Source organism: Homo sapiens, chromosome 12, assembly GCF_000001405.40.
Source record: "Homo sapiens chromosome 12, GRCh38.p14 Primary Assembly".
NCBI lineage: Eukaryota > Metazoa > Chordata > Mammalia > Primates > Hominidae > Homo > Homo sapiens.
The window spans coordinates 106,052,488-106,194,617 of NC_000012.12; the positions used below are offsets into that span (position 1 = coordinate 106,052,488).

The 142,130-nt window shown below is 44.2% G+C and overlaps 1 protein-coding gene, 1 long non-coding RNA gene and 1 pseudogene across 2 annotated transcripts, besides 18 other annotated features; 2 read left to right on the forward strand and 1 right to left on the reverse strand.

The window, feature by feature from the left end:
• Positions 1-10,857: 10,857 nt before the first annotated feature.
• Positions 10,858-86,467, reverse strand: NUAK1 (NUAK family kinase 1). The gene is made up of 7 exons (NM_014840.3): positions 85,927-86,467; positions 53,918-54,038; positions 34,247-34,398; positions 31,377-31,442; positions 20,237-20,356; positions 18,287-18,419; positions 10,858-15,468 (listed from the first exon to the last, which is right to left on the reverse strand). Exons 1-7 carry the CDS (start codon positions 86,164-86,166, stop codon positions 14,315-14,317), a joined length of 1,986 nt encoding a protein of 661 aa, NP_055655.1. The 5' UTR covers positions 86,167-86,467; the 3' UTR covers positions 10,858-14,314.
• Positions 28,404-28,904: an enhancer, noted in NCBI's record as "H3K4me1 hESC enhancer chr12:106474669-106475169 (GRCh37/hg19 assembly coordinates)". NCBI's record gives its function as "activates a minimal SCP1, AML or CMV promoter by ChIP-STARR-seq in naive H9 embryonic stem cells {active_cell/tissue: H9 hESC(naive)}" and the evidence as "EXISTENCE:reporter gene assay evidence [ECO:0000049][PMID:30033119]".
• Positions 46,141-46,726: an enhancer, noted in NCBI's record as "OCT4-NANOG hESC enhancer chr12:106492406-106492991 (GRCh37/hg19 assembly coordinates)". NCBI's record gives its function as "activates a minimal SCP1, AML or CMV promoter by ChIP-STARR-seq in primed H9 embryonic stem cells {active_cell/tissue: H9 hESC(primed)}" and the evidence as "EXISTENCE:reporter gene assay evidence [ECO:0000049][PMID:30033119]".
• Positions 48,176-48,709: an enhancer, noted in NCBI's record as "H3K4me1 hESC enhancer chr12:106494441-106494974 (GRCh37/hg19 assembly coordinates)". NCBI's record gives its function as "activates a minimal SCP1, AML or CMV promoter by ChIP-STARR-seq in primed H9 embryonic stem cells {active_cell/tissue: H9 hESC(primed)}" and the evidence as "EXISTENCE:reporter gene assay evidence [ECO:0000049][PMID:30033119]".
• Positions 54,390-55,135: an enhancer, noted in NCBI's record as "NANOG-H3K27ac-H3K4me1 hESC enhancer chr12:106500655-106501400 (GRCh37/hg19 assembly coordinates)". NCBI's record gives its function as "activates a minimal SCP1, AML or CMV promoter by ChIP-STARR-seq in naive and primed H9 embryonic stem cells {active_cell/tissue: H9 hESC(naive and primed)}" and the evidence as "EXISTENCE:reporter gene assay evidence [ECO:0000049][PMID:30033119]".
• Positions 55,136-55,879: an enhancer, noted in NCBI's record as "NANOG-H3K27ac-H3K4me1 hESC enhancer chr12:106501401-106502144 (GRCh37/hg19 assembly coordinates)". NCBI's record gives its function as "activates a minimal SCP1, AML or CMV promoter by ChIP-STARR-seq in primed H9 embryonic stem cells {active_cell/tissue: H9 hESC(primed)}" and the evidence as "EXISTENCE:reporter gene assay evidence [ECO:0000049][PMID:30033119]".
• Positions 55,880-56,624: an enhancer, noted in NCBI's record as "OCT4-NANOG-H3K27ac-H3K4me1 hESC enhancer chr12:106502145-106502889 (GRCh37/hg19 assembly coordinates)". NCBI's record gives its function as "activates a minimal SCP1, AML or CMV promoter by ChIP-STARR-seq in naive H9 embryonic stem cells {active_cell/tissue: H9 hESC(naive)}" and the evidence as "EXISTENCE:reporter gene assay evidence [ECO:0000049][PMID:30033119]".
• Positions 62,705-63,281: an enhancer, noted in NCBI's record as "H3K27ac-H3K4me1 hESC enhancer chr12:106508970-106509546 (GRCh37/hg19 assembly coordinates)". NCBI's record gives its function as "activates a minimal SCP1, AML or CMV promoter by ChIP-STARR-seq in naive H9 embryonic stem cells {active_cell/tissue: H9 hESC(naive)}" and the evidence as "EXISTENCE:reporter gene assay evidence [ECO:0000049][PMID:30033119]".
• Positions 63,282-63,858: an enhancer, noted in NCBI's record as "H3K27ac-H3K4me1 hESC enhancer chr12:106509547-106510123 (GRCh37/hg19 assembly coordinates)". NCBI's record gives its function as "activates a minimal SCP1, AML or CMV promoter by ChIP-STARR-seq in naive H9 embryonic stem cells {active_cell/tissue: H9 hESC(naive)}" and the evidence as "EXISTENCE:reporter gene assay evidence [ECO:0000049][PMID:30033119]".
• LOC124903007 (uncharacterized) lies at positions 71,231-72,243 on the forward strand. The gene is made up of 2 exons (XR_007063442.1): positions 71,231-71,420; positions 72,026-72,243. It is a non-coding gene; the product is annotated as an uncharacterized LOC124903007 (long non-coding RNA).
• Positions 77,428-78,177: an enhancer, noted in NCBI's record as "H3K27ac-H3K4me1 hESC enhancer chr12:106523693-106524442 (GRCh37/hg19 assembly coordinates)". NCBI's record gives its function as "activates a minimal SCP1, AML or CMV promoter by ChIP-STARR-seq in primed H9 embryonic stem cells {active_cell/tissue: H9 hESC(primed)}" and the evidence as "EXISTENCE:reporter gene assay evidence [ECO:0000049][PMID:30033119]".
• Positions 78,178-78,927: an enhancer, noted in NCBI's record as "H3K27ac-H3K4me1 hESC enhancer chr12:106524443-106525192 (GRCh37/hg19 assembly coordinates)". NCBI's record gives its function as "activates a minimal SCP1, AML or CMV promoter by ChIP-STARR-seq in primed H9 embryonic stem cells {active_cell/tissue: H9 hESC(primed)}" and the evidence as "EXISTENCE:reporter gene assay evidence [ECO:0000049][PMID:30033119]".
• Positions 79,144-79,438: a silencer, noted in NCBI's record as "tiled region #11062; HepG2 Repressive DNase matched - State 8:EnhW, and K562 Repressive non-DNase unmatched - State 22:ReprW". NCBI's record gives its function as "represses a minimal TATA promoter and a strong SV40 promoter by Sharpr-MPRA in HepG2 and K562 cells {active_cell/tissue: HepG2 | K562}" and the evidence as "EXISTENCE:reporter gene assay evidence [ECO:0000049][PMID:27701403]".
• Positions 79,949-80,791: an enhancer, noted in NCBI's record as "OCT4-NANOG-H3K27ac hESC enhancer chr12:106526214-106527056 (GRCh37/hg19 assembly coordinates)". NCBI's record gives its function as "activates a minimal SCP1, AML or CMV promoter by ChIP-STARR-seq in primed H9 embryonic stem cells {active_cell/tissue: H9 hESC(primed)}" and the evidence as "EXISTENCE:reporter gene assay evidence [ECO:0000049][PMID:30033119]".
• Positions 80,792-81,635: an enhancer, noted in NCBI's record as "OCT4-NANOG-H3K27ac-H3K4me1 hESC enhancer chr12:106527057-106527900 (GRCh37/hg19 assembly coordinates)". NCBI's record gives its function as "activates a minimal SCP1, AML or CMV promoter by ChIP-STARR-seq in primed H9 embryonic stem cells {active_cell/tissue: H9 hESC(primed)}" and the evidence as "EXISTENCE:reporter gene assay evidence [ECO:0000049][PMID:30033119]".
• Positions 81,636-82,478: an enhancer, noted in NCBI's record as "H3K27ac-H3K4me1 hESC enhancer chr12:106527901-106528743 (GRCh37/hg19 assembly coordinates)". NCBI's record gives its function as "activates a minimal SCP1, AML or CMV promoter by ChIP-STARR-seq in primed H9 embryonic stem cells {active_cell/tissue: H9 hESC(primed)}" and the evidence as "EXISTENCE:reporter gene assay evidence [ECO:0000049][PMID:30033119]".
• Positions 84,896-85,397: an enhancer, noted in NCBI's record as "H3K27ac hESC enhancer chr12:106531161-106531662 (GRCh37/hg19 assembly coordinates)". NCBI's record gives its function as "activates a minimal SCP1, AML or CMV promoter by ChIP-STARR-seq in primed H9 embryonic stem cells {active_cell/tissue: H9 hESC(primed)}" and the evidence as "EXISTENCE:reporter gene assay evidence [ECO:0000049][PMID:30033119]".
• Positions 87,789-88,408: an enhancer, noted in NCBI's record as "H3K27ac hESC enhancer chr12:106534054-106534673 (GRCh37/hg19 assembly coordinates)". NCBI's record gives its function as "activates a minimal SCP1, AML or CMV promoter by ChIP-STARR-seq in primed H9 embryonic stem cells {active_cell/tissue: H9 hESC(primed)}" and the evidence as "EXISTENCE:reporter gene assay evidence [ECO:0000049][PMID:30033119]".
• Positions 95,712-96,211: an enhancer, noted in NCBI's record as "H3K4me1 hESC enhancer chr12:106541977-106542476 (GRCh37/hg19 assembly coordinates)". NCBI's record gives its function as "activates a minimal SCP1, AML or CMV promoter by ChIP-STARR-seq in naive H9 embryonic stem cells {active_cell/tissue: H9 hESC(naive)}" and the evidence as "EXISTENCE:reporter gene assay evidence [ECO:0000049][PMID:30033119]".
• LOC341378 (thyroid hormone receptor interactor 11 pseudogene) lies at positions 117,756-120,147 on the forward strand (annotated as a pseudogene).
• Positions 135,491-136,325: an enhancer, noted in NCBI's record as "H3K4me1 hESC enhancer chr12:106581756-106582590 (GRCh37/hg19 assembly coordinates)". NCBI's record gives its function as "activates a minimal SCP1, AML or CMV promoter by ChIP-STARR-seq in naive H9 embryonic stem cells {active_cell/tissue: H9 hESC(naive)}" and the evidence as "EXISTENCE:reporter gene assay evidence [ECO:0000049][PMID:30033119]".

A 142,130-nucleotide genomic window follows, 5' to 3' on the forward strand; every position in this document is an offset into this window, starting at 1 on the left:
AGTAAACCTGACGATAGACTATTGTTTAATTCCTATTTCTCCTCAAAAGCACTTTCACTCCCATTTAGTTGGCTGCATGTTGTACAGAGCTTTAAAGAAGAACATCCTTGTGTCCTTTGTCATTTCTTGGTCTTCCACGAAGTAGCTGGCCAGACTTGCTTTTTTGCTCCCATTCCAATCAACCAGCCACAAAGAGGAAGAAATAGTTCCTGAGGTTGGCAACAGTTATCTGGATGCATGCAAAAAGCCCAAATCACCTTGGACACCAAACTTGGTGCTCTGTGAAGGAGTTGCACAGGAAAATGCTGAACTGATAGAACCAGTAATGAAGACAGAGATGATTTGGTCATAGCAAGCAGCTTTGCAAGCTTAGATGGCAGAGCAGAATTAGGACCAGAAGCTCTGGAGTTAGATGGCCTGGGTTCAAATTCAGACCATAGCACTTATCAGCTGGGCAACTTGAGCCAGTGAATTTCCTTCTTCCAATTTCCATTTCATCAACAGTACTAATGTTTACCTCCAAGGGCTATTGAGAGGTGGCTTCAAGAAAAACAAATGAGTGGGCAGGGGGGACCTGTAACCTACAAAGCATCACTCAACTTTGTTATTATTATGACACTCAGACCAAAGAAGACAAGGGACATATATGTCTCAGCTTGAGACAAAATTTCAGAGTTTATCCTTGCCACATTTCCTGTGAGAATTCCTTTGCTTTCTCATCCTGTCCCATTTCCCAAGGGGCCTATGTTGTTCTCCATGATTACTCTTAATTAACACTTAATAAGTCTCTCCTGAAACATTAATAGCTGGCCAAGCCTTAGCTGACAATGGCTTAATGTATGATACCTCCCAGGGATGTTGGCATTTATTTTAATTTGAAAGGAGACCCTAACTTCTCTCCTAACCACCCAGAAACTCCACTAGGGTCCAGGGAGACATCCCTAAAATGTCACCATCTGGGCCTTTCCCACATGATCATATTGAAAGTTTGGGAGAGAGTAAAAGAATGAAGAGGAAGAAAGCAAAGGAAAACCCACTGGGAGCTACATTTCCCTCCCAAAACAACAACAAAAACCTAGTGCCTGGTACACAGTAGGTTTTCCATTAATAATCTTAAATGGAGGAATAAATGATAGAGTTAATGAACCAGCAAACAAATAAATGAAGAACTGCCCCATAATTTCTCCATTCACTCACAAGGAAGAAAATAAATAAAAGCTAACTTTGGCAGGGCACCTCTGAGAAGTCACCAACTATAACAGCAAACTCCCTGCCTAATCCTTCTTACTGGAATTGTAGCACTAAGAATAGCCAGTTTGCTTTTTACTGACTGGGTTCTTACCTGCCTTCTTTCTGGAATGTGGTCCAAAAAAGGGAAGAATGGGATCTTGATCATGATGAAGGGCACAGGCTATGAAGTCTATCATATTTGGATTTTAGACCCAGTTCTGCTAACATCTATTTGTAATTGGGCAAAAGACTTAATCTCAACTTTTGCTTCTACCCATGAAGGAGAAACTCCTATGGGATACACCCTGACCCACTGAAAACACAATCTACAAAGAGAACAAAATATATTCAAGAAGTGTTTTCAGACATTAAACAACAAGTAACACAGGACCATAATCACCAATAAAAGCAAAAACTAAAGTAAACCAGGCAATTGCACCATCTTAACCTGGAATTAATTTCTGGACTGAATCACCAGGAAGATGAACCCAAACAGAGCAAGTCACAGAGATCAGGGAGGCCAGGGTAGATAGGTTTGGAAAGCACAGAGTACTGGAGTAAAGGGAACTATACAAAGAAAGAGCTCCAGAAATTTGCATAGGGGCACTCTGGATCTTTAGCTAAACACTAATCTCCACATGCAAATGAGGCTGGGCAAAGAATATTAACAGAAAAAAAAAAAAAAAATCACTGGAGAGCTGCAAGCCAAACAATTCTCAGAGCTCACCCAGGGCTGAAAATGTTCAAATTCCCACCAGCCAGAACACAGAGACATTGCTAAATACACAGGAAATTTAGTAACACTACGGAAGCTTTATGCCTTAATAGTGGGACTAAATAAGCCCTTCAGTAAAGGGATTAAATTAACCATTTAAAAATATCAAAATTGAGCCTCAAAAGAATCAAGCTGAATTGCATCCAAGTCACTCGACCCACCAATACAAAGCATAACATTCTTCAAAGGGATATAACAAAATCCAGCAATAACCAATATAAAATACACAATGCCCAGCCTCCAATTAAAAAATTAGTAATTATGATGAGAGAATATGATTTGTAAAAGAAGAAAAATCAATCAATAGAAACATCTATACATTGTAAAGATGAATGAGTTATCAACAAAGGACTTTAAAACCTTTCAGGTATGCAAGCTCAAGTATTTAAAGAAAAACATGAGTATAATGAAAGAATATATATATAAAGGAACATATATATACACTATATATGTAGTGTGTGCACATATAGATAGATCTATCCATAGTGTATATAGTGTGTGTGTGTGACACACACCATACACACACACACGCCAAATGGCACTTTCAGAAATGAAAGAATTTCAAGAGGAGCCACAAAGAAAAAGAAAAAGACTGAAAAATATAAACAGAGACTCACTGAGCTGTAGGACAATATCAAACGGTATAACATATACGTTGCTGGAGTTCCAGAAGGAGAAAGATGAACAGAAAAAATATTGAATTTATAATGACAATTTTAAAATCTAAATTTTTTATGACATCTATAAACTTACAGATGCAAGAAGGTCAATGAGCTCAAGGAAAGATAAACACATAGAAAACCATACCAAGAGAAATCACAATCAATTGCTAAAGAAATAAGTAATAAACGAAAAATATGCAAAGTTGCACAGAAAAACAGACATGATAAACCCAGAGAACAAAGAGAAAAATTATCTCAGATGTCTCAACAGAAACTATGCAAACCGGAAGACAGGGGACTGATATCTTTGAGGGATAAAGACGTAAAATGTCATGTAAATTTTGCTAACTGGAAAAAATATCTTTCAAACTTAGAGTTGAAATAAAGATTTTTTTTCAGACAAACAAAAGCTGAGAGAAGTCACTAATTGATCTTCACAAGAAGACATATTCATGGAAGTTCTTCATGAGGAAGAAAACTGATACCAGAGGGAGACTTGGAACACAAAAGAGTGAAAACACAGCAACCATAAGATTATAAGTAAATATGAAAAGAAGAAATCAACATGGAAATCTGAAAATATTTTGAAGCAAATGAAAATGAAAACACACCATGTCAATATTTGTGGGATGCTTCAGCAATTATTAGACAAAACCATACAGCTTTCGGTGCCTATACTTGAATAGAAGAAAGGATAAAAAATAATGACATTAAACCTTTCCACAAAGGAAATTCCAGGTCCAAATACCTTCACTGGTATACTAAATCAAATATTTAATGAAGAAATAATGCCAATTGTACACAAACAGTTACAGACAATAGAAAGGACGACAAGATTTTCAAACACCGTTTAAGGTCACCATTGCCCTGATGACAAAACCAAAGACATTAAAGAGAGAGAGAGAGAAACTATAAACCAATGTCTTGCATGAAAAGAACATCTTTTACAAAATATCAGCAAAACAAATTTGGCAATATATTTAAAGAACAATACAACATGAAGTGAAAATTATCCCAGGAAGGCAAGGTTGGTTTAATATTCAAAATTCATTCAATACAATCACCATATTAACATAGTAAAGAAGAAAAAACATAATTATCCTAATAAACTTAAGAAAAATATTTAACAAATTTCTTTACCCATTTATAACTTTAAAGAAATCTCTCAGCAAACTAGGAATGTAAAGAAACTTCTGGCCAGGCACAGTGGCTCATGCCTGTAATCCCAGCATTTTGGGAGGCCAAGAGGTGGGTGGATCACCTGAGGTCAGGAGTTCGAGATCAGCCTGGCCAACATGGTGAAACCCCATCTCTACTAAAAATACAAAAATTAGCTGGGCATATTGGTGGGCCCGTGTAATCCCAGCTGCTTGGGAGGCTGAGGCAGGAGAATTGTTTGACCCCGGGAGGTGGAGGTTGCAGTGAGCCAAGATCTCACCACTGCACTCCAGCCTGGGCGACAGAGCCAGACTCCATTTCGAAAAGAAAAGAAACTTCCTCGACTTGGTAGAAGACATTTATAACTAACATTATACATAATCGTGAAAGACTTAATATTTCTCACTAAATTCAGAATGAGGAAAGACATTTGCTCAGTCTATGTCTATTCAACATGATACTGGATATCCTAGCACTAGGTGTGTTTTGTTGTATTGTAATGAGGCGAGGAAAAGAAATACAAACATACAAATTAAAAAGGAAGAAGTAGAACAGATTTTATACACAGAGAACCTAAAATGGAAAATCCACCCACATGGAAAATTCTACTAGATCTTTAAAAACAACTAGTAGGTAGGACTACTAAGTGAATTTAGCCAATTCATAAAATTCAACTATATTTCTATATACTAGCCACAAAAAAACTTGGAAAATAAATTTGTAAAGAATTCCATTTATAATAGTTCAAAAGTATAACATACATAGGAATAAATTTAACAAAAACAGTGTAATTCCTGCGTACTGAAAATAAAAATTAGTGCTGAGAGAAATAAAAGAAGGCCTAAATAAATACATACACTCTGTCCATGAGTTGGGAGACTTAGTATTGTTAACATGTCAGTTCTCCCCAGATGATTTATAGATTTATTGTAATTGCAATCAAAATCTTAGCAGTCTGCTTTGTTGAAATGAACAACTGATTCTAAAATTTATTTGGAAATGCAAAGGACCCAAAATATCCAAAATAATTTTTAAAATAGGAACAAAGTTATATGATTTCAAAAGTTACTAAAAGCTACAACAATCAAGGCAGTGTGATTTTGGCAAAATGATTGACCAGTTAATGGGAAGGAATACAGGGTCAGAAATAGACCCACACATCCATAGTTAATTTTTTTACAAGGGTGCTATGTCAATTTAACAGAGAAAGAATGATCTTTTCAATAAATAGCACTCCAACAACTAACATCTCATACAGAAAAAAATAAGTAAAATTCAATCTTTCCCCACATAGTAAACAAAAATTACCTTAAAATAGATCATACACGTAAATGCAAAAACTTAAATATAAAGCTTTTAAAAGACAACATAAAGAAAATATTTGCAACATGAATGTAGGCAAAAATTTCTGAGATAGGACACAAAAACCTTAACCATTAAAAAACTTATAAAATTGACTTTATCTAAATTCAAAGCCTCTGCTTTTCAAAGCACTCTATTAATCAAAAATAAAAGGCAAATTCAACAACTGGGGAAATATTTATAAAAATGTATCTCACAAAATCCCTGTGTCTAGTATATACAAAAAACTCTTAGAACTCAATAATATGAAAATGACTATCTTAGTCCATTTTCTGTTGCTATAATTGAATATCTGAGACTGGGTAACTTAAAACAAAAATAAATGTATTTCTTTCTCTTCTGGTGCAAGAATAGGAAAAATCTTGGATGAAACTAGTCAAAGCACTGACATGCCATGACTGCACTGCAAACTTGATGGATAACTCACCTCTTTCAATCTGTTTCTTCACTTTGAAATCTCCTTCTCAACAGGGAGCACTCCTATTAGCTCCAACGTAGCTTCATGGGCAACATGATCCCACCACTCTAGATCCCCAAAGGACCTGAGAATGTGATTATAAGTTGTTTCTCTAAAATGGGAGGCAACTTTACCCCAGCCACCATGTCTCTCTCCTTCATCAAAATAGTGCTCAGCTACACGTGTTTATAAGAAGCCAGTCTAAGCAGAACCCATTTCCAGGGACCATCTGTACTTCCTAGCAATTGAACCCACAACCATGCCTTTGGAGATGACCAGCAGGACGGGGTAAGAGGTCTGCATCTGGCTTTCTGCTCCACACACATGCTTTTGTCTGGACTCCAAAGCCTGACAGCTGAAACTTCTGGAATGCCCTAGGCACTGCTGAATCAGATGTTTTTCAGCTTCAGTGATTCACAACTTCCAACTTGCAGAACATTCTCAAGCTAGCTATTTTTTGGAGTCCCTTTTCTCCAGCTGCCTCCAAAATGAACTGTCCCCAACCCTGAATTTCACTGACAGTGAGGTGTTTCTCTGGAAGTCTGGTTGGGGGCCATGCCAGCGTCATCGCCCTGTACTGGGCTTTGAAGACATGATGACCCACAGATTTTTATGTGATGAAGCTGCTGTTGCAGTGCCTGACCCCAGGCAGGTCCATGCAACACAGCCTGGCATCCTGTGTTTCCATATGGCACCAACCAGGTTGCTTTGAGCTCTCAGTCCTCTAGAAGCAGGGTCCCCTGAGGCACCACAACACAGAAGAGACCACATTGAGCCCTGTTGGAATATGTGTATGCACAGCTTTGGACAGCCACTGGAGGCCTGCTGTCTCCTTTACTGAATTCTGAGCCATTGCAGGTGCTCAGGATGGAGTCACCTCCATCCCATCCCACAGTAGAGTAGTGAAGAAACATGAATCATTCTATTAATTCCATCTGCTGAGACTGGAGCTTCTAGAATTTCACATCAGTGGGGTATTGGGGACAGTTGCTCTCTTCTCCATGTTTGTTTGGAGAATGCATTGATTTGGGCAACTGTCTTTGTTCCTGATATCTGCTCAGCTCCTGCAGGAAAATGCTGTTTATATCAACAGAGATGGCAACAGGCTGGGCTTACTGTCGAGGAGACTGAGTTGCAGAATCATCATCCCTGATTCCCAACAGAGCAACTAAGAGCTTGGACTTGAAAGTCAGTCACCCAGGCCCATATTTGAATCCAGATGCACATTTAACAGTTGGTTGACTTGGGCAAGTTACTGCACTTTTCCAAAAGTGTTTCCTCATCTGTAAAAATGGAGATAAAGGAACATGAGGAACATTCAAAGAGATAATATATGCAAAGGGTAGGCATACGGACTGCTGCCGGGTAAGCACTTGGTTAATACTAACAATAATTATTTTTCTTAACGGTGAGAGTTCCCCCGGGAAGCAAAAATAAGCCGTGGCAGAAACATTGCTAAGTGTTCGTCTGATTCCATTTTACTTTTCACTTTTTAAGTACTATAGACTTGAGGACTGTCTATGATTAGGTCGAGGTCAGATGGCTGAGTTCTGACCAATGGGAGGTGGGCACAAATGATGCACACCACATCTAGGCCTCATCTTTAAAAGGTTCTGACTTCTGCTCTTTCCTTCATTTGCACAGCTAGCAATGAAGAACCTGGAGATGTCAGAACCACAGGATAGAAGAAGCTCAGATGTTTGAGCACCTGCTTGAAGGTGACATGAAAAGAGAACAGCCCTGTACTGGACTTAGTGGTAGTGAGAAATTGTTGTTTATTATATTGAGCCATTGACATTTCAGGGTTTGTCTGCTACTTCAGCATAACATAGTATGTCCAGACTAATTCACAAACAAACACTAGTACAGGGAGTGGATGGGGAACCAGCTGGTCGAGGTACAATGGATATTCCCAGTCAGGTAGAGAAGGGCTGTGTAAATTTTTCATCAGGATGAAAATAACTCATGATTTTACAACAAAGTTGATTGCAAATTTCCCAGGCAACCCCCTACTGGAACCAGACAGTTGTGCCAGGAGGAGACAAGGCTTGTGACGTGAAAACCCCTTTGTCTGCACTTTCTGGTCTTCATATAGCAACGCTGCTGTTCCACTTCCATACCCCAAACTTTGCATGATTCTGTAGATTAAAAACATCCTCTCCATAAATTTCAATAAATTGGCAGTGAATTTCTGCAGCGGAAACAATTCTCATTTAAAACTACACATCTAGCCATGTATATTTGTCTGGGGACCACCTGTTGAAGGAAGCAGCCATCTGTACACAAAGTCACAAACGATCACATTCAGTCCATATTAGAACGTGGCCACACATGTTTAACAAAACATCACGTTCCCTGGATCATGGCTGTCCTATGCCAATGGAACCAGAAACTAATCCTGTAAAGCTCTAATGTGAAGACCCCAGGGCCCTTGCAGATACTGTTCTTTCTGCCCAGAATGCTCACTTTACATATGACTAGTCTTCATCTTCAGATCTCTGCCCAAAAGTCACCTCTTCAGAGATGCCTTCCCTGAATGCTCTTTCTGCAGGAGGTAGCTCCCACCCTTACTCCTCTATCTCTGTACCATATCCATTTCTTCCATAGAACTTACTATATGTAATTGTGGGGGGTGTGTATGTAACTTCTTTCACTAGACCCAAGTAACTGGGAAACTCCCCAACCTCTAGAATTCCAGGTGTATGAGCTGATAAAGCCCTTGTAGTGTTTAAGCCAATTTCAGCTGAATTTTCTGATATTATAGCTGATTTTACATCTAAAATCTTCCTAACAAATATATCTTCTCTCTAATGTATTACTACTGTTGTCTTCCCTGAGATTATCTGTATAAATTAAAAATCCACTATGTGCCAGGCACCACGTTAGGAACTTTATTTCATTTAATCTTCACAATAACTCTGAAAATTAGCGATTATTTAATGCTATTATATGGGTGAGGAAATTGAGGCCCAAAAAGTGTAACTAACATCGTTGGCTCTGCATTCCTTCCTTTGGGGAGCTGTTCTCCCACATTCTGTGTGATTCCGTGTCATTTAAATATACCACAAGGTGCGTACATGATCCAGGCTGGCCAATCAGAGCACTTCTCCACCCAGACTCTGTGATGGGCCAGGAGGAGACACATGACCCAAACAAAGCCAATCACAGTCCTTCCTTGTTCCCTAAATGCTAGGACATTAAGAACCTCTCTGGTTTGAGGATCACACTCTAAAAAAGCGTCATAACCCTGCTTTGGCCAGGAGCTGTCTTGCTGCCATGTGGAGAGGGCCTGCCTAAGAATAAAGCCTCATCCAGGGAGAGTGAGTGAAAAAGAGGCCAATGAGATCCCTTGAACTCCTGGATCCAACTGTGCCTGAGACACACACTTGGGCTTCTCGGTTCCATGAAGCAGTAAATTAATCATTACTTAATATGGTCTGAGTGGATTTCTGCCATTTGCTACTGAATAAAGATGGAGTGGGCATTACGTAGAAGTTAAATACATGTTAGTTCTCTCAACTTTCCTCCTTAAAGTGACCACTGCCCATTAACCCCACAACAGTTGTCAACATGTCAACTGCTGCCACTACAGTCACCCCTATTTTTTCACTACCCTTACTATGTCACATTTGGTCCAGCCTCTAGGCCATGCACAGGCTATTCTTTCTGCCTGGATACAGAATTATGTATTTTCCAAGGGTCACACTTCTAAGTAAACGTACTCCACAAATGACCTACAGCCCCTCTAACTGCAACTTACTGCCCATTTGCTAGTGGTGGCAGGGGTTGAAGCAAGAATTAAAAGCCCACAGGCCTTTAAATGTCCTATTTTAAGTCAGTGACTATTGCCCTGCAAAGAAAGGACTATTGTTTCTCATTCATATTGAGTTTTATACTCAAGGTGACTTCATAGAATTTCTCTCATTCCTTCTTTTTCGTAGCCCTGTTAGAGTTGGATAAGAGAGCAATTAATATACCCATTAGACAGCTGAGAAAGCTGAGTTCCAAAAAGGTGTAGCAACTTAATTGCAATTATCAAGTCCAGACTGAACTTGGAATTCTTCCAACCTCAGCCCAACCTGAGAGGCACCAACGTGTTCTAATTTGGCAAGCCACAATTATAAGCATCCATTCCCCAACCTCCTACCACACCCAGCACCTGGTCAATTTGGACAACTAAGCCCTATCAGGTTAGGTTGCCAGATAGTATACAGTATGCTCAGTTAAATTTGAATTTCTTTTTTTTTTTTTTTTAGTATAAGCATGACCCAAATATTGTCTGGAACACACTTATATTGAAAAATTATTCATAGTATATGTGAAGTTCAAATGTAACTAGGCATTCTGTAGTTTTATTTGCTAAATGTGACAATGCTACATCAGATGTTCTTCCAGTAAACTAGAAAAGGGGTGCAAGTTGTAATTTCTTTGGAAAGTCAGACTTTTCTGGCATGGATCCTAAAACACTACTATTCTGTGCACAGCATCACTCTCTAATGTTTGATACTAGGGTAGGGTTTGATGTCACCTGATATTATGGCCAGGATCCAGGAACTCTTCAATCTTGCTCTATGATGCACCTCTCCTTCCAAGAGCTTTCTGGAGGGTCTATTTACACAAGAAACAGTGGCAAAATGGGACTCAAGATACTGTCATTCTAGGCAGAGCCGTGAGTGGCCTTCCCCATTAGGAAATCGTGACCCACTGATCTTGGACTCTGATTAATCCCAATCAGATTAGCAACTTCCTGCCCTTGGGATAGAGGGGAGTGCCTAGGGAAAGGGCAGGCACAGGAAACTGAAATGTGGAGAAAGAGCGTGGCTGAGTGTTAGCCTTTGATGACGTCTCCAGTTCAGAACTAAGGAACCTGGTGAGTAGTCTCTTTTGGAAACCAAGACTGAGAACATGTAAATTTGGAAGCTACGGGATAAGCCAAGGTGGGTTCCACAATCAGAGAGAAGAAAGCCAGGCTATAAAAGGAGAAGAAAGCTGATATGCAAAGAGAAGCAGAAAAGAGGGTATACTGTCCTCTTCAATCCACCACTCCAATTCTTAATTCCAGCGGCACTGCAAGATGCATTTCCTCTTCTAAGAACTTCGAATAAATTCCCTTTTGTGCTTAAGCTCATTTGGGTAGGTCTCTGTTACTTATATTGATTCTGTCACTTACTTGACTAAGAAAAAACCACCAAATAAAGAAGCAAGGTCTCTGGTTCAGTTCATTGCAATTTATTTAATTTAAAAATAAAAACAGAAACAAAAACCAAAATGAAACAAAAATCAGTTTCCAACGAAAATACAAACACTTTGGGTGGTTATCCAGCTTGTTTTTCCCCTGTAGGCTGTTCTGGGCTCAAACCAATCAAATGAGTGAAAACCAATTTTGACAGGAGCCATAAAGCATGTTGCACCAATTAAATTACACCAATATATTATTATAATACCTTTGAAATGCCTTTCAGACCAATAAATAAAAAAGACAAATTCAAATAAAAAAGTCAACTTTTTATTACCAAAAAAAATAGAAATTAAATAAAAGTCACAATGTGGATTTTTTTTTTTTTTTAATGTGCAGTCAAGTTTCTCTCTTTTTTTCTTCTAGGAATGATACCATGCCAGTAAATCCCTACAGAACATTTCCAGTTTGGCAACAAGCAGTCAGTCGATCATTCACATTTGTACTCAAGACAGCAGGCCTGGGCAAAACTCGCCTGAATTTCACCCTGAAAAGTGCTCCCCATCATCTGAAGAAGCAGCACCTGGTAACAGGCATGGCCATTCAGAGGGTACTTAGCATTTTCATTTCACCTGGGGTCTTGAAGCACTTCCTGAAAACTGATTGTGCCTTGACATTTACCTGTAAAAAGAAGTGTAATTCTACCCCTTTGGCAGATGTGTAAACTAAGACGGTGCAAGGCCCACAGAAGTAAGGAGAGGACCAGGAAAGCTGACAGTGAATCTCCTGCTTTGTCCATCAGGTCCTAAAAGTGTCTCTCACTTGTAATTCCACAGAAGTGAATAAAGCATAACTTCTTTGACTGGGATTGGCTGGTAGGGATGACAGGACTTAATGATGAAGCAGGGAGCTGCTTTAATGGCTTTTCCCTCTATTGCAAGTTTTTCCTTGAAAGGACAGTCAACACCACACCTAGAATCAGAGGATGTTGGCAGAGTGTCAGAGCTAAGCGGGGCTTCAGGTACCAGCTAATTCATCCCTCCAGCCCTCACTGGAAGGAAAACTTAACCCCTGCAAACAATGCAGATGCCTAAGGCCACCTATGACTTAACTCAGTCTCTGCCTCTGAGTGGAGGACTTTCTCTGCCACAGTCCACTGGCTGAGTTTCCTGACAAAAGAGAACACGTGTTTGGGGGGAGGAAGAAGGGAGTAGACTGACTTTCCTCAATAGTGTCATTTTTACTTAAAGACTAGAATGATGGAAACTACTAAACAGACTCAATCACTTGGCAAAAGGAAAAAACACATCAACCAGTAGGTAGGAGCTAGATCTAAGTCATACTGACAGCTACGGACACGGCCAGCTGCCGTGCACAAGGGGCCAGCAGGGCAGCAGCATAGGCTGTTCAGAAAAGACTGCATGAAATGAGGCAGGAAGTAGGGAGCTCAGAGTTGCAGGTTGTCCTCCATGCACCCACACCCCCACCCCCCCCCACACACACAATTTGCTATCTACAGAATTTTTTTTTTCCCTTTTAACCTCTATTAGAGTTCAGGAAGGAGGTGGAATTGAATGAAAGGAAATTGAGCAGCTTCCCATAACACACTGCTCAGCTCAACCTGAAGGAACGCATAAGCCAAAACACCAGAGCCGGTGGCAAGGGGAGAGCCCAAACTGTCTCCTTAAGGAAAGGGCAATTCCATTCTAATGCACTTTCTTAGCACTGTAAGGTGAATTTTTTTCTCATCTCCCTAGAACTATTGTTTGTTGGTTTTTCCAAAGATGTTCCCAAGACCAGTCCTCTTTTCTATCTACACGTCTACCAGTGGTGGCCATCTTGAACTGAGTTCAATTTGCCTTGGCCAGCAGAATCTGAAGTCATCCCAGAGACCAGGAAGTACAAACCTAGTATCATGAAGGTGTCCCATGGTTGGAGTGGCATCTTGTCATTGTGATCTGGGTGTTTAGAAATTACATATCTAGTTTTTTGTTTTGTTTTGTTTTGTTTTGTTTACTTTTTAAGATAAGAGTCCTGCCGCACCTCTTTTCTGTCTCCCCCAGAACCATCTGGGTAACATCTAAGGAAATGTTCCCTCTCTTACATGCTTCCTCCCAACCCCCTGCACTCTTTCAACACCTTATTCATTTAAATGAATGGAACTTTCTCTTCCCCCAAAGCCCAGGAGTTCATGGCAAAGTTTAAAACCATGACATAGAATACTTAGATTTGGGGGAAAAAAAGCACCATCTACCTGATTTTCCTTTCCTCATCCCAATATCCCATCTACATGCTAACTCCCTAGAAGCAAACTTGCCTACCTCTGAGGATGCTACACTCAGTGGATGGGGAAACCATCTGTCACTGGTGAACAGAGCCAATGGTTCAGCCAGGTAATCCTCTGGAGAATATGGACAGTATCACGTCCAACTCAAAGCATCCATGCAGGTGAGAACCCAAGAGGCAGCATTCCAGTTAATATTGAGAAAGAAAGTGACAAGTTGCCTCTTGTTGGTGTGCATCAACTTCCATTCATCTGTGCAAAGATCACAGACCATCTTGTGCCCTGTCATATATAATAGTTTTGACCTCTGACACCATCATCTTTCTCCCTGTCCACCCTCAAGAGGTTGTGCTGTAGAGCAAGGCAGACATCAGGAAAGAGGAGGTGAACAGCAAGGAGCTAAATCACCATGGGCTGACTCTATGTCCTTAGCAGAGTTCAGAGCATTCTCTCTCTGACCAAGGCCCTGTCTTTCCTCAAAGTTGAGTAGCAAATTAACAAATGCCTCACCAGTGGCATGAAAGAGTTAACATAGATCCCACAGGATGACTAAACCCGATTCCCAGGGCCTAGCCAGATCAAAGATGACAACTACATAGCATTAGTGCTACTGCTTCCCCTTCCCTTTCCCGTGGTAGCCATTACTAGTCAATCACAGCACTCCTTCCCCATGATGTGGGCCACTTACGCCAGCACAACTGGCAGCCACTATTAATTGATCGTCAACTCAAGCTCAAGTTGCTGAAATCTACTTGCCAGCTCCACGCAGCCAGACCTAGCTTGCTAATACAAGGAGAAAAGGGGCAAGTTCTTTGGGCTCACCCAAGGCAAACAGCCCAAGTGTCTCCTGCCCCTCCTCCAGAAGCATCTGGATGACTTCTAAGGAAATGCTCCTTCCACATATGCTTCCTCTCCACCCACTGAGTGCCGGTCAATACCACCTCCCCTGGACAGCTGGTCCTCTAGGAGGTGCCATAAAGCAAATGCCAAACAGGGCCCAAATTCTGACTGACAATTGACAGAACTGGCAGAAGAGCCCACCTCTCCCTTTTAGGTGTTGGCTCAAGGCTGCAAACTTGGCCAAGTGAGACAGTGCCAATCCTTTTTCAGTCTGTTGTCACAGCCAGCAAAGAGGTAACCAGCCTGTGAGCCCAAGTCTTGCTCCCCTTCCTCCCTCGTACCCCCGCCCGCCCCTGGGCGCCCTGGAATGCTAGTTGAGCTTGCTGCAGATCTCCAGCGCTTGCTTGTAGACCTGAGTCACATCATCCATGTCTGTGAGGAGGGAGAAGCTGCTGTCTGCCAGCCGGTTCCGGTACCGCTTCAGGTACTGGGGCCGGGGCCGGTTCTGGAGCCCCTCAAAGTCCTGGATCTGGAGGAAGTTTTCTGCAGAGACGCAGCTGCGGATGCGCTGGCGGGCAGGGCGATTCTCCTGCAAATCCAGCAAGTCAAAAGAGTCGCTGGACAGCACGCTGTCATCGCTGATGACACTGGAAGGGCGGCTGTAGCTCCGGGAGAGGCCCTCGGCAGGGACACCAGGCTCTGACAGGGATTCCAGTGTGGGCATTTCAGGGCTGACCAGGGCTGGGTCCATGGTGCCCGCTGAGTATTTGCTGCTGTGTTTCAAGATGCCCTTCCTCCGGCAGGAGAGGCTGTGGGAGGTTACCCTGGCTGGGTCCGGGGGGCTGGGGGAGGGGATGCTGCTGCCCATCACATCATTACTGTCCAACAGCTCCGAAGACTCACTGCGCTCTGGGGAAGAGTAGTAACCTGATTCTCTCTGCTGGGTCTTTTTCAAGATGCCTTTCTTGGGCATCGTGGCCGACTGCTTGGGGCTGAGTTTTCCCGGCACCTCTGCCTCTGGTGAGCTTGGGAGGAGCACGCCAGTCCTGCACAAGTCCTGCTCCATCTTGAAAGTAGAGGGTAAGGCAGGACCAACTACACCTTCAATGAAGCCAGTGCTGTGAGAGCGATGCTCGCTGTTGCTTCGCTTCTTCAGGATCCCCTTGGGCCTCTTAGAACTCAACTTGGATGGGCTTTCAGGCACTGCATCCTGACCAGACTGAGCAAAGTCATTCTCTTTCTTGGATTTCTTCAGCGACCGCTGCCGCTCTAGCATGACCTCAGAGGTCGTGGGTTTGGCCAGGCCCTTCATTTTGGCTTCGGTGTCAGCCTGCAGCCCTGTGGAACGGTGGTGCCAGTCAATGATCCGAGCCAGGAGTGGGGACTCAGAGTCATGGAGGGCATCACAGTCACACACGCTGCTCTTATAGCCCCAGTTCACCCACCAGTGGTTGGCAATGTCCTCAATAGTGGCCCGGCGATCGGGGTTCACCATCAGCATCCACCGTATGAGTCCTCGAGCATCTAAGGGACAAGGGACAAAAAGAATCGGGCATTATGTGGGAGCTTCTGGCTTTGTGATAGTGGGACCCTCCAGGAGTGACGAAAGACACACACTCCCTCTAGGACAAATCCATCTGGAGACCTGGTCCAGCCACATTATGGAGCAGGAAGCCCCAGCCTTTCAGATCATCCATCAAAAGCATAATCAAGACTTGGAACCACAGGCCAGGGTGCCATCACATCATGGCATGTTTTCCCTGTAAGTGAGAAAATGTCATAGAACTACTAAGCTTTTCATCATCTTGAATCTTTAGAAAATGTGGAAGGTCAGGTAACCAAGAAAGAATCCAGACTTGACCCTGAGAGGTGCCCCACCATTCCTTTGGCGAATATCATTTTACCAGAGGAAAAACAGGTGTAGATAACCATGGCTTTCTTTATTCCTCCAAAGGTGGGCTTGTATAAACACACAGCACCTGCAGTCACTGGGAAAGCATGCCAGAGACAGAACATGGAGTGTGGCTCAGAGGCACTTACCTGGAACACCTGGGCAGTAAGCGTGGCCATCTCCAAAGCTGGCCTCGCCCCAAGGTCCAGGCCAGGTTCTGAGACCAACACTCAGTGAGCTTGCCTTCTTTCCCTCTCTGACATAAGCCATCTTCTACTGAGCTATCAGATCAGAGAAGTGATCTATATCTGCTTCCCATTCACAGCCTGTCTGGAAATTCTACCTGCAAATTTCTGCTGCCAGAGAATTAGGGAAAACCCCTAAAGGGATGCTGAGAAGGCCACAGGAACCAACTGACTCTCACAGCTTATAAACTGACTTTTAGGTTCAAACTGTGTTCCCCCAATTGGGGTGAATTATATTCTTGGAAGCTGCCACCTCCCCTCAGCTGCTTATGTAAGCGAATGAGAAGCTGGCAAAGGCCTGGTAATAGGGACTGGGGCAAGAAACACCCCTGAAAAGTACCAAGATGATCATCCTCAGTCATTCAATAAGTATTTCTTGAACGCCTACAATGTGCCAGGAACCGCATTGGCATCAGTTAGCTGGTGAGGCAAAGAAGACCACTTTAGAGGTCACTCTGAATTTTTCCAAAAAGAACAGGCTGGCTTGTTGAAAAAATTATATATAGAGAGAGAGATAATGCATATCTATATATACACATACAACCGTCTAGCCTGATTATCCATAGAGTCTGTATTTGCAAATTTGCCTACTTGCTAAAATTTATTGGTAACCTCAAAATCAATATTCGCAGCTCTTTTGCAGTCATTTTTGCATATGCACAGAGCAGCAAAAAGTTTGAGTCACCCCAACACACATATGTATTCACAGCGGAGGTCAAACAAGGCAACACTCTGCCTTCTTATTTCAGTTCTCATACTATTATACAAATTGTCCTTTTCTCAGTCTATTTAGTGCTGTATTTCTCACATTTTTTGGAATTTTTATTGGTGATTCCTCTTTTTAAATGCCTCCCTAAAACAGTGCTGAAGCACTGTTCAGTGTTCCTAAGCTCAAGAAGGCTGTGATGTGCCTTATGGAGAAGATAAGTGTCTTAGATCAGTTTTGTTTAGGCATGAGTTACAGTGCTGTTGGCTGTTGAGTTTGATGTTAATGAATTAATAATATAGATTAAATAAGGTGTCTTTAAACAGAGACACACATAAAACAAGGTTATATATCAATCAGTTAACAAAAATATTGTGAGCAGAGGCTCTCAGGAACCTAACCCTCTATTTCCCCTAAGAGCAATGGTTCAATATTCACAAATTCAGTGTTTGTAGCAACTTTGTAGAACATAACTACTATGAATGAGAATCAACTGTGTATGTGTAGGTATACAGATATACATATATATATATGCGTGTGTATAGTATGTATATAAATGAAGTGCCAATGTTAACTTCATTTGTTAACAAAAATGACCAATGATGGCCAGCTGTACACACTCTCTATACAGGCATGATATTCCCCATCAAGAGATGAAGCTCATGACCGTGGTTGTCTTGACCAATAGAACACAGCAGATGTGACACAATCTGGGTACAAGCATGGACATGGCACTGGCACTCCAGCCTGGGCAACAGAGCGAGACACTCTCTCAAGAAAAATTTTAAAAAAAGAAAGAAAGCTCGGCAACTTTTTATTCCTCCTTCTTAGAACCCCAAGCTGCCACTGTGGGGTGGCACCTCAGAGAGCACTGAGGAAGGTCCACCATTCAGCCCCAGCAGCAGCCCCAACTGCCATCTGCTTACAACTGTAGGAGAGGAAGGCCATAAGAGCACTTCCCAACCCACAGGGGTGAAAGAGATGATTTCATGGTTGTGTAAGCCACTGAGTTTGTTTTGTAGGGGCAGATGGGGTAGAGTTGTTACACAGAAATCAATAATGAGACAGAACCCATGAGCCATGCCCCATGCCAGTGGCACAGTAGTGAGAGACAGAGCAGTGGCCACCCTCACAGTATTTACATTCTCAGGTGAGTGGTTTCTATGTCTACTCAGACTGGGAGAGACCTCATCTAATATCTTTTCCAACGTTTTTATTTATGGTGGAGAATCTGAATCCAAAGAGATTAAGTGACTTGTCCAGATCCACAAAGCAAGCAAACAGGACTCCTAGAAGGTGTGCTCTGAAAATTTCCTTTGGGAAGGTTTGGGGAAAGCAGCCTAATAAGCCAGTTTTGCCAAGGATGACACTTCTGGGAAGAAGAAAGAGGAAAACCAGGTGACTCCAGACAGACATACTAAAACAAAAGCAGAAAATAAGAGTTGGGTAAGCAGATCTCTCTCCCCTCCACCTCTGACCCTCCCTCCACAGGGCACGCACCTGAGGGCTGTGTTGGCTCCCGGTACTCTCCGCTGCTGATTTGCCGAATGAGGTTTTTGTGATCGAAACCATCGAAGGGCATTGTTCCATAAACAAGAGTGTAAAGCAACACACCCAGGGCCCAGCTGTCCACCTGGAGCAGAGAGACAGCACATATAGGAGAGCTGGGAAACAGATCCCAAGATGCCTTCCAAACCATTAGCATCATAGCCTGTGAGCAGCCACCCCCAGCAGCCCCAGGAACTGAATTTAGCACCTGGAAGATAGGTTCCTAGTGCAGCCTGACACCTGACAGCAATGCAGCTGGGACCTGCTACAGAGCCTGACCTTTCCATTCTGAACAGAGGCCAGTGGTCCCAACTAGTAAAGAACTTTCTTAAACAGATTATCTTCTTTAATCCTCACTACAATTTTGTGAAGCAGTTAGAGCCAGGACTATTTTCAGCCCCATTTAAAAGATGAGAATACTGAGGCACGAAGAACCTAAATGGTTTCTCCAGAGGCCCTGCCCCAGTGACGGAGGTAAAACTGGGATGCGGGGCTCTTCATTCCTAATCCAGGAATCAATTCCTTCCTGCACTTTCTTCAAATGAATCAGGAATTACAAACTGAAATCTTAACAGATATACACAAAGCAAGAAAGAATTGGGGTTATGACATAGAGTGTTGGGGATGGAGACAAACTGTACAGTACATTCACCCGTCTTAGGCAGACAGCCTCTCCTTAGCTAATTGCTGCCATGTAGTAACATGGGCCCAGCACTGCTCGATTCTTTGGTTTTACAAGAGAAGTCAGAAACCAAACTTTTACATGAAATCTCCCAATTATTACATGTTTGTTCAATTTTTTTAATAAAAACTAAGGTGGCCAAATAAAGGAGTTTGCTGACCAGATCACAGACTGCTAGCCTGGAACCTCAAAAACAGGTCATCGAAGACCAAAATATTCATTATCTATGAGAAATTTCGTGTCGAGTTTCTACAAGTTTGTAAATTGAGTTCTATGCTCCTCCCTCACATTCTTATTTTAGAAAGACTTTCTCTTCATTGCAGTTAATAGATGGTCTTGGCATCCTTCTCTTTACCCTTCAGCCCTGCCCCCAAACACTCTCAAACACATAAATATTTGAAAGAAAACATTTCAACACACTGAGCAGCTGCTATTTAAAGGATACTGAGTGGATGAACTCTGAAAAGAGAACCATCTTTCAAAAAGAGAATCATCACTCACAACTCACTCATTTTCAAAATAAAATTTCCATATACCCATATCTTACAGTGGCCCTTGAAAGCGCTAGCATGTAGGGAAATGTATTTCTCATGAATTAGAAGATGTCATTAAAATGTATTTCCTTAGTCAGATATGCATGCTGCCAAAAATATATACAAAAAAGATATTTACCCCAGAGTGAGGCAATTTTTTGTTTGTTTGTTTTGTCTGTTTTGATATAATAGGGAAAAAACTAAATGTTCACATCTAGACATTACTAAATAAATTTTGGTATATTCATTGATAAAATGTCATTAAAATCATGTTTTTAATAATGAATTTGGAAATTGCCACAAGATAGTTTTCATAGTAAAGGGCAAGATATACATACGTGTGTCACATACATATGTATATCTTGCCTTTTATTAACTTGATCTCAATTATTTTTGAAATGCAGAGATCTACATTGGGAAAAGTTTAAAAGTCACTAGAGTTTTAAGTGATTATCTTTTCTAGGGGGATGGCAGGTACCTTTATTTTCTCCTTTAGGCTTTTCTGGGTTTCCCAAATTTCCTCCCAGGAGTATACATTAACTGCTTTTATAATCGTATAAGGAAACGTTTTCCTTGCTGGCTTTTTTAGGCTCTGTTTTTTTAAGCATTTCTCGAATCCAGTTTTTGCCCTTCCTCCCTCTTCTCCCTCCCCTCCCCTGCCCCATACACATTGGGAAAGCTGCTCACCTCTGGCCCTCGGTAAGGTCTCCCATTGACAATCTCAGGAGATGCATAGAGTGGACTCCCACAAAACGTTTGTAAGAACTTATCCTTCTGGTACAGGTTGGAAAGCCCAAAGTCAGCAATCTACAAAGAGAAGCAAGACCCAGGGAGACTTGTTAGCATTCCAGATTATGTCTGTGTTGGATCAGTTCACACCACACAGCACACAGAGTGGATGAAGGGCACCTGGGTGGGTCTGCTGGCTGGATCGCCATTTTCTCTCCAGCCCTGAGTCTTCATAAAGGACCACTCAGCCCAAGCAGGTCAGTGTTTCCTAGCTGCAGTCCTTGGCATCCATCACAAGTTCTACCAAATCTGCAGACTACAAGCTCTGCAACTTACTTAGAAATTACTCTTTAAATGGATGCTCTATTTAAACTTTAATTTAGACTTGCTTTGAGAAATAACATTCACAAAATCACTGGCTTGATGTTTCTGATGAACATTAAAGTGTGTAACTATTAATTTAAGAATTCTCCCTCTGTGGTCTACCCAATTATGCTGCATCTGCGGTGGTGTGCATATCACACTGCGGAAAAACCCTGACCTACACAACTGGTGATACCACCTCTGTATCCACTCACACCCTGATCAGAACTGTATTTTGCCTGTCTTGTGACTCAAGATGAAATGGACTAATTGACTCACAGCATTGGGTTTTGAGTCATCATATTTCAGTCCCAACTCTGCTCCTATCTGTCACTTAATGACCTTGAGCCTCAGTTTACCCACCAGAAAATGGGAATCCATGATCCCTTCCCTGTTCTAGCTCACAGGATCATCATGAGAATAATAAGAAAAAGAAATCAATCGAGATGAGACCTTGGCCAGGCGGATCACTTGAGGTCAAGAATTCGAGACCAGCCTGGCCAACATGGAAAAACCCCGTCTCTACTAAAAATACAAAAATTAGCCGGGCGTGGTGGTGCATGCCTGTAATCTCAGCTACTCGGGAGGCTGAGGCATGAGAATCACTTAAACCTGAGAGGCGGAGATTGCAGTGAGCCAAAATCACACCACTGCACTCCAGCCTGGGCGACAAAGCGAGATTCAATCTCAAAAAAAAAAATAAGATGACACCGTGAGTGTAACAGTGGTTCATAACCTTCAAGTTTGATGCAAATGTTTCATCTAGCCTTGTTTTCATTGTACTCCACACACCTTGGAGTCATTCTCTTCTCCTTTGGTTTCTTGAAGTGTTTTATGTGTTATCATTTATGACAGCACTTTTACATATATATGTATATGTATATGTACACATATGTACAAATATACACATATACACATATATACATACATATACATATATATATTTGCTTTCCCTACCAGACTCTGAGTTTCCTGAGGCAGTTGGCAGGTTCCACATCCTCCCCTTATCTTTGTATCATCCACTGCTTAGCACCTGCCCACACCCAAGAAACACTTGTCACTGGTACAGGCATTATATTTTGAAAAGCACAAGATAATTAATATATAATGCAAAATAATAATAATAATAATAAACTTAGTTGCCACTTTTTGAACAACTTCCAATTATCAGGTACTGCTCCAAACACTTTATTTAATCTAATCTTAACAAAAACCTGGTTTACACAGCAATGTGAATGCCTTTCATGCCTAAAAAAGGTTAAAATAGTCAGTTTTATGTTATGTCCACTTTACCACACATTTTTTGAAAAACTCATTTAACAGATGAGGAAATTGAGGTTTAAGGAGTTTGAGGTTACTCATTTAAGGAGATGAGTAACTAATATGCAGCAATATAAACCCCCGTGTCTCTAAAGCTTCAAACCACAGTGCCACCCTGTCCCTGGGTCACCTGTATATTTCACTCCACTCTAAGCCAGCCTTGCAAGCTGAGCCCCTGTAGGTTTCCATCATTCTCCAAGCTGATTTCCATTTGAGGCTTGGAAATGAGCTGCATGATTCACATGCCCAGAGAGAGCCCAGCCTGAATACCACCGAGGCTCTGTGGTGGTCACAGCCCCTAGAAGCAGCCTATTTTGTAAAAGTCATCCCTGAATGAATGGAATGTCATTGAAAGCAGCTGGTGTACAACCAGCCTCAGAAAATGCATTCTCCGGGCTCAGATTGCACTTCATTGCCCTGAATTCCACTTTCTTATCAAGGCCCCTGACTTGCTTGCAGGAAGTTGGTTGGAAGCTTTATGAAGTGTGCCCTGTCAATCAGAAGAGGCATGGAATGGCTACGCACAGGAAAATGCATTCTCTTCCCGCCTGGCAGTGCCTGGGGCACCATATGAGCTTCCAAATACACGTGCGTGTGAGAGGCACCCGCTGCACATGCACACACTCACACCAGGAGTTTTCATTCCAAGTCTGGGCAGCCTCATTTGCTCTGTAGCCGTTCTGGAGAAGTGTGTTTATGTTATGGCCCACTCCTATCCTCACAGACTGATGTTTATCAGCCTCTCCCAGTAAAACTGTCATTGCCACTGACACAAGATTAATAGAAATCTAGATTAGCCTGTGTTCTTGGCACTTCGATGGGAAAGCAGTATTAATCAACACACACACACACACACACACACACACACACAGAGAGAGAGAGAGAGCGTTCTCAGATCTTGAGCCATTCAAACTTAGGCTTCGGCTCTAAGATTTAATGCCATACGGAACTTATATCAACTATTGATAAGAGGGGAAATGGCCACTGGTTATGAAACCTCTCTGAAGCTTCAGTTTTCTCGTCTGTAAAATAGCGTTAGGAAGAGTGTCTATCCCTACTGTGTCATGGTGGAGATTAAATGACATAAAGTATGTAAAGTCCTTACAACAGTAATTGGCCCAGAGTTGGAGCTCAATATATATTTGCTTCCCAACTTTAAATCCAGGGAGTTAATTACCTTCGTTATACTAGAAGCAGAGTTTATCCCAATGCCAGGGACTCTTGACAGTGAAGAAATAGAGAAATTTCAGATGCCAAATAATAATGGAATTAAATAACTTTGAATAATAAAATGAAAAATTCATTCCTTTCTGGATTCACCTTCAGTTCTTTGGATTAAGTCAAGAAGAAGGTCTCAGTTGGGCACTGGTGTGTCTTCAGTATCTCTTTAGCATTTATCAAAGAGACCAGGCCTCCGGCCTAGCCTGCAGCAGCAACCAACATCAAGCTGGAACTTCAGAATGCTATTTGGTTTCCATTATACTTAGTTTTGAGCTTATCTTCTATTCATGGTAAGTGATACTGGTTTTCCACTTAAGGTAATTATTTAGGGCTTCTTTTTCAAATAGACAGAACTTTAAAAAGTGACCTGAACTCAACAAAAATATTAAGTAAAATAGCAGTGAGGATACTGCGGAAAGGCAAAAATCCATGAAAAGGATGACAAACTGAAATTTGAGAAATACTGATTTTAAACATCATAAAACAAAATCTCAGAATTACTTTGACCTGAAAGAGCCCTAACAGATGTTAATCCTGCCCCTCGCTCTAAAAGTGAAGCAGCTGAAGGTTCCAGGGCATAAGAAGTTTTGCTAAAGGTTGCAAAGAACAGCAGCAAGTACATGAAGGAGCACATGGGTCTTCCCAAGCCGTACAGTTTCTCCAACAGAACATCAGCTGCAAATGGAGAGGATGACTTTCCAGCAAGGAGGCGACTGGGCTGAAGAATTTTGCTGACACACTAGCAGGCAAGCTTTGGAGAAAGGTACCTACCTAGCTGGCATTTTTGCTTGTTGTTTTGACTGCTCCCCTGCCCCATACTGATTCAGAACCACCTTCTGCCCCTGCCCTGTGCTATTCAGTTCAGCCTCAATTCTCGAAAGGAGCCCCGGAACTCAAGGCTCGGGTCCTTAATATTTGGAGTTTTTATTGTTATCAAGCCTTTCCAGAGGTGTTCCCCACTGCATGAAAATTGGGGTTAGAAAGATAAATGAGGAAGTAATTATTCATTCACATTTCAAAAGGATTAACCTCACTACAACACAGATGAACCCTGAAGATGTTATGCTAAGTGAAATAAGCCAGACACAAAAGGACATATATGATTCCATGTACATGAGGTCCCTAGAGTAGTCGAATTCAGAGATGGAAAATAGAATGGAGGTTGCCAGTGGCTGGGAGGAGGGGGAAAGGGGAGTTACTATTCAGTGGGGACAGCGTTTCAGCTGGGGAAGGTGAAAACATTCTAGAGATGGATGATGGTAATGCCTACACAACAATATGAGTATACTTAATGCCACTGAACTGTGTACCTAAAACTGGTAAGTTTGATGTTACATATATTTTACCACCATAAAAGGATTAACTCCAGAACACTGTTTATAATGAGCTCATCTGGTGAAAACTGAAGTGTCACCTTGCTGACATTAACTGATAGGAAAGGATGCTGATGGCAATGATAATAATTAGTGATGGTCTAACAGTCATCTGCAGTGTTTAAGAGGAAGTGTGGTGCACTCCACAGATCAGACATTTTGGGTCCAGGAGAACCTGGGGCTAATCATGGCTTTGTCGTTACTAGGTGATGGGTGGGACCTGCCAAGTCACTCAAGTTCCTCATCTGCAAAATGGCACTCAGACTAGAACCCACCTCACATAGGTAAGAAGAGTAGAGAATACGCATGTAAAGCTCCTGGAATAGTCCTGGGACCAGCTGACGCTATAAATTACAGCCATTATGGTAAGGCTGATGGTTTGGCCGACTTAACAATCGTTTGTTAGACCAGGCAAACAGGGAACCAAAAGCATTAAAGCCACTGCCCATTAAAGAGCCAGGAGATCTTACCACTCATTTATAATACAGTCACGTTCAGAGTGAGAAGCTGCATCATAGGATGGGAAAAGGAAAGGATTCAGGGTTTGAGCACTTGAGTTCAAATCTCAGCCTTGCCTCGTACCAGCATCTAACCCAAGGCGCTTTAGATAATCCCACCCCACTCCAATCTGGCCCACGGACCAGCAGCATTAGCATCACCTCGGAACATTTCAGAAACTGAGACACTCAGGCCCTGCCCCAGATCCACTAAAACTGCATTTTCACAAGAGCCCCAGTGTATAATACGCACTTGCACATTAGCCATTCTAAGCCTGCATTTCTTCATCTGTAAAGTGGGGTTGATGATAATAATGTCACCTACCTGGAAGTGCTGGTACCAAACCAAATAAACTGATTCATGGAAGTGCTTACACCATGCCTACCTAGCACACAGTAGGCCTTCAGTAAATGTTAGCTATGACTACTTTATTTAACCTCTCTGAGTCTCAGATTCCTTTGTTGGAAAATGGAATTGCAATACCGCCAATCACTTGGTGCTGTGAAAATCAAAGCCAGATTAAACAAGAAAAGAATTAAAATAGGCCAGATGTGGTGGCTCATGCCTGCAATCCCAGTGTTTTTCAAGGTTAAGGCAGGGGGACTGCTTGAGGCCAGGAGTTTAAGGCTGCTGTGAGCTATGATGGTGCCACTGCACTCCAGTCTATGCGACAGAGCAAGACCCTGTCTCTAAAAATAAAAGTAACAGTAGCAGCATTGCTATATGCCAGGCACGGTTCTGTGAGTGCTACATATATTGATGTAGTAAATTCTCACAACAACCCTATCTGGAAGATTGCAGATAGTGGAATTCTAAAATTATCCTTATTTTGCAGATAAGAAAACTGAGGCACAGGGTGGTAAACTGGCTTGCCTGAGACATCGGTGAACAGCTGCCTTAGCTGTAAAGTTCTACATAAAGGGGAGTTATTGCTGTCAGGTGGCTGACGAGGAAATGCACTTTCTGTGTAACTCTTCGGGAAGACAGCAATTCCATCCAGGAAGGTACACTCCATAACTCCTTTCCGGCCTTGGAGTTGATCGCTGTGGCTTCACTCAAGACAGCCTCACTCCTGAGTTGCCAGGAAGTGAAGGCAGGGAGTGGAACAAGGAGCAGAAGTGAGTGGGGTCGGCTTCTGTCTTCAGAGGATCTAAGCTCATGCTGCCTCTCTTAAAAGAAAAGAAATTCCCACCAGGAACAATGTGAGGAGGCTCTTAAAAGAGGGCGCGTCCAAGCAGCAGCTCCCATGGATGTTAATTAGCAGCCAGTGCCAGCTCACAGCACACAGCCCTGGCATCCCCGCATGGCTACTCTGGCCACCATGACTCAGCCTGGCCATCAGCCACCATTAGCACTTGGAGAGTCTCTCGCAGTGATAGCTGTCTGCAAGCCTGCCTGCAGACAAGGTAAGGCTGACCAAAGCATGGACCAAACAGTGCCCTCATTTGATGTGCTCTTAGATGTATGGCAAATTTGGATAGTAAGAGTAGAGAGTAGAATTCATCAGGTGTCTGGTCTTTAGAGTCAAATAGCCATAGGTTTGTAGCCAGTCCCATCACTTATTAGCTGCAAGAGCTTCCTCTTCTGTAAAATGATGTAATCACACCCACCCCGGTGGAGACATTCTGAGGACCAAATGAAATAAGGTGTGGAAGGTCTGACATGGGGCTCTAGCTTCTAGCAGGGGCTCAGTAAGCATTACTTTCCTTTTCTAGTCTCCATGCTGTGTTCCTGTGCTTGCTGTTTCTTCCTCTTGAAAAGCCATCATCATGCTCCTTACTATCAAACTCCTACCCATCCCTCAAAACCCAATTCAATCCCTCTTCCTCCATGAAAGCTTTCTGGTCCATCCAGCCAGACAGACCCACTGCTTCCTGCTCAGCACTTCCAGAATACATTACACAGGGCCATTTGGCCCTGCCAAGGGAGAAGGATCAGGGAAGGCTTCCTGGAAGAAGAGGCAGTCAAGCAGAGACCCCAAAGAAGGAGCAGGCAAAAAGGAATGAGCAGAGCATTCCAGACAGTGTGAACCATGTGTGCCAAGGTCAAGAAGCCAGAGAGAGCTTGGTGGATGACAGGAATTCAAGTCCTATACCAGGGGCCTTCCCTGACCACTCTAGGTAAAAGAGCAACTCTATTCTTCATTCTCATCCTGCATGGATTTTCTTCACTGCCAGCCAATTACATTATGTGTTTATTTGTTTACTGCTGTGTCTCCAACTGGAATTTTAAGCTCACTAGAGCAGGTACCTTCTCTTCTTCACTGACTTCTGTATCCTCCTCACGGCTCATTATCACTGCTAGTTTAACAACTGCGAGATCCTGAGTTCCAAGACAGAAATTTGGCCATCTAGTTCACTATTAAATCCCCAGCACAGGGTCAAGTACACAGTAGGACCTTAATGAATATTTCTGATCAAATAAATATTGCCCAGAAAAGACGTTCAATTCCTCAGTGAATAAATGCAGGAATGGATGAGTGAATGCAGGTATGCGTGGATATATACACACAACACATGAATTGATTAATTCATGCATGAACACAGAGCTCTCCCATTCATATCATCAAAGCCCAGAGGCTGACTCTCAGCTGCCCCACTTGGTCTTATTAAGCTTCAGAGGTTTCTATCTCATCTTGGCCCTGGCCATTCAAAGCTTCTTTTCTTATCCACAGCAGCCGCGCTTCCATTGTCTTAAGGGGCAGCAGGCCATTTCCCCTATGCCCCTCTACTCTGAGCCCTGGGAGCTCACCAGATTCCCAGCCCTCTTGGAGGAGGTCGGCTGACCCTGGTGCCTGGACCTCTTCTCATTGTAAGACATTTTTACAGGAGCCTTCTATGGGAATTGTCAGCATTCCATTCTCCCAGAGAGTGGGCTGTGAATTTGGCCCGTTTTTTATTAATTGCAAATTAGTGCTGTGCTTGGTGTCTATTTTAGTAGACATGCTTCCAGAGTACGGAATGCAGCCCAAAGCAGCACATTGCTCTCATTCTTTCTGCTGACCGACTGTGTGAATATTTTTAGAAACCACACCCTCTCGCAGTGCCAGATAAATAATTTCCAATGCCAGATGTGTGCTCTGCAAATCAACATCAGGCAGGGAAGGGGAGAGGAATGAGCTACATGGCTCTCCCCACCACTGCAGCGACATGTGACAAGTTTAAACCAGTAGCATTTATATAGGCTTCCTAGGCCAAAGTCCTCCACCCTTGAAACGTGGAAAATGGATCCACATTTAGAGAAGCACCAGAGGGGGCTCCAAGAGAGGATCTTGCTGCTCATGTCCCGCTGGTTCGTGGCTCGTGTGTCTGTGGTCCCCCAGGTCCAGACACGGATGGCAGGGGCTCTCTTGAGCACAGAGGCCGGCTTGTGGCCATGTATCTGCCTGCCTTTGCCAGCATGGGTCCTTTCTAAATATGTTTCAGCAAAATGCTGAGTCAGGAAGAGTTGAGAATATACCACCAGAAGACAAATCAAGACCAGCTGAATCACATTTTTTTAAAACCTTGGAAGTGGATGGGAGATGATGAAAAGATAATTTGCCTGGAAGTCAAACACATGAGTTCTAATCCTGGCTCATCATTCCTTTATTCCAAAATCAAACCATTTTGAAGTACCTACTGTGTGCCAAGCACTAGTCTACACTCTGGGGAAGCAAAGACACAATAATTTAGTCCAGACTGATTCACTGTGTGATCGTGGGCATTATCCTCTAGACTTTCTGGGTCTAATCATTAAAACAAGGGGTTGGAAAAATGACTCCCAAAGTTCTTTAAAGATGTAGGATTCTCAGACCTAAGTAGGATTCCTTGAACAAAGAGGAAAGGAATTTAAAAGTGTTGATAATGGGAAGATCTGGTTTCTCTTTGGGACGTATGTGTGCATGCACACCCGTGCTTTACCTTGGGAAATGCCAGGATTAGAAATTCTTAAGGAAAGGTATATGCCTAAGCCTTAATTGATAATACTGCTTTGTGTGTGTGCTCTTTCCCTCCATCATGCACAGGCACCCTAGGTTGAAGAACTTGGTGCAGGGGAACTGTCAGGCCCAACATCATTGCCCTTTTGCTTACACAAATGAAGCCATTCTCCTGGGCTCCTGCCTCACTGTTTCCCTGCACAATTGCTTTCAGAATTCTAATCATTCTTTTCCTCCATTAGGGAATTACATGATTTCATAGAAAGCTATGTGTCTTATCACTTCTGGGAATACATCATGGGACCAAGAGGTCACACTGCACCATAGAACCCAACCCCTAGGCAAGAGGCTTACATTCCAGGCCTTGTAAAGATGACATTTAGTTTTGAGAGCTCTGGGGGCAGGTGGCAGGAAGGATCTGGAGAGGAAGTCAATAAGGTTGATGACACAAACCCTTAGAAAAATGTGGTGGCCCTCAAACCAAGACCAATTTTTCAGCCATGGCCTGACCACCACTCCCCAGGACCTAGGTAGGCACCTTCAGAGCAGCTGACTTCCGGTTCAATTCCCTCTCCAGTGGCCAGCCACTTAAGAAGGCTCCCAGTATAGTAACAGTTAAGCATGAATTGCTTTGATTGTAGTATTGTCTAAAATCTTCACGTTTATTATTGACTCTCCAGGACTGGGCACAGGGCATTGCACACAGTAACAGTTCAGAAAATACTCCTTGAAACAAAAATGAACAAATAAACAATAATCTGCAGAGACAGGAACTGGCAACTCTTGACAGATGAGGAAACTAAAGCCTAAATCATCAAGAAACTTACCCCAAATCCTGCCATTACTAAGGGGCAGGGTTGAAATATCTAACTCCAAAGCCACTGCTTTTAACTTTGACTCATTTGGACACGAGTGCTTAGCAGTTTACAAAACTAAACACAGAGTGTCTCATTCACTGCTCTAAGCAGGCCTGTGAGTAGTACTGTTACCCCGTTTTACAGCTGAGGAAACAGGGTTAAGTGGTTTTCCCAGTGTCAAGAAGCTAGTAAGCCATACAGCCCGGAATTTCCTAACTCTACAACCAGTGCTCCTTCTAGAATAATCCAACCACTTTGCCAGAAATAGACCCTGCGATTCCACTTCCTATTCCCATGGAGAACTACTTTGACCAACTATTTCCTGCTTATTCTATAGACTACATGTGACTACGGTCAAACACTCTGCAAGAGCAAGAGGTCACTGGGTCATGGCTTCCAGGGGCCTCTCAAAGGATGATGGTGACTAATGGTTGCTGCCATGATCTGTACAGAGAATCCCAACACCAAAGCAACTCCATCCTTCCAAGCAAGGAAACAAGTCTCATCACACGCTCCTCCACTGATAGCAGCAACAACAAAAAAATCATTCCCATGCTTTGCCCAGGGACCAGGGATAAGCCACTAACGTCACCAGCGGCCAATTGGAGGGCTCCTGCTGGTGCCGGGAGTACTAAGGCCGTTTCATAATGAAACCCATGCAGCGAGCTCCGTTTATTTTGAAACCGTATTTGCTTATTTTGTAGACGTGGTCAAAAGGACATTCAGAGGGCTCCCTGGGAGGCACTTGAACCCTGTGGGCCAGGAGAACTTTCTCCAGCTCCAGCAGCAGCCAGCAATAATACTCTCCGTGCAAGTAAACTCCAGCACTTGCTATTTCCCAACAGCAAGCACCATCCCCATTTTAGTCAGCTTCCCAGGTCTATGGCTGGTTTCAGGGGTGGGAAGGTGGAGAGGGAGAAGTAGGAGACAGGGTGGAGAGTGACAAAGAAATAGCCAGGCAAAGAGTTCCAGCTCTAAAATAATTTAGGATCCTGCTAGCAAATCAAGCAAAGCGACTTGAATTTGGGCTCGTGAAATCAGACAGACATGGGTTCAAATCCCAACTCTACTCTTTACCACTGGATTACCTTGGGCAAATTACTTAGTTTTTCTGTGCCTCAGTTTCCCTATCTGTGAAATTATGTAAATAACAGTACCTACCTTGTAGAGTTGTTGTAAAGATTGAATTTAAGTGATAGCAGGCAAAAATATAAAATACATATGAAATATGTATTGGTTGCTAAAAGTATTGTTATGGTGATGATTTTAGACTATGAGCTTCCTGAGGAGAGACACTGTATCTCAGTCATCTCATCTTACCCAGGGAGGAAGAACAATGCCCGGCATATAGTAGGAGATCAATAACTGCTTGTCGCATTTAATTGTTTGAACTGGACTTGGAGCTCAAGCAAAGAGACTCTTCCCCACCAGCCTGCCAGGTAGGAAGTGGCTGCCTTATTTCCAGGCTGCGGCTTGGAGCAGGTTAAGCCTCCATCCGGCTGCAAGACCCAGGCCCTGCATATCAATCGACGACGCAAGGGCTTTACCTTAATATTGCAGTTGTCATCGAGCAGTATATTTTCCAGCTTCAAGTCCCGGTGGACCACACCGTTCTGAAATGAGAAGACAAAGAGGGAATTGAATGGGAGCGGCTGGGATGAGAACAAGAGAGAAAGAGGAAGGAGGAGGGTGAGCAAAGGGAAATGTCTGACAGATTAAAGAAATGCACCAGCCCGGTGGTCTTCACCTCCATCCTTCAGGCTGCTCTCACTGTCTTGACGCTCCCCCGCCAGCGACCAACCAGCGACAGGAGAGCATTAGTCACTTGCTGTGTGGTTAAGGGAAAAATGACTGGAATCTGTTCTCCCCCAGAGCCTGTAAAACAGCAGGGGGATTCTTTGTCGGAATGTAATTCCACTGTGTGAAAGCAATATAATCCCAGGCAGCAGCAAACAATGTCTGTCTGGACGGGATTCCCAGGGAAGAAGCAGATTTCTCTACTGGGGACTCAAGATTGTGGGGCTCACAGGCACTCCTCATCTGTCTGTCTGTGTGCCTGCCTGCCTACTCAACGCTGGAAAGACATCTGGCTCAATCTATTCCGACCTGTTTTGATCTGTCCTGAGGATAACATTTCCTAAGCAACCTGGAGAGAAGACTCAGAAAGTCCCTCTCTGCTCAGCAGGACTCAGGGCTGGGTGAAAGATGAAGCATGAGAGCAGACCAATGAGACTGGGACCACTGGCCTGACCAAAGCAGGTGGCTGCCATCCTGCCTGACCTTTCCATTCAGGCAAACTCTGGCAAGGCTGGAGGCTGAACTTCAATGACCAGCAGCCAGCCAGCTGAAACGTGAAAAGCAGTCATCAGCCAATAGGCTGTCGGTCTACACAGCAGTAAACACTAGCCTTCTTCATTCTTTTTTAAGACCCGATTATCTTTTTAGGGGGTGGGTGGGCATGGGAAGAGCAGTGGGCCCGAAAGAACTGGCTATTTTGGGGTGAGTGGACAAGTAACAGGGGACATTGAATGATTCTGAACATCATTCAGCATAAAGGACATCTGCAATCGAAGCTGCTCTTTTGAGCAAACCAACAGGCATGTTTATGGGTGGTTCTTTCTTGTTTATTTTCCTTTTCATTTGACCATTCTTAATATCTCCAAAAGCACTGCTCAGAGGGAGAAATGAAAACATGTATTTCTACTAATCTTTTTCTAATTCAAGCCTGCAATGAGGTCTTCTGAATTCAGAAATGCACAAAACCGAGTCTGTTAGAAGAAAGATGTGGACTACAAGACACCTGATTCCATTAATTTTAAACATCAGGAGCAGTTTGGTTTACATTGCTGCATTCCTGGTTTTTGTAATAAGATGGAATGAGTCTAATAAAGCCTCATTCATACAGAATCCAAGTGTTCACACACTTCCAATATCAAAAATATCACCTCTGTGGTGATTTACAATGATACCTCATGATGAAATACAAAATATTATACGATTCAAATCATGAGCACATTTTGAGTCAACAAAGAGAGGTCAAATAATGTTCACATGAGTTAAGGGTTTTAGATTTGAGTAACTGTTCTCTAATTACTTACAGAGCCACTCTCAATTAAACATAATATTTAACAAACCAGGAGGCCCCATGTTGAGATCATTTATATGAAGAAGTTGACTCTGTTTTGGATGCCCTGTTGGACTCAAGTCACGTTATCCTCAAAGTAAATGACTGTTTAGGGTGTGACAGATCTGGAGAAAGTCTGAATGAGATGAAATTCATGGCCAAAGTGATGAATAACAATAATGGCTGAGACATGGCTTGTAGTTATCTGTGTACTTTATGCCTTTTCCAGAAACCAAGAGTGGCTCTACTGTGGCTATATTATTATTGTTATTATTATTATTTTGGAGATGGGGTCTCACTTTGTCATCCAGGCTGGAGAGCAGTGGCACCATCATAGCTCACTACAGCCCCAAACTGCTGTGCTCAAGGGATCCTCCTGTCTCAGCCTCCCAAACAGCTGGGACTACAGGTGCGCAACCTCATGCCTGGCTACTTTTTAAAAAAAATTTTAAAGATGGATCTTGCTATGTTGCCCTGGCTGGTCTTGAACTCCTGGGCTCAAGCAATCCTCCCCCCTCAGCCTCCCAACTAGCTTGGATTATAGGCATGAGCCTGTCTGCGGCCATCTTCTGAGCACATCCGTGCATGTAGGTAACCTATGCAAGAAAAGGCACCAAGAGCATAGAAAGGTTTCAAGAACATTTCTCCTAGTAATTCTACTTCTGGAATCTCTCTTAAGTAAATTATTCACATGAGAGGAAAATATTCATATATAAAGATACTGATCACTATTTGTCATAATCAGAAATTAGAAACAGTCTCAATGTCCAACAATCAAGAATTACAAAGAATTTTTAATAATATAGGAAAATATTTAGATTAAAGTATTAAGTAAAAAAGCATGACACAAACGATGTAAAAATGAATCCACCGTGGTACCCTAGATTGGATGCTGGAACAGAAAAAGGTCATTGGTGTCTCCATTTTGACAAATGTACCACAGAAATGTAAGATGTTAATATTAGGGTAAACTAAGAAAGGCATAGATAGGAACTCTCTGTACTACCTTTGAAACTTTCCTGTAAATCTAAAATTATTCAAAATTAAAAGTTTACATAAAAAAATAAATGTGAGAAGGAGGAGGAAGAAGACTGAAAGGAAACAAGCAAAAATGTCAAAAATAGATTATCCCTGGATTCCAGAATCACGGGTGATGGTAATTTTCTTCTTTCTAGTTCATAAATTCTCCATACATGCTCCCATGAACAGATATCACTTTTATAATAGGAAAAAAATCATGCAGTGCCATAAAAACCATCTACGGCCAAAGCTGCGGGCCAGGCGCAGCCATACCTTGTGACAATAGTGCACAGCAGAGACGATCTGCCGGAAGAAGTGCCGGGTCTCCCTCTCACTGAGGCGTCGCCGCTCACTGATGTAATCGTACAGCTCCCCTTTGCTGGCATATTCCATGATGATCACAATCTTATCTTTGTTCTCAAACACTGCAGAGGGAAAACAGCAATACACAAACACCCCGTTTAGCCAACAAGCTCACTTATGCTACAGAGAATGCGAGAGAGGACAACGGAGATGTCGCCAGGCAGAGGATCGACTGATGGGTCAGAACACAAATCAGCCAATTCAGCATCACGAGGCGTGGGGCGTGCTGTCCCGCCAGGTGGAAAATGGTGTGTGTCACCACCACTGTTCCTGGACACGCCTTTGTCATGCTAAGGGAAATGTGGTTCCCTTTTCTGAGGACCCCACTTTCCTTGTCAAGATCATTTCTCATACCCTCTCCCAGAACGGCTTTCCTGTAGACAGGATGATGGGTAACAACAAACACAACCAATAATTTATTAACCACTGGATACGGACCAGGTAGCCGGCCCTGACAGAGCTACTCTGACCCCAAAATGGGTGCTCAATCTTGTCATCTCTTTATAACTTCCCATCTCAGGCAAATAAAACCCAAAGCTTTTAATGTGGCCCACCAAGTCGTGCACGATCCCATGGGCCCCTCTCAGCCCTACTACACACCCATTCCATGTATTTATTTATTCTGTCTCCCCCAGTCAAATGTAAAAGGGGGTTGTCCTGTTTCACTCACTGGTGTATCCTCAGCACCCAGAACAGTATTTGGCACAGAGTAACATAGTAGGAGCTCAGCTAATATTTATTAAATGAGTAAACTCAAACTACATAAAGGCATTTCTGAACATTAATAATAAATAACAATATAGCACTTACTGTGCACCAAGTTTGTGTGTAAGGTTTTAAGTACCTCACATGTACTGACTCATTTAAACCCTATGACAAATAATCAGGGAAATATCTGTAATTTTACCATTTGAAAGATGAAGGCACTGAGGCCTAGGGAGGTTAAGAAACTGGCACGGCCTGCAATCAGGCAGTTTGGCGTCAAAGATCAAGTGCAGAACTACCAGATGAGATGGCCTCCCAAAGAGCTGGCTGGAATCAGCAGGGCTCCAGTCCCCAGCATGGATGGGGAACTAATGCCGCAGGTTGCAGGGCCGCTGCTACTATGATCTCAAGCCGGTTCCCGGCCACCAGGTCCAGCCCCTTCTCACTCAACCTCCACACCACCAAGGAAACAGTCTTCCCAAATGCTTGTAAATGCTTCTTTCTACCCAATGCTGATGCTCTCTAGCCGTTATGTTCAAAGTCAGGGTTCCAGGCAGATGGCCAGGGACCCATGCAAGGAGGCAGGGAGAAGGGAGGCCACAAATGACAGGCTGTCCAAAGCCACTCCATTGCCACCTGTTTCATACTTTGGACTTTCACATAAGATGTCCTTTGAGCAAGGATAAAATAAGCAATATTTGTTTTGAAATCCATCATCACTCTTAAGGGATATAGTACAAAAACCTTTGTAGGCTACCCAAGACCCTCCCTGAAGGTCCCCTGCCTACCTCCCTCCATCTCATCCACTTTTCTAACATTTCCATCAGGCCCCCTATGCCCAGCACCCTAATTCATTAGCCAAGACTGTGCTCATATGTGGTTTCCACAGCGCCCCTCCCACTGCACTAGTCAATACTTGCCTCATAGCACGTGCAAACTGTGCAGGTTTATTTCTTGGTTTACATACCCAGGTCCTCTGCCTAGACGGACAGAGCTAAAAACTATAGTGTTGGAATGAGATACTCCTAGGGCTGTGTGATTCTAGGGATGTTGCTTGCCCTCTCTGGGCCTCAGTTTAGTCAACTACAAAACGTGAATAATATTAGCAAGTACTTAGAACTGCTGGGAGGACTTATTGATACCAGTTTGTTCAATGTTTACAAGGCCTTCCCCTTACAGCATACACTCAATTATGTTAGCTATTATTGTTGCTATCAATATTAATTCATCCCCAGAGCCTAGCACCAAGGCAGACACACATTCAATGAAGAACTGAGTTGACCTGGAACCTACCCTAGGCCTGGGTCCCCTGTCCTCCCATACCTTGTTGCTGGCTGCTAGAAGCTCAGACCCCTCCAGTTCCTTTTTGGCTCCTTCAAGTCCAGCCAAACCTCCCTGATAAAATGAAGGGGGAAGGAGGAGGGTAGGGAGGAGGAGGAGGAGAGAACATCCAGATAAAATTGGCTGCTCCAGCGTCTGCTGGCCTCGGTGTACCCTGCAGCTTTGGCTCCTGCCAGGGATTTCAGCCTGTTGTGCACTTTTCATTAACAATAAACCTTGGAAACTGGAAACACCCCGACTGCCTCGGGATGCATGGCCCAGGCCCCAAAAATGAAAGAGTGATAGGCCCTGGAGAGGGCAGCGGGTTTTCTAATTTTAAAAAGGAGGGATGTAGGAAGAAGGAAAGTACTTTGACAGGTAAATAAACAAGAAGACTCACACCCCAAAGAGTCTGGCACGTCTTTAAGGGAGCCAAAGCCTCTGGCCCTTCAGCGACTGTCGGGAGGTGTGAGCCACTTGCCTCACACAGACAGAAGGGCTGTTTCAGTGGCTGGATTCTTCCCTCTCCAACTGGCTGATTTGGTATCAAGGAGACACAAACACAATTCGGTTCAATACAGTCCAATACACCAAATATTTTACTAAGCAGCTTCCATCAATCAGTCCTACTGATCCTGTCTCTACAATATATCCCGAGTCTGGCCAGGTACGGTGGCTCACGCCTGTAATCCCAGCCCTTTGGGAGGCTGAAGCAGGTGGATCACTTGAGGCCAGAAGTCACCAGACTGGCCAACATGGTGAAACCCCATCTCCACCAAAAATATAAAAAATTAGCCGGGTGTGGTGGCAGGTGCCTGTAACCCCAGTTACTGGGGAGGCTGAGGCAGGACAATAGCTTGAACCCAGGAGGTGGAGGTTGCAGTGAGCCGAGATCACACCACTGCACCCCAGCCTGGGCAACTGAGTGAGACTTCATCTCAAAAATAAAATAAAATATATCGCAGATCTGTCCACCTGTCTCACCTCCAAGGACATCCCTTACCCCCATCCTTTCTGGTTGCCAGACCTCACACTTGCCTCCCTGCTGACTGCATTTGGAGGGGTCAAGAAATAGTTCCAAATGCATATTCCATGGAGTACTCATTCTGCAAGCTATCTTGAAGAAGAAAAAATTCCACAGTCAAACCCAAGCCAAACATTAATACTTGATGGTCCTCAGAGAGCCTGGTTTCCTTAACTCAGAGTTCTGCCAGTTGATTGGGCCATTTCAATCCTCCTATTGGCATCCAGAAGAACTCATATGGAGCCAGTTTGGGAAACACTGGATGAATGAGATGATACCCGAGGGATAAAACTGGCCCCTCATTCTCTCAGGCAGGGCCAGTGAGCAATCTGGTCAGAGAACTGTCCGAGCAGCCAGGCCTGGCTCTGGGACACCATCCCCCAGTCCCCCATAGGAAGAAGCCCAAGTCTCACGGTCAAGGCCCTGTCACCTTAAATTAATTGAGAGCAAAGAAGATTTCTAGATTTCAAGCCTCAGTGTTTCATCAAGGAGGCCAGAGCTGTTACAGATGAAGCTTCTTGAAGCCTTTCTTAATAACAGCAAAATTTGCTGTAGGCTTACCATGTGCAGGCACCATGCTAATAATCATTCTGCATGAATTACATCATAAGGATTCGGTACTATGAGGATCCCCATTTTACAGATGAGAACACCTGGGGCGACAAGGTGAATAATAATTCCCATAACTACAAAGAGTACGAGGCATAGCCAGCACTGGGCCCAGCAGTCTGACTGCTACCCCCAAGCTCTCAGCCATTCCATTACTACTCATATATATCAACCCCTCTGACCCTCCGCCTCCTCATCAGTCCAATGAGACTAGTAATTTCCTCACAGGTCTATCGCCCTCAGCACGGTGCCCCGGCCAGTGCTCAACGAATGGAAGCTGTGCTCATAATTACTTCATCAGCCACTTAGGCAGCTCTAGCAAAACAAAACCCTAAGACTTTCCTCTCCCTGCTGGCATCGCTCTTTAAAACATGTTGTGGCTGCCACAGAATCACAGGATTTTCGAGCAGGAAAGGACCTTAGAGATTGGGTGTTATTTTTCCAGAATAGTCCAGGATTTATAATGTATAAGAGCAAGGCCTTGGGAATTAATACTGAAGAATGAGCAGCTTCCACACCCTTGGCCCAACGCTCCTTTGCCCGTGCTTAAGGTCACTATCTACAAGGTGACAGGGATACTCTTGGCCATTCTTCTAGCAAAAAAAGGCTGCTTCCCTTGGGCACTTTTACAACTGGTTATTTATAAGCCCAGAAATCTTGTCTGTGTTTATGTTATTAGTCACTAAGCAAAAGCTTATTTTCCACCAGTTGGGAAGGGTTTCCTTTCTGAAAAATGAAAGCCTGTGTCTCTTGGCCAGACAGTTTTACCCAGAGGCCCGGTGGCTCCAGAATGGTAAGGAAAACTATGGCCCTTGACATGCCAGGCCTACCAGGAAAATTAAATCCCTGAATAGAAACTTAGCTCAGCCTGAGTCAGCCCACAGCACTGGGGCCATGGCCAGGTGGTGTACAGCCTGGTTTTTAGCACAGCAGAAAGCACCTACTATGCAGATGGCACTGGGGATACCGAAAGAAGACTTTTCCCAGTTTGGAGGGGAAGGAAAGGCAGGCCAGGTAGAAGGGTCAGCATGAGGAAGGGAACAGAGCAGAAACAGAACCGCCAGCAGCTGGCAGGGCCAGGGACTAGGAGGAGAGAAAGAAGACGGCGATGAATAAAACACAAGACCTTGAAAGCCCACAAGGAGCTGCAGGTGAGTCACACAGGCAACCAAACATCGCCGAGAACAATCCAAGAGACAGGAGCAAGGCACAGGACAGCATCCAGGATCCTGGACCTGTGAAATTGTCTGGGGCTCAATTTTTTCCAGGAGACTTCCCAGACAGGGATCTCTCCTTCCCTAGAAAGCTTGTAATAAGAATAGTTAATATTTATTGAACAGTTACTACATGTCATGGATTAAAACATTTATTCCTCACAATAATCTTATGAGATAGGGATCCATATTATCCCTACTTTATAAATAGGGAACCAAGCCGGGGATGGTGGCTCACACCTGAAATCTCAGCACTTTGGAAGGCCGAGATGGGAGGATTGCTTGAGGCTGGGAGTTTGAGACCAACCTGGTCAACATAGCGAGACCTCATCTCTAAAACAAAAAATAAAATAAATAAATAAATAGGGCACCAGCACTCACATCAAGAAACAATATTGCCAGCCCCCTGCAAGCACCCCTGCCATGCCCTCTTTCTGTCATTAATCATCTCCCCAAAGATACAGATACACCAATACCATGAATATGAGGAATATGAACCAAAATCGTAGATGAGTTTTGAAGTTCTAAAAACTGGAGTCATAGCCGGGCGTGGTGGCTCATGCCTGTAATCCCAGCACTTTGGGAGGCCGAGGCGGGTGGATCATGAGGTCAGGAGACCGAGACCAGCCTGGTCAACATGGTGAAACCCCGTCTCTACTAAATATACAAAAAATTAGCTGGGCGTGGTAGTGGGCACCTGTAATCCCAGCTACTCAGGAGGTTGAGGGACAAGAATCGCTTGAACCCAGGAGAAGGAGGTTGCAGTGAGCCAGCCTGGTGACAGAGCGAGACTCTGTCTCAAAAAAAAAAAATGGAATCACGTAGTATACCTTCTTTTGTCATTAATTCAACATGTTTGTGAGAATAATCTACGTTGCTCAATGTCGTCAAAGATTGTTCATTCTCATTGCTCTAGAGTACTCCATTATGTGAATGTATCGTGTGGTTTATTTATCCATTCTACTGTTGATAGACATTTGGGCTGTTTCCAGTTGAGGGTTGTTATGAATAGTATTACTGTGGATATCCTTGTGCATGTCTTTTGATGCACATCTGTACGCATTTTTGTTGGGTAGATACCCAGCAAGATTGGATGGCAGATTTGTGCAACTCAAAAGCGCATGTTCTCGCCATGACTCTCCACCCCCTTCCTCCATCATACAGTTCTGCTTTTTGCATTACATCCAGTAAAGGTTCTCCTTCATTAAATGGAGCCAAACTTACTGATTTTTCTGAAATGGCTTTATTATCAGCCGATTTGAGGCATTTATCTGGGCATTTTGGTACATGTTAAAGGGAATACAAAAGAGGAGAAGGCACAGTCATTAACCCCAAGGAGTTGCTTTCGAGTTGGAAATGACCAGTACTTAAAAAATAATTCAAGAGCTAACCTGTACAGTACAGACTTTAAGTACCTGGACAATCAGAAAGATCAGTGAGGTCAGCCAGAAGGGGCCTGAAAAGATTTCTAGAAAAAGCAGGCATGGAACTGAACCACCCAAAATGACCTGGGTTTTGCTTTTGAGATAGTTTCACCATTGTTTCAACATATCCTAAAATACCCGAACTCTCCTTTTTCTTTGACTATTCCACTGGCAGGCCTTCCTTCTTCCCAGACACCAACTTAAATTATTTTTCTTGTTTGCTGTTTATTTTCCATTTCAAAGGATAGTAGGGATTGGTTGCTATAGCAACAGCTACTTCTCCACATTAATCCTGAATTTCATCAGATGTTCGGTTTGACAGTCCCGTTCTGCCCTCTGATCATCTGGTTTTCACAACCAGGCTAATGACCCAGCTCCCAGAGACTGCCTCCTGCAGCTCTCGAGGTTAACAACACAACTTGTAGAACTTGAGAAAATGTGTATTATAAAAACAGTGCTCTGGTCTGAGGGAAACGCTGATGAGTGAGGAGATCCTGGGATTTTAAGCATCCACTGGCCACGTGACAGCCGAATATACTGGACTGTTTTGGAAGAAAGAAGCCTGGAAAGCAGAGAGGATGAGGATGAATTTACAGGATGCCCCAGGAAGGGTCAGTTTTTAAAAAGGGACAATTTCTTTCTGTAACCTCCAGGGAGGAAGAGTCTTTTGTTGAGTTTTTTGGTTTGTTTGTTTGTTGAGACAGGGTCTTGCTCTGTCACACAGGTGGGAGTGCAGTGGCAAGATCTCAGCTCACTGCAACCTCCGCCTCCCAGGCTTAAGTGATCCTCCTGCCTCAGTCTCCCAAGTAGCTGGGACTACAGGCACGTGCCACCACTCCTGGCTAATCTTTGTAATTTTTTTTTTTCTTGGTAGAGACAGGGTTTCGCCATGTTGCCCAGGCTGGTCTCAAACTCCTGAACTCAAGCCATCCGCCCACCTCAGCCTCCCAAAGTGCTGGGATTACAGGCGTGAGCCTCTGCACCCAGCCCATCTGTTGATTTAAAAAAAAAAAGGCCTAGGGCCTAGCAGTGGCCCCAAGAGAATTCTCTCCACACCTTTGCCTTCCATCAGGTCCGTCTCCTAGGTGACAACCAGGGTGCTGCCATTTCTTCCACAGCATTGCCTCCCTAGGCAGCAGCATTTTTGTAATTTTCCCAAAATCTCGGACCGGAGTACCTTTCCACTCCTCAAGGGTGCTCTTTTATTAAAGGTCAGTACAGTCCTCACAGAAAGTAGCTTATCACTTCAAAAATGAAGTGATCTTTTCTTTGAAAGACTGTCTGCAAACCAGTTGAGTCATTTAGTCAATACAAGACTCATTCTTCAAAACTTTCCTCCCTAGAAGTCAATTTCAAACACCTCGTGGGCTCACAGCTTCACTAAATCGTCCTCTGATCTCTTGGATCTGAAAGCCCAGAGCAGTGAGGATGAGAAATTTAAACTGGCATCTCCCTGTCAATAAATCGGTCCGAGTTGATTCAGTGCAGTTCCTGGTTTGCACAACAAAAGACTTTTTTGTTCACTCACTGTCTTTTCTTGAACCAAAACTCTTTCTGGATGTTGGCTGGCATGCCCGAAGAAAACCACAGCCAATGAGGCCACCCACTGCCAGAAGTGGACTCCACGGAAGGCAGAAGAAATGGTAAGAAAGTGTAGAAGCCACCTGCAGAAGAGGGGATGCAGAAGCCTTGCCAAGACCCATCCGTGCCTGCTAGGATTAATAGTGCCAATGGGGCCCAATATCCAATCCTAGGAAGGCAGGGGACGTGGCCAGGATAGAGAGAGAAGTTGTGTGGGAGAGGGGACTTGACAACACCACACTGGACGAGCCACTGGACTCCACCCTCCTTCCACAACCATCCCTGGGGAGCATTTCTAGAAACCATGCAGGGCCCTAAGGTGGAAACGGGCGCTATCAGCCATCACCACAGGCTCATGATACACACTCCATATCACACACAACTCCACAGCCTCCCTGATCATTCCCTCTATTGCTCTGTCTCAGCTTTTGTGTCATACACAACACACACACACCACTCTTTCTCTCTCAAAAAAATTACACTCACTCACACAATCCTGAATGTGAGAAAGCCCCGGCAATTGATCAGAACCTCTCACAACTACCCCCAGAAAGAAGCAAGGGTTCTTGTACTTGATGCCGTGAACTTCTGAAAAAGCATGCTCCCCAATTCTGGCAGTGATGGGGGTAGAAATACCTCTGTGAAGACAGCCTTAGTCTTCCACCCCTGGAAACCCTGGCAGAGGGCTTTGGCACAGGGATTCATCTCACCATCACCACCTCACCAAGGTGGAAAGGCCAGGCCCGTGGTCCTCACACCTCTGGCTCCAGCCACTTCCCAGTTGGGTGACCTGGGCAAGTTACTTAGCCTTTCCGTACCTGCAGGCTCTTCCTCTGCTAAAATGAAGCCTCTACCTTACGTCTCACTGTGAATATTAGCACACAGCAGCAAGTGTACGCAGAAGTGTTAGCTGTTCCGATTCAGCAGCAAAGGGGAACTAAGGAAGACATCAACTCCAGAATTATGGGTATGCACTGGCAGAGTCCACACCCAAGGCTGCATTTGAGACCTTGAGGTATGTGTGTGATGGGTTGGAGGTGAAGGAATGGCAGAAATAGTGAATGAACACTTAAAGACATCAGAGGATTTGAGTGACCCCCAGTAAAAGCTGAGGTGAAGGCAAGCCTAGCTCTCTTTCATTCTTTTGGTCCCTAGGGCTGTTCCAAGCATGGGTGTCAATCTCTGAGCCATACCTACCAGAGGCACCTGCTGTCAGAAGTCATGGTGGGGAGCACAATCAAAAAAATTCCCAGACTCGGCAGGTTAAAAGTTACAGTTCATCTAATCTGACCCCCCTTTCAATATCCAAATCCCCACTGTTGTACATGGCCATTGTGGAGGCCCCTCTTCTGTGCTCTGTGAGCCTTCCCAAATGCATGCTGGTGACTGCCTGCGCAAATTAAGAAAGCTATCCCAGTTCATTCCGAAAGACCCCATAGTAAAGGGCAATAGAGTCTTTTTTTTTTCTTTAAAAATTAGTGTCAAGTATAAGTGTCATTATTTAAGGCACTAGAAAATATTGAATTCCAGGAAACCCAGGAGGGTGAGGCAGGACAGCCTGGGAGTAGCATTAGTTTGTAGCTGTTTTGTTTCTGATCTCCAGCCTCTAGAAAAATGACTTGGGTGTAATCAAAAGAAAACAATGAAAATAATAACTTGAAGGTCAAATAGCTAACTTAATAGGAAACTCATTAGAAACGTGGCTGGACAGGCTCACAGCTGAAGCACTCGTTCACATGATTACACGTGAAGAGAACTCTCTGGTGCTGTGTTACGAATAAGGGCGAGTCCTCAGTTTGGATCCAGTCTGCAGGGACTTCATGTGGAACGTGTGAATCTGGCGGCAGAGGGAGTGTGTTAAAATGCTCAACTATTTGCCATGGGTTCAAAGGAGTAAACACAAGCATAATACACTACTTTGCCAAGTTCAACAAACTGTTTCACGGGGCTCTGAGTCTCTGATGAGGGCAGCAACCCAACAGCTAAGTAAGTAAACCCAAGCCCGAAGGTATCATTCACTGCTCACTGGTGACCGCCGCCAGACACACGTTCTTCCCTGGAATTCACTGATGACAAACGATCAGACCAAGACAAGTTTCCAGAGCAGGGCTCGTTTTCTCTTTGTTGCAGGATTAAGCCTGTATTTCTCAGCCTGGTCAATTAAACTGGAATTTTTGGGGGTGAGACCCAGGCATCAGCATTTTTTACAAACTCCTCATGAGATTTTAATGTGCCTCCATCATTCAGAATCACTGATAGGCAAGCTGGCCTCAATCTTCTCTTCTCCAATCTCCCGACAGAAGTTTCTACTCCAGCCAGAAAGGACATCTCACTGATCCCTAGATATCACATCAGGAATAATCAATTCCATTTCTTGAGCATGGCCCTGGCACGGTACTTAGCAATTTTATTCATTAGCTCATTTAATCCTACATTATCTATAAAGCAGCTAGCTACTGGCCCCATTTTATAGACAAGGAAACAGCCTCAGAGAGCTTAGTCACTAGCCCAAGGTCACACTGCAGTAACTAGCAGTGCAATTGGCTCACTCAAATCTCAGCCTACGTGGATGACAAATTTATACTCTTGCCCTACTATTAGGTTCATGCAAAACTGATTGTGGTTTTCACCATTACTTTAATGAATGGTACCTGAAACAAAAGTGCTAATAGAATAGTACCTGGAACAAAAGTGCTCAATACCTTTTTGTAAAACACATGAATGATTCAATGACTAAATAAGCAAATGAATGAATGAGAATAGTGGATAATGTTAAGGATCATTGATCTTGTTAGATCAGTTCAGCCATTCCCTGCCTTCAAAAGAACCTATATCAGGACCTGCTTGCAAATCTTCCTGCCTGAGAACCCTGGAGTAGCACAGTTGTGTCTGAGAAGAGAAACATAAACTGTTTGTAGATATTTCCAAGTAACTGATGCTAGAAATACAGCCCTGCTTTTGTTTCTAAGGAAACCAGAATCAATTATTTGGAAGGTTTTGCTTCTAACCTTCTCTGCAGGGGTTTTTCTAGTACAGTGGGGTTGTCAAATTTGGGTGTACATCAGAGACACGTGGAGGGCTAATGATTACTCTGGGTGCTGTAACCCACCCCCAGAGTTTCCAATTCAGCAGGTCTGGGGCTACCCTTTGAGAACTGCTGCTCAAATGCATTATTAAGCAGTTTACCAGGGGCCTGCCATTCTCAAGAGGTGATTTTCCAGGGGCACAGGATGGAGCAGCAACACTTTCTGATTCCAGGACCTCTGCTGGGTTCTGCAGAAACATCTTACACAAGCCCCACTGCCCCTGGCCACGAGCTGGGGGTCAGGGCAGGGGCTGGGGGCGATGCCGTGTACAATAAGGAATACAGGCTTTTCCACAGCCCCTGTCTCTTGATTTCTCTTCTGCTTCTCTGGATTTTTAGAGCAGTGATTTTCGCCAAGAGTGGTATCTCCTCCCAGAAAGACCTATCCAAATCTCAGGGAGCACAGGTAGCTTGCAAAAGCATATTGTAGTGCAATTTCTCTAGTAAGATGAGAGGAGCTTTTAACTGATAGTGCACTCATCCAAAGTGTCTTCATGGTGGGAATTCAGAGAATATTTGAGAATACAGACTTATTATAACTTATCTTCTCGTGGGCAGCATGCTTAAGGCTCACAGGGTGGGGGCATCAGATTCAAATGCTTATCAAAGGACGTGTTTGTCTATTTCGTTTCTTTTCAAGTTGGAGAAACACTTCCAACGGATGAGAGATCACAGTTAACAAATGCCAAAGAGGCTTCCTACTTTGTCCCAGAAAGCCAGGATCACCCTTATCTAAAATAGGAGAAGTGATGAAAGGGTTGGCCAGTTCCAGCACATCACAATGCAAAGAACCCATAAAGAGATGCAATCTTGCATGGCCAAGAGGAGAGATTTCCAGAAACCAAAACCAAGGGTGTCAAAGGGAAGTCACAGGCCGAATCTCCCCCACCCCTCCACCCACCTTTTCAATTTTATATGCCGGACTGTTACCAGATGGGATGCTAAAGATGTTTGTTCTCAGTGGTTTTGCAGATCGGGTCTCCTAGGCTTTCAAAGGGGAAGTGGGGGTGAGACAGTGCGCCTTTGATGTTTGAACTTCGGTCCTGAAATCAGAACCTCAGGCAAAAACTGTTTTTATCTCTTCCATCCTAGGCAACCCAGTTGAAAGCTCCAGTGGGCACTTCCTTTTCAGCTTTTTTTTCCATATTGTCAATTACCTCCCTGCTGAGAGAATGGAATTCCTTTGACTGGAAACAGGGGTCCCTCTTTGAGATGGTGCCAGAGATTTCTTTCTTTTCTCTTGATTAGGCTTTCCTTAGTATCACACACTGAAAAGTGTACGTCTATCCTCTTTTATTTACTTAGCATTAGAAGCCAGTTACGTTTGTATTTACACAGAGTTGACAAATTTGAGGGTTAATCACCTTCACCCATGGGTCAATAGGAGAGTTAACCCCAGGGTTTGGTTCAAGAAAGACACATTTGAAAGGAATTATTTTTGAGATTGGGTGAACAGCAGCATCACTTCAGTGAAGTCACAGATTTTATGGGCCTGGGGGTATTGTGATTATATAAAAATCAAATTTTCATGGTGTTCTGCAGTTTAGAAAACACTTGACCTATGAGTTTAACAGATTTGAACCCCAACCTTCTTCCTTGGATGCTGGCAGAAGTATTTTCTAAAATGCCTACAAAGCTAGGATTGAATGCTCTCAGATATGTAAGACAGTAACCTCTATGAAGACTGGGAATTCTACATATCACAGGGTCAAGAACAATACTTCCCTCCAGTTAGGGGTCTCTGCAGACCACCAAATGACCTGGTTAGTATCAGGAGCACCGAGTTCTGAGTGTTGCTGCCTGGGTTCACCTCTCGGATCCACCACTTATTAGTTGGTAACCTTAGAAAATGGACTTTGCCTCTAAAGCTGAATTTTCCTTACCATAAAATAGGGATCTTAACATTTCATATTTCCCAGATATAAGGGTTAAGTGAGATAGTACATGCACACCTCCTAGCCCAAGGTAAACACTCAATAACTCCTAGCTATTATTAGTACTATTTTATTTTATTTATTTTTGTGAGATGGGGTCTCACTCTGTCACCCAGGCTGGAGTGCAGTGGCACAAACTTGGCTCATTGCAACCTCCACCTTCCGGGTTCAAGTGATTCTCCCACCTTAGCCTCCTGAGTAGCTGGGACCACAGGCATGCACCATCACGTCCAGCTAATTTTTTGTATTTTTGGTAGAGACGGGGTTTCACCATGTTGCCCAGGCTGGTCTCGAACTTTTGAGCTCAAGTGAGGCCAGAGGATCTACCAAAAATACCTCACTTGAGCTCAAGAGTTCGAGACCAGCCTGGGCAACATGATGAAACCCCATCTCTACCAACATGACCTCCCAGAGTGCTGGGATTACAGGTGTGAGCCACCACACCCAGCCCTAGTATTATTTTAAAGGTATAAATCAAAAAATGCTACTTCCTCCTTTTAGCAGTTTCCCACCATTCCTGAAAGAGAATCCACACTCCTTCCTCTGGCCAGTGTGGTCCAGATCTAGCCCTCTCCACCTCCTTCTCCTACTACCCTTCTCCTCACCCCTGCCAACCTCCCAGATCCTTTGTCCCTTCTACCCATATAAGTGCCTTCTCTCCTCTGAGCATTTGCGCATGCTGTTCCCTTTGTATGGCATTCCCAGGACTCTGAAGTGTTTAGTCTCCGCTTCATTCAGATCTTCACTCAATAACCACTTACTCAAAAGTCCTTCAGCTCAAGGCTCAGTCCGAAAGGGACCGCCTGGTCTGTTCACTTTGTTGACTCTCTGTCTCCTCTCTTTAATGGCAGTTCCAAGAGGGACAGGAGCTTGCTTTGTTGGCCCTTGTATTCCTAGTGCCTAGAATAGGGCCTGGCACATAGTAAGCACTTTATTAGCATTTTTGTTAATGAATAAATCGCTTTTTCTCTAGAACTAGTATTTCAATATCACCGGTTAGTACAGCTCAAGATGATGGCTTCCTTTCATTAAAACCCACACTTTCTAAACATACAGGGTTAGGCACATCATTGCATTGTCATGTTGCTATTGTTGTTTTGTTGATGTTGTTGTTGTTGCTGTCACTATGTGTGTGTGCATTTGACTCTTTAATCATAAAGATCTTTGCTAAAGAAGACACTGGCAAGTTCTTTAACAGCTTCTACTCATTTGGCTAGTATCCAAATAGCCACTTTGGTGCCTTAGCATCAATTTCTTTCTAAGCAAATTAATGCATTTCTGCACCGAGCTAAGGCTCTTGATTGGCCTGTCGACCAACCGGCTTCCAGAGAGAAGGTTCCCCTCTCATTCTGTGAGTAGCAGGGAGACCAGCAGATGGGCTCACAGACTGGGGTCCCACCACCACTGCTGCCACACTCCTTGCCCCCACCACGCCCCCAGGTTGCAGCAGGGGCAGGTAGGGGCAGGATGGAAAAGGCCAGGCTGAGGTGGCCTGCAGAGCCAGCAAGAGAAGACACAGGATCAGAAATACGGATGAGGCACGACAGAGCAAGAAAACAAAGGGGACCAGGAGACCCATATGTCAGGGTCACCACGTAGCCATGACCCCCAGTGTGATGAGCTGAACTGCATCCCCGCAAAAACTCAGGCGTTGAAGCCCTAACACCAAGTACTTCAGAACGTGACCCTATTTGGAGACAGTGTCTTTACGGAGATAAGTTAAAATGAGGTCCTTAGCACAGGCCCTAATCCAATATGACTGGTGTTCTCATGAGAAGAGGAAATTTGGACACAGACACATGTGGTGGGAAGAGGTATGAAGACACAGTTAAAAGTCGGTCATCTATAAGCCAAGGAGAGAGGCCTGGAACAGATCCTTCCCTCACCACACTCAGACCAGAATTGTGAGAAAATATATTTCTGTTGCTTAAGTCACCAGTCTATGGTATTTTCTTACGACAGCCCTAACAAACTAATACATCCAGCAAGTCATTAAACCTTCTAGAGCCTCAGTTTCCACAACTGCAAAATGGGAATCCCTGGCCTGCCCACCTCACAGGTTTGCTGTGGGGATAAAAGGAGACCAGATGTGGGAGGCCTTTGTAAACTATGAAGAGTTCTACAGATGGCAGGATGTCTAACTTCACGTTCAGCGCTGGATCTTTGGGTCCTGCTGGGCAGGAAAGCAGATAAAGTCATGGGATCCTGGGACTGTGGTTCCCAGTGAGAGGTGTAGGAGCTGGAATACAGCCTTGGCAATCTCCTGCTCCCAACCCCCAGGGAAGGGAGGGGAGCTGCCCTCCTCCACAGTTATTTAGTGGATGTGGGAGAAACAGAACTTGCGTGGGAGAAGGGAAAGGGAACAGAACAGAAACTGGAGAGCTCTAAGAAATTAAAAGAAAGAAAAAGGACACATGTAAGACCCCGAGAGTTTTCTGGATAAAAACAACACCTTTTATTTGCATGATACCCTATAGGTCGCAAAACACTTGGAGGCACTGGATTCTCGTTAACCTACTTGAGGTCAGGAATGCCTTTGAGAGTCTGATGAAAGCTATGTACCCTCTCTCAGAAAAAAGTAACTCATGCACACAACACATGAAACATTATATAGCAGCACTGTCCGGCAGAACTTTCTATGAAGATGAAAATGTTCTGCAGCTATGCTGTCCCATATGGTAGCCACTAGCCTCCTGTGGCTACTGAGCACATGAAATGTGGCTAGTGTGACTGGGGAACTGAATTTTAAATTATTTTGTTTTAATTATTTTCCATTTAAATATCCACCTGTGGCTAGTGGCTTCTGTGTTGGACAGCATAGTTACATACTATTCCAAGGGATTCACAGATCCCTGCAGCTCATCCATGAAATACCTTGTCAATGGACCCCACGTTATGAACTATTTGTGATGATTACAGTGTCCTCATAATAATTATCTTTTTTGAGCTTACCAGATACATGTATCATGCCATTTAATCCTACTGAAAACCCCATGACAGAGCTAGAATGGTCATCCCCATTTTACAGATGTGATTACTGAGGCACTGAGAAGCCTACCATCTTACCCCAAGTGTTGTGCCTAGGTCACAGTGGAGGACTGGAGGCTGAAGCTCAAGACCTCCTGATGTGAGACCTCAAGTCTTCCTTAACTCCCTAAAACCTGTCCTAAGGGTTTCACCAACTGAAGCCCCAGCTCCCTCCTGAGGCCTTGATAGAAATTATTTCTAGTAACCTAAAGACCTTCCTCACACTGCTATGCATCTTTAAAGTGACAAGCAAGAGCCTTGAGGGCTTCTCTTCTCCTTAAAGCCTCCAGCCCGGTCTCTACTGAGGCCAACTTCACGTTGGTAACTAAATATTCTTCCGTTAAGGTTTGTCTCTGATCTTCTCTTTGCCAGGGGGATGGTTTCCTGTTCTCCATTCGTCCTGTCTGATTCCCAAGGCCACACAGGGCATGGTGCTGGTGAAGAAGTCAGGTTTCTCCATGTGGGACGCCAGCAACCACAGACTGCCTCTCAAATAAAGAACCTGGAACCTTCATGCTGAGAATGCACTCTCTTTCCCTTCCTGATAAAGAAGGCTCCTGCTCTGGGCCAAGAAATCCCAAAACACAATAGTGTTCTCAGGGCACAGGATTGTATGGCTCCACACCCTACAGGTCAATCCTTCACCATGGCCTACGGAGCTTAACGAAACTCACTTCCACTTCCACATTGTGTCTTTGTCTCTCTACTCACTTCCAACTTCTAGAAATTCCCCTCATTCACTGGACATATTCAGATTTTATCTTATCAGCCTGGAATTCTATTTTCCACAATTCTTCCCCTATCAAAAAATTCCTTCAAGACCCAGCCCAAATGCCATACATCTCCATGAAAACTTCCAATCCCCAAGCTTCCAGAACATGGTCCCAGAATATACTGCTTACATGCCTACTAATATGGTTTGGCTATCTCCCCACCCAAATCTCATCTTGAATTGTAGTTCCCATAATCCCTATATGTTGTGGAAGGGACCCGGTGGGAGGTAATTTAATCATGGGGACAGTTACCCTCATGCTGTTCTCGTGATAGTGAGTGAGTTCTCACAAGATCTGATGATTCTATAAGGGGCTTTTCCCCCTTTTACTCGGCACTTATCCTTCCTCTGTCCATGTGAAGAGGGAATGTTTGCTTCCCCTTCCACCATGATTGTAAGTTTCCTGAGGCCTCCCCAGCCTTGCAGAACTGTGAGTCAATTAAATCTCTTTCCTTTATAAATTACCACTCTTGGGCAGTTCGTTATAGCAGCATGAGAACAAACTACATTGCTACATAGCACTCTTTCCATACTGCCTTGTATTGCTTCTTTTTTTTTTTTTTTTAAGACAGGGTCTCACTTGGTTGCCCAGGCTGGAAAGCAATGGCACAATCTTGGCTCACTGCAACCTGTGCCTCCTAGGTTCAAGCTATTCTCCTGCCTCAGCCTTCCAAATAGCTGGGATTACAGGCACATGCCACCACAACCAGGTAATTTTTGTATTTTTAGGAGAGATGGGGTTTCACCATGTTGGCCGGGCTGGTCTCAAACTCCTGACCTCAAGTGATCCTCTTGCCATGGCCTCTCAAAGTGCTGGGATTACAGGCGTGAGCCATCATGTCCAGCCTGTATTGCTTCTTGAGTGTGGGATCTATGTTGCTTCTTGAGTGTGGGGTCCATATCACATTCAGCTTTCAAATTTCTAACTTCACTGAACAGAGTGCTTAACACGAAGTAGACACTCCACTCAGTAGACTAGTGGTTCTCAAATTTGTTGAAACACAGATTGCTGAGCCCCACCCAGAGAGTTTCAGATTCAGCAGGTCCTGGGTGAAGCCTGAGAATCTGTATTTCTAATAATCTCAAGTGATGCTCATGCCACTAGCCCAGGCACTTTGAGAAGCACTGTAAGAGGTGTTTGTGATGTAAATAAAAGATAGAATGGATAAAAATTTCCCTTAAAAATCCTATCACCAAGGGCTCCAAAAATGAGCCTTCAAATGACCAGGATAAAAGAAATATATTACCAACATTTACTTCTAGATAAGAGGCAAAAATAGAAGCAGCAGAAAAAAAGAATGGCAAAAAAAGATCAGGGAACCAGATGAAAAACGAAAACTATCAGAAAAACTTTAGGGACACCACTGGTTGGTTTCCTTTTAGCCCAACCTGATAACTTCTTATAATCTGACCACGAATTAAAAATAAGTTCATTTTTCTTTTTTTTTTTTTTTAAACAGAGTCTCACTCTGTCACCCAGGCTGGAATGCAGTGGCACGATCTCAGCTCACTGCAACCTCCGTCTCCCTAGCTCAAGTGATTCACGTGCCTCAGCCTCCTGAGTAGCTGGGACTACAGGCATGCGCCACCACACCTGACTACTTTTTGTATTTTTAGTAGAGACGGGTTTCACCATGTTGGCCAGGCTGGTCTCGAACTCCTGACTTCAAGCCACCTGCCCACCTCAGCCTCCCAAGGTGCCAGTATCACAGGCATAAGCCACTGCACCCAGCAATAAGTTCATTTTTCAGCCACATATTTTTAAATATTCTAGGGAAACACTCTGACTCAGTAAAACCAAAATTGGGAAATTTTCATAAGAAAATAATCAGAAATGAATGTCAAAATGATGCACAAGGAGAGTTGTGAAGCCCTGTTTATAATAACCAGAAATTTGGAACAACTTAAGTGTTTGGCAAAAGAAATTAGATTCAATAAATTATGGTATGTCCATAAACAGAATGCTATAAAACCTTTTCAAATGTCCTTACAGGGGAATATTTATTGATACAGAAAAGATGCACGAGACAACAAATGAAAAAAGAATCAAGCTAAAAAACAGTTTAAATAGCATGATCTAACTGGACAAAAACCACAAATAGATACAGAGAAATAGATAAATATAGAGATATGGATAGAGAGCTATTTATCAAATTGGGAGTTAGAACAGAAATTATTTTTTAATTTTAACATTTCGATTTCAATCATTTCTACAATAAACACATACTGCTGTGTAATTTATTTACAGGGTCTTAAAACATAAATGATAGTCTGTGGGCGGTTTATTCTCTCCATTTCTTCTCATGAAGGACCAAGGAGTTGAACTGAAGCCTGAGCGTCTGTATAAGCTTTTCCCCATGCTGCTCTTTTTTGCAAACACCAACACAATTTGGGCTCCATTTATAAGGCATCTGCTGCACCAACCCTCTTTCTTGGTGCTTACTGGACCTGCTCAGGGTTAATTTCTAACTCAAAGAACCTAACTTGGAGTAACTCCGTACCACCAGCAAAGCGACTGGCTTTGGGGAATGACATTTACAATGTATCCACTGTTATTTGGTCACCCAGCAAACTGTCATTTTTCAGAAACCAGGGCTGTCTCACAAACTGGCTTTCAATAAGGTGGGTTGCTTAGCAACTGCCAAGGAATTAAGAAGACAGAATAAGGTATCCGCCAGAGATATTTTATGACCAAAATGAGCTGCACTCATGTGTCTGGTTGTGTTCAAGGTAACCAAGTAAGAGATAACACCCGACTATTTTTGCATCATGAGGAAAAATACTTGGCTTCTGCCCAGAAGGGCAATTATCTCAAAGTCTTGGCAGGCCCCATGGTATGAGAAATGGTAACTGATATGGGGGTTAAAAAAAAAAAAAATCACTGACCTTCATAAATACTGATGATATGAGGATGGTTGAGAGATGACATGATCTCAATCTCTCGTCTGATGTGAACCATGTCTTGTTCATCCTTAATTTTGTCCTTACGAATGGATTTTATAGCAACCTATAAAGTCAGGAAATGAAATGTTATTCAGAGAGCTAAACAGATGCAAATCAGCCATTGGGGGAGTTTGGAAAATAAATACAGATGTTACTTGTTGGCAGAACTGACAATAACCAAAACAAAGCTTGGAAATGCCCCCTTGTCATGTCTTTCATACACAGCAAAAACACCCTTCTCCTGGCAACAGAAAACATCAGGTTTGACAGCCTGGGATTTGTGATGGTGGTTTTGTTTTTGTTTTTGTTTTGTTTTGTTTTTGTTTTTTCATAAAGCAGAGGCTGCTTAACATGGCCAGAGTCGTTTACTCGAAGAACCCTGATGCTTTGAAAAAAGAAAAAAAGGCAAGTTCAGTTTACAGGGTACTGATGATTAAACATGGTTAGGTGAAATTGGTACCACTCAGTTCCACTGTGCAGCTGCCACAGCAGTGGCTATAAAAAATCATTACTGCCTGGCCAACCTCGAGGCCAGCTCTGCCTCAAGCCTCGGCTTTTAAGACTCCAGGCTATGCTGTGTTTACGCAAGGGCTCAGAAGCGAATTCCTTCCTACATCCTTCCTCTTGCCCAAGCCACCTTCAATAGCACATGGTATGACCAGAGGGCTCTTCTGGAGACAAATCAGGGTAAAACAAAGGTAGTGACAGCTCATCTCCCTGCCCGGCCCCTGTCAATTCCCAAAGCTCAGTGCCAATGTTGCAAATGCAAACTGCAGAGACCTGCCAGGGCCAACACATGGAGCAATTACTCAAAAGAAACACACCGAGAAAAAGGCAATGAATGACAATAGGAACCTAATAAGGAAAAGTGTGTTCGCCAATGGATTCATCTTTGCTCATAAACAAGCTGGTCAGTAACTTAATCAGATTGGCTCTAAGGGGGCCAAAAACTACTTCAGGAAGGGAGTATCCACGGGTAACAAAGAAGCCCACCAATCAATTTGCTGCCGGATCAGAAAGCCTGCCTAGTTCCCTTCCAGGCTGGTCCTCTTGTGACCTCAACTCTCACCTGTGGAGGTCAGGTAAACTTTCCTAGGGGAAAGGCAGCTAAACCATCCTTCTGGATTATAAAGGCATACAGTCATCTGGAGCAAAGAAAGTCCTCATTATCAGCAGCCCACGGCCACACCTTGCCTATCACACAGTCAACCCCAGCCAGCCTCAGCAGGAATATATTCACTTTTAGGAGCACGTGCTACTTCTGACTTGTACCAGCTCTCCACCAAGCACTACAAACAAAAACATTTCTAAAATGCATCAGTCCATCTATGACTCAACAAGAACTGGGTAGCTGTTATGACTGTTTTTGCTATGTATTGACCTCCCAAAAGACAGGTTATGTCTGACTAGCAGCTCCTGGGATTTCTCCTTTGCAGTCCTTACCCCAGTTGTGATTAAATCAGCATTTGTGTCTTTACTTGACTCTACACTGGTAGGGATCTTATTCACTGCTTTATTTAACTTCCAGTCCTTAACACCATGCTTGGCATACGGTAGACCCGGGAAAACATTTAGTGTAGGCAGGTAGGCAGGTAGATAAAAAACGAAGGAAAGATGAAGGGAAGGAGGAAAGGAGGGAAGCTAGAGGGAGGGGAGGGTTGCTGTTATTAATTGATGCAAGCTCAGACCAGAGAGGTGGTAGCAGAACTGGGGAAAAAAAAAGGGGGAACCACCCCAGTTAAATAATACTGCCACGACAAGCATAATAGTAAGAAGATTAAGAATTCCTTTAACATCTATCTACACAGGCAATAGAGGAATAGCTAAACAAATATAAAACACAGGGGGCCCTGCTGTAAACCCAGGGGCAGGCTCCACCTCCCTTCGACCCTGGGTGGACCCATGGCTGGATAGAAGGAGGCTGCATGGAGATGAATGAGCCTTCCAGCTTAAAGGCCCCTTTTCAGCAGAGAGCCAGACTCAGAGCTACCCCAAGTCCTCACCACAGCCCCATTCAGTATAGGGCAAGAAAAACTTCCCTTCACTTACGTCAAATGTAAAGATATGACTGGATGGCTTTATTTTATCTGAGGAAGGGCTGTAATCCTGGGACCTTGTTCTGGGAGGAAGCAGACAGTGAACACACACAGGCTGTGGAGGGTGTGGGTGGCTGCTGGAACAACTCCTACATTCCTCCATAAACTAAAGATGGCCGAGGGTAGAAACCACCCCTTTGATTATGCAGCAAGCTGAACTTGGCCTCAAGGAGGCTCTATTGTCAAGTTACAATAGGCATAAATTCTTCACCATGCAGGGTCAGAGGAGGGTAGCAACATTCTAAAGGGTAAAAAAATAGGCCCACTTGCTGATTCCCCCTAACAGTCCAGCGAGGCGGAGGGTCCCATGGTGCAATCGCCAGGGGATGCTTTCAGCTGGGTGTGAAAAGGAAAGTGCCCACATTCTCATCAAGCCTTGCTCAGCACTGAGGAAACTAAAAGGGCTCCATAAATGTTAATAAGCATAGTGGCTGTCTCTCCACAAAAATTTTCCCTTTTCCTACAATGATTTTTCCACTGAAAATGTAAAAGAGGGTGCATTCTGCTCCCCTGTTTCAAAGGGGTGACAGGAAGTCAGGAGGAGACAAATGCTAGAAATCACTCTCATCTGTGCACCTGCCAAGGCTGGAGGGAAGACATTCAGCTCTACTCCCAGAGTGGTGGCGGACCCATCCAAGGTTCAGACAGCCGGTTAATGACAAAACAAAAAAGCACTACTACTACTAATAGTAATGGCCAGTATTCATTAGCCACTTAATATATGGAGCAGACACCGTGCTGAATGCTTTACATGCCAGGGATCTTTGCACCCTTCTCATTTAAGCCTCAGCTTCACACCACCCTCTCAGGGAGATCCTTCCTGATCCCTCTAGCTGATAAGGCCACACTTATGGCCACCTCCCTCTCTCTATACCCTTCCCATTTTATCTTCTCTGGAGCATTTCACACCAACTACTTTATTAGCCACATATTCAGCCTGTTTTTGTAGGACCCAGGGAGCTAAGAATGATTGTCATATTGTTTAAGGGTTGTTAAGGAAAAAAAAAAAAAAAAAAAGAAAATCTCTAACGCAGCTCCTGCAAAAGTATCTGCTTCAGGAAGTTGAAGGATACACTGAGCCAGTGCACAGACAGTATTGCATAATGCTTAGGAACATGGCTTTAAGTCCAGGCTAAAATCACCCTCTAGCTGTGTGACCCTGGGCAGGTTACATAACCTCTCTGTGCACCAGTTTTCTCATTCATCTAGTAGAGAAATAATAGTACCTGCCTCATAGGTCCTGGTAAGGATTACACATCAGGTGCTCAAGAATACACCTGGGCCAGGGGGTAACTGCTAAATAAGTGTCAGTCTTTTTTAACCCAGAGTGAGTGTTCTGTAAGTAGAACCTTCCCTTCTTCCTTTCTTTTTCAGAGCAAACTTGAATTCCTCCTGGCTCCTCAAGAGACAGTGAGTGGAGGTCTTAGGGACATGTTTTCATAGTACATAAAGGACAAGAGCATCTCCATCCTGGGTCTTTACATTGCAACCTCATCTGAAATCAGGAAGATCAGATCAGCTGGTTACACACCATTATCAGCAGGGCTCCTGAGTCCAAACCAGACAGGAGGATGAACATCTTGAACCCAAAAAGCAATCCCAGGAGCATTTCTCCACCCGCTCCCACACTGTCTCCTTTCACCATTCAGCTGAACAGGGCACAAATATGTTCCTACTTAAAATCAAAACTCAGCCTCAAGATATTCACACTTCAGCCTTTATGAAATTTGACTGTTCATCCACTTGTTCTTTTTGAAAACCTACCAAGTACCGGCTACACAAAAGGGAGCCAGCGCGACTGCTCCAGCCCTCAAGGTGGGAGGTGGGGTGGGGAGGGTACGGGCAATAAGCAAAACTCACACCAGTAATTACATAATTACCCTCATGGCCAGGGCTACCAAAGAAATGCACAGACATGCCCGGCATTGCGGAGGAAACCTCCTCTCCAGTTTTCCTCAATTCTCACATCTACAAAGAAACACAGAGGTAAGGAAGGGGCCCAGCAGGAAGAGATTACCAAATGTCTGAAATCACACACCCTCCACCCCTAAAAATCCCATTTGTTCCTGTACAAGTCAGAGAGCCTGAGAGGAGGAGGGAACTCAGGTGTTTGAGCCCGACTCACAGTACAGCCACATTCATAAATGTTCCCAAGTCTAGACAGTACCATGTGCCTTATAAAATGGTCTGCTTTTAAATAAGGCCACCTTATGGTTTAATGTTTAAACCTTCTGCAGCAGCAGGTTTGGTGGAGAACCTGTGAATCCCGCCCTGCAGTGCCTGCCTGTTTCAGAGGCAAACTCAGCCCAGCCAATTCTGTTACATGCAACAGGCACAGCCTCCTCTTGAGGGTTGGAGGTTTTTCCTTTTTTGAATAATCACCAAAAACCACCTGCTCTGTGGCCTGCTGGGCATCCTCTCCCACATTGGCTGCTGTGGGTGTTCAGAGCTTGGTGACCTAGGAAGGGCTGGGGGATGCAGAGTAGAAGAGTAAATGCTCAGACTGTCACCGGCTGGGTGACCTCAGGCAAGCCCAAACTTCCCAGGTCTCGGTTTCCTCACCTGTAAAATGGGGTTACAAAATCCTGTTTCTTGGGGTTGTTGTGAGGAGTGGAAACTAGGTAAGTAAAGGCCCCAGCACACAGTATTCACTGAATGGCAGTGATTATAAACCACACTTAAGAGGTAATGAGCCCACAGCAAATCATATCATAGGTCTCTTGGCTCCTCTCCACCCCCACACATATCCTCCCCTCCCCACATTTGCACAGTGGCAAAAGCAGGTTAAAATTAATATCCGGCCAGCCCCAGGGTGTCCTGGTGTCTTATGGAGAGGACGCCTGTGTAGTGTAGGACCAGCCTTGGGGGCGTGGCAGAGAGTCTGGGCAGGTTGTATGTCGTCGAGGCTCTAACCAAGAGAATCCCTGCCCTCCTCCTTTTGCAACCATCTCCCTGCATGCTCATTCATTGATATAAGCTGGACTTCAAGGAGTATTCTTGAAGTGCCTCTCAAATAGGAGTCACCCATGCATCTTGAAAAAGTGCAGATTCTGAATCCATAGGTCTGGGTATCCAGCCTGGGATTCTGCATTTCCAGCAAGGTCCCAGGTGATGCCAGCCCCAGGGACCACACTTGGAGTAGCCAGGTCTTAGTGCTTCGTCTTTGACCCTCAACATTTTTAAATCAGTGGCAATATTCTTAATAATAGCAATAATTAATATTTCTTAGGTGTTAATCATGTGCCAGTGGACCTTATCTCATTTAAGCCTACCTACAATCCTATTTTACAGATGAGAACATTGAGGCCAGGAAAGATAAATATTTCCCAAAGTTACATAGCCTGTAAAAAAAAAAAAAAAAAAAGTGGAGCTAGAATTCGAGCCCAGAGGCTGCTGATTTTTAAGGCTATGAATAAAGTTGGGATGAATAGAAAACATCACAGGGAACAGAATCTCCTGTAGGATCCGAAAGGGTCCCTAAAGCCTAGTGAGATGGACCCCCCTCCAAGCAGATGAAGTTTTACAGGGTCATATGTGAGGTCCCAAAAGGAGGGACTGGAGGGCTGAGCAGCAGGGAAGAAACACAGTCATAAATATGGCATTAGCATCACTTAGTGAGAACAAGTTTGCATCCTAATCCCAGCAACACGAGCTGGCAACTTCCCTGCCATTCACAAGGTGTGATCTCATACCCAGGCACGTTCCACGGGAGCTGCAGGGCACGAAGTCAGAGGCAGCTCAGGGGATCTCTCCTTACCTAGGAGCCCAGAGGCCGCCTGCAGCAGGAGCAGGCAGCCAAGCCCGGCTGGAGGCTGTAAAGTGCTCCTGCTCTTGCCTGGGAGATGCACAGAGTGTGGGGCAAGGCACAGCCCCACCGAGGCCACACCGGTCCAAAGCTCCCAGGATCACCATGTGGCTTTCACTCAAAAAGCCTCTGGCCGAGGACAGTCACCACGGTGATGCCACCCATCTTGCAAACAAAGCCCCTAATTAATTAAATGACCCCGGGCTCTTTATGGAGGGGCCTGGCCAACTCAGAACAACACCCCAGCAAGTTGCTGTGATGCAACGGGCCCCATGGGAACCAAGCCAGCTCTGCCTGGGGGCCCATGGGCCTCTTCTTCCCTTCCTCTTTAGCCTGTTGGTTCATGTCCTACATGAATGTATTTCAGAAAGAAATGGATTGGAAGCCAAGAGTTGTATCAACAGGCTCTGAGGCGAGGCACTGAAGCCAGGGAGCATGGTATGTGTAGCTAGGAGCTTTTCCTTCAAAGAGTGGCATCCCCTCACTGGCCCTCATCAGCCCTTTAATGTTGTAAGAGGTTCTGAAAATTTAATCCTCTGTAACTTGGTTCTCAAACCTCTATTTCTCAAAATTCTACATAAAAGAGATGATGATTCCTGTGATGATATTGATTTCTCTCCTGCCATAAAAAATGCATTCTATTTTCAGAACATAAAAAACAAAGCAGATTCGTGCTTGACTGGGCCTGGGCCAGCTCAGGAGGACCTCAGGGCTGGGACATTTTTATCTACAGGGACAGTCATTCCTTGGTCTCTAAGACTCACCCCCACCCCTCTCCCCTTCAAAGACTGAGCTAAGAATGTCATTGCAAGTGGTGATGCCACAAGGGAAGTGGAATTAATGACTAAGAAACCGTGGGCAGATTCACACTCCCTGTTGAGGTTTGTAAACATAAGATACAAACCGTGGCTGACCAGGCAAGAACCAAAGAAATAGCAAAAAGGCCACCGGAAAGTTCGTGCTGAGTGGGCATGCCAAAAGTGAGCCACAAACCCGCCTGAAAAGGACAGTCAGAGACTCTAGAGCACTATCTGTCCAAGGGTGGTGAGCAGATCACCTGCCTCCGATCCCCTGGTTAGGGGGAAAGGGGAAACTGATTGCTAAAATGCAGATTCCTGGGCCCACCCCAGAGCTAGTGAATGAAGGTGGCAGTGTTCAGGGTAGGGGGCAGACCTGGTATCAGCATTCTTTACAGCCTCCCAGGTGATTCTGCTGCACTCTGAGGTTTGAGAGCAGTCACCTTAAAGCAGGGTAAATGTGGCCCTGACGACACCTATTGTTCTGTAGCTTAAACAGGAAGCAGTTATATTACATACTAGATGACTGATGAAAATTAATGAACCTTCCATTTATACACAGAGGAATTAAACACAGGCTTCCTTGAGGGGGCTCAGTGACTTGAATTAATTTACCCCTGGTAAATGGAAAGTTTGCTTCCAATGGGTATCTCCCTAGTCCCAGCCCAAGGAGGGCCTGTGGATGAAGTGATGCCAGGGAATGTGGGTGTGGATGGGTTACTTCACAGTCTACACATAACCCGGAGCACGAAAAAGCCTCTGGTAACACAAGAGACGCTAACACAGACAATATCAGATTCAAAGAAAGACTGAAAATGCCAGGCCATTTAGCTGAGACTGGAGTTGCCAAGCAGCTGTTTATTTTTGGACGTTCACGTCTCTGAAGCCAAATGCAACACCAAATCAGAATTCTAAAGTGCAACTGTTTTTCTTCCAGGTTACAATTGCCCTGGGAAGGGAGAGAAAGGGCTGGGCCAGAGGGCTGAGGTTGCTTACAACTTGGACAGCCTCAACTGGTAGCATCTGATCACTCTGACACTGTTTATAACAAGGCTTGGATAAGCTTAAGGTTGTGCAACTTTTATTTATCAACCTCCAAACCCAGAAGAACCCGAGCCAGTACTGCTAAGAAATCCAGCATCTGCACCTTGGGCTTGTCATCAGTCACAGCAACCCAGCCAAGGCGACTCCTATAAGGAGAGGGACTCGGATAATCACGCCACCGGCTCAGTTTCCTCACCTGCAAATGAGGATGATGATGGTACCAACCTCACAAGGTTGCTGTGGCAACATGGCAGATTGTGTATATGATGGAAGGCAGAGAAGGCAAATAGTACCTACGGCAGAAGCCAAAATGAGGACTGTTATCATGAGTAGATGTTAGAGCTGTAAGGACTTAGAATGCTCTATGCCAATCTCCTCATGTTACAGATGGGGAAACTGAGTCCCAGGGAGGTTAAAGTACATACAGGCCCCAAGTTCACGAAGTTATCAGCAGCACTGGAATTGCAACAAGAGAGTCCTGATTCCCACTCCAGGAGGGATAAACACTCTGAGCAAGGGGTCCTTCCTAATCAAATACTAAGCCACAGTGAGCAGCAGGGCTGAAACTGCCACAAAAAAAATTCAACATTTACATGGGAGGCTGGCTCCAGTCACAGCCAAGTCCCCAGAACTGTTGCATCATTAATAAACCGAGATGGGAGTGGCAGATACTCTTCAGGGTGCTGACAAATCATGACTTGTGCTGCAGCTTGGTGTATTTCACCTCCATCTAATGTCTGTCCTCACATAGCTATGCCAGAGACGCTGTTTTCAGTTCAGTTCTATCCAAACTTTCCTCCAATTTCTGAAGACTGATTTAATATCACCCATGAATACGCATACTTGGGAAGTTTTCATCCTATTATTTCTTAATTCATTGCAAACACTGCTATTAAATGATAACTTCAGGCCACTACTGAATCACTAACCTTGGGGACAATGAGCTAGGAACACAAAAACCTAAGAAGCAAAATTAGTTTTCCAAAGGGAAAGGAAATTAGTCAGTTGAGTTTAGCTGATCCAGGTGAGCAGAACCAAAAAAACTTTTCTTCATTTCTTAATATGGTAAAATACAACAAGCTAAAAAGAGGCATGACTTTCTATCTTATTTTATATTCTAATCATGAATGGTTTTATAAATAAGTGAAAGAGAAGATTCTGCAGAAGTTATTTTTATCCAGACAGAATCTCTTCTGTTTAGAAAACTGATTTATAGCAATGTACAAGACCTATCAGATAGGGCGGGAGCAACCGTGCAGGCTGCAGTCCGTCCCCCAAAGCCTCTGGAGAGCACTCAGGAGCCCCCGAGGCCTCTCTCATTATCTCCTCACAAGCATCTTTTTCCTTCCAAGAGAAGCTCTCATTGTCCATTATTCCTAGAGTTAAAAGGCTGGTCCCTCCTCCCCAGCCCGTTGCAAGATCCATCGGGAGGCTTGTCATCTCCCTCATTAGTGCTCCACAAGCCTGCCTGCTGGGATGCTCTTGCTCATTGCAAATGCACAGCCCCAAGAAACCGCAGGCTGAGCTGAGGAGTGTGCTCGGCCCCAGACGAGCATTTCCTGCCGTCCCATCATGGGGATGAGCCTCGCCCAGTACTCAACTCTCAGTTCCTACCCTCAAGGAGGCTGGGGCAGGGGTCTGTGGTCATCTTGGAGACCCTAGTTGTGCCCTGGGTTGGGGAGTGTGCTCATGCCCCTAGACATGGCACCTGCCATTTTCTCTGCCAGGATCCTCCACATCCTGTCCTCGCCATTAACATTTTCGGTTGACCAACTCCTCTGCATCCATCTGCTGCAGACATGGCCCATCCCCTGCAATGACCCCTTTGCAGATATGGGTCCCCTTTTATAACCTCGCTCACCATTGCTCATAAGCTTCATTTGCACGAAAATCATTTCTGTTTTATGCACCACGGCATCTCCAGTACTAAGCATGTGCCTAATGTACAGTATATACAAAAAAGCTGTTGCTAAAATGGAGCCCAAGTATTAAGAAGGACCCTTGACAAACAGAAAACCATAGTGGGACATCTGATCATTCCAGCCAACCTAAACCCCAGCCATCTGCCGCTGAGCCTTCTTTTACTTGCTCACCTTTCAAACGTGGAATCCCTTCTTGTCCCAAAATCACTGAGCCTGAACTTCCTCATCTTCCAAATGGAGACAATAACAGTGCCCACTCCAGAGGGGTTGGGGGTGATTCACAATAAAAGCTAGCAGTCATAATAATTACCAGTTATCAAGCCCTCACTATGTGCCAGGCCCTCAGTACCTTTCTGTTAAGCCTCTCAACCTCTCACTCATTAAATTCTTACAAAAACATTATTATTTCTGCCTTCTCAATGAATATAAACTGAGTCTGAGGGAAGTTAAGTAACGTGCCCTAAGGCACATAAATAAATAGGAGGTCTGGGTCTCCATACGCTGAAAGACCATACTCTTAACCTCTGAAGCACACTGACAAAGCAATCAGCACAGTGCCTGGCACATAGTAGGTGTTACATAAATATGAGCTGAATCAGAACCTCTGGACATGAAGGCCCCATCGAGGCCGCACTGCCTTGTCCCCACCAGAAGTCCTTTTGTTAGCTAATATTTAAACCACTTCCATCTTCAAAAGCACATCTATCAATCAGTGTTCCTGCTGCTTTCTGTGGGACCAGGTGGGCAAAAGGCAGAATTGTATGGGAGGGGCTGGGAGGCATGTCCCTAAAACGATGTGAGAATGAGTCGATTCCACAGCAAGCAATTGTGGAAAATCTGTTCTGGATAAGGCATTGATCCAGTCCTAGAGAACATGAACTAGACCTACCCTTCAAGTTGCCTACCATCCTACTGGAAAGGCCAGTAGACACAGGGGCTCCTCCCTGCCCAGCCCCTCCCTATTCACTCTCCTTTTGGGAGGAACACCCTGACTTCACTGTGAGGACTATTCCTACCCCCAAGATGCCTTTTGAAAGAGACCAAGATACTTCACCCTCTCCCATGCCAACAGGCAGGCACACAACTCTAGAGCTAGCCCTGGAGATGCTCTTTCTAAGGTTTCAAGAACCATCCCAGCAAAGTGTTCTTTTGGGAGCCCACAGACACATGATGTGTATGCACACAGATGGGGCCTCTTGAGAAGTCATTCCATGCATGGCTCCCCCATTTCTATCCCTGTGTCTTTCTCACACTCCTAAATAACTATCAGTTCAAACCAGAAAACCGAGTCTCACTTTGCTCAGCTATTCATTTTCCCATTTCCAAAAAAAGCCAAGGCAGTGTTGCTGCTGCTTCTCTCTCACACTGCGTGCCTTACACTCAGTCATCTCCTCCATAAAATGGGCCTACTTCACTTGACCGGTACTAGTTGAAATGCAGTCTTCAGGACCCACATAGATGTCATTTTTATAATAACTTCGTCAAACACCACAAAAATACAATATCAAATTATTGTGGAGCTTCATCCCATTTCAGGGGAGGGATTCAGTAAGGATAACATTGACCTACTTTGCACAAAGGTGCAGGAAGTCCAGCTTCATTCTCTGCCAAATAATGTTCACACCTACAAACTATTTACCTGCCACTGTCCATGCTACACAATGACAGTCAGTATATAGCCTAACAAAAGGGAAGGTCATTCATTGTCAATGCCCCAGACATAGCAAGCAGAGACTGCAAGCCAGGAACTGCTGTGTTCCCCTCTGTGTCCTCAATATCTAGGAAAGGATCTGGCTCTATAGTAGTAGACTTCCAATAAATATTTGTTGAGCTTAATTTTATAAAAAATGATGACTATCGTAAGTCTTAATTTGTATAAGAATTATTCCTTTCTTACCTATCCACCCACTACCTGGCCCAATATCTACAAGTTGCTGAAGTCGGGCAGTCTACCCAGATTCCACTCTGGTCCAAGTTGCCTCTGTACTTGTGGCTAAGACCACAAATCCATGGAGGCAATACCATGCTGTATGAATGGCCTCCCACCTATAGATACAATGTCATCCCACTTCATTTTATTGCCCCCACCACCACCCCATGAGATAAGCTAGAAATTTTGCAGGAGAGGAAAACAGAAACCAACAAGAACTCCCCAAGTTTCCACAGGTCACAAAGGCCCCACCCAAGTTTCAACCCAGGTACTTGGATCCAGTGGCCAATGCTGCTTCCACTGGACCACGCCTGTTTCCACATTTGTCAAATCTATGGAAATATGTGGTAAGGAAGAAAACACTCTTAGCCCTGGCATTGTGATGCTTCCTTTCTCTGGAATGTAAAGCCTTGGGGGAAACTAGCTCAGATAGCAGATTGCTCAAATGTCGTGGAAGGTCTGGTCGGGGAGCTAATCAGAACAATTTGAATGTGCGGCTAAGCAAGGACACTCCTTCCTGGATCAAGCGTTGCTTTGATGGCAATACTTTATAAGAACCATTCCCTTACAACAAAACTGTCAAATCCAGCAACCACAGGCCAGAAACATCCCTGCGGAACCCCGCCAAGCTGCTTTCTGATGTACTGTACACACAAATACCAATATTCCCCAGATGTTCTCCATGTAAAACATTTGGTTTGAGACACTGCTCTTCTTTCCCAAAAACTCTTACATTTGTTTAATGGACTCATACAGTTCAGCTAAAATATCCTGGAGCAGACATCTGAAGCCAGCCCGGCTCTAATGTGAGCATCCCATCTGCAGAAAAGACGAACAAGTAAATAAGACCATCCTTCCCAAGATTTATGCTCCTTGCATCTTTAAGCAGGTCATAAAATGTAAGCTATGTAAGGATAATAATGCAAGTTGCTTTCAAGTGTATTTCTGAGTCCATCTCAGTATTAATCTAAGACTGATGTTCCAACAGAGACTGGGTCTGGCATGCTAATAAGGGGACTAAATTCTACTTCTTACTCCCTCAAAAAAGAAATCTAAAAATCTGTCACTTGAGCAACATAGATGACTGAGATAAAGGTAGGTTTTTCCTGGTTTTAATTATCCAAATATAGCAATAGCTTCTTTATGCCAAAACCACTATCTCTTAACCTGTAGTGTAAAACACAGGTAAGAGGTAGCAAAATAGAAAATACACTTGACCTTGAGTCAAGAGACCCAGCTCAGCCACATCCTAACTGAGTGACCCCGACCAGCCCTATTTACTCCAAGGTGGCTCATCCTGTTACCCAGAAAACACGACTTCATGCTTGGAGCGCCATTCAGCCCTGAAGACTTTGGGGAATGGAAATAAGCCCTTAGAAATGCCACTCAAAGAAATGCCATGGATTCCATGCACGGCGCCCCTGCAGATCGTCACCCATAGTTTTCCTACTAACACAATTACGAGGAAAGCTTACTCACAGAAAATCTGTAGGGAAGCTGGAAAAATGGAACTAGAAAGCTGCTAGACACAGCCTCACTGACAGAAGCAAGACATGACAACTCACTTTCCCCTTAATCTTTAACTTTTCTGTATCTGGCGAGTTTTCAGTATTGAGCATGCACTATTTTCGCTAAGGGAAAAGAAGAATTTTATTTTTTAAAAAGGTCACAAAGAGGAATGAAAGTTAATAAGGGAGATGACAGACACAAACTATAAATAGCAGACATGAGAACTCCAAAACACAGTACAGAGGACCATTGAGGAGAATTTTCTCAAACTCATCAAGAAAAAGTTTTCACTACCTTCAAGGAACTTTGTTTTAAGAAGGCAAGAAAGTGTGCATCCCGATGAGAAAGATTTCCTGAAGAAATGCCTACAATGTTTAAGAGGATTGGCTCTTAAATGGGTGAGCTTCAATTATCTGGAAAAAAATATATTTAGAGCTCTCTATTATAACTTATTAGTATTTCCACTTAACCAAAGCATCCGATTAACCAGCGTTCTCCATTCCCTTGACTGAGGCTCATGGCAGGCTGAACACTAGGGGCTGTTGGGCTACTCTCTGCTTTTCCCACACCGGTCCACACAATGAGCCAACTACCCACCCTCATCTCAGCCAAGTCTACCACTTCCAATATCGCAGTCTCTACAGACCATGGCCTCCAACAGGACCAGAAACTTACAGCACCACTGCAACTGGCCCTTTGCTAAGGATAAGAAGTCCAATTTCAGACTTAGATTTGCCCTCATCATTGCCAAGAAAAGGCAAAGTGATGTGAGACGGCATAGAGAAAATGCCCAATATTGTGCCCAACATCCAGTATATGCTCCAAAAATGCTGGCTGTTCTTATCATTTTTATTATTATAATAATAACGAACAGACGTTATGCAGAGGCGTGTGCAAATACAAACACCACAATGAGAACTTCAAAATCTGAGACTCAGAGGACGATGTCGGGGGCAAAGTGAGAAGGGGGCTGGGAGAAAAGGAGCAGCTGTCGCCTCTTCTGAGAAGCCATCTCAGGTCACCCCACTAACAGAAGTCCCTCCAAATGTACTTCTGTAGTCCCCAGGGAATTGATTTCGCAGGATGGAATTATTTCCCTGAAATAAACAGACAGTCAAAGGTCACTACAACTGGGGCCTAAAAAGCAAACAAGCCAGCTGCTGATTTACAGGCAGCCTATGACGCAAGATAGCAAGAGGTCTCGGCCCAGGTCCAGTGCAATGGCTTCGGACACACCGGTCCCACAGGGGCGAGGATGGAGGAGGGGGCTCACCTTCCTGTAAGCAAGGTCCCATCTTGACCAGGCATGGATGGGGCCACCTTCAGGAGAGCAGACCCTTGAACTTCTGCTGTCAGCATGCTCTAGCCAGTGGCTCTCAGCCCTAGCAGTGCATTACAGTGACCTACGGGTCTGTTTAAAAATACTGATACCTGAGTTCCTTCCCCAGGCAGCCTCCTTTAGTTAGCCTGGGGTAAAGTCCAGACATCAGTGTTTTGAAAAGATCCCAGGTGATTCTCATGCTCAGCCAGGCCTGAGAACTAGCCACATAGCGGAAAGAACCCACAGCGGGGTCAGGCAGACCCGAGCTTTTAACTCCAATGCTCTCTTGCTTTCTTGAGCAGATCAGCCCTTCTGTCTGAGCATCGGTTTCTTTAACCCTAAAGTGAGGACGATCATCACTCCCCGTCACAGAGTTGCTGTGAAGACGGTACAAGATAATGTATGTAAACTGCATCACTTAGTGTATCTTGCAGAAGGCACACACAAGGTGGTTTCTAAATGTTAACCCCTCCTCATTTCACGCTTCTCTTTTCAAGGTTCTCCCACGTGGGTCAGGAGTTCGAAGCAGCTCTCAGTTCTAAGGGGTCTCCTGTCTTTCTAAGTGGTTAAAAAAGGGTGGGAGGCTGGGCGTGGTAGCCCACACCTGTAATCCCAGCACTTTGGGAGGCCAAGGCCAGCAGATCACTTGAGGCCAAGCATTCAAGACCACCCTGGCCAACAAGGCAAAACCCCATCTCTACTAAAAATACAAAAATTAGCTGGGCATGGTGGCGGGTGCCTGCAATCCCAGCTACTTGGGTGGCTGAGGCACTGGAAGCACTTGAACTCAGGAGGCAGAGGTTACAGTGTGCCGAGACTGTGCCACCACATTCCAGCCTGGGGTACAGAGCGAGACCCTGTCTCGGGAAAAAAAAAGGTGGGGGGGTGTGGGGAGGGAGGAACATCCCTCCTGAAAAGCAGGTATGAACAAGAGTGCTGACAGAACGGGTTGGTGGATCCCTACACACACAAAACACACACACATGCACACACCCCTACTGGGTGAAACAGCAAAACTATGTAAAAACTGAGTCACAAGTAGCAAAAGTGAGGAAAACCCAATCTTAAAGATTTTCTTTGCTTTTCTCATCTAGAAGAAAACCTATCTTGTGTGCGACACTTTCTCAGAAACTCTTTGCCTGTGCCTCTGTCTCCTCCATTAGACCAAGTGCAAGTCTTATGCCTGGGTGTACTACACAGGGCTGGTGCACAGTAGGCCCAAGGGAATGTCCATTGAACAGTTAAGCTCCTTGGGGGCAGGGGTGGATATTTGTAGACCAACAGTGCTCATAACATCCACACGTGGTAATCCCCTAAACAGGCATTTCATAAGTATACTGGAACTTTGATTCCAAGCAACTAGCAGAAAAGGATAAAAAGGCACACTGGGCATTCAGGAGGCAGCTGCCCCAAGTCCAGTGGCCATGAGCGGCAGTATCACAGCAGTTCAGGATTTTCAGATCTTACAAGGAGTGTAAACATGGGCAAGTGACTTAGTTTTCTGTGCCTGTTTATCCGCCTGAAAAATGGGGATGATAATGGTGTTCACCTCTTAGGGTTACCATGGGGATGAATTCAGGTCAGTGACTGACATGCTTAGACTATCGCCTGGCATGTAATTGCTGCTATGTAATTGTTTGCCATTATTATTACTCCATGATTGGATAACAAGAAAAGAAACCTCAAGTTTCAGGCCCAAATAGGAGCCCTCCATTTATCACAAGAGAAGGTATAGACGAGAGAAAATGGTGTGGTGTATCCCCAAATGAATACAGCAACTAGCTTCCCATTGTCCAGAGCTGTGTTCTCAAAATAAAGACCATGGACTTCCCCCATCACATTCACTTGAGTTGCTTGGTTAAAATGCAGAAGATACTCGGGTGTCCCCAAGTCCCACTCCAACCCTGTTGAATCAGAATCAGACTCTCTGAGGTCAGTGCCAAGGATGGTATATTTTAACAGGTGCACCTAGGAGATTCCCACATCCCTGAAAATTTAAGAGCCACTGGACTGAATAAGCTCCTCACCCAGAGGATCTGTTTGTTTGCTCATCACTATATACCCAGAGCCTCGCATAACGCCCAACCTGTAGTCCATGCTCGACAAATATCAGATGAATCCATTACATGGTTTCACCTCTAGAAGTATTTGTTCCATTTGTTTGAAGACTCACTATGTGTTAGGCTCATGCAAAGCAATGCTGATTCAGGCAATTTCATTCATTCTGAAAATCGTTACTGGGTGCTTAGTGCATACCAGGAACTGTTCTAGACACCGGAGATACAAAAAATGTGATGAACGAGGTTGCTCAGAGACATAATACTTTATAGATCATAATGTGTGCTATGGAGCTAATAAAGCAAGGTAAGGGGCCAAGTGTGTGCCATGTCCTCATTCAACCTAGTGTCTAGAGCAGCACTAGTCCTGCCCAGCAGAACTTTCTATGATAGTGGAAATGATCTATTCTGCAACATCCCATGATAGCCACTAGCCACATGGGGCTACTGGGCACTTGAAATGTGGCTGGTGCCACCGAGGGACTGAATGTTTTATTTAATTATAATTAATTTTAACTTTAATAGCCATATGTGCCCATATTAGACAGTGCAGGTCGAGAGGCAAAGAGGCAGATATGTGAGCTGGAAATTACAACAAAAGGCAACATGAGCTATGAGGAGGGGAAGACAGAGCACCATGTGCTATATCAAATGCCTCTCACCCAATTACCAGATGCCCTAATGTTCTCTGGCTCTGGGAATTGAAAGAACAAGGTCAGGTACGAGGCATTGTGCTTGGGCTGGAATTTTTATAGCCCATGATCAGTTGAAAATGGTATGCAGCCCGGCCAAGCCCCAGAGACTGCAGCTCAGGATCACACCACCATCTGCAAAGCCAGGCCACAGCTGCCAAAGAGATCTCTTTCCTCCCCGTCATTCTGCTGATGGTCATTTTGTCCTTGGCTACAACGTCCCACTGGGCCCGAGACACTGCAAGGATTTTATGAGATTTCTTTGCTTCAAGCGTAAGTACGAGTACAAGCCTCCTAAATTCCACCGGAAAATTGGTGGCTAATCCAAACATTTCATAAAATTAGAACTCATTGTGGGGCTGAATGGAATTCAGACTGTGCCGCCACCAGAGAAATGCAAAATATTCGTTATAATTTTTTCCTTCATGAGCTGTTTTAAGAAGCAAGTGCTTTTTCTGCTTGAAGCAAAGGGGTTGGGGGAAAGGAAGAGTTTTTGTTTTTGTTTTGTTTTCTCTGCGGTTTGCAAAAAGCATCACCAGATGAAAAAGTAAGGAATCCTGCCTGATTCCCTAATCCCTCAACTAGCAGGAATAATAATAAACCATCCCAATCTCAACTGTTCTTGCCTTTATAAAGACAGTATTTTTCCTGGAAAATGGGATTTTTTCCTGGAAAATTTGATTTTTGCTCCTTAATTTTTTCTTAGGCTTCAGCCCTAGAATTTTTATATCCTGGGATCTCATTAGCAGAGGAGATATTGCAATCATTCATGCATGCATGCACATCAGCAATATTAACTTGCCAAGCACTGTTCTAGGCACTTGGGGTACATCAGTAGGCAAAACTGATGAAAACCCCTGCCCTGGCTTGCCTTTTAGTAGGGGAAGGCAAACAGAAGAGAATTCAGCAACTGCCACTTTGAAACAATTTTGGGGCAAGACATGAAGATTCACAAAATGCAGTTTCTAGAAGCGGCTGGAATGTAAGCTGCAAGGAAGGGAGCAGAAACGTCATCTGTCTCACCATGGCTGTCTCCCTACCATCCAGAGTGGTATCTCACACAGAAAATGCAATCAATAAATATCTGTTAAATGGCCAGGTGTGGTGGCTCATGACTGTAACCCCAGCACTACAGGAGGCTGAGGCAGGTGGATCGCCTGAGGTTAGGAGTTTGAGACCAGCCTGTGCCCCGTCTCTACTAAAAATACAAAAATCAGCTAGGCATGGTGGTGCACACCTGTAGTCCCAGCTACTCGGGAGGTTGAGGCAGGAGAATCACTTGAACCCGGGAGGTGGAGGTTGCAATGAGCCGAGATCACGCCACTGCACTCCAGCCTGGGCGACAGAGCCAGACTCCATCTCAATAAATAAATAAATAAATAAATAAATAAATAAATAAATATCTGTTGAATGGATAATAAATTTTAAAACAAAAATCTGGCCCAGAGCGCTCATCTTACAGATAAGTTAGCTGAAGCCATGGAGGGGCATGTCTTGCCCAAGGTCACACAGCTTAAGTTGTGGCAGTGATGGAACCAGCAGCCAAGTCTCCCAACATACCTAGACTCATAACACTCCACAGCCATTTGACAAATATTTCTTGCATTCTGACTGTGTGCCAGGCACTGAACTAGGCACTGGGAGCATATAAATGAGTAAGACATAGAACGACTGGGATCATGAAATTAAGTTCTTCATATTGCTATTTTCCCAAGCACGGAGGCAACTTCTCTGTGCTTTAAGTCCGGCTCCAACAGTGGTTGTAATCATGAACCCTGAAGTCAGACGGTCCAGCCCTACATCCTGTGATCCTGGCTCTGTGACTTTGGGCAAGTCATTGGACTTCCTCTAAGCCTCTGCCTCCTCATCTATGAAATGAATGTGATAATAATACAGGTTCAAAGGCGAAAAAGCACGTAAATAGTTAGAATAGTGCCTGGCACACACTGATCACTCAATGATTCCTGCTATGAGGGTTGTTAAGGGAAAAATGCTCCCTCTGCTCTGGACCTTCCTACACAACCAAATAAGTGGAGATTTCCACTTCATTTTTCTCCTCTCCAGGATCTCTACTACCTGCTTCACGCCCACACACTCATTCATTTCCTCCCTCAGTGTTCCATTTGGTCCTGCCTGAAAAACAGATACCCACTAACCATGAGGATGATGAAAAATGAGGTTCTTCCCAGAGCAGCAAGCACATCACTGCCCTGTCTTTCCAGGCAAACACGTTCACGGCTGGGCTTTGAGCTCACCAGAGACACAGACCATTAGTCTCCCCCCTGCATGCCTTCTGCTAATGGAAGAAAGAGTTCACTATCAAATCTACTAAGAATCACACAAGGTAATTATCTTGCCTCAAGGACCACTGAGAGCTTCTAAGGTTTGCTGGCATCTGTCTTAATTGATACTGAGAAAGCCAAGGCTGCCTAACGGATGTGTTTGATAGAAAGTAATAAAATTCTGAGAGATTAAAGAAGAAAAATAAATACAACAAGAAATCAGTCTCCTTAAAAGGACCAGCAAGGAGGGATAAATGTGGACCACAAAGACTGAAGATCTTCAAATGTCAGGGTTAGATGCACATTCTAGAATCAAGAGGTGGGTGAACTCAACGGGGCAATATCTTACTCCCTGTTGCCTCCCCCAGTGCCTAGCACAGTGCTATTTGAATAAATATTTTTAAACCAGCTACCTGGGAGAGGCAGAAGGGAACACCTGCCACAAGAAAAAATGACAGAGATATTTCTACTCTTTCTTGGGAAGCAGTCTAGGCTCATAATTTCGAGCTCAGACAGACATGGGTTGTATTCCTGCCATCATCCCCAAGTTACAAACAGTGGGGCCCTGGGCCTCAGTTACCTCTGGGCAAAGTCAGGTGACAGCATCTATCTCATAGAATGGTTCTAAGAATTCAGTGAGATGACACAGGCAAATTACTCAGCACAGAGCCTGGCAAAGTGCTCAGTAAAGGTTAGCTTTATTTGTTCATCTTCAAGGATGAAATAGTAGTAAACATATGAGTCAATTCTTCCCTCTAAGTGAGACTGCAAAAACAGCCCTTCCCCTGGGGACAGGGCTCTCTTAAGTCTTTTCCTCATCCCTGGAATCTTGCCTCTAGCCTACCTGTCATCCAGGATCAAGAAGCCAAGCTCTCCTGGGTGCTCAATGTGCCCAATCACTGCTAAAGCCTTGGGAAGAATAAGTGGTGTCCACAGGGAGATCCTGAGAGCAGAGGCAGCCAGGAGCCTCTGGCCTCACTGGGACCAAAAGCAAAGCCCCTTTAAAGTCTAAGCATCTAAGGAATGAGCAAAGATTCCTCTGAGCTGCCCAGCAGAACATGAGCTTACCCTCCTCTGAATCACAAATAATAACAAATAACACTGCTTGACAAGTGGCTTCATGTCAGGCACTGTTCTCAGAGTGTGTGTGGTCCATGAGTCCTTGTGACAACCTAGGAGTTAAGTTCTATTACCAACCCATTTTACAGATGAGAAAACTGAGAGGTTCTTTGAGGATGAGCATTTTCTTTTTATTTTCTTTTATTTGAGACAAGTTCTTGCTCTGTTGCCCAGGCTGGAGTGCAGTGGTGTGATCGTAGATCACTGTGGCCTCCAACTCCTGGGCTCAAGCAATCCTCCCATCTTGGCCCCCCAAGTAGCCAGGACTACAGACGCAGGCCACTATGCCCAGCTAACTTTTCAATTTTTTTGTAGAGATGAGGGAGTCTCACTGTGTTGACCAGGCTGATCTAGAGCTCCTGGCCTCAAGTGATCCCCCTGCCTCCCAAAGTGTAGGATTACAGGCAGAAGCAACCACACCCAGCATGGGTGAACATTTTCTGTCTCACATAGAGTCTAGTTCAGAAGCCACCTCATACACGTGTTTCAGAAAGCCTTGGCTGCCTTGAGCTGAATAGAATGTATTTGCATCCCACAGAACCAGAGAGCAGGGAAGGCGAGCAGACCTCCCTAAACATAGGCTGACAGTCTACACAGGGAGACTCTCCGTACACTTGCAAAGTGTGTATGAGAATTGAAGATACTTCCTGCTTTCCCCAGCAAGGAGCCCTTCTGCCAAAAAACAAGCAATAGGAAATGCAGCCTTTCAGTGAATCCTAGGATTCTCTTCCTACGAGCTGGAAGGGACCCTTAAGGACATTTTTGTCTCAGGCCCTCAATTTACAAGTGAAGCAAGTGTGCTCGACACAGCAGCACCTACTGTGTGCAATGCCCCGTGCCCAGGCTGCTGCAGGGACAGACAGGACCAAGACCCCATCCTGCCTTTCCAAAGAGGCCTCCTTCCAAAACTTAGATTTATGGACCATTCACTGTGGGCGACACACTTTTCTAAGAACTCGACATACAATTTGTTAACACTGCAACTCCCATTTCACAGACGAAGAAACCGAGTCACAGTTGATTATCTCAAGGTTACATTGGAGGTTCATGTTCTTTCAAACCCAGGAAGCCTAGCTCCAAATTCTCTCTTTTCTTTTTCTTTTTTTTTTTTTTTGACACAGAGACTCGTTCTGTTGCCTAGGCTGGAGTGCAATTGTGCAATCTTCTCTCACTGCAACCTCCGCCTCCCGGGTTCAAGCGATTCTCCTGCCTCAGCCTACTGAGTAGTTGGGATTACTGGTGTGCGCCACTGTGCCCAGCCAATTTTGTATTTTTAGTAGAGACAGGGTTTTGCCATGTTGTTCAGGCTGGTCTTGAACTCCTAACCTCAAATAATCCACCCACCTCGGCCTCTCAAAGTGCTGGGATTTACAGGAATGAGCCACCACTCCCGCTTCCCTTTTTGATGTATAGATTGGACGGTCCACTTCCCTTCCATGATCCTGTAGAAGACTGGGACATGAGTGACCTCTGGCAGTTGGGGTGAACCACTCGTGAGCTGAGCCCAGTTCATAGTGAAATGGCAGCAGCCAGCAAGGCTTCGTTTGAACCTGCTGCAATCAAGCACCTTTGTGGCCCGTGAGCCTGACACAGACAAAAGTGAATGGGGTCCCGCTGGAGATAACTAAGAGAAGCAGCTGCTACCTTTTTTAAACAGGGAAATTGCCCTTCAGCCAAACAGACGAAAGTTGAGCCCTAAGCCACTCACCATTCCCCGCCCTTCCAGGGAAGGAGCTAACACCTACCACAGCCTCCACTTAGCGCCTTCCCCCTGGAGATCTCCATATCTCTAATAAAAGTAAGGGAAGTGGAATTCTTTTCTCAAATTTAAAAGGCAAATCATGATGGTGTTTTTTCAAGACATACATTAACTCCGCACCCCAGCCGGTTTGCAATACTTAAAGTACTTGATTTACAACCCAGAAAAAAATGTTTTGAAAACCTTGCAGATGCATTTTGCATCTAAACCTTGCACACTCTGCAGAGCTGATTACCTGGGCTTCTCAGATGGAGGGCTGGACTCTGAACGAAGCCAGGCCAGTGTGAGAGCAGCCTGAGGAGGCTGCTGAGCTCTGAAAAACTACCCGCCTGGAGCAGCCTCCAAGAGTGGGAAATGGGTTTGGGATGGGCTTGAGCCACCTCTCCAGCTGCTGTCACTGAGAAGCACCTGGCAATGCTGTGCATACAATGCTAAGGGGAAGCGTGACCCAGAGAAGGAGGAGGATGGAGCCCCAGGGCCTTCCCTGCTGACTCCCGCCTTCACAGACCTCTCCCTTCTCAGGATTGCTGGTGCTTCTTCCCGCAATTGTTCATTCAATCATTCATTCATTCTTACTGAGCACCCACTAGATGCCTAGCACTGGGCTACAGGCTGGGCTGCAGTGACGAGTGAGACAGACAGCAGCCCTGCTGCCTTTCTAATAGACAAGGAAGAATGGAGCCTACAAATAGTCCAACACACACTCTCCATGTGCTCACAAGGACACGAGACACGGGGCTGAAACAAAGAAGTAAGGAAGTGGTGGTCTGAAGACCCATGCATGAGCCTTGAAGGACATGGTAAATTCAGACTTTGGGTCCCATGCAACCATGGGAGGATTTTAAGCATGGAGAGCCATGAGCCAAGATAAGAAGGTCACTGGGTACTCCACCCTAGTACTTCTCCCTGAAACAGTAATATTACCTCTAGTTTTCAAGAGCCTACTATGCACCAGGCTCTGTGCTGGAAGCTTCCAAATCCTATTTCTGATGGCAATCTCACTTGGTAGGATATTTTGCACTTGGTAGGATACTTCATAGCTGCATTTTCCAGATGAGTAAACAGAAGCCAGAGAAAATGAGCAGCTTGCCTGGGACCATCTAGCTCCTGGGTAGCAGGACAGAATTTGAACCCAAGTCTGTCTGATTCGACAGCTGGGATTTCTTCCTCCACACCTCATTCCTTTTTTTTTTCTCTCTCTCTGTGAGACGGAGTCTGCCTCCGTCACCCAGACTGGAGTGCAGTGGCGCGATCCTGACTCACTGCAACCTCCGCCTCACAGGTTCAAGCGATTCTCCTGCCTCAGCCTCCCGAGTAGCTGGGATTACAGGCATGCGCCACCACGCCTGGCTAATTTTTGTACTTTTAGTAGAGACGGGGTTTCACCATGTTGGCCAGGCTGGTCTCAAACTCCCAACCTCCGGTGATCCACCCACTTCGGCCTCCCCAAGTCCTGGGACTGCAGGCGTGAACCACCGTGCCCAGCCTCGACACCTCATTTCTATACTCAGATTATTGCATTGTTCTCAGATTATTCCAGATGTCTGAATCTAATAGCCCCAACTAAATTCTAGGTATCTCAATGGCAGGACTTGTAATATCCTCCTCTGAAAGTCCCTATGGTGCTGGACACATTGTTAAGCACACATTAAATACATCTATCTGGTTTATTGCTAGATTGAAAAGAAGAGCAGGTGTGTTGAGCCCCAATGTGGGGATGTTAGGTCTTTCTTATGGGGAAGCTTCAGCCACAGAGTATTGACAAGTGGTAGCTAAGAGGAAGAAGAAAGCAAGCTACCACCAGGGCTGCCAAGCAGGGATGTGCAGATCATACATGCACAAGGCACCAGCCGATGGGCAGGTGAATGGGCCCCAGCCCGCGTCGTTCTCACAGAGCCGCTAGTAGGAGAGGGGCTGCTTCTGGCCAGGACAGAAGCCTTTTCATATGTATCCACCTGGAGGAGGCCTTTTTTTAATTTGCACAAAGGTGCCTTGTAGAGTAGCAATCGCCCTGGCTGCATCTATTGTGTACCTACTGTGTGCCAGGCACCAGGCAAAAGGCTTAGCTATGTCACCTCGGTGCTTCCTCTCAACAATCCATAAAAGAAGAACTATTGTGAGCCCTAGCAAAGAACCCAGAGGTTAAAAATTAGTCACTAGCCCAAGGTCACACAGCTCTCAAGGGGTGGGCTGGCATACAGACACAGGCAGCCTGGCCCTGGGGCTCTCTATGTTGACCATGGTTGGCAGGAGATTGTCTTCGCTTCTTTCACAAAATGAGCATGAGATTTCTGTGGAACCAGAGGTTGGAATCTTAGAGGCCTGAGAGATAGAGGCTTCCACCCCTTTCCCACTCTCCACCCTGAGCCCCCCCCTTTTTAAGTTATTACCAGCTTTATTGAGATGTAATTCACATATCATATAATTCACCCATTTAAAGTGCACAATTCAGGGGTTTTTAGTATATTCGGAGGGGTGCAACCATCATCACAATTTTAGAACATTTTCAGCACCCCCCAGAAAACTCCACACCCATTAGCAGCTACTCCCAATTTACTCCCAACCCCACCCGCAGGCCCACTCATCTACGCTGTCTCTATGGATTTGTCTCTTGTGGACATTACATACAAATGGAATCATACAATCTGTGGTCTTTTGTGTCTGGCTTCTTTCACTGAACATAATGTTTTCAAGGTTCATCCATGCTGTCACATGTATTAAGTACCTCATTCCTTTTTACTGTTGAATAACAGTCCAAAAATATTCCATAAATAAAATTATGGAATAGATCATAAGTAATATTCCACAAATGAAATGGATGTGCCAGCTTTTATTTACCCATTCATCAGTTCCTTCCACTTTGGGGCTCTTACTAATAATAATGCTCTATAGACATTTGTGTAGAAGTTTCTGTGTGGACATATGTTTGCATTTCTCCTGGGTAAACCTAGAAGTGGAAATGCCCAGCCCTGGTTTTCACATGCAGTTAAAAGTTTACCGAAGAGTTTCGCTGTAAAGCCAACATCTGGCTGCTCCTGGGCTGTTTCCAGGGAATTTTATCAATTCAGCCAGACTCCATTCACGGTGGGTCATCAGGCCCAGCCCCTCCTACTCTGAGGCCTGGGATCCTCTCATTCCTGTGCTCTACAATGTCGTCTGGGCCAGCACGATGATAAATGCATTCTGCTTTAAAGCAGATACTTCACAAATCATAACTTACAGATGCTCCAGGACTTTCATGTGGGAAAGACAAATGAGACTTCTGCTGTCTGACTCTGGAGCCACTGAGGACAAGAAGCCACGGCCAGAAACCTGACAAACCCTGGATATACGTCTCTCCCTAACAAATGCATGTGCAAACGTAACAGAAGGGGAATTCGTGCAGAAAAGGGTCTGCCTGTCTTTTCAGACATTGCTCTGTAACCTGCCATTCATTTTCAACCGTTGTCTTTCCTTCCCCACAAATCTAAAGTTCCTTGAGGTCAGGAAAGATAACGTACAACTTCGACACCTCCCAAGATATTCTCTCGCTCAATGTATTCACTTCAGTTCCATCCTACAAGCCTCTGTTGAGGACCTACTATGTGCTTGGCACCATGTGAGGCATTGACAATAAGTATCTTTGCAGGATGGATTCAAGACACACAGGACACAGCGACAGACAAGATACCTTGACTCAAACCCTTATCTCCTGCTGCTTCCCAGGAGGAAGCAAGATCAACACACACTGGCATGGTGTGGGGGCATTTTTGTCTGCAGGCAGGGAAGTGAACCAGCTTACCCCTCAAAGCCCCCTAGGGACTCCAGGGTCTGAGGCTGCTTGGGAAACAAAGGACTCTGTATGTGTCCAGGTGAAGAGCTCCCTGACCTGATTCATTACAACAAACTCCTCGAGGTCCAACAAACAGACCAACAAACAGATGGCTCACCAGAAGCAGGCACATCTCTTCTCCCTAACTTGGCTCTGATTCTTATCTTCCCAACCTCAACTCTTGCAAAAACTCCCTGCTCCAAGCCAGCACACCAAACTGACGGGCTCAACACCCCACTGTGATCAGAACCCAGCTCAGACCCCTCTAGAGGAAGAGTTAAGGTCAAGGTCTCTGCATTCACATTGCCTGGGTCCAAACCTGGCTCTGCTGCTGCCTGTGACCTTGAGCAAGCTAGTTAACCTCTCTGTGAGTCAGGTTCTTCATCTAGAAAATGGGATGATAGCAGAATTGTTATAAGGATTAAATCAGTTAACATGCACCTAGCATGTTATAAGCACTCAAGAAGTATTAGTTGCTATTATTTGCATTAGCATCAATTATTATTATTACCCCCATCTTACCTTACCAATCCTGCCCTCCCATTGTGTCCCAGCACAAACCCTGCATTCCAAGCCACCTGGAATATTCACCTTCCCCCAAACACAAGTGAATGAATGCCTTGGAATGCCCCACATTCCAATCCTCTGAAACCCAAATCAAGGGTCATTTTCAACAGCACTTGTCCTCCCATTAGCTGGAGAACACTTTCTAATCCCACAGTATACCCTGGCCCCTCCTCTAGATACCCTTCCGGAAGGGTGGGCGATCACCCCATGGCTGCTCTTCTGGCACCATTAGCAAAGAACCACACCCAAATCCAGAGGTCACCAGCTGTGCAACATTAAGGAAGGTTCTCAATTCCTCTAGCAGCATTGGGTTTCCAAACAAACTCCATCCAAACAAACAAACACCATCCAGCTGTCTGACCCTTGGCAAGTTACCTAACCTCCCTATGTGTCATTTTCCCCATCTGTAAAATGGGTCTCACTATTTTACACCTCACAGGGTTGCTGTGAAAGTTAAGTGAGGGAAAATGTCTCTAAAGCACTTAGCACAGTGGGATGCACCACAAGCTCTCAAAAATATCAGCTGGTAGTAAATAATGGTAGCAGTAGAAATATGATTCTGTCCAGGATCAAACTCACTTTCATGAGCTAAGCTTCAATGAACTGTTGTCCAACTTGAAAATCACCTGAAACAATCCTCTATGGAAGAGTTACTCATGCCTAGTAACTACTTCTGCCTTCTCTTTCACCAGGCTGGAAGCTCCCTGGGTCTTACTCATTTCTATGTCTCAGCATTTAACATGGTGAGTAGCACATGGCAGATGGCAATAAATCTTCATCGAACTGAACAGAATTAGTTTGCAAGTACATTTCACCTTTGCTACTAGATTATAAGTTCTTTAAGAGTGAGGCCCATGTCTTTCTCTAGTAAAGATTTATTAAATGAGTGATGGAAAAATACCAAACCAAGAATCGGGTTTCTAAGATCCAGCTCCGTCATTCAAGACCTGTGCAACCTCAACAAAGTCACTTAACACTTCTGCGCCTTACTGGTCCCACCTCGAAGATGACAAGTTTGAACCACATGTTTGCCATGGTCCCTTACACTCTAAAACTGTATTTGGGCCTTAGCTGCAACATGGCACTTCTGCCACCGTGCATGTGACGTCAACACACCTCCTGGCTTGGCAGGCCAGTTTGCTAATTTGCCTCCCTGATTTGCAGTTTTCCAGCAGGAGGCTATGAATAGCTTTGGGTGCTTAAAACACCCATTTTTGGTCAAAACACTTGGCTTGCTAGGTGAGGATGCCCCATCACCCAAGCTAATGCTCTAGTGGCCAGGGGCACCAGGGCAGACTGTGGGGGAGGGGCACACATTGCCCACCAGTCCTGCCACTCCCATCCCAGACTCCCCCCCAGGGACCCTGCCTCCAGCTCACACCACACCACCTACTGCTCACTAGAGATAACCTGGTACAGTGAGGAAGTTGAACTTGGCCCCTTGACATCGAGGTGATCACAGGACATAAAATTGTGTGGCTTTGGTTTTGGGATTTTTGGCAACGCTTTGTGTGGCCTGTAGGTCCAGGGAGCTTAGCTCAAAGAAAATGCATGCCGAATTATGACACAGAGGCTCACCCAGTAGGCCTGCCCAAAACTGTATCAAAACCAAAGTTGTGCAATAAACAAGGCCCAAATTCAAGACTTGAGAAATGTGTTCAGATCCTATCTGAATCTGGCTAATTATCTCATCTTCCTATGGACACACCTCCCTAATTAATTTGGTATTTATTTTATTACTCTGAAAAGTTGATTATTTCTTCTATCTCTCTCTGCATGATACAATGCATTGTCTCTCTGATGGTCTTAAAATCTAATGAAATCCTAAAATGAGATGAGAAAAAAAATCTGCTAAAAGGAGGAACTAAATTGATTAATGTCCCCTTTTGAGGTTTTATATAGATCACTGTATTCAGTTCTCACAAGTCTATGAAGTTGGTACTCTTAGTAGCTCATTTTACCGATGAAGAAGCTGAGGTTTCAAAAAGTCACATAGCTTGCCAAAAGACACAAAGCTAGTAGGGGATAGATCAAGGATTTGAATGTAAGCCAGGGCTCTTTGCCTTTCTGCAAGAGTGCCTCATTTTTGAGCTTGTTCATCTCTGGAACAAGCCACTCTGAGTCCTGGTCTCACGGACATGCTTTAGCAGAGGCTGCAAGACTGCAGGAGAGTGCCTGGACGACACACAGGGTCGCACCAGCTGACTCCAAGCATCTCATTCTGCACTTCTCTTCAGAACTGCCTTTCGCGGCACATAGAAAATGATGCTGTGTTGTGTTTTGTTTTATTCAGAAGGTCCTTCCAGGTATGCAATTAAAAACCATCACATCCTCATTTTTTAGAAACTTCTCTCCTCTCTGAGAAGAACCCCTGCTTTCAACAGGGATGTTGATTTCACAGCATTTCATACAACCCCATACTCGGCACCTGTCTTGGGCCACTCACATTAGTAAAACACGTTAGAACCACTGCTCCTCTTGAGAGATGCTGTAAAAGGCACTGGTGCAAATGAAAATAAAACATCACTTCAAAATTCTACCCAAAGATCAAAAGGCTAAATTAAGATAGTGCCCTTTCAGTTCTCCTCAACTGCACCTTCAAAGCATGTTGTGAATGTTTAGCACATCGCTGGTACCAGAAGAAAACTCCAAGTTCATATTTTAGATGAAAATGTCTTACTGCTCTTAACAGGTTCTGAGTCACCAGGCACTGTATGGGCAAGAACAACTCGTTGACCAATTTTTTGTTTGTTTGGTGTTATTTTCTGTTCAGCCAGTCACAGGAAATTTTCCACTTGACAATTCCTGTTTCTCACTAAAGTTCTTAACACCATCTGTGAGCAGTGTGCTCAGCAGGGGGAGGACGGGGGGCCAAGGAGGACTTTCCTTCCCCAAACCTCAGTTTTCCCATCTGTTTTATGCAAGGTTTTTACCCAGGGATCTGGCTAACATTCTGTAAGCTCAGCTATCAAGGAGAAAGCAGCCCCATGAATAAACGAAGCATTTTAGAGACTGTCAGTTTCTGGGCGTGGGTCTGCTGCCAGATTTAAAATCTTTACATAATTTTGGGGTAAAACAAGAGATTTAGCTGAAATTAATAGCACAATGGGAAAATGAACTAGGGCTGAACAATAACACAGCGGGACTTCAGATTTGCGGCTGGTAAAGAAGCCTCTCTCGTTCTCAGGGCGCCCCCTCGTGGCCGCTTGACTAAATCCTGACGGAATGTTCAGTTTCTGCAAATACAGAGAAAGACATCCCCCAAAAGAGAAAGGCGGACTCCTGCCTACTGATGCAAATCCCTTTCACTCTAACCTAGTCTGTGGATCAGACAGCTCAAGAACGCCTGACAGGAAGTCCCACTGACGCTCAGAAAGGCGTCTGCCATAAGACAAGGGTTCGTTCGTTAGAAAGGTCTGAGGTAGTGCCCCAGCATTTAGACTTTGGGGTCCCTTCACAGACCCTAGACACACCCTTACCACTTCAACAACCCCTCATAGCCTCACATTCTCAACCTGCAGCTCGAACTGCGTCTGTTTTTCATTATTCTGCTTCCCACCTTCCCAGTGCGATTCTTCAGCAGCTATTAAGACAACATGAGCAGGGATCTAAGCTTAGTTTTTGCTTATTCAACATCCAGCCTGGGGAATATCACCTCAGAAGAAAAGCATGAATGAAGTGCACGTTTCCCAGCCTCTTCTTCCACAAACCTGAAATTGCCTTCATCAGAGGCCACCCTTACAACCCTCCCCTTTAACAATTTCATCCTACGAAAATGGCACCTGCCCAGAGTGAATTCTCAACTACTTGCTTGCTGTAGAATTTATTACAGAGCCAGCTTTAAAAAGAAATGTACGCCATCTCAAATTTCCAATTAATTGATAACAGATTTTTTTTTAAAATAACGTTATGGGACGAAGTTATATAGACCCAAACATCAAATCTGAGAAATGGGTTGGGAGGGCGTTATCCGGGTATCCAGATATTTGAGAATTTGGGGACTGAACTTTGCTGACTGGCACCCCCATGTTTTTTTCACAGAACTGTTCCTGCCGAAATGCAAAAGAAACATGTCAATACTAAGCTGCTATTTTATTTGACAGCTCATTTTCCTTTTTCCCTGCAGTCATTTGTTGTTTATAAGCAAACCTGAGCCTCCAAAACACCCCCAAAAGTGCACACAAGGAGTCCCATAATCAGTTTCTGACTTTGGCCCTAAATCGATTAGAATACATCTGATCTGCTTCAAATCAAAGAACCATGTTAATTTTCTGCCACACACCACACAAAATCTTTCTGCAACAGTCAGTCACTTTGAACCCAACTCTCTAGCCACAAGCAGTGTGGATTTCAAGGGCCTGTTCTGCAGAAGTGAAAATAACAACAAACCAAGGCTGGGACAAGGCAGACAGACCCCAAGGCACTCAAAGCACTCCTTGGAGCTGTGCAAATGGTGCCAGGACCCTGGCAGGGTGTCAGCTGTCACAAGAGCAGCGGGGCCAGACCCCTTCAGCGGTTTGGTAGCCCTGCAACCAGGAGCTGAAACACAACTGAGCCTGCTGCAACTAAGCACAGCTATCTCTGTAGCTACCCATGCCCTGGACATTTCGGTCCTCCCAAAGCCATGATGCAAACTGTTAGAATCCTCAGGCTTGCAGTAGTCTTTATTTTTGCTCCCTAACCTTGTCTCAAAAACAGGCAAGAGTCGCCCTCCCTTGCAGTCACAGCAGTATCAGGGCGATGCAGAGTCTGAGTGGGAGGATGCAGAGCAAGGAGCTGCGGGCAGATGGGTGGAAGGGGGTAGGGACACCTACAAAACACCGGACTTGAGGGGCTAGCTCCTAGCTGGGAATGTGGTTCTTTGGAGAGTTGTGGAAATAAGACGTTTCGGGGCATGGTCTAAATGAGTGCCTGCGAGGGAGAGAGACCCCGGCCGTCCCAACGCTGCAAAGTGTTTGCAAATCTAAAACATTCCTTTGCTGCTAGGATTAAATTTTTAAAAACAAACCAAAAAATAAAATAAAATATGTGCAGACAGGATGTAACAAGTGTTTCAGGACAGAGACACGCCTGAGTCACGGGGTGCTGGAGAAAGAGTGAGGAGTCTGTCTCGGGGCTTCCCAATGAGCCCCCTCTCTGTCAAGAGAGCCCCAGGGCGCACAGACCCCCGCCTCGCACGCCCTCAGTCCCCGGCCGCGTCCACCCAGCGCCCCCCGCACCCTCCAGGATTGCCCCACTCACCACTCGGCCAGAAAACCTCTCGGTGGCCCGCTTGACTTTGCCGTAGGTGCCTTTGCCCAGGGTCTCCTGCAGCTCGTAGCGGTGCTTCAAGTTGTGCTTGTGGTGATGCCGCTTCACCCCGTGCGGCTTCCTGGGCTCCAGGGCTGCAGTCGCCCCCGCCACCGCCTCTCGGGGAGAGCCCGGCGCCCCCAGCCCCAAGTCGGGGCGGTCCCCCGCCACAGGCGCGGCGGCCCCTTCCATGTCCAAGCGCGGGGCGAGCCGGGCTACAGAGGGCAAGACCGGGCACAGCGCTGGGATGTCGGGGTCCCCACCGAGGGAAGCCGCTGTACGCTCAAGGTCGCCCCCGCAGCATCAGGGAGGCGGCCCGATACCGCTCGGACTGCGGCTCGGTCACTGGCGGCGGCGGGGACTGCACATCTGGCGCCCGCGGCGCGCACGGTCCGCGCACCGCCCCCCGGCCGCGGCGAGCTGTGGAGCGTCGGGCGAGGTGGCGGCGGTGGCAGGGGAGGCGGTGGTGTTTGCAGGAGGGAGGGGAGAGGGTGGCTCGCAGCGCAGGAGGGGGAGTGTTATGTGGGGCGCCGCGCCCCCCAACCCCTCCCCGGGAGGACGCGCAGACGGGGCGGGGGCGGCGCTCGCGCGGCCCCAGGGGAGGGGGAGCGAGGGGCGGTGCAGCCAGGGCTTCCCCCACCTCCCTGCAGCCACCCGGGGCCGGGGCCGCCGTGAGCTGGGAGGGGGATGGGAGCGTGTCGCGACTCGCCCTTTGTGCGGCGCGGCGTAGGCCACGGCGGCGGCGGCGGCGGCGGCCAGGAGTGCTTTGTCCTCGCTGGGCCGGAAGGGACCGGGAAATTCCAAGCCGGGCGCCCCCTCCCCGGGCGCTCTCGGGCTCGCCAGTCGCAGCTACCGCGGGCCCTCCGCCGCCTCGGGCTCCGGGGCCGGTCGCTCGGCCTGGATTCCTGCTGGCGCCGGGGCGGCGGTTGCGGCTGGCCGAGCCCCGGGGCCGGGGAAGAAAGAGCGCCGCGAGCCGGGGGCCGCCGGGACCTGCTCGCGATACGGCCGGGGCCGCCGCGGGCCTGGGCGCCCCTTCATTTTCTTGTAGGTGTCGCCGCAGCCTGGCGGCCGGAGCTGGGGGAGGGGGCAGGGAGGCCTGGTGTTCGGTTACAGGCGGTGACTCACGGACCTTGCCCGCCCGAGGCTGGCACCCCGCGGGGCAGAGCTGCGCCCGCCTGGGGCAACTCCGAGTCCAGGAGAACCCCAAGAGCGGCGCTTTGGCCCCGGCCCCCGCGCCCTCTCCGAAGAAAGGAGAGTCAGGGACGGAGGGAGGCCGGGAGGCTGAACCCCGGGCCCGCCGTCGAACCGCCGGCCCTCCGACACCATCTGGACCCCGGCGGGGACAGCCGCCTGGAAGGGGAGGAAGGCCAGGGACGTGGAAGAGATGGGGCTCTAAAGGCGCCGGGACGGAGCTGGCTCCCCAGAGGCGCCCACCCTGCCAGCGAAGGCCGCCATCGGAGGTGGGCAAACCAGGGACCTGGGGTGGACCAGGACCCCGGGCCTGCTGAGCAACCCGTTTGCTGAGCAGGAGGCGATTTGCAGGCCTCTTGCCTCCTTAGGCCTTGGGAGATTTCCTTTCACTGAAAGGGCCAGATCCTGGCGATGGTGACAGGAACGGTACCCCGCACGGTAAGGGTCAGGCAGGAAGGGCCTCCCACCGCGGCGTGGCTGCCGCCGTTCTAAGAAGAGACCATGAAAAATAAGGAAGAAGGCTAGAGAAAAAGAGGTCTTAGGGAAATTTTTTTTTTTAACAAGTGGTGCAATGTACCAGACTAGGGTGGGAAGAGTGAAGGCTGAAGAAGGTCTGGTGTTCTGCAGATCGCATGGCGGTTCTTTTCCACCAGTGGACCTCACTGGGGCCTCCTCTGCAGCTCTCAGGTGCAGCCCTTCCTCTACATTCCCGCCGCCTTCATTCCTGTCTACCCCTGGTCACCTTACCCCGGACTCCAGCAACAGCCCGCTCTCCCCAACCCTCCCCGGGAGCCTCCTCACTGCTGCCAGAGTAATGGCCTGAAACACTGCCCTCATCCTCCACACGTGTCTCTGCTGTACTCTGACGCGTGATATTCTTACCTGTCCAAACTTTCCTTCTACTGATATTTCACACAAACTTCCCTGCCCCTTCTTCCCTTCCCCAGGAGCAATGACAGAACACAGACACAAAGGCGCATCATGCCTATTCAATTCCTATTCTGTCCACCGCATTTGCAGGGCCTCCCTGCCACCCACCCCCATCCTGAAACTGTTCTGCTTCTATACAGTTTGTGGACGTTGTGCCTATAGATCCCACAGTCAGGATGAGTGGCATGCAGGTTGAGTCCTGGCTTCCCAGAGGATTGGCTGTGTGGCCTTGGTCAAATGACATAACCTCTCAGAGCTTCGGTTTTCTCTTAAGATATGGATTTAGCAGATCTATTGTAGAGATAAACACATTGTGTCTACAGTAGTATTTTAAAATATTTTCTACTTCTTCCCCTCCCCTGCGATGTGGTAGAAATCCACTACCCCATCCTCTTGAAGTTAGATGAGACCATCGGACTTGCTTAGGCCAATGGAATGAGAGCAGAAGTGATTGTGTTGCTTTCACTTGGAACCTTTAGGAGCCAGTGAGCAAATCCCCATGTCTTCTTTTTCCTATCTTGACAATCATGGTGGTACAAAGTTGGAGCCTCCCCAAGCCAGCCTGAGTCTCTGTGTAAAGATGGCAGAAAATCCCAGCCAATCTGCATTGGAAAAGTAGTGTCAGCAAATATTAAACTTTATTTATGTTAAGTCAGTGGGATTTGTTAAAGCAGCATAACCTGGCTTATTCTGGCTGATAGTGTTACTCCCAGATATGTGGGACTTCATCAGTATCTATTGAATCAACAGCATCATCTACCATAGGCTGGTACTGTTTTATGACAGTAAACCCTCCTCTGTAAAGTAGCTGTTTACAATCCCTATTTTCAATTGAAGAAACCGTATCAGAAAGGTTAAGTAATTTCCCAGAGGTTACACAGTTTGTAAATGGCAGGACCAGGATTTAAACCCTACCTGTCCAGTTCCAAAGCTCCCCCTTCTCCTTTCATATATGCCATGCTCCGTCTCCTTAAATGGGAAGGATGAAAAACACCCAGTACAATGCCTAGCACACAGTCATGCCCAGGCACTGGGAGTTCCTCTCCAGACTGAATTCCTACCACGTTTATAATTGGAACCACACTTCAGCACAATGCTATCAGGCATTGTGTGTGAATGTTTTCACATCGATAAAGCATTTTCTCCAACAAGAGCCCAGGCTCCTTGATTAAGAGCTTCAGATCTAGAGGCAGAGTGACTAGGTTCAAATCCCTGTTCCACCTCTTATGATCATCTTGGATAATTGTTTTCCCCCTCTATGCCTCAGTTCTCTAATCTGCAAAGTGGCGATGGTAACTTTCATGTGCGTCTGTGTGAAGAGACCACCAAACAGGCTTTGTGTGAGCAATAAAGCTTTTAATCACCTGGGTGCAGGCGGGCTGAGTCCAAAAAGAGAGTCAGCAAAGGGAGATAGGGGTGGGGCCGTTTTATAAGATTTGGGTAGGTAAAGGAAAATTACAGTCAAAGAAAGGGGGGTTGTTCTCTGGCGGGCAGGGGTGGGGGTCGTGAGGTGCTCAGTGGGGGAGCTTTTTGAGCCAGGATGAGCCAGGAAGAGCCAGGAAAAGGACTTTCACAAGGTAATGTCATCACTTAAGGCAAGGGCCGGCCATTTTCACTTCTTTTGTGGTGGAATGTCATCAGTTAAGGCAGGGCAGGGCATTTTCACTTCTTTTCTGATTCTTCAGTTACTTCAGGCCATCTGGGCGTATACGTGCAAGTCACAGGGGATGCGATGGCTTGGCTTGGGCACAGAGGCCTGACAGTAACAATGTATGTGGTATTAGCAATTACGCCAATAACACATCCCACAGGGTTGGTATGAGGATTAAGGGCTAGACTATATCCACTCAATAAATCGTGGATATTAATACGATACTTTTCATCTTCCATAGCTCCTACTAGAATTTGGAGCCTTTTTTTTTTTGCGATGGAATTTCACTCTTGTCACCCAGGCTGGAGTGCAATGGCACGATCTTGGCTCACTGCAACCTCCGCCTCCCTAGTTCAAGCAATTCCCCTGCCTCAGCCTCCCAAGTACCTGGAATTACAGGCATGTGCCACCACGCCCAGCTAATTTTTTTGTATTTTCAATAGAGACGAGGTTTCACCATGTCGGTCAGGCTGGTCTCAAACTCCTGACCACAGGTGACCCACCTGCCTAGGCCTCCCAAAGTGCTGGGATTACAGGAATGAGCCACCGTGCCTGGCCTGGGGCAATTTTAAGCAGTTTAATCATACTGCTTGGTTAGACTCTGATTTCTGGTTTTGTTCTTGGATACAGGACAGATGTAGTAACATTGGCACTTGAAAGTGTGACATCCACACTATCCTACATCTTTTATTTACATAAGGCTCATTACTGGTCCTTCACTGCACTTTCTATTTTCAAAGCAATTTAAAAGAAAGAAGGTATGTTCGCTTTCTCAAGAAATCGTTGTTCAGGAATCCTGTCATTCAGGCAGCATAGATGAGCTTGGAGGACATTATGTTGAGTGAAATAAGCCAGGCACAGCAAGACAAATACCACATGTTCTCACTCATATGTGGAAGCTAAAAAAGTTAATCTCATTGAAGTAGAGAGTAGAATTGTGGTTACTAGAGGTTGGGGGAGGGGACAGGGATAGCCAAAGGTTGGTTAGCGAGCACAAAATTACAACTAGATAAGACAAATAAGTGCTCATCTTTGATAGCACTGCAGGGTGACTATAATTAATAATTTAATTGGGAGGATACAATAAATTAGTAATTTATATTGTGTATTTAAGAACATACAGTAGAATATTATATTGTATATATTCATTATTGATTGTATATATTTATTTATTGTATGTTTATAATTTATTGTATATAAATTATATACAATATATTGTCTATATTAATAATTTATTTTATATATTCAGATAGCTAGAAGAGCAGATTTTGAATGTTCCCAACACAACAAAATGATATATGTTTGCTATGTGAATAACCCTGATTTGATCATTACACGTTGTATGCATGTATCGAAATATCACACTGTGCCCCATAAATATGTACAATGATGTGTCAGTTAAAAATAAAAGAAAAAAAAGAAACATTTGTTCAGAAAACATAGTAGTAGCAGTCATTATTTATTTACTACCTACTACATTATTTATTTACTACCTAGGACCCCTACATATGCATATCGCCCTGCTAATCATCGTAAAACTGCAAGGTGGGTGTTATGTTGCCCATTTTGCTACTGAGAAATCTGAGTCTCAAAGAGGCTAAGTTGCCTGTGATCAAACAGTAACTGCAGTCAGGATTTGAACGCGAGCCTCCGACTCTAAGGCTTTGCTCCAACCCCTATCCCGAGCTCATGTCAATTAATGCCTGTGCTTTGGCTGATAACTGTTCTTACACTTTGCTAGATGAAGTTTTGAAAAGTTACCTAAGACTGTGATGTTTCTAACTTAAACATGTGGTCTGGTGGACAATTTACTTTAAATAGCAAGCTAAATAAGTGCTTAGTCTTCACTGTAGTGGAAGGAAGATAATTGCAACCAAAAATTCATGCTGCTTCATCCATAGAGCTGACAGACGGCTGCTCAGCCAGGGACAATGCCCAGCCTCCCATACATCGAAGTGTGGCCATGAGACTAGGTCTCTCTAATGGAACATGAGCAAAAGTGATGTTTTTTGCTTCCAATCCAGGGTGTTTAAAAAGTGGGTGTGCCTTCTCCGCATTGCCTAGCTGGAAACAGAGGACTTGGAGGCCCTAAGTGGATGGTGAAGCCATAAGATAAAAGAAACTTGGGCCACTACTTCACCTTAAGAAATAAAGTCATTCTCTGACCAGGACATTGGACTGGTGCATCAGTGAATAATAAACTTAACTGTATTGTGTTAAGCCCGTGCAATTTGAGGGTTTATGTCATGACAGCTAGTACTACCCTAACTAATACATACGGTTTACACCAAATCTGTATGTACACAGAAAAAGCAAAATGGAAGATTATAACAAGTACCTGAATAGTTGAAACCCAAAATGACATTTTTATTTTCTCTCTGTTTATTCAAGGAGATACCAGATTATTTAGGGTCTTGAGTTTTTCTTTTATTTTTCCTGCATTGCTTGTGTCAGAGATTAAATACGAGTAGTATTCAACAGTCATAAAACAGGAAGAAACAAATTTATTCATTCCACAGTATTTTCCCATACATGTCAGGCACCTGGGGCTGAGAATGTGCTGGGGCAAGACAGGTCTGATCTCATCTTCATGCAGCTTCCAGTCTACGAGTAGTAAGTACAGTTGATAGCATTCAACTGACCTCCAGCCATCAAACTTCTTGGGATAACCCAGGCTACTTGAGTGCAGACTAGATAACTAAAATAAAACTAAAGCTTACTCACAAATCCAACAGAAAGCTATGTTTCTTCCCCCTGCTAAGTGGCTAGAGAAACAAGAATGATGACTAAGGGCAGAGACTCCAGAATCAGAAAAACCCGAGTACAAATGCTGACTGTCCCACTTTCTATCTATGTTCTCTTGGTCAACTTCCTCTTTGTTTCTCAGTTTTCTCAGCTTTAAGATGGGGGCATTAGTAATACCTGTCTCAAAGGGTTTTTTGTTGTTGAGGATTGGATGAGTTAATTAAAAAAAAAAAGCACAAGATCAGCAAGATACGAGTAGTAGCACCCAATAAATGTAGGCTGTTTTTTTGGGTTTTTTTGTTTGTTTGTTTGTTTTGTTTTTTTGCCACCTGCCCACTGGTATTCTATTCTGTATATAAAAAGATATAAGAGAAGGCCTTTCTATGGAGGTTGACAGGTGACATCAGGAAACAGAAGTATAAATAGAATCAGTGGATATTTACAAGGGTCAACAGAAATAGCTCAGATGGAGTTTTAGTTTTAATTTATCTCATGCATTTGATGGTTGAGAGGGCCCATTGAGCCTGTTGGGAAGAGTGTCAGTCTGGGGAGCCACCTCAGTGGGTAACCGATGGAGCAGATGACTGATGACACCCTCCAACACTGACATTCTTGATTCCTTTTGGAGATGTCAGGCTTCCGTTCCTTGCACATTCCTTCTTGCCTTCCTCCTGCACATATGAATGGGATGGAGCACGTGGACAGCTGGCAGCAGTCCCATTTGCCTTGTTTTCTCTGTTCTAAACCCTGTACTGAAAAATAAGATAGCTTCTTCCTGGGGAATAAAACAGCAGGGATTCGTTGGAAGTTTCTGTTATCAAAAAAAAAAGAAACTGAAAGGTGATAAATTCCTGTCAACAGATAAGGCACTGGCAGGACTCCAGAGCAGAAACAACACCGTGCCACCCTGGAAAGAGTGGCTGCCAGAAAGTCGCAAGAGTAAAAATGTCACGTGCAGGGACGTGCTGGGGTCGGGTGGGAGAAAAACTCTAATTGGCTACAATGGAAGAGGCTTAGGCTTTCACTGAGGTTAAATAGGGTTCTGGGCAGGGTGGGGTCCTTTCTCTTGCTGAATAATGCACACATTCCTTTCCCTTCATGGTTCTCAGGGTTTCATGTCTCTTGGCCTTTGCACATGCTATACCCAATTCCTGGGACCCCTCATTTCCTGGCCTCCAGATGACAAACTTCTACCATCTCAGAGACCTAGCTGAGGACGTCACCTCTCCCCTGATCCTGGGCTGGGCAGAACTGAAGGCTCAGTTCTCCTCTGTCCCCAGAGCACTCGGTTCCTGGGTCTATTATAGCACTTACCACATGGTATTACAATTACTCAATTGTGTGCCCAGCTCCCTGCAGTTGCCTGGAAGCTCCGGAATGGCAAGGTCTAGAACAGCACTATCCAATAGAAATATAACGCGAGCCACATAAATAATTTTAACTTTCCTGGCAGCCATGTTAAAAACAAGTCAAAAACAAGAGAAATTAACTTTAATAATATAATATTCGAAATAGTAATAAACATATTACTGTATTACTATAAAATAAATAGTAACAATAAAATATTTGGAATAGTTTAATTTCAATATGTAATTAATATAAACAACTCACTGATAAGATATTTTACATTTTTCTGTGCTCAATCTTCAAAATTCATTATGCATTTCACACTTAGAGTATTCTCAATTCAGAGATAAATTTTCAATGATTAAACTGAAATGCAACTCTAGCAAAACAATAAAGTTGTATTTAATAAAATTTTCATTTGAAAATTTAAATTTAAAAAATCTGAAGCAGTGTAAAATATATTTACAGTTGATTATATAAAATTATATAACATTACTTATATTTATTTTATACATATATATTTATTTTATATATATTTTATATATCCAACAGTATAGAGCTAGATCTTATTCTTCTAAGAGAAGCATAGGTCTGGCTTGTAGTGGGTGCCTTAGGAATGTTGAACAGATGTATGGATGGATGGGTGGGTAGATGGATGGATGAATGGATGGACGGATGGATGGACGGATTGATCGATGAATTTATTTGATGCCTTTACTTTCTCCCTAGTTTGCCATTCAATTTCCTATTCTGGAAATGCATAGCCCAGAAAAGAGAGTGAGAATGAACTTAAGAAAAAAAGTGAATTCACAGAAATCTTCCTTGGACTCCAATTTGCCTGTTTGCCCCATTGGGCAAAGTTCATACAAAACAAAGTTCTACTTTCCAATCCACACAGTTCAGCAACCCAGTACCTTCAACTCTGCTCAGATGTCACCCTCACCATGGGGCCTTTCCTGACCATCCTGTCTACAATTGCAGCCCACCTTCTCCACCTCCCATTCTGCTATTGGCGCTGCTTTCCTTCCCTGGATGCTTTATTCTTCACCATTGCATTTACCACCATATAATATATTATAAAATTTCTTTATTTGTTGTGTTTGTCCCCACATAGCAGGAGTTTTTATTGGTATTATTCACACATGAATCCCTAGTACCTGCTATATAGTAGGTGCTCAATCATTATGTAATGAATGAATGGGTGGATGAATGGTTTGAGTTGAGTTCTAGCAGCTCTTCCACCATTCAGCTCTGTGACCCCAGGAAGTGACTGAACCTCAATCCCTCCATACGTAAAATAGGTATAGTAATAATACTTAGTACATAGGATTGACAGGATACAATCCTACAGAGTTAATGATTACCTTGTAGAACTATGAAAATGTCTATGAAGTGTTTAACATAGTACTACATAGGCACGTGGTAAACACAGACAAAACATTAGCTGCTATTATTATTGTTTAAATAATATTATTATTAGATTTATTCTATCAGGTCTATAGCAAGCATGTAAAACAATTACCATTTCCCAAGTAATTATGTCCCAAACAAACAAACAAAAAAACTGGGTCAGGAAAAAATAGCCCTGGGACCTAGATTTCCTATATAACTGCCTACATTTATCTGTGCTGTGTTTATTTGTATTCTTTTAACTCTGGAAAACAGGTCTCTCAGACCCACCCTGCCAAGACCCAGGGTGGCTCAGTGTCAGGCCCTGCGTCCATTCTGTTTACTGTCACCAGGGACTAAGGCTCTAAAAGCAGGCACGAGAGGGAAGGCATTCCAGGCGGGTCACCAGCCCACCCGTGACGACAGACGCTCCCGGCCCACCTGCTCTGGGACGCTCACACAAGCCTTAGATGGCCTGGGGCCTGGCAGCTCGCCCAGTGGAGCCAGCCTGCCCGGCAGCCGGCTAGCTGGCAAGGGATGCATTAGCTGCCTTCCTGGCAGACAAGCCACGTGCCCTAGATTCCTCTCAAGGGCCTGCTTCTCCTGCTTCTCCCAGCCTCATCCTTTGAAACCCTTAATTTAATAGGCATATTTCCAGTCTGCCAACCCCTTCGTGATGCTCTTCATTCGCCTGTTCACTCATTCATTCAACAGATGTTAGCTGAGCATCTATGATGCTGCAGTCATTCTGCAGATAAAGAGTAATACAAGATGGTCCTCTGCCCTCGAGGAGTTTCTAATACCTCCCATCAGCATGATGCTTTACAGTTTACAAAACACTTTCCCACAAGTGGTCTTTTTTAATTCTCAAAATGATACTTTACTTGGGATTAGATATTTTTATTTCCCACGTTTTTCATGGGATATGCTAAGAGATCGAGAGACTACCCTATGGTCTCGCAACTTACAAGCTCAGGTAATTTGGCTACATAATAGCTAATATCTGAGCAACCAAAAACTTCTCCAAGAAAGGGAGAAGAAATCACATCTCACCAATAGTTGTTATATAAAAGTCACAAAAAGTCAGCTCCTTGAAAGATAAAGTCTATTTGACTGTATATCTAATGGCTCCAAAAAGAAATTGCATGTTTTACATATATAAAAGTCACAAAAAGTCAGCTCCTTAAAAGATAAAGGCTATTCGATTGTACATCTAATGGCTCCAAAAAGAAAGTGCATGTTTTGCATGGTGAGGAGACAGACTGATTTCCTCCATGACAGAACAAGGGACAACTGGGAAACTTCCAGGAATTCGGATTGAGAACCTCGCCAGATCTAGGATCTATCTGTCCCTGGCCTCTCCCATATAAATGCCCCACTCAGGACTCTTGAAACATCTGAACTCAAAACCCTGACTGCCCAAATTAACTGGATATGGACAGATGCTGGAAACACGCACACAGGTATGAACAACACCTCTTTCCCCCAGAAGCACCATTTCCAGCGTCCCTACCTTCAAACCTGAAGTTCTCCAGGGGAAACATCAGGTAGCTTTATAAGGAAAAACATCTCCCCACAGCTCCACCAAGTGGCTGGGTCTGCCCACTGAAAACTTCTCCAAGAAATGGAGAAGAAATCTAGTTCACTTCAGTGCAAGCCAAGGTACAAAATAACGACTAGGACCAAGAAAGAGAAGTTGGCCAAATGGAAATGGGGTGGAGAAATTCTGGGGAGACCCAGGAGGCATGGATGTCCTCAGGGCAGGGAGAAGGAAGGCGGTTGAAGCTCTTTAGCAAAAAGTAATTTGGCAAAAATATATAGACTCAGAGCTAGAAGTAGCCAACACTTCCCTTCTAATAGATAAGAGAACTGAAACCCAGAGACGTTCATGCTCTCATCGTGTGACAGAAGGGCAATGGTGGACCCTGTGCAAAACATGGTACTGGTGTGATCTTACTTAATCCATGTGAGTCTACGGCGGATGTATTACTACTTCCCAATTTTACAGACAAAGATAGGGCGAGAGTCAGCACGCTATGGCCCCCTGCCTGTTTTTGTGCCATACACAAGCTAAGAATGGTTTTTACACTTTTGAGTTGCTTTTGAAAATCAAATAATAATAATATTTCATGATTCATGAAAATTATATGAAATTCAGATTTCAGGGCCATAAATATAGATTTATTTGAACACAGTAACATCCATTTTTTTACGTACATCTATGGCTGCTTTTGAGCTAGAAGGGCAGAACTGAGTAGTTTCAACAGAGATCATATGGCCATCAAAGCCTAAAATATTTACTATCTGGCTCTTTACAGAAAAAAATACCAGCTCCTAGAATAGAGACTCAAAGAAGTCAAAGAACCCAAGAAGAAGTAATACGATGGAAAGAGAACAGAAGGATGGGAAGGAGTTAGAAGGCCAGGTCTGTCACTAACTGATCTGTAAGACCAGGGATAATAATAAAATGTCTTACTGGGTTTGTTGGATGGATGGATTAAAAAGTTTAAAACATGCAAATACTTTGTCAGCTGCGAAGGGCTCTACATGTTGTGTCTATTATTTATCAGACTAGAGCCAGCTTATAGTCTCAATTTCCCAACATTTCCCATCACATCACACAGTCTCTCCTGGCCTTAGTTTCCCCATCTAGAAAATGGGGATAATGATACCCTCCATACCCTCCAATGTAGAGACATCATCAAAATGAAAAAAAAAAGAGAGCATCTTTGTGAAAGCCACTTCTAAAATAATTTGTAGATACTTAGTTTCAGGGTTCCAATCTCCTTTTTAAAATGAAACTGAATGCCATGAGTTTTCAGCCTCCAAGGTAGAATTTCGTGAGCCAGAGAAAGGACAGCACAAAGAAATCCAGCCTGGCTTCAGCTTGGAGTCCCGCTTTTTCAAAAAGAGCAGCTGTCTCACTGTTCTTTCGAAAGGGCAACTGATTGGATTCTCTGTACCTTCATTATGCTGGAAAGGTCATTTAGAGAAATTAATGTGTCCTTGGGGGATTGCTATCGCTATCCAGTAGTCCCCTCCAGCCTTGCACTTCGCTCTCACCCCTGGCTTTTCACGTTACCAGCTGGCAAACTTCAGAGGTGGTACCAGCCACTCATAGCAGACAGAGAGCAGGTGATGAGTGGACTCTGGCCATAGGGACCAATCTCTGTACTGACAGAGTGAATGAGAGGCCAGGTGGGGTGGCTCACTCCTGTAATCCCAGCACTTTGAGAGGCCGAGGCTGGTGGATCACTTGAGGTCAGGAGTTTGAGACCAGCCTGGCCAATTTGGTGAAACCCCGTTTCTACCAAAAATATAAAAAATTAGCCGGATGTGGTGGCTTGTGCCTGTAATCCCAGCTACTTGGGAGGCTGAGTCATGAGAATCACTTGAACCCAGGAGGTGGAAGCTGCAGTGAGCTGAGATTTCGCCATTGCACTCCAGGCTAGCCTGGGAGACAGAGCGGGACTCCCTCTCAAAAAAATAATAAAAATAAAAATAATTTTAAAAAATAGAGTGGATGAGTAGTCCCTAGGGCAGTTCTAGAAGAGAAGCAAAGACCTACTGCTGAGGCAGGAGCCGGTGAGCAGCCCACTCGGTCCACACCTGGCCACAGCACAGATACAGCAATTTTCCAGAGAAAATTTAGATAAACACTTTTACCTAAATGTCCCAGTAGCTCTCACCAAAATACTTGGGTCATTGGCCTACCTGCTGGCTCAGACTTTAGTATCCAGTGTAGCCCCTTAGAATCCAGCTACATCCATCTAAAATAAGTCCAGCCAAAGTTGAAGGGAATAAAACACAGAGAAATTCCAATGTGAGAGAGGCTGTGTAATATTGAGAATGAAAGCTCTTGTAGTCTGATCTGGGTCAAACTCCAGCTCCCTCCATTTCTAGCTGCGTGACTTTAGGTAACTTGCTTAACTTCTCTGGGTCTCAGTTTCTGCATCTACAAGATGGGAAGAATGCCTAACAAATATAGTTATTTGGGGAAGATTATATTAAAATATGCCTGGTGTCTGGAAAATAATAAGGGCTCAGTTAAAGGGGAGTTAGGGTAGCAGGTTCTGCTTAGGCATCTTGGTAGCCCTTTGTCCCTTAGATCAAGACTGCAAAGAACCACTTGCTGAATGTGAATGAATGAACGAACAAATGAGCTAACAAGCAAAAGAGCAGTGTGCCTCATTCTGGCTTCCTGATAACGCCCAGGAGAACCATGATATCACATTCTTGTGTCCGATTTACAGATGAACAATGTGAGTCCCAACAGCCTACATTATCCATAGAAATCTGGAATTCGAGCCAAGAGTTTACATTTTGGCTTCCATTTGGGCCTCTGTTTGCTCATCAGGTAAACAGGTAAAATCGTCAAACCTATATTACTGAGCTATCAAGGGCATCCAGTGAGAGGAGGGGATGTGAGAACGTCACATTTGTGGCTATTAAGCATAAAGTCTCACTCTCCAGGTAGAAATGTCCTTGAATAAGACACAGATTTCCTGTTTGGCTTTAGCCAAAAGGATGAAATTCTAATTGTGGAATTTGAGGCATAGTCAGATGAGCTTGACAAGTGTCAATGCAGATGAAATGGGAACTTCCCATCACCTTTGCAAATTAGAGGCATATGGCAGTGTGACCACGGGTGACCTTGTCCTCTGAGGGTGTTATCCTGAATTTGTAGAGTCCAGCCTCGACTGTGGCTCTGGCCCCTGAGTGAAACCTGCAGGCTGCAGAAGACACTGACATACTCCACAAATCCATCCTTGTTCCTTCAGCAGAAGCATCTGGCACAGTTCCCATTTATGAGCACCTGCCAAACTTTCAGGGGTCTAAGGTTACAGTGAGCTGTGCTTCATGCACTCCACTGGCTCTGTCATAGGTAGAAACCCATCGGAGGAAGCCTTTTCAGATTACACACACACACATACATGCACACACACACATACACAAAATTAGGAGTATTTAATAACAAAAGAATCATCTAATATAAAATTATCTAAACTGTCTCGACTAAACCTTCCCATTAATGCACACACATAAATTCTTTGGCGATAAAAGGCCTTATCTCTTGGCTCAAATTCCAAATTTCTATTGATAATGTAGGCTGTTGGGATTCACATTGTTCATCCGTAAATTGGACACAAACAATGTGATATCATGGTTCTCCTGGGCATTATTAGGAAGCCAGAATGTCCAAGGAGGTACCTGTAGGAATCATTCATCTGTAGGAATGAATGCTGTGTCACCTCAGCCTTCATCTCAGCCATCACCATAGGTTGGATCTAGGAGAAGAGTTCTTATCCGAGCATGACCCAGAGCCTCTAGACAAAGAGCTCCACAAGTTACTTAGGAAAGTGGGAAAACAGAATGAGGAAGCACAGTACAGTCCCTGCCATCTAGCCATCTGCCCTCAGGGTCCTTGGGCTTTGTCCTGAGGAACTCCTTTTTGTGATTGGTTTCTTTGGGGTGTTGCTGTTCACCCTCTTGCTCTGACTGGCTATATGCGAATAAGCAAGGCCAAATATGTTGATCCTAGATATGTTAATTAGTGCCTGCTGACTCTATTTACCCCCACCTATCTTTCTATTTTGTATGGATGTGTAGATTAGGCTACCTTAAAATGCTGATGATGGTCCTTGCTGGGAGACAGACAGACCTCCTGTGCTGATACATTGGTGCCAGAAGTGAGACTTCTAGTTAAAAATCACATACACATACAGTTAACACACCCATGGTAGGTGTTCAATAAATATTCTCTTTCCTGGTTTGCTTTGCTCCCCACTTTCCCCCCTGCCTTATGGCTGAGTTCCTCTTCTTTGTCCTTCCATACCATCATAGCTCTTTCCATTGTGTGTTGGGATCCTCTGTTTATCTATTTCTTCTCCCCTCTAGACTACAAGCTCTTTGAAGGCAGCGTCTGGGTCTCTTCTTTACTGTGCGTCATTGGCACTATTACTGTTCTTGATATAGCTGGTGATAAGTAAATATTGAACTTAGCTGAGCCGAAGCCCAGAATTGTAACTATGAAGGAACGAGACTGTTTTTTTTTTTAAAAATAAATATATCAGAATGCATACATACAAAATGAATGGTGTCCATTTCAGGGAAGTCACCATAAGAGGTGGCGCACTTGCTGTGCCCTTTTGGGGAAACAGCCTTTTTAGTGGGTGGCACATTCTTTTGAACAGCTTTAGTGAGAGTGCATTTTCCTCTCCTAATGGGAGGATTTATATGAGAATCCTTTTAGTGACAAGAAAGAAAACAACTAAGTAAATGTGCCTTAAATAACGAAAATGTGGCCAGGCGCGGTGGCTCACACCTCTAATCCCAGCACTTTGGGAGGCTGAGGCGCATCACCTGAGGTCAGGAGTTCAAGACCAGCCTGGCCAACATGGTGAAACCCCGTTTCTACTAAAAATACAAAAATTAGCTGGGCATGGTGGCACACACCTGTAGTCCCAGCTACTCAGGAGGCTGAGGCAGGAGAATCGCTTGAACCCAGGAGGCAGACGTTGCAGTGAGCTGAGATCGTGCCATCGCACTCCAGCCTGGGTGACAGAGTGAGACTGTGTCTCAAAAAAAAAACAACAACGACAAAAAAAAAAACAGTGAAAATGTTATTATCTCACATGGCAAGATGACTGGGGTTAATAGTTCCAAGGTTGGCTCAGCAGCTCGACAAAGTCATCAAAGATCCAGGCTCTTTCTATTCTTCTCTACCATTTAGCTTTCTAGAATCCATTGGGTTGTGACCCAGTAATCACAGATGGTTGCCTTTGTTCCAGATATCACACTCTCGTACTATTATTTTTGAAGGAAGTAAGAAGGAATGAAGTAGAGGCTCAGCCAGGGGAAAAGGGCAGCTCCCTTCATGTGTCTTTCTCTCCTTTTATGTCAGATGGAAATACCTCCCTAAACACCCCATCACCTAGCTACCCTTAGCTGCAAAGCAGGCTGAGTACCTGGCACATTCAGTCTCTGAAGTGAAAGGCAGGGAGAGAAGAAAGATTGAGGATGGCTGCTGGGAGGCAACCAAGAAGGGTTCTCAGAGATTTTATTTCTGATAAAAGCCAAAAGTCAGTTGGAATCTGAGCTCTAACCTCAAGGTGGGACCATAAATCATGATAACATGTTGAACACTAACTATATGCCAGATTAGTAATAAGTCCTCGGCATATGTTATCTTAATTAATCTTCCCAACACCCTTGAGGTAGCCACTATTGTTAGCCCAATTTTATCTTTGAGGAAACTGATACCAGAAAGGTGAAATTACTCACCCCAGGGCACACAAATAATAAATGGTAAAGCCCTGCCAACTCTAATATAAGGCTTTTAATTCCAAAACCAGACTGAAAACTATTCACAAGAAGGTTTCATGGCTCATAAAACTGAGGGAGGCTGAGGTGAACAGTTATATTGTGCTTTCCATTTTCGCCTGCCCTGACCAGGTCATTTGATCCTCAGAACAATTTGTAGGAAATATTACACTGCAGGAGGATTTTCAGTTGGCCCGCACCATTTAGCCACACCATTTAATCTGCTTCTCCCTTTCTTCGGTAGTAGCAGAACTCCCAATTTTTAACTGAGATTATGGCCACCCAGAATAGAGACTATATTTCCCAGCCTTCCTTATATGTAACTAAGTTCTCTTATACATGTAACTAAGTTCTATTATAAACAAAAAGATCTGGCCAACTTCTGAGTCATGCCCTTAAAGAGAATGGCCTTCCCTCTCTCTTCCCCTTCCCCTATCTTGCTACCCAGAAGGTGAATCTGATGGAGAACCATGGAGAACCATAATGAACATCAGAGATGAGGGTGAAAGCCTAGGGATGGTGGACATCAAAATAAGACTCCACCATCAGTACGGCCCAGTGTGCTGGCATTGTGGCTTTAATCTCTCAATCCTACATTTCTGTTTTTTTGTTTGTTTGTTTGTTTGTTTTGAGACAGAGTCTTGCTCTGTCGCCCAGGCTGGAGTGCAGTGGCACGATCTCGGCTCACTGCAAGCTCCGCCTCCCAGGTTCACGCCATTCTCCTGCCTCAGCCTCCCAAGTAGCTGGGACTACAGGTACCGGCCACCACGCCCGGCTAATTTTTTTTTTGTATTTTTAGTAGAGATGGGGTTCACCGTGTTAGCTAGGATGGTCTCGATCTCCTGACCTCATGATCCGCCCGTCTCAGCCTCCCAAAGTGCTGGGATTACAGGCGTGAGCCACCGCGCCCGGCCTCTCAATCCTACATTTCTTATCACTGGACTGTTACAAGAGGAATATACTTCCTATTTAAACCACTGTATTTGAAGTCTCTGTTAAACCAGTGAACTTGTGTTCTAAGATACCCCACAGATAAAATTTGGGATAACTACCCAGGCTACAGCAGTGCCCTTGTCCTCCCACTTCACCAATAAGTATGAGCTCCCCTAATTAAATATGTGCCCCCTGACCTTGACCTGATGGCCACCAGAGTGAACAATTAACCCAAAATGGGTCAGAGTCCTTTTTCTATGTCTATTTGCAATGAGGATTAAGTGATTCTAGTTTGGTCTGAGCTGATGACTTGAGTAGAGGTGATGTAAGCTCCAGAGCTGTGGACCAAGAAGCAGAAAAAGTCAGTCTATAAACAGAGATTGAAGCAGATGAGCAGAGAGAAGCTGTATGGTCCCCGATGGCTTTTACAACCCTGATCCCAGTCTTACCCAAAGGTTCAGCTGTATCTCTTTCCTTAAATTCTGCAAACCATCTCTATATTTTTACAGCAAATCCCCCATGTTGAGCTTCCCTAGCTCAAATAGGTGTTTGTTACACTTGCAAGCAGAGTTGCAAATAATATCATGAGATGCAGTAAAGCTAAGCAAGTGGCAGGACCAAGCCACAGGCTCAGCTTCTGTCATTCTGTGTCCAGTGGCCTTCTCTCAGTAGACATACTTCACAGCTTGACGGGGAAAGCTGGTCTCACCTCTCTTTTCTCTTTCAATGGACACATCTGGGAAAGACAAGATTCAGGAAACCAAGCTCCTAAATTCCAATCTGGCCTAGGCCGCCTAAGTTCCACCTAATACTTGAAATGGGAGTTGAGTCTCCACCATCTCACTTCTTTTCAGAAAGCCCAAATGTATCTCTGGATCTTTTATGATTATAGTCATGCATCAACTAATGACAGGGGTACATTCGGGGAAATTCATCATTTGGTAATTTCATTGTGTGAACATCAGAGTATGCTTACATAAACCTAGATGGTGTCGGCTACTCCAAACCAAGGCTATACAGTAGAGCAGGGGTGTTCAATCTTTCGGCTTCCGTAGGCCACATTGGAGGAAAACTTGTCTTTGGCCACACATAAAATACAATACACTAACACTAACGATAGCTGATGAGCTAAAAAAAAAAAAAAAATTGCAAAAAAATTCTCATAATGTTTTAAGAAAGTTTACACATTTGTGTTGGGCAGTATTCAAAGCTGTCCTGGGCCACATGCAGCCTGTGGGCCACGTGTTGACAGCTTGCGTAGAGCCTATTGTTCCTGGATTACAAACCTTTACAGCACGTAACTGTACTGAATACTGCAGGCAATTCTAACACAATGGGAAGTATTCTTGTATCTAAATATATCTAAACATAAAAAAGATACAGTAAAAATACAGTATGTAAGATTAGAAAATGGTACCCCTGTATAGGGCACTTCCCATGAGTGGAGCAGGACTGGAATTGCTTTGGGTGAGTCAGCGAGTGAGTGGTGAGTGAAGATGAAGGTTGAGAACAGTACTGGATACGACTGCAGACTTTAGAAATACTGTACACTTAAGCTACACTAAATTTCTTTTTAAAATGTTTTTCTTTCTTCGATCAATGATCTTTGATAATAAAGCTTAGTAACCTTTTTACTTTATAAACTTTTTAATGTTTTCAACTTTATGACTCATGTAATAACACTTAGCTTAAAATACATTGTGCAACTGTATATAAATATTTTCTTTCTTTATATCCTTATTCTATAAGCTTTTCCATTTTTTAAATTTTTTTATTTTTATTTTTTAAACTTTTTTTGCTAAAAACTATACAAACGCACACATTGGCCTAGTCCTACACAGTCAGAATCATCAATATCACCATCTTCCACCTCCACATCTTGCCCCGCTGGAAGGACTTCAGGGGTAATAACACACATTGGGCAGTCATCTCTTATGATAACAATGCCTTCTTCTGGAATGACCTCCCTGGGGCTGTTTTACAGCTAACTTCTTCTTTTTATAAGTAGAAGGAATGCACTCTAAAATAACAACAGAAAGTACAGTATACTAAATGCATGCACCCATAACATGGTCATTTATTATCATTATGAAGCATTATCTACTGTGCATCCTTGTAGGTGCCGGACTTCTATATGACTGGCAGTACAGTGCTTTGTTTACACCAGCATCACCAGAGATATGTGAGTAATGCATTGCACTACAACAACTCCTGGATGAGTTAAAGTTCACATCTTATTCAAGTCACCCCTATGCTTAAAACTCTTCAATGTCTTCCATTTCTTTGGTGTTAAAGTTCACAGGCCTTGACCACAGGACCCATCCTTCTTAGCCTGTCCCCTGCCTACTCTCCATCTATCTTCCAGTCCACGGTGATGCTCCAGCAGCCCTGACAGCTTGCAGCTTCTCTCCATGCCTCTCTGACTTCGCTCATGCCCTTTTCTCATTTAACGGTCAAGGAACATGCCAATTACTCACCTTTAGTATTAGGTTGGTGCAAAAGTAATGCAGTTTTTGCCATTAAAAATAATCTTTGCCGTTAAAAGTTATCTTTTCCTGTGGTAACAACCAACCTCCGAAATCTCAGGGGTTTATGATAAGAAATTATTTCTCAAATGTGGGTTCACCAGTCTTCTGTGGCTCTGCTGGGTGTAGCTGGGTTTGGCGCCAGTTCAAGTGTGAGCTTTTTGTCTACAAATTGCAGGACCCAGGCTGGAAGAGAAGCCACTCTCTGGGGCAGGTTGAGCTCATGATGGAGGTAGACGCTCAACAGGCCAAGCCAACCACGAGAGCACATGTCAAGCCTCTGACCAGATCTGGTATACATCAACTCTGTTCCATTGCATTGCTGAGGGCAAGTCACATTAGGGGGCCAAAGACCAATGAGGCAAGAGTGTGTACCCCTTACACTGCAAAGTGGGAGGGACAGTGAATATCTGAAATGCAATAATACAATCTACTCCACTTCTGTTTCCATGGGATCACCATTCAGGAGAGAACAATATTAAGAGATTGTTTCCTCTCTCAACAATTTCTCGCTATCCAAGTGGGGAGATGGAAGAGGGGACTGTCCCACGTGAGGTCTCTCCCTAGAAACCTGCCTGCCTATTTTCTCCTTTCCCTGTGCCCTATGATAAGTTCACCAGGGCAGGACTTAGCCCCCAACAAAAGGTAAGTCAGTCTATTAATAGGGCAAAGGAGCAGGAAGACCATACCAACTTCAGAGAGACCCAAGCTGAGATCCACCTTTACCAGCATGGAACTGATCCTTTCACCTCTGATTCCTGTGTCCATTTCTCAGTTGTGTTACAGTATGAAGGAGGGGAGAACTGACTAAGGTTTCACCAAACCCCCCAATACTTAGAATGCACTAACCCCTGTCAGGCTCCATCTGGCTAACATCTACTCATTCTTGAATAATAGTAATAAAAAATAATAATAATAATAACTAACACTCATTTAATGCTTACTATGTGTTAAGTCACTGTCATAAGTGTTTTTCAAATATTTGTTAATTTAAAATTAATGCAGCCTGGGCACAGTGGCTTATGTCTCTAATCTCAGTGCATTGGGAGGGTGAGGCAGGAGAATTGCTTGAAGTCAGGAGTTCAAGACCAGCCTGGCCAAAATAGCAAGACCTCTAAAAAAAAAATTAGCCAGGCATGGTGGCACATGCCTGTAGTCCCAGCTACTCAGGAGGCTGAGGAGGGAAGATCCCTTCAGCCCAGGAGTTTGAAGCTACAGTGAGCTATGACTGTGCCACTACACTCCAGCCTGGACAACAGAGTGAGACCCTGTCTCAATTATAATAATTATAATTAATTAATTAATTAAATTCATGTAAACACTATAAGTAGGCACTACTATTTTTAACATCCACAAATTAAAGATGAAGGAACTGAGGCACAGAGAGGTCAAGTGACTTGACCCAGGTCAGATAACTAGTATCAGAGCCAGATTCCAACATGGGCAACATTGTAGGAAACCATGCCCCGAACCACTATGCTTTACTGCCTCTGGCTCCCCTGCACACTGTCTCCCAGGCTGGATGAGTGGAGTCCTTCTCTTATTGGTGTCTGCAATGCACCATACAAACTCCTATCACAGCACTGACCACTGTTACAGAGTAATCTGTTTATGAGTCTGTCTTCTCCTCTTGGCTCTGAGATTTATTATTTATTTATTTATTTATTTATTTAAGAGATAGGTTATAGCTCTGTCACCCATGCTGGAGGCCAGGGGCATCATTACAGCTCACTGTAGCCTCGAACTCCTGGCCTCAAGCTCCTGGCCTCAAGCAATCCTCCTACCTCAGCCTCCCAAGTAGCTGAGACTAGAGGGGGCACAGCACTGTGCCTGAATAATTTTTTTTAGTTTTTGCAGAGATGGGGGTCTCACTTTGTTGCCCAGGTCTCGAACTTCTCACTTCAAGTGATCCTCCTGCCTTGGCCTCCCAAACTGCTGGGATTATAGGCGTGAGACACCATGCCCAGCTGGCTCTGAGATTCTTGAGGACATGAAATGCATCTTGTTCGTACTTTATCTCTTCAGCCTAAGAAGATGCTTTTCTTTATTCACTCAACATTACCTGAACATGACTAATGGCAAGCACTGTGCTAAGTGCTATTTCATTATTTCTTCAATACACATGCTGTTCCAGATGACCCCAAACTTGTAAAGTTAGAATAGCAGACTGCAAAAAAAAAAATGCCCTGCAATAATTCCCCTCCATGAATCAATTTCCCCACTCCTTGAATCTAGGCTGGTTTTATGCCTTGCTTTGACCAATAAAATGAAGTGGAAATGATGTCCAGCCAGTTCCAAGCTTGGACCTCAAGAGGCCTTGCCCACTTCTGCTCACTCCCTTGAGGCCCTGGGTCCTACCACAGGAATAAGCCTGGGCTAGGCCAGCCCACTGGAGAGTGGGAGACCATATGAAGCAGAGATAAGCCAGCCTAGCTGAGGCCGTCCTAGATCAGCCTGGTCTTGGGTCATCTTGCAACTGACTGCAGACACATGAGCCCAGCAGACATAAGTCCCACCTGGCCCAGATAAGAGAAACAGCCATTCAAAACACAGTCTCATGAGCTAAATGAATTGCTGTTGTTATAAGCTACTAAGTTTTGGAACTGTTTGTTACCCAGCAAAAGCTAACTAATACAATGGCAACCTGGGTTTGTCCAAGGATGGTGGTGAGAGTTGCAGTGACTGTGCACAGACTCTCCTAAGGATGAAGAAGTGAGACAGCAACCAGCCCACATGCTGCCCTTGTCAATTAAGCCAAAGACCCCAGTTTTGCCTCTTCCTTTTTCTTCTCACTCCAAAGACTAGTCACATGGTCTGCAAAAGGAGAAAGGACCATGAATTGTTCAAATACCGAATGCAAATAAGCCAGACAGACCAACAGACCCCTCATTCCAGTCTCCAAGGGTTTTAACACACCACGGATTTTTGCTTCTTCAGTTTGTGTATTTCATTTTGTTTTAAGCTTTTGTGTATTGAGACCCTGGCACCGTGCTAGGCTCAGGGAAGAAAAGTGTGTTAAGAAAGTAAACAGGATCTGCTTTCAGAAAGATAATAGTAATTATTGTTAATAACATTGCTATGATAACTTCCTTGGTTTTATTTGCTTTTACTTGTTTGTTGTCAAATCTTATAACATTTGCTATTTTAACCATTTTTTAGTGTACAGGTCGGTGGCATCAAGTACATCCCCATTGTTGTGCAATCATCACCACCATCCACCTCCACAACTTTTTCATCTTCCACAACTGAAACTCCATGTCCATTAACCACTAATTTTCTATGTCCCCTTCCCCAGCCCTTGGCAACCGCTGCAGAGATTTTCTGTCTCTATAGATTTGACTACTCTTAGATATGATAAAATAGAAACTTCAGCTGAATTAAATTTAAAGGAGTTTAATTGAGCAATGAACAATTTGAGAATTGGGCAGTCCCCAGAATCACAGCAGATTCACAGAGACTCCGGCGCAGCCACATGGTGGAAGAAGATTTATAGGTAAAAAAAAAAGAAAGGGAAATGATGTACAGAAATTAGAAGTGAGGTACCGAATGCCTGGATTGGTTACAGCTCAGCATATGTCTTATTTGAACATAGTTTGAACACTCAGCAGTGTATGAATGGTTGAAGTGTGGCCACTGGGATTGGCTAAGCCTTAACTAGTGTTACAGGTGTGTACTACTAAGTTAGGTTTTCAATTTTGTCTGCCTATTAAGCTAGGTTACAGTTCATCACAAGGACTCAAATATGGAAGTATGGAGTCCTTCTCAGTCCATACTTAGTTTGCTTTAACAGGTATATAAGTGGAATCATACAATATTTGTCCTTTTGTATCTGGATTATTTCACCGAGCATAATGTATTCGGGTTTCATCCATGCTATAGCATTGATCAGAATTCCCTCCCACTTTAAGGCTGGATAATATTCCATTGTTGGATATACCCCATTTGTTTACCCATTCGTCCTTCAGTGGATACTTGAGTTGCTTCCACGTGGTGATTGCTGTGAATAATGCTACTCTGAACATGGGTGTGCAAATCTCTCTCCAAGTTCCTGCTTTCATTTCTCTCGGGTATACACTCAGAAGTGGAATTGCTGGATCACATGGTGGTTCTGTTTCATATTTTGAGGAGACACCATACAGTCTTCCACAGTGGCTGTGCCATATTACATTCCCACCAACAGTGCACAAGGGTTCCAATGTCTCCACATCTTCACCTATACTTGTTATGTTGTGTTTTCTTTTTTTTAAATAATAATGGGTGTGTGTGTCAGTGTGTGTATCTTCTTTTGGTTATAATTTGCATCTCCCTGATGATTAGTAATATTGAGCACAGAGCATATTGCCGTGTGCTTATTGGCCACTTGTATATCTTCTTTGGAGAAATATCTATTCAAAGCCCTTGGTTTTATTTTTCCTGACCAAATGTTGCTTTCACGTTTTGTTCCAGGCACTCTAGCAAGCGCCACAGATGCCTTACTGGATTTAACCTCCCCACAAGGAAATGAGGGGGTTATTGTCCTTATTTTACAGGTAAGGAAACCGAGGCTTTTTTCGTGGCTTGCCCCAGGGGCCACCTCAGAAGGGGCAGAGAGGGATTTGAGGCAGGCCTGGCTGACCCCACTAAGTCATACTGAAGTCCAGGCGGAGAAGAGCTGCGGAAGGGAGTGGAAGGGGAAACCCAGTATCCACTTGCCCCCATGGGACTTGTCTTTGGGTCCCACATATCCCCTTTGGTGCCTTTTGCTGCAGTTTCCTACCCCTCTTTCTTCCCTCCCTTCCCTTTTCTCTCCTTTCTGGGTCTGGCTAAGTAAGTATCTCCTTCTTGCCTGCCAGGATGTGATAAATTCTTAGTACCCCGGTGAGAATCACTCCCTCCCATTTTCAAAGGAATGAACTGGAAGAGAAAGTCCCCCGAAAGACCTCCTAGAGGATCACCCCTGGGTCTCTGACTGAGAACCTGAATCTAACCTGGGGCAAGCAGACCCCAGACCCACCTCCATAACCTGGTGAATGGCACTTTTTTTTTTTTAACTAGGAAGTGTTACCCAACTATTTGCTAGTTCTTCATGAAAATGAATTGTTGGGAACTCACTACAGCGTGGCAAAGTGGCTGTGGCCAGACTGCCTCTCTAGGTTCCTCCTCTCTGGGAAAGGCATCTCTGAAAGAAAGGCAGCAGCCCCAGTCAGGGGCTTATAGATAAAACTCCCATCTCCCTGGGACAGAGCACCTGGGGGAATGGGCAGCTGTGGGCATGGGCACAGCTTTAGTGGACATAAATGTCCCTGTCTGCCGGCTCTGAAGAGAGCAGTGGATCTCCCAGCACAGTGCTCAAGCTCTGCTAAGGTATATAAGTGGAATTCTCCTCAAGTGGGTCCCTGGCTCCCATGCCTCCTGACTGGGTGACATCTCCCAGCAGGGGTCGACAGACACCTCATACAGGAGAGCTCCGGCTGGCATCAGGTGGGTGCCCCTCTGGGAGGAAGCTACCAGAGGAAGGAGCAGACAGCAATCTTTGCTGTTCTGAAGCCTCCACTGATGATACCCAGGTAAACAGGGTCTGGAGTAGACCTCCAGCAAACCCCACCAGACCTGCAGAGAAGGGCCTGACTATTAGAAGAAAAACTGACAAACAGGAAGCAATAACATCAACATCAACAAAAAGGACCCCCACACAAAAACCCCATCCAAAGGACATCAGCACCAAAGATCAAAGGTAGATAAGTCCACGAAGATGAGGAAAAACCAGCCCCCAAATGCTGAAAATTTCAAAAACCAGAATGCCTCTTCTCCTCCAAATGATCACAACAACTCTCCAGCAAGGGCACAAAACTGAATGAAGAATGAGTTTGACGAATGGACAGAAGTAGGCTTCACAAGGTGGGTAATAACACACTCCTCTGAGCTAAAGGATCATGTTCTAACCCAATACAAGGAAGCTAAGAACCTTGATAAAGGTCAGGATATTGAGACCATCTTGGCTAACACGGTGAAACCCCGTCTCTACTAAAAATACAAAAAAAATTAGCTGGGCATGGTGGCGGGTGCCTGTAATCCCAGCTACTCGGGAGGCCAAGGCAGGAGAATGGTGTGAACCTGGGAGGCGGAGCTTGCAGTGAGCCAAGATCATGCCACTGCACTCCAGCCTGGGCAACAGAGCCAGACTCCGTCTCAAAAAAAAAAAAAAAAAAAAAAAAGAACCTTGATAAAAGGTGAGAGGAGCTGCTAACAAGAATAACCAGCTTAGAGAAGAACATAAATGACCTGATGGAGCTGAAAAACACAGCACAAGAACTTCGTGAAGCATACACAAGTATCAACAGCCAAATCGATCAAGCAGAAGAAAGGATATCAGAGATTGAAGATCAACGTAATGAAATAAGGCGTAAACACAAGATTAGACAAAAAAGAATGAAAAGAAACAAACAAAGCCTCCAAGAAATATGGGACTATGTGAAAAGACCAAACCTATGATTGATTGGTGTACCTGAAAATGACGGGGAGAATGGAACCAAGTTGGAAAACACTCTTCAGGATATTATCCAGGAAAACTTCCCCAACCTAGCAAGACAGGCCAACATTCAAATTCAGGAAATACAAAGAACACCACTAAGATACTCCTTGAGAAGAGCAACCCCAAGACACATAATTGTCAGATTCTCCAAGGTTGAAAAGAAGGAAAAAAAATGTTAAGCGCAGCCAGAGAGAAAGGTCAGGTTACCTACAAAGGGAAGCCCATCAGACTAACAGTGGATGTCTCTGCAGAAACCCTACAAGCCAGAAGAGAGTGGGGTCAATATTCAACATTCTTAAAGAAAAGAATTTTCAACCCAGAATTTCATATCCAGCCAAACTAAGGGTCATAAATGAAGGAGAAATAAAATCCTCTACAGACAAGGAAATTTTGAAGGATTTTGTCACCACCAGGCCTGCCTTATAAGAGCTCATGAAGGAAGCATTAAATATGGAAAGGAAAAACTGGTACCAGCAACTGCAAAAACACACCAAAATATAAAGACCAATGACATTATGAAGAAACTGCATCAACTAATGTGCAAAATAACCAGCTAGCATCATGATGACAGGATCAAATTCACACATAACAATATTAACCTTAAATGTAAATGGGCTAAATGCCCCAATTAAAAGACACAGACTGGCAAATTGGATCAAGAGTCAAGACCCATTGGTGTATCGTATTAAGGAGACCCATCTCACATGCAAAGACACACATAGGCTCAAAATAAAGGGATGGAGGAATATTTACCAAGCAAATGGGAAGAAAAAAAAAAGGAGGGGTTGCAATCCTATTCTCTGATAAAACAGACTTTAAACCAACAAAGATCAAAAGAGACAAATAAGTGCATTACATAGCAGTAAAGGGATAAATGCAACAAGAAGAGCTAACTATCCTAAATATGCACCCAATACAGGAACGCTCAGATTCATAAAACAAGTTCTTAGAGACCTACAAAGAGACTTAGACTCCCATGCAATAATAGTGGGAGACTTTAACACCCCACTGTCAATATTAGACAGATCAACGAGACAGATAATTAACACGGACATTCAAGACTTGAACTCAGCTCTGGACCAAGCAGACCTAATAGATATCTACAGAACTCTCCACCCCAAATCAACAGAATATACATTCTTCTCAGCACCACATAGCACTTGTTCTAAAATGGACCACATAATTGGAAGTAAAATACACCTCAGCAAACGTAAAAGAACAGAAATCATAACCAACAGTCTCTCAGACCACAGTGCAACCAAATTAGAACTCTGGATTAAGAAAGTCACTCAAAACTGCACAACTACATGAACACTTGAACAACCAGGTCCTGAATGACTACTGGGTAAATAGGGAAATTAAGGCAGAAATAAAGTTCTTTGAAACCAATGAGAACAAAGAGACAACATACCAGAATCTCTGGACACAGCTAAAGCAGTGTTAAGAGAGAAATTTATGCACTAAATGCCCACATCAGAAAGCGGGAAAGATCTAAAATCGGCACCCTAACATCACAATTAAAAGAACTAGAGAAACAAGGGCAAACAAATTCAAAAGCTAGCAGAAGACAAGAAATATCTAAGATCAGAGCAAAATTGAAGGAGAGAGATACACGAAAAATCCTTCAAAAAATCAATGAATCCAGGAGCTGGTTTTTTGAAAAGATTAACAAAATAGATCACTAGCCAGACTAATAAACAAGAAAAGAGAGAAGAATCAAACAGAGACAATAAAAAATGATAAAGGGGATATCATCACTGATCCCACAGAAATACAAACTACCATCAGAGAATACTATAAACACCTCTATGCAACTAAGCTAGAAAATCTAGAAGAAATGGATAAATTCCTGGACACATACACCCTCCCAAGACAAAACCAGGAAGAAGTCGAATCCCTGAATAGACCGATAGTAAGTTCTGAAATTGAGGCAGTAATTAATATCCTACCAACCAAAAAAAGTCCAGGACCAGACGGATTCACAGCTGAATTCTACCAGAGTTACAAAGAGGAGCTGGTACCATTCCTTTTGAAACTATTCCAAGCAATAGAAAAAGAGGAACTCCTCCCTAACTCATTTTATGAGGCCAGCATCATCCTGATACCAAAAGCCGGCAGAGACACAACAAAAAAAGAAAATTTCAGGCCAATATCCCTGATGAACACCAGTGCAAAAATCCTCAATAAAATACTGGCAAACCAGATCCAGCAGCACATCAAAAAGTTTATCCACCATGATCAAGTTGGCTTCATCCCTGGGATGCAAGGCTGGTTCAACATATGCAAATCAATAAATGTAATCCATCGTATAAACAGAACCAATGACAAAAAACACATGATTATCTCAATAGATGCAGAAAAGGCCTTCCATAAAATTCAACACCCCTTCATGCTAAAAACTCTCAATAAACTAGGTATTGATGGAACATATCTCAAAATAATAAGAGCTATTTATGACAAAATTATAGCCAATATCATACTGAATAGGCAAAAGCTGGAAGTATTCCCTTTGAAAACTGGCACAAGACAAGGATGCCCTCTCTCACCACTCCTGTTCAACATAGTATTGGAAGTTCTGGCCAGGGCAATCAGGCAAGAGAAAGAAATAAAGCATATTCAAATAGGAAGAGAGGAAGTCAAATTGTCCCTGTTTGCAGATGACATGATTGTATATTTAGAAAACCCCATCATCTTAGCCCACAATCTCCTTAAGCTGATAAGAAACTTCAGCAAAGCCTCAGGATACAAAATCAATGTACAAAAATTACAAACATTGCTATACACCAATAATAAGACAAACAGAGAGCCAAATAATGAGTGAACTCCCATTCACAATTACAACAAAGAGAATAAAATACCTAGGAATACAACTTACTAGGGATGTGAAGGACCTTTTCAAGGAAAACTACAAACCACTGCTCAAAGAAATAAGAGAGGACACAAACAAATGGAAAAAAAATTTCATGCTCATGGATAGGAGGAATTAATATTGTGAAAATTGTCATACTAACCAAACTAATTTACAGATTCACTGCTATTCCCATCAAGCTACCATTGACTTCCTTCATAGAGTTAGAAAAAACTACTTTAAATTTCATATGAAACCAAAAAAGAGCCCATATGGCCAAGACAATCCTAAGCAAAAAGAACAAAACTGGAGGCATCATGCTACCTGACTTCAAACTATACTACAAGGCTACAGTAACCAAAACAGCATGGTACTGCTACCAAAACAGATACATAGACCAATGGAACAGAAGAGAGGCCTCAGAAATAACACCATACATCTACAACCATATGATCTTTGACAAACCTGACAAAAACAAGCAATGGGGAAAGGATTCCCTATTTAATAAATGGTGCTGGGAAAACTGGCTAGCCATATGCAGAAAACAGAAACTGAACCTCTTCCTTACACCTTTTACAAAAAATAACTCAAGATGAATTAAAGACTGAAACTTAAAACCTAAAACCATAAAAACCCTAGAAGAAAACCTGGGCAATACCATTCAGGACATAGGCACGGGCAAAGACTTCGTGACTGAAATACCAAAAGCAATTGCAACAAAAGCCAAAATCGACAAGTGAGATCTAATCAAACTAATGAGTTTCTGCACAGCAAGAGAAACTATCATCAGAGTGAACAGGCAACCTACAGAATGGGAGAAAATTTTTGCCATCTATCCATCTGACAAAGGTCTAATATCCAGAATCTACAAGGAACTTAAACAAATTTACAAGAAAAATACAACCCCATCAAAAAGTGGACAAAGGATATGAACAAACACTTCTCAAAAGAAGACATTTATGTGGCCAACAAACGTATGAAAAAAAGCTCATCATCACTGGTCATTAGATAAATGCAAGTCAAAACCACAATGAGATACCATCTCACGCTCGTGAGAATGGTGATCATCAAAAAGTCAGGAAACAACAGATGCTAGAGAGGGTGTGGAGAAATAGGAACGCTTTTACACTGTTGGTGGGAGTGTAAATGAGTTCAATCATTGTGGAGGACAGTGTGGTGATTCCTCAAGGATCTAGAAGCAGAAATACCATTTGACCCAGTAATCCCATTACTGGGTATATACCCAAAGGATTATAAATCATTTCACTATAAAGACACATCAACATGTATGTTTATTGTGGCACTATTCACAATAGCAAAGACTTGGAACCAACCCAAATGCCCATCAATGATAGACTAGATAAAGAAAATGTGGCATATATACACCATGGAATACTATGCAGCCATAAAAAAGGATTAGTTCATGTCCTTTGCAGGGACATGACTGAAGCTGGAAACCACCATTCTCAGCAAACTAACACAGGAACAGAAAACCAAACACCACATGTCCTCACTCATAAGTGGGAGTTGAACAATGAGAACACATGGACACAGGGAGGGGAACGTCACACACCGGGGCCTGTGGGGGAGTTGGGGGAAGGGGAGGGAGAACATTAGGACAAATACCTAATGTATGCTGGGCTGAACACGTAGATGACAAGTTGACGGGTGCAGCAAACCACCATGGCACATGTAAACCTATGTAATAAACCTGCACGTTCTGCACATGTATCCCAGAACTTAAAGTTAAAAAAAAAAAAGAAAGAATTGTTGGCAGAATTGTTGGCAGGTGTCATGGGAGCGGTGTCAAGTTGGCAGGAGTTGCCCATGGAACTGGAGAAACTCACTAGAGCAGATGAAGAAGTGACCCAATCTGGACGACGGGAATTCATGGGAATGAACAGAAGCCCTGCATGGGTGACTATGTCACTAGAGGCGGGCACCTGGTAAAGTCCCAGGCTAGGCCTCTGCGTTTCTAAGCAGAACTAGGAGCAGGCGTTGCCTGGGAACCCCGCCTTATGTTATCGAATCCTGAGTGTTTTGGACTAGTCTCGTGAAGGCAGGCATTCAAGGATATTTGGTCGGATCATCCGACGGCACTAAACCTTTTTTTTCCAAGTGGACCAGGTAGTTCACTAAAGTCGCCGTGATGTCGTCCTGGCTTGGGAGCCTCGGCTCCAGATGGGGCCAGTCTCTGGGTCAAGTCGGGGGCAGCCTGGCTTCCCTCACTGGCCAGATTTCAAACTTTACAAAGGTTATGCTGATGGAGGGCTCAGAGGAAGTGGAAGCAGAATTACCTGATTCCAGGACAAAGGAAATTGAAGCCATTCATTCAATCTTGAGATCAGAGAATGAAAGGCTTAAGAAACTTTGTACAGATCTAGAAGTGAAATATGAAGCATCAGAGCTTCAAATAAACCAGCATTCTACAATGCTGTTTATTAATGCTTTTTAACGTTTAAAAAGCATTCTACAATGCTTTTTGTTGAAGTTGAAATCAACTTCAACAAAAAGAGGTAGAAATCAGACATCTTAAAGCCAGACAGATTGCCTCCAGGATCAGTTGCTGAAACTGCGGTCAGCTGCTCAGTCAGTACCTTCAGCAGCTGGCGATGTACCAGCAACCACTGCAGCTTCATTCATTTATGTGATTAGTCATCATTCTTCAGCTTTCCATGATGATGACATGGACTTTGAGGACACAATTTTGTCCCAACAAGAAATAAACCGACTCTTAAATGAAGTTTCAAGGCTTGAGTCTGAAGTTGGCTATTGGAGGCATATTGCTTAGACTTTGAAAGCATGAGGAACACATAGCTCTGCCCAAAGTAAAACATGCAAACTACAAAATATCATTAAGGAACTGAAACAGAACCAAAGTCAGGAAATTGATGACCATCAACATGAAATATCAGTACTGCACAATGCACATCAACAGAAATAAGTCAACGACATCGAGAAGAATTAAGTGACTATGAAGAACGAACTGAAGAACTCAAAAATCTGTTACAATAAGGTAGCTCTGGAGTTACAGAAATTGATCACTCTAAAGTCTATGAGATGCAAAAAAACTATTCAACTTCTACAAACAGAAAAAGTGGAGTCTACCAAAAAAATTGAGGAACTTGAGGATAAAATAAAAGATATAAATAAAAAATTATCTTCTGCAGAAAATGGTAGAGATATTTTGAGGAGAGAACAAGAACAGCTAAATGTGGAAAAGAAACAGCTTTTAAATGCAGTTAAATCAGTGCAGGAGAAGACAGTTGTATTTCAACAGGAGAGACCAAGTCATGTTGGCCCTGAAACAAAAACAAATGGAAAACACTGCCCTACAGAGAGAGGTTCAATGTTTACGTGACTAAGAATTTCAGTCAAACCAGAAGCTAGAGAGACTGCGTAATCATCTTTTAGAATCAGAAGGTTCTTATACCAGTGAAGCTTTGGCCTCAGAACATAGAGAGGCTAAACTAAGAAAGAAAGTCACAGTATTGGAGGAAAAGCTAGTTTCATCCTCTAATGCAATGGAAAATGCAAGTCATCAAGCCAGTGTGCAGGTAGAGTCATTGCAAGAACAATTGAATGTAGTCTCCAAGCAAAGGGATGAAACTGCGCTGCTTTCTGCCTCTCAGCAACAAGTAAAGCAGTATGCTCTGTCACTGGCCAACCTGCAGATGGTACTACAGCATTTCCAAAAAGAGGAAAAATCTATGTATTCTGCTGAACTACAAAAGCAAAAACAGCTTATAGCTGAATGGAAGAAAAAGGCAGAAAGTTTGGAAAGAAAAGTGATATCATTACAGGAACGTTTGGATGAAGCAGATGCTGCATTGGATTCAGCATCAAGACTTACAGAACAGTTAGATCTAAAAGAAGAACAAATTGAAGAACTTAAAAAACAAAATGAGTTCCAACAAGAAATGCTGGATGATGTACAAAAGAAATTGGTGAACTTAGCAAACAGCCTAGAAGGAAAAGTGGACAAAGTCCTAATGAGAAACCTCTTCATCAGTCATTTCCACATGCCAAAAAATCAGCGTCACGAAGTGTTACGGTTGATGGGCAGCATCCTGGGGGTCAGAAGGGAGGAGATGGAGCAGCTGTTTCATGACAATCAGGGCAGTGTTACCAGGTGGATGACTGGGTGGCTTGGAAGAGGATCAAAAAGTGTTCCCAACACACCTTTGAGACCAAATCAGCAATCTGTGCTTAATAGTTCTTTTTCAGAATGTTTTGTTAAATTTCTAGAAACAGAATCTCATTCATCTGTTCCACCACCAAAGCTTTCTGTTCATGATATGAAACCTCTAGAATCACCAGGAAGGAGAAAACTAGACACAAATGCACCAGAAAGTTTTAAAGATACAGCAGAATCCAGGTCAGGTAGAAGACGAGAGGTAAATTCGGTTTTGGCTCCTCGCTCGGCAGCTGTACCTCTTATTAACCCAGCTGGACTTGGACCTGGTGGGCCCCAGCATCTTCTTTTGAAACCCATCTCAGATGTTTGGCCCACATTTACACCTTTGCCAGTGTTACCTGACAACAGCGCTGGAGTTGTGTTGAAAGACCTTGGAAAACAATAGATGATTCTCAAGCCAGAGACAATCTAGCACTTTAAAGAAACCATGAACACTATATGTACTTTATCACAAAGTGGCCTTTTAGAAAACGTCACGTATTTATTTGTAGTTAATGCTTTCTCTGAATTTAATAAAAATATTCCTAATGCTTTTAGAAATTGCAGGTGTCAAGAGGAAGTGTTTGCTATATCATCTGATTTATTCCTTCTGATTTGACTTAATTTAAGCTAGGAACATTTGATTTATCTTTTACCTTAATTTACAAAGATACAGACAGACAAAAATACTAGTAGCTATATGTTAGCTTTCTATTTCCTTCTGTGATTTCCAAGCACATTTAAGCTAGAGATTGTGGTTTGTCAAGAGAGTTTTTTTTTTTTTAATGAAGAATAAAAAAATACTAGTAGTGCCTTCTCTGCATAGTGTGGAAAGTTGATCTGAAGCATATAGTGATCATCTTTGGAGGACTTTGTGGAAACAGGCCAACAAGATGGTCCCTGGAAGGTCATTGGTGCCCTGAGATGAAGTATGTATTTGGTCCTGTGCAATGTCAGCATGTGTGTAAATTCTTTCGTTATTGTTGTTGTTGTTTTAAATAGAGATGGGGTCTCACTATGTTGCCAAGCTGTTGTCAAACTACTGGGCTCAAGTGATCCTCCCACTCGGCCTCCCAAAGTGCTGGGATTACAGGCATGAGCCACTGTGCCCAGCCCTGGGTGTAGATTCTTGTGACTACCACCACAGTCAAGATACAGAACACTTCCATCACAAGCATCCCCTGTGTTGCCCTCTCATAATCATAGCCACCTCCCTGTCCCTCTCCTGAATCCCTGACAATCACTAACTGTTCTCCATCTCAGTCATTTTGTTATTTAGAGAATGTTATATAAATGAAATCAATGTGTAACCTCTTGAGACTGGTATTTTTTCACTCAGCATAACTCCCTTGAGATCCATCCAAGTTTTTGGATGTATCACTAGTTTGTTCCTTTTTATTGTTGGGTATATAATGCAGATATATCACTTAGTTGTAACAGCTAAGATATCTATTTAAAGACATCATCTTAAAACTACATGTTTCTTTACACAAATTCATACAACTTTCATGTAAGTGTTAAACCATACAGCTGCATCTACATAAGTATAATTAGCAATATCACTGAACATGCCACTTCCTGATATATGAGGTACAGCAATCTGAGACTCAACTGCTCTCATCACAGTAGCGACTGAGGGCAGTGAATTTGCTTTGATAGCACCAGTACCCAGATGTCTGAAACTGAAGAGAGTATTTCTTTAATTTTTTATAAACCCATCATAAAAAAATCCTGACTTGAAACTTAACTGTATCTGGATGTTCACATTTTTATTAGTTGTTGAAGTTGTACATTTAAAAAGACATTTCTTGCAAATTTTGTAAATTTCTATATGCCTTTAAAATAGAAACATTTGTGTAACAAACAAAGGTGAAAATGAGACAAATTCAAATATGTAAATAGGCGTGGCTCAGGCCAGAACTAAATTCGGTTGTTTGCAAGTTTTGCTGTGATTAACTGTACTTTCTAATATATTTGGAAGACTAGAAGTCTTATTTAGACGTTGATGGGTGAAACTTGTTTTTCTGAAAAATGAAGTAACTGAGAATGCTGCTTCAGAATGTCTCCTATCTCCTTGGATAACTAATTTATATTGCCATTCTTTATTTAGTATACTTTAAAGGAAGTGGTCATACAAGTTCTGTATTAGAACTGTCAAGCTGCCTCCTCTTGGTTTTTTGCCCATTATTATTTCTCTATGAGTTGTTTACCCCTTGCTTTTTTGGGAGGGTTTTTTGTTTTTTGTTTTTGAGATGGAATTTCATTCTTGTCACCCAGGCTGGGGTGCAATGGCATGATCCCGGCTTACTGCAACCTCCACCTCCCGGGTTCAAGAGATTCTCCTGCCTCAGCCTCCCAAGTAGCTGGGATTACAGGTGTGTGCCACCATACCAGGCTAATTTTTGTATTTTTAGTAGAGACAGGGTTTCGCCATGTTGGCCAGGCTGGTCTCAAACTCCTGACCTCAAGGGATCCACCTGCCTCAGCCTCCCAGAGTGCTGTGATTACAGGCATGAGCCACTGCACCCGGCCTACTCCTTGGTTTTTATATACTCCTAACAAAGATACTTTCACTGACTATTCTACATTATTTGCTGCTTGCCATTGAAGTTTCATTTCAGTGTGGAGCAAATGAAATACTAGTTTCTAAGTTAAACACACACACACACGGTCCTTTATTTTTAAGAAATAGAATATGTAAAAAGTTTTCTCTTTTAATTTGAAAAAGATATGCATGGTATTTAGGTAGTATGTCATCATACTTGAAATGCCTTTTGTGACATTTTTTAGTATTTCCTTCTCCGACCAAAACAACCTGTCCCCGTCTCATCCCATAGTTTAACATAATTTTAAAAGCTGTTGTGGGTGGATAGCATAGCTAAACATCACAGAGCATGATATTAAATGGCTGCTATTTAAATAAGTATGTGACCTTGTCCTACAGCTATACTACCTAATGTTTCCATTGTGTCATTGAAACTCTAGCTGACTGGTATGCATACTTAGTGTTCGCTGATCTAAACCAGATATAACATATCGATTTTTCTGAAACTTAGTTGTGTCAGAGATGAACCACCTGCTCACAGAACCGTCTTAGTAACGAGACAGTGATGAAGCATATAATTCTAATGTTGGCAAGAGGACATTGCTAACAGTGCGTTTAACTGCAACATTTTAACTACAGTCATTTTTCTGTTTATTTCTCTATCCACTCAGAATTTGTGGTTGAATTCCACCTTCTCTGCCATAGTTTTTCACCACATTCCTAATGGTTTTCAACCTCTATACTGTAGTAGAAAATTCATCCAGCCATTGAATTTAATTTTAGCATAATACTGGATCAAATTGTCTGAATTTTCATTCCTGCCATTCTTGATTTTTAAAAAATGAAAGGAAGAAAAAACAAAACTAAACAAAACCTTAGGAAAAAAGGAATGGCTTCTTTCCAACTAGCCAATTTAAACGTCCAATATTCCCCCAAATAAAGCCTTTGGTTCCTTTTACCCTCTTAATGGTTAATTGAAAAGAGTACAGAAACTATCAAAATACTTATCCAATCAATAGATGGGGGGGAAAGCTATGTCTTCAGGGACAGAAGAGTAACAAGAATTATTTAGAAAATGCTATCACGCATCAAACTTGAAAGCATTTGAACCTGATTTTTAAATATCAAGTAAGGATAGGTGATATTTATTTTATATATTCCTATGGAAAAAAATGCTACTTTAATGTTCTGACATTTGTGATTATTTGCCAGTCTTTATCTTTTAACTTATTAAAAAGTTAAATACTTATTAAGATTTCGCTACATAAAACTGATAAATTGTCTTTTGATTTTTAGTGAAATATCTAAATGTGGGAAATTTCCAATCCAACCTTAATATTAAGTTGTGTTATTTATAGAGCTAAAGTTAATGCATTTTTTAATTTCTCAGGACCACTGCAAGGTGAAAAAATACTCCAAATAAAAATGATATATGTAAGTTGGCAATGTCTTCATTCACAATCAAAAAAAAAATTTTAGCAAACAAAAGAAGAATTGTTGACATAGCTACCTACCATGTGCCAGGAACTGTTCCAAACACTTTGCACATATTCAGTCATCTAACTCTCCTAACTACCATTGCTACCATTGCAAAATGAGGAAACTGAGCCTTGGAGAGGTAAAGTAACAGCTCAAACTCACACAGCTGCTGAGTGGCCCAGCCAGCACTCAGTGGCCTGGTTCTAAAGCCTGCACTTGCTGCTATTCTAGACGGCGTCTGATTTTTCCCTAGAATTTATAGACAGATATACATGACAGGTAGGTAGGTAGATAGATAGATAGATAGATAGATATAGAGAGAGAGATAGAGAAAGATGGGGGAGGGGCTTTTTCTCCACTCCTGACTTTTATTTACAGTCTTTCCCCTCTTATTTGTGGGGAATACCTTCCTGTGGATGGTGCCAAACTCTATATATGCAGTACTATGTTTTTCCTATATATACATACCTATGATGAAGTTTAACTTATAAATCAGGCACAGTTAAGAGCTTAACCACAATAATTAAAAATAAAATTGAACAATTGTAAAATATACTATAATAAGGGTTGTGTGAATGTGGTGTGTCTCTTTCTTCTCTCTCTCTCAAAATACCTTCTTGTTCTGCACTCACCCTTCTCGTGAAGACAGGAGATGATAAAATGCCTACATGATGAGATGAAGTAAGGCGAATGACACAGGCATCATGACGTAGCATTAGACTGCTATTGACCTTCTGACCATATGTCAGAATCATTTATTTCTGGAACTGTGGTTGGTGTAAGTGAAATCATGGAAAGCAAACCCACAGATAAAGGGGGCTTTCTCTACCTGTGGAGTAGTGCCATAGTTGGCCTCTGTCTCCCACTCCTTATTTTTTTTTTGTATTTTTTTATTTTTTGAGACAGAGTCTCACTCTGTTGCTGGGCTGGAGTGCAGTGGTGCGGTCTTGGCTTACTGCAGCCTCCGCCTCCCAGGTTCAAGTGATTCTCCTGCCTCAGCCTCCCGAGTAGCTGGGATTACAGGCACGTGCCACCACGCCTGGCTAATTTTTGTATTTTTAGTAGAGACAGGGTTTCACCGTGTTGGCCAGGATGGTCTCGATTTCTTAACCTTGTGGTCCGCCCACCTCCACCTCCCAAAGTGCTGGGATTACAGGCGTGAGCCACCGTGCCCCGCCTGTCTCCCATCCTAATGGTGGAGTAGCGCTCCACCATTGCCTCCTCACCCACTCCTCCAGGGAAGGGAAGACTCTGTTGTCTATTCATTTATCCCTGCCCCGCCAGTCCATTCTCTGTTCTTTCTCTGGTCCTAGAAGGCTGACCCCTGGGGACTGCATCCCCTGGGCTCCCCTCACCTCTGGCTTTCTGTTGGGCACAGTCCGTGGGAAGCACCAGCAAAGACCAGAGGGTGAGAAGTGCAGTTTCCGTGTCCTCCTGTGGCCATGGATCTTACCCTGTAGCCCTTTCCGTGGCCACAGCCTCTCCAAATCTCCTTGCATTCCTAGGAGAGGTGAGTCTTCCAGCTGTGGGTAGTCTTAGAGTGTCACCATTGTTTGCTCCTGAACCCTGGCCAGGCCTCCGCAATGCTCCCTTCTCTTCACTTGGATATGTCCCACCAGCTCTTCACACTCTCAAGAGGTTCAGACTTAGAATAGCCTTTTAACAGAGAATGGACTGGCAGGGCAGGGATAAATGAATAGACAGCAGAGTCTTCCTTTCCCTGGAGGAGAGGGTGAGAGGCGACGGTGGGGCGCTGCTCCGCCATTAGGGTGGGAAGAGGCTATTTTTTGTCAGACGCTATTTTTTCAAAGAAATCCCTTTGTGGGAAGGCAGAGCCAACAGAGGGAGCAAGTTTAGGGGTCAGGTAGTGCTCCTCTTTTCCCCTGAAATCACACAAGAATGAGGAGGGCTTTCCCTGACTTTGCAAAGACTCCCTCCCCAAGCTCTCTCACGGCCGTCATAGCCACTGAGCACCAGCTGTGCACTCTGGCCGGGGCCAACTTGAAGCCTTAAGCATAAAACCCTTAAGAGGCCTTCCACGCCCCAGAAATGGCCAGAAGGAGCACCTGGCCCTCTGCCTGGGCCCCTGTTCCCAGCAGCTCCTGATCCCAGGTGCAGTGCCCCCCAAAAACCCTTACCCCACATCTGTGAGAGGAGTCAAAGGCAGGTGAAATTCTGAGGAGAACCTGGATTTCCCAGGCTGCCTCGGTGAAGTTAGAAGTCAGGTCAAGACCATCAGGTGAGAAGGGCAAGTGCCCCCTCACCCAGGCAGGGGCCAGGCCCACAGAGCCGTCCGACTGTCACCACAGTATGGGTAGAAAAGTTTGTTTTCCATAACCCAAGTCCTCGCTTCTATACTCTCTCCCGTCACCGCACCCCACCACACCCCCAAATGTTTTGTTTGATCCTCTCTCAGGACCTGCTGGAATCCCGAGGCGCTCAGGCAGAGCGGATGGAAAAGTGTCACTGCTCCCAGGGGTATGCACATTCTAAACAGTGAAATCCTAGAGAGGCATCCCCAAAGAGGGGCATTAATGGAGGAATTTCAGGCAGTGGTTGGGGCAGTCTTGAAGGCAGAAATCAGACCCTAATCAACTTTCTCTTGCATTTCAAAGCCGGTTAGCCAGGGTCAGCCAGGTCACTGACTGTGGCTGCTTCTGCAGAGAATCTCCTCTGACAGAATCTCCTCTGTCCACACCAGAGGGAGAACCAGTCACTGAGATGTGAAATTGGATCCAATCCTTCCCCCGCTTCCCACCTCAGCTGAGGCCCTCAGGTAGCTGCGGTCAACAGCCTCTGCGGGTTGGTAAACAGCCCCGGGCCTAGAGGTTAGAAGTCCTTAGTTCTGTTACTAGCTGTCTTCTAATTTTCTGCATGATGTTAGGCAGGATACTAAGCGTCTCTGGACTTTGTGTCATGATTAGCAACATGAAGATTAGTTGGATTAGATGGTTCTAAGGTCCCTACAACTGCAATATGCTATGATCCCCCTTCCCCTCCACACCTGGCCAAAAGAAAGCATATCTAGATAAGGCAGAGAAAGTGGCTCAGCTCAGTCCAGAGGCTTCTGGGAACTGCAATAAGCCTGCAGCTCACATTTGGTCAACTGTGGCCAGCTGTCTTTGGGACTGAGAGTTTCTCTTCCCAGGTCAACCAAAGGTTGAGGCCTAGATAAAAGGCTTGCCCCATGCTCAGCTAGTTGAGTTGCTCAGCCCGTATCCAGGATTAACCAAGGCTTCTCACTGGCTCTCTGGTTTCAAAACAAAACAGAACTTTGAAATAGGACTGCACTCAGTGGAAAATCCCACATTAACAAGGCCCCTGGGAGTGCTCTGGAAGCACCATCTGTCAAGTATTTGTTCGCACAACCTGTGACCAAAACAGCCTTTTAACGTCATTACCAATAATGATAATAGCACCTCATGTATTTAGACAGCTCTTCTGACCCTTCAGAACCCCTCATCTGGGCTCAATTTGGCCTCGTGAAACTTTCTATAGGAGGCAGAGCACAGGACTTTCAAATAACTTAGTCCTGTTTTAGGCATGAGGAAATTGAAACCCAGAAAGATAGCAGAGCTAGGAAGAAATACACTCATTCCTTCATTCACTCCTGAACATTCAGATGAGCAATAAATGTCTTATAGGCAGGTGGTTACATTGCGCCTGATCTGGAGTCACACAGACCTTTGTTCAAATCTTGGCTCTGCCTCTTATCACCTATGCACTATGCATCTCAGGCAAATGGCTTTATCATCTAAGCCTCAGTTTCCTCATATGTAAAAATTTGGGATTTATTATGCATCCATCAAATGGTTATTGTGAGGATGAAATGAAATCACTGATGCCAAGCACAGTCCCTGACTTACAGAAACACTCAATTAACAGTAGCTTTAAAAATCTGACCTGGTCATGGCAGTAAACACACTGATGGGTACTTAAGGGCCTATTAAATGCTGTTGACCACTGGACACGTGCTCCCACAATGGCCCTCTCTCCAAGAACCTTGACCCAAGCTAGGCCAATTGGATTTTGTTTTGCTAAAATTTGTAATTGCTACTCAGGAATTCCAGTCCTTGTGGCCAGGCACGGTGGCTCACATCTGTAATTCCAGAACTTTGGGAGGCCAAAGTGGGAGGATTACTTTAGCCCAGGAGTTCAGGACCAGCCTGGACAACATAGTGAGACCCCCATCTCTACAAAAAAAAAAAAAGAAAAAAAAGAAATTCCAGTTCTTTACTGTTGCCTCTTGGAGCAAGCTGACAGATAAGAGCTGAAGCGGCCACTGTATGTCCTGTGTCCACAGAAGTGGGGGAAGACTGTGGGAAGAGGGAAAGATGAAAACAGGCAGAATGAGGAGCGGAGATAAGAGGCCACAGGGTCTGGGGGAGAAGTGGGGAAGGAGGAAAGAGAGCATGCACGTGCACCCTTAGTTTTCATAAGCCACACCAGGATCCTCCCAATAAGCCCCACTTTCTGCTAAGTCTGATCTAAGACATCTGTTCTTTTGGATCTCTCCTAGGCTCACGGATTCTTCTCATATCCCATCTGATACAAGCATCCTAGCTGCTCCTTCCACAGATGAAGACATGAGGCTCAGAGTGGTTAAGTGTCTGGTTAAGGGCACACAGCTGGCCAGCATCAGGGTCAGGATTGAAACCCTAATCAGCCTTCCTGTGGAATGGACACAGATCTGGGAGTCAGAAGACTTTTGTTGGAGGAGCAGTTCTTCACTCACCAGCCAGGTGCCCTAATCCAGTCCCTCAATCACAGAGCACTCTGCTTGCCTGTTCTGTACAACAGAGATTAGTGTCCCCTCTTCCATCTCACAGGGTTATTGGATGAAATACTCCATGTGAATGAGCTGTTTAAATTGCAAAACACCATAAATACTAGCCATTATTATGAGTTCATACAGCTTTGTATATCTTTGCCCATTTTACGAGATTTTTTTTTTTTTCTGAGATGGAGTCTTGCTCTGTTGCCCAGGCTGGAGTGCAGTGGCACAATCTTGGCTCACTGCAACCTCCACCTCCTGGGTTCAAATGATTCTCCTGCCTCAGCCTCCCAAGTAGCTGGGATTACAGCTGTGCAACACCACACCCAGCTAATTTTTTTATATTTAGTAGAGATGGGGTTTCACCATGTGGGTCAGGCTGGTTTCGAACTCCTGACCTCAGGTGATCCACCCTCCTCAGCCTCCCAAAATGCTAGGATTACAGGCGTGAGCCACCACACCCAGCCTCTTATGAGATTTTAAAGTTGAAAATCCCATAGATAGGAACCATGTCTACTTGAATGCCCCAAAAGCACCTGGACGTCAGCGTTCCTTGGACAATGTTAAATAACTCCAAATTATTAAAAAAAAAAAAAAAAGCAAGCACATTTACTTTTCTAAAGCAGAGGACATAGATTTCATATAGAGAATAAATATGTTGAGAAATTAGTCATTTTCTTAACTCACGTTCCATATGATTCTTTGGAAAACTTGGATGGCATTTGGGGTGATTCACGGGGAAGAATAATTAATGTGTCTTGTGTAATTTCTTCAAGTAGCTATTAAAAACACAACAGAATAACACGTGTTTTTCCATTCTCTGAAAATGAAGAAATACAGAGCTGTTTTTACTCCAACTTTTCCAAAACAAATCACCTTCTGTGATGAAAAATGTTGCCTTAAGGAGAGAAATTTTCAGGAAAATTATGAGCAAGTGAAAGAAAACAGAGCACCAAATAGAAGTCTTATTTAATGAGAACAAGAACCTCAACCAGCAAGGCTAAGTCACTTCCAGCCTGTGTCACTCAGCTGTCTCTCCTCTCATGAGCACTGGAGCCTGACAGACCTCAGTTCAAATCCAGCCATGCTTGATATTGGCTGAATAACTGCAGAGGTCACTTCGCCTAAGCCTCAGTTTCCTCATCTGTAAAATGGGAGTGAAATGCCTTCCTCATGGGCTTCCGGAAAGATTACATGAGATTATGTACTTAAAGGGGACTATGTTATTATAAACTTTAAATAAGTTTGTCGTTTCTTTGGTAGTACTCAACATGGGTAATCCCAATTAACATATATAACACTACCCGGCAAGGAATACTCTCTTGCTAGCGATGCCTACTGGAAAATTCTAGTCCCTAAAACTGAGATTTTAGGCCCCTCATTCCGGCATCTAACAGGACAGGAATTTGGTTTAAGAAGTAAAATTATTTTGTTTTCTCACTTTATCTATTGTTTGAAATGACATTGTCAAGTGTAAAAGAGGGGAAGGAAACCCACATATTATATGCATGTCACAGGTGCATGTGGTGTGTAAGGTAGGTAAGGTAGAGAGAGGAAGGAGAGAGGAGTAGACTGAGAAAGACAGGAAAAGAGGACTTCAACTTTATCTTCAAATTTTTAAATTTCAGGGGTGTAAAAATAGTTGAAGCAAGTAAAATAAAATGTTAACAGCAATTCAAGGCAGTGAGTACGTGGATGTTTGTTCTGATATTCTCTGTACCTTTTGGCATTTTTCCAATATCAAAATCATTTCCAACTAAACAAATTATTAATGGTCATAACAGTAATGCATTTTTTTATGGAAAGAACTTCATCAATATCCTGACCACCCTAATAATTGGTATAAACTTGTATCCTGTTTCTTTTTCTTGTCTTTATACATGGGTAAAGTCACTACAGAGTATAATGTATAATCCATTTCCATTTAGGAATATGCCAGGGTGGCCGGGTACAGTGGCTCACACCCGCAATCCCAACCCATTGGGAGGCCAAGGCGGGTGGATCTCTTGAGGCCAGGAATTTGAGACCGGCCTGGGCAATTATGACAAAACCTCATCTCTACAAAAAACACAATAATTAGCCAGGCATGGTGATGTGTGCTGTAGTCCCAGCTATTCAGGAGGCTGAGGTGGGAGGATTGCTTGAGCCCAGGAGGTTGACGCTGCAGTGAGACGTGATTGCTCCTCTGCATTCCAGCCTGGGTGACAAAGCAAGACCCCGTCTCAAAAAAAAAAAAAATTGTAATATGCAAGGATGGCAGAGGAGCTGCCCAGGGAATGAGACAGAAATGAGATCACTCACATACAAACAGTTTGACACCTACAGCCTCAAGTCTAGTCAGCTTCAGGGATTGTTGTTATTTTTTTGACCAGCTTGGTTTTTAAGTTTGCAAGCTCCCCATCATAACAGAATATCTTCCTGCTTTGGCTCTTTGGTTAGCTCTTCATCAGTCATAGATGATTGATTCATTCTACAGATGTGTATTGGGCACCTCTACTTTCCAGGCCCTGCGCTAGGCCCAAGGACACCGAATAAGTCAGGCCAGGAGGCTGCCCTCACATAACTCATGGACAAACCTGAGTGATGGGCAGGTAAGCAGCCCATGAGAGGTCCTACAAGGTGATGAGGTGCAATGATGGAGCAAGGCAGAGGGTGTGTGGGCACAGTGGTGGCTGGGGGATAAGGGAAGACTCCCCAGAAGAGGGGATAACTAGAAAGAATCTGGAAGGAAAGGGAAGAATTTGTTAACATTTAAAACTTGGGAGGTTATTTTGTTTTTAAATCCAGATGTTTGTCCTTATCTTAAAAAAATCAAAAGATCTGGCAGTACTTGGGAAGAGTCCTATAGGGCAGAAATTGGCCATACCTGAGTGGAAGACTGTTCCTGAGTGAGGTGCAGTGATCCTGCAGCCAAGCCCAGTCACACTCAACTGACACCATATGGGCCAGGGGCCTTCCCACGCCTGTGATTTCTCTCAGCTTTGGGGAAAGAGCACATTGGCTCCTCCAGGCAAAGGAAATGATTTGAGAGGTTCTGTCCAAGCCTCTTCCAGAGCCAAGATTGATTTCAGACTTTACCCTTTGGGAATAATCCAGAGCTCTTGCCTCTAGGCCATGCCCACTGCCTCAAGCCGGAGAAGTCTACCTAATGGTGATCTTGGGCACCGTGGAAGCCAGTCGGGGAGATGGCTTAGGGTGAGCAGTTAATTTGGTTCTTTTTAGATAATACCTCAGAGCCCACTTCCTTCCCTATGGCCTCACAGAGATTTGTTCCTGGGCAAATGAGGAGAGGAAAGAGGATAGTTAACCTCTCACACCCATGTGAGCTGAAGGGAGGTGATATTCAAGGAGGGTGGCCAAGAGATGCCTCGATCCCTTATTGATAGAAAGCCTACAGAGTAAAATTGTCATACCCTCAAACCTAATGAGATATTTTGTCGCTGTGTGTGCTGTTAAATGGTAACTACCTACCAGGCATTATTCCAGCATGGACCATTTGATCCTTACGAGAACCCTGGGAGGGAGGCTTTCTAACCAGTATTTTAGAAATGAGCAACTGAAGCTCAGAGAGTACATGTGGCTTGTCCAGGGTCAGGACCTGGTTGTCTAACTTAGAGACCTAAGATCTTCCTACTAATAACCACAGTCAACTGCCACCAACTCCTGGGAACCTCGAGATATCAGCCTAGGAAGATACCTCAAACTTGGAAAAAGTTTCATTATGTACAAAATTCACCCCAGGACTGTGTATACTATTAGAGAAGCTTTACGTCATATTGTCATATTTTATGTCATCTAATACTGCCTGGCCCAGTGTGGGCCCTTCAACAAACACCTTTCAGATGAAGAAAAAGGAAATAAAGAAATGATGGGCTTTAACTGTTGAAGGAGGTAAAGTATATCTCCGGTTACTCGGAGTATTTGATGCCCTTTATCAAGCGCACTAAAGAAGAGTTTGTGATCATATCTTAAGGGCTTGCTATAATATTATAGGAAAAAGCAAGGTGCACAATTTATGTATTATATGATCCCAATTATGTTCAAACAAACACATTTCGTGTGGACAAAAAATGCAAGAAAATGTGACATAAGAATTTACAGTCACTGTATTTGGCTGTTAGACCAATGAAGATTTAATTTTTTCTTCTTTCCTATTTTCCATACTTTCAGTTGTAAGTGTGGATCATTTTATAATAAAAAGGAAACAATATATTTAAAAGAAAACCTGACTTTTCAGAATTCCAGTCTCAGACAATGAAGACACGGAACTGGAGCATACTGAGAAAAGTGGCCCAGCCAAACAGCCAGTCCAGCAAGTAGGTGCCAGGCAAGGGGCAGCTGCTCTGGGTCAAGGGCTCACAGGAGACAGCAGAGTGGACACCAGGGACATTTGCAAGGGAGAAGAATGTTTTTTATCAGGGTATGGTGCAGAAAGGGCCTGGGGCTAGGCAGGAGTGGGTGGCCACAGTGACACACATGGAGTAAACAGACAGGCATTTATTGAGCACCTACCTCATGCTACTGTTAGGGAAACAGGAACCTAGGAAAGCCAGAGTGATACCGTTTTAAAAATCACCTCCATCTTAAAACTAGCAGGCACATTCTTTGCCAGTCATATGGTCATAAGATAGTTACAATTGAGGAAACAGCTTAAAGATGCCTCCAAGGACACACTCCTGCAACTACAGAAAGTCCAGATGTCCCAATACCCATAACAAGTTGTGCTTTTAGGATAATTACAGTTACGCTTCAATCTATGTACACACTAACATGTCAAGAATAGTTTTCTTTAAATCAATAGAACAATCAATTTTGTCATGCTGTCTGCTCACCACACGTAGACAGAGCTTAGTTTAGTCTTTACATAGACAAGACCCCATATGAGAAAAATTTAAAGACAGTGCGTTCCTCCACTTGCTTTCTGAGGATGCCCTACTCTGTAACAGAATAGCTTTCCATGAACTACCTCTTCTCACTGCACTCTGCGACTCACCTTGAATTCCTTCCTGTGTAAGATCCAAGAACCCTCTCTTGGATCAAGACCCCTTTTCCAGTAACACAATTATGTTCTCACTGGGCATTGATGATGTATGGGCACTGTGCCCATATTATCTCATTTAATCCACACTACAATACTGTAAGTTTTATTGTTTCAGTTTGACAGATTACAAAATAACTGCTTTGGAGTCATTTTAGAGGGGGGAAAAATGCCTGAGAATTGATTGGCAGTGGGAATTCCCAGACCTAATTGTCTGTCAGATCCCTGGGATACTTTTTTACAGCACAGAGACATCACACAGCTAGCAAAAGTAATATTGTCATTAAAACAGCACCATGTAAAATGTAAAATGGAAAAAAAAAAGCCACTTCTCAGAAACTGACTTCAAAGTTATTTTTCAGAAATTAGAAAAAATAACATAGAAACGAGGCAGGAAAATCACAATTAATCCAAAGTGAAGACATGGAAGGTCCAGGGCTCAGCCAAAGGAGGTAGAAATGGTCAATTTATTGCAATTATGCACATTTTCCATCTCTTAATCCAGATGCAGTCTGTCATTTTACTGGCTTGTCAACCTTTAGACAACTTGACCCTGTTCTTCATTTATTCAGTCATCTCTCCAGCCCCAGCACTCTAGCCAGGGGAAAGCATATGGCCCCGCTAACTCATTTTTTTTTTTCCTGGGGCTCCTCTGTTTGCATTTCATTGCCCAAGGAGCTGTTCATTTCTCTATATGGTTACTTTTCATTTTCTAGTATCCCTCAATTCCATGTTTTGTCCACCACCCCAGGAGCACACACTTTGGAATCAGCCTAAAGTTTGGTTTTAAGCCCAGCAGGGCCATAAACTTCCATAGTTGCCTTGGATATTTGAGCTCCTAGAGCCTTGGTTTCCCGGGCTATAAAATGAGAAGATGGGAATAACAAAATTACTATTTTTTGCATTAAGTAAATAAGATTATGTATGTTAAGTAACCAGCATATAGTAAGCACTCAATAAATACTGGCTTTGTCCCCGTGACACCATGTGTGATACACATATCATTGCTGTAGCTCGGGATACCTTACTAGTTATCATTCAAAGTGCCACAAAAGATTACAAGTACTTTAAGACTTAGGGAAAAGAAAGGGGGAAATATTTCTCAAAACATAAATAGAAAAGCAACGTTTTCTCTTTTAAAATATCAGAATTGGGAATCGTAAGAAACATAACTGGAAATGGAGTTGAATATGAATCCAGAACCTAAAGGCAGTGAGTTCTGCAAAAAGAAATCTGTGTCCCTTTGCTTAACTAAGCTTTTTCTAAGCTTATTTGACCACAGAAGCTTTTGTCAAGTAGTACCCATTAATTTCCAAGGAATTCGCATGACTTTAAAACACTTTTGGAACTGTTGCTAATTATTTTAAGAATATTTGTAGCTATCACTGGTCAAGACGACCCTGTGCTTTAGGTATTTCAACAACCTCATCTGTGCTCACACATACACTGGAGCCATTGTTGTCCATATGAGGAAACAGTCTCTAAGGAGTAGCTCAACCTCACACAGGCAGGACAGCAGCAGGTCTATAGCCGAGTTTACCAATTCTGAAGTCTGCAGCATTTCCCCCCATACCATCTCCCTCTCAATTGTGTCTAATTTCCACCCCCTTCTTCTGAAGCTAAGCTGTAGCTACTCTGTCTTTAAGTTCTATTGAATCAAGCACTTTTACCAAAATGTTGTGATTACACTGATGTAGAGAGTGTGCCTTGGTCAGCAAATAAGCACCATGAATCTCTCAACATCGTCCAGACTTCCTCTCCCTCCGGACCTTTCTTTCCCAGACCATCCCATAGACATGCTTCCGGAAACACTTAATTGGAGTCTCTAGGAGCAATCACAGTGGAGGTGGAATTCTGGTTGTCTTAGTGTAATCAAGTCCTGATTTTTTCTTCAGTGTGTGACCAGAGTAGGAGTCAGAAACTGGGTTCTTACCCAGCTCCATCTCAGTCACGGGTATGTCCTTGAGCAAATCCTCAAAACTCCTGCTCCCTAAAATTCTGATGTACCAGCTAGAAAGGGGTATACCAGATAGCTAACTTTTGGGCTTCCCAGCAAGCACATAAATGATGACATAATCTGGATTTGCAATTTCATAGGGATTTAGGTTCTGAAGTCTAACTGCTTGGGTTGAAATCCTGGCTCTACCACTCACTGTGTGACCGTAGGCAAGTTACTTAACCTCTCTGTTCTTTACTTCACTTATCTCTCAAATGGGGTTAAATCACAGAATTTAATTTGAAGAGTACAGTGATTAAAACAGTGGCTGGCACATTCTAAGTGCTTGATAAATGTTATTATTATTAACCTTAGCTTGTGGCTCAGTGCTGCCTAAGAGGTTAGAAATCCCCAAATGTCCTGGTTCCTGAGCAGAGATGACCCCTCACCCACAGAGCTCATTCTCTCCCGGCTTCTCTTGCCCCTCCTCCACACTCCTCTCCACTCCCCACACCCTCCCTTCTCAGCCTCAGAGTCCCTCAAAGAAGAGTCCCCAAGGAGTGTAAATGGAAGCCGCCCTGCCTGAGGGGAGAGAGGCCGACCTCACACAGCTGGACCAGGCTCACAGTGACCAACTGAGGCATGCAAGGTCGGGCCAGCAGTGGGGTCACCTGAGAAATTGGCCGGGTCACCAGCCCATTCATGGCCACCTGGCGTCCTGCCCATCTCTGACCCTCAGGGCCCCCAGGGCTATTGTGAGGACGAAGTCCTCCTGCTCCGCTGGGCGTAGCCCTTTGGACACCACAGAGGCCCTGGTTGCCCAGAGCTGCCCCTAGAAGGGGCTCACACACGTCGGCGGGGGGCCTCATTCCTGCATCTGGACTCAGAGAAGAGCCAGAGGGGGGAGGGGGAACCGAGAGGGGGGTGGGCAACCGCTGGGATTTCTGCCACCAGTTGGACTCTTTACGATGAAGGGCAAGCACTGAGGAAAGAAACTGCCCAGCTCAAACACAGCTCCCTCACAGTGCCAACCTGCGTGGGTGCCAGCCACCAAGCCCCTCCACACCTCAGCTTGCTGAGAGAATGGGATGAAACAATGTGTGGAAAACTTAGAAAACAAGAGAAACTCACAATAAATCTCAGCTATTATTACCAAAAAAATTCCCTTATTCCTCACCACAATGCTCTGAGGTAGAAAATGTTCTATTTCCTGATGAGGAAACTGAGGCTCACAGAGCTCCTACATTTGGGGGTCTGGGTTCAAACGCAGCTCTGACCCCCAAGTCTGTGCCTTCACCACAGCACCCTCTGCCCTGGGGTTCCAGGCGGCCACTCTCCAGCACATTCTCCTCTGGTAGAGACAAAAGCTACAGGGTTTGTCCATTCAGCCAGTATCCGGGCTGTGCCAGGCACTGTCTCAGGGGTCCGGGGTGTAGTGGGGGGCAACAGATGCCGTGTCTACACTGAGAAGCTTACAGGAGTGAGGAAGCGTCATTCCTACGTGAAGGGAATGCTCTAAAGCTGTGCCATCCAATATGGAAGCCACTTGCCACAGGGGGCTTATGAACTGACTTTGAATTAATTGAAATTAAACAAATGAATAATCCAAGTCTTCCATCACACCAACCAAGTGCCCAGCAACCCATGTGGCTGGTGGCTGCATACTGGACAGCGCAAACAGAGAGCATTTCCATCATGGCCGACGCTTCCACTAGAGGGTGTTGCTCAAGAGGAAAGGAATCAAAACTAGGAGCCCTGGGGACTCAGACACTTAGAGGCTCCCCTGAGGAAATGGCATTGGAGCCAGAACTGAAGGATAGGGAAATCAAGTAGAGGAAGGTTGGGGAAGGGCAGGAAAGCCCTGTAGGCAGGAGAAACAGTACCCATAAAGGCCAGCGGTAGCAGGGCTCCCCTGCAACTGGAATGAAGAGAGAGAGAGAGTGGAGTGCTTCAGTGCCCAGGCTCCCCAGGGCTGGCTGCCTGGGTTTGAATCCCAGCCCTGGCTCTTCCAAGCTGAGGGCCCTTGGATAAGTTACGTGACTTCTCTGTACCTCACTGTCTCCCCCTGTCAAATGAGGATAATGATAGTACCTCCCTCCCAGGCTTGCTCTGATGATTGAAATAGCCCAGCACATGTTTAGCACTGGACGTGTGTTTGTTGTTACAATTGCTGGCCCAAGATGAGGTCGAAGAAGTAGGCAGAAGTCAGATTGTGCAGGCTTTGTGGGCCGTGGAAAGAATCTGGTCTTTATCCTAAAAGCAAAAAGAAGCCTGAAAAGTTTTAAGCATAGAGGCCAGAGGGTGGCTGGTGGAGAACCACAGCCCACCTGAAGGCTGCAGTGGCCGTGCAACACGAGCCAGGCGCTGGGGTGTACGATAGTGGACCCAGCATCGCCAGGCCTTCCAAGAGGCTGGAAATTCATATATATATTTTTTTTTACATAAAAATCTCCTAACATTTTAAAGTAGGCCTCTTATTCCCAAATTTTTAAGTACCTTACGGAAAAAACCAGGCATCTGCTAGGACATCTGGTTTACCCCACAATCTGCAGCTCCTCAAACCTCAATAAACCAAAGTCCATAATTAAAGTCATATTGCCAGATGAGCCAGGTGGCTCCAAAAAGAAACCAATGGACCGCCTGGAACAAAAATGGCACATCAAAAAAGCTGCCAAATTAAATCTGAACCAAATTGCTACATAATTGGGCTGGAGGATCCCAGTGCCTGAGTAGAAGGGCCCATGGATAAAAGCATAAACAAGCTGCACAGCCTTTTTCTTTTTTAAGTTTGTGGTGATAAAAAGAAAATATATGAAAACCTGTATTCTCTTCACTCTGAGGTTGTGAAATGAATTTTTTCTCCATCTCTTCACAGAGTCTGGGTCAATCCTTTCACCTGAAAAAAATATAGGCAGCAGGTGTTCATTTGGGGAGTCTATGGTCCGTGTCATTTCCTGGTTCCAGATTATAAAACAAAACCACTTCATTAGGACATAGTATTGAGTGACAGAGCAGGAGAGGGCATAAGAGGAAAGACTGATTCGACGAAATGAAATGCTTGAATGAGAAAGCCTTATGCCTGAGCAAGAATCAAGTATTTTAGGTTTTCATTCTTCAGATCTTCACTTTCATTAACCATTGCTTTTTCATAAAGGTTTTTCTTCCCAAAATATTGAGTATTTAACATGGGCCTGGAGCTCTAGGAGAACTGGTAGTATTTATTAGTTCTCCTCTGGTTGACGGAATATGCATCCTTTCACCTAAAAAATACAGGCAGCAGGTGTTCATTTGGGGGTCTATGGTCCACGCCACATGCATCCAGTCAGAGAACTAGTGAATACATCGGTGATTGCTGTTACGCCAGATTAAGGGAGAGACCCCGCTAAGCAATTGTTCTAGGTGATAAAACATTTGTAACAAAGACAATGAGGAAAAATCATGACAGGTTTTTGCATGTTATTCTCCCTCCCCAGTCCAGTCCTCTAATCAGGAAGGAAAAGTGGGCACTGGGTTTCTAAGGGAAGATTTTTTTGAATACTGAGAGAGTGCTTCAGAAGAAAGAAGCTTCTAACTCTTTCTCTAATACTGGACCTCCAAGGATTAAGCTTAGGAAAGTGCCATTTAGAAAGACTGGATTGCTTCTAAGGAGGGTGGGGTATTTTATTGGGTGAAGTATGTCGGTTTGGGCTAGCACTGAACTGAGCTGAGAGTGGAGCTGAGGCTCAGGGTTGCCAGGAGATTTAAACTCCTTTCCATTCTCCTCCAATCACCCCAACACTTCCTGCAGGTGGATGATGGAGAGGTAGGTTATCCACTGGCTTAGGGTGCCTGTTTGCCTCAGTCCAGCTTTGAGAGAATGGAGCGTAGAGTTACGATACAGAGACATACGCAGAATGCTCCCAGGTCCTAGATCAAGGATGTCTATCTGAGTCATACTAGAGCAGAGTTATTAACCTACAGCCTGTAGATAGAATTTAGGGGCTCCTTGAACATAGAAGAGAAAAAGATTGTCTTAATGTTTGCTAACCTTTAAGTGAAATGAAACACACTCTTCTATTATGAATGTAGGCAACAAACCTCAGTGGTATTAACAGTACCTGTGACTTTGCCATAAACTGTAATCACAGATATTGTCATATCGTATTTCATTGGTGGCAGAAACCTTGAAATAACATTGAAGTGCATTATTACATGAAAACCATGGCAGTTATTAGACCTGCTGCTGGATATTGTTATATAATGCATTAATAATGAAGCATATGTATTACTATACCACTAATTCAATTTTGTTACAATATAGTTCAAGACATAAAAAGATTAAAGGCCTATGAACTAGGGGATCCAAGCACAGTCTTTTGAATGACTGTTTGCTTGAGTTTAAAGGGCATGAAATAAACCAGGCAAAGGAAAGGGGTAAGAGGATGGCATTTCAGGCTAGGGAATAGCATTTGTAAAAGCACAGGCTTTGCAGACACTGTAATTGTTGTGGCTGCTGAGAGCCTCTTAAGCTGAAGGGAGTTGAGGGGCTTGGGAGTGTGGGTGGAAGCCCATTCAGCCTGGGCCTCGCCATCACAGAGGGCCCCAGATTCAGACCGGACCCTAATCATCAAATGAGATGATATAAACACTGAACTTTTAATGTGTGTGCTAAAAAGTGTTAGTTAACCAAAACATTTATGCCACAATTTTCCTAACCCTATGTTGGCATGCCCTCATTGTTCCTCAGGGAACCACTAGCCCAGGCATCTTTTGACTTCTAAGGGAGTAAACTTGGCCAAGAGGGAAAGATTTACTGGAGGTGGGGAAAGACTTGAGTCAGCAAAGTAAACAAGAGTCAGGATTCCATCTTGAAAATTGTGTGTGTGTGTTTTAAGTTTGTACCCAAATGATATAATCAGTGTAGGGCTCATTTGCTGATTTCCCTACCCAAACTGCTCATTTCCACTCCCTTTCTTCTGGCAATAGTAGTGCAGATTTCTTTTGGAGAACTACCTTTCTACAACAATTAGAGGTAGGAAGGAGGGACATGTGACGTAGAGCCGGCCAATCAGAGCACAGAATTCCTGAAGCCACAGTGATTGGCTTAGAAGTAAATCCATCAGAATAATTCTATTCTCTGACTATAGGGAGTGCTTCCAGGATAGATATTCACTCAAGCTGGTTCAACCAGAGTAAATCTTGGGATTTGTGTGGGCACTATTGATGAAAAGATGGTTTTTTTAGGCTGGATTGTACCTAGGAGGGCTTAAGCCTAGAGAAAGTAGCTATCTTGCTACCATATAAAGGCTGAGAATGAAATCAAACATAGCAGAGTCAAGAGATGAAGAAAGATGGGGTCCTGATGCTACTGCACCTCCAGATACAGCTAGGCCAGATCACCGCTGGACTGGGGCCAATCACATCTGGTTTTAGAAAGAGCATGCCATCTGCTGGGAGAGGAATGATCAGGGATATCCTGCAGTAGAAGCAGGAAGACCCAGAACTTCAAATCTGGAGACTGTACAAGTCCATTTTCCTTAGGTAAGGCTGCAGTAATGAACAGTCCCAAGCTTCCAATGGCTTACAACAACAAAGGCTTATTTTTCGCTCACATTGCATGTTGGCTGCAGGTTGGGTCTGGCTCTGCGACTCCACTCCGGATGTCTATTGCATTCCAGGATCCAGGCTGGAGAGCAGCTCCTATCTTAGTCTCATGGCAGAAAGTAACGGAACAGTATCGGAACCACACAATGGCTCTTAAAGCTTCTGCTGAATGGTGGCTCTGTCACATCTGCCCACAGTCCACTGACGAAAGCAAGTCCATGGCCAAACCCAACATCAATGGGAAGCACTGAAAGTTATGTGGCCATGGGCAGTAATGCACAATCCTCTTACGAGAAGGGTAGTGGCTAACTGGAAACAATAATATGATCCACTGCCAAGGCTTTAGAAGTTATTTGCTTCAAGCATCTCATTTGACAGATGGGAAAACTGAGGCCAGGATGAGTTAAGTAAATTGCTCACAATCACATGGGGTTGCCAGTGGCAGAGCAAAGGCAAGGACCTAGGTCTCCTGCCTCCCAGTCCAGGGTTCTTCCCTGCACCCCAGGCTGCTCCCCTACAGTTTCACTTTGGCAAGTAAGGAAAGATTGTTCACGGTTGTCCTCTGTTTGTCCTCTTCAGTTCACTCGAGCAATATGTTTCCTAGCACAGAGAGCTGGCTGATGGTCAGGGCAAAAGCGAAAGTTCTCCAGAATCATTATTTGAGCTTGTTTCTCTTCAGGCACCAGTCTTAAGAGAAATTTGGTTCCGGGTGATTGAACAGAGCCTTGGAAGCAAGCATAAGAAATTACAATACTGCAATTTTTTAGATTTATTGATTTGGATTTGGAATTGGGAATTTGGGGCTCTTTTCTTTCATTCTGATTTGTCTTGTTATGTTTCTACCAGCTTTTAAGCCCACAGAGAAGAAAAAGTAATGGCTATTGAATATCTATAAGGAATGAGACACTGAGAGTTTTGATACATATGTCATCTTTATTATACACATTTTCCTGGGTAAGTGGACATTTGTAAAAAATATTTCTCAAGTTACGTGTTTCTCTCCACCCTCTACCCCTTTTGATAAAATATTTTATATAACATATTTCAAACACTAAGTGTGTAAACTGATTATAAATGCTAAGAATTTTGGAGCGGTCACTGTCTAAACAACCCATTTACCTTGGTGCAAGCAGAACTGATGGGGGCAGGGCATCTGGATCTGTGCTCAGCTTCTCAACATTCTGAGTTTCCACTGGACTCAGTGACCTGCATCCCATCCCAGAACCACTTT

Excerpts from the sequence above, each read along its gene's own strand:
- NUAK1 (NM_014840.3), bottom strand. The coding sequence starts at position 86,166 with ATGGAAGGGGCCGCCGCGCCTGTGGCGGGGGACCGCCCCGACTTGGGG. Across the intron at positions 54,039-85,926 it reads AGAGGTTTTCTGGCCGAGTG|GTTGCTATAAAATCCATTCG; the intron begins GTGAGTGGGGCA and ends CTGACTTTATAG. Across the intron at positions 34,399-53,917 it reads TATCATCAGTATTTATGAAG|TGTTTGAGAACAAAGATAAG; the intron begins GTCAGTGATTTT and ends TTCCCTCTGCAG.